Consider the following 133477-nt stretch of genomic DNA (forward strand, 5'->3'; position numbering starts at 1 on the left):
CTGCGCCACTTCTAGTCAAAATTTCCGCTTCTATGATGTTACGTTGGAAAGAAGTAACTTAAGCCTCTGTGAGTGAAGGGTTCTGAGGAGTGAGATTACGCATAGCGCTCCCCGTCAGAGTTATGTCGCGTCTTGCAAGGAGTTTCCAAAGAGCGAGTTAAAGCCTGATGTCCTCGAGCTGTAGCAGAAGTCACCACGATCTTGATTGATTCTTGAGGCCACATAGTCCTCAGTCGTTTAACTGTTCTGGAATATTCAGAAAGACCAACCGTTTTCCAGACATTTTTATACGTTAGCAAAACGAAAATAAAATATGATAAGTAGGCACCCACATTACAAAGCAAAGTTAATAAATTCGTTTTCCCTAGCAAAGAAATAAATAAAACCTATCGAAAGAAGCAAAGCAACGTTGTTAAGTTTTTAATACGCAAAGCGAAATCAGTAAATCCGTATATCCTAGCCAAGTAAATTAAATGGTAGTTTGTTTTCGTAAATATAAGAATGCGACACTTAATTCTGTCACTGGCGTAAACTTCGAACTTGCTTCTGTCACTGTTTGTATTCGTCAAGATAAGACTGTGGCCCTTAATTCTGTCACTGACATAAGTTCCGAAAATAAATTTGTCACTGAGTTTAAAAAAATCAACAGCGGCATCTCTTGGTTCTTTGGTGTACTACTACGTGACGATTAAACATCTACTGAGCAAACGATTTTAGATAAAACTTTAAATTACTATGTGTTTTTTTCGTGTTGCGATTTCGAGGGAATAAAGCCTACACGTTGCTCGTAACTACGCTCAAGTTACCTGTGGAAACCCCATGAAAATTTGTCTAGTAGCTTTGGAGGTTAGCGTGTTTAAACAGATAAACAGACAGGCACAACTGCTTTACAGTTTTATTATTAGCATTGATACAAGTATATTTGTTTACGTACCCACATGACGCTATTACGTGTGTGTGATGGTACTTTTAATTCTGCCACACATTCTAAAGCTTGTCATCTGCAGACAAACAAAAGGTTTTAATAGTCGTGTTTACTTTTGTGGCTGATATTCTGGTTAGTGGTTGTATTAAAACTTACATGTTTTACTTGATGTAGACAAGAAATAGTTGAGGTAGCACAAGGATTTTGTGAATAATAATATAAACAGGTATGTACTTACTTTGACAGGGGACACAAACTGTTGGTGTGTGGGTGCATCAGTTGGCTTTTATGAATAATAAACATCAAACACTTGCAGTACAGTACCACAGGTGACTCAAGGAGCTGTGGATGAAATATATTCACGGTTTATTATTTGACACACACCCACGCAGAGTTGAACGTATAGTCCTCTGAAAAACGCAGTGAAACGTAGTTCGAGAATGTTTACAGCAATTTGTATTTTTAGTTCAAACGGTTCAAATGGCTCTAAGCATTATGGGACTTAACATCTGAGGTCATCACTCCCATAGACTTAGAACTACTTAAGCCGCACTAACCTCAGGACATCACACGCATCCATGCCCGAGGCAGGATTCGAACCTGCGACTGTAGCAGCCACGTGGTTCCGGACTGAAGCGCCTAGAACCGCGCGGCCACCGGGGCCGGCCGTATTTTTAGTAGGTTTTTATGACGACCTCATTGAAGCATATTGTAAAATAGTCGCATTTGAAATTGAGGGCCTTCATTATCCCTGAAAAGCCGGACTGCAGTTTCGAGGCATATTAATAATCATTGTTGGTAATTAAATTCTGCTATCTGCGCAACGCGGCGATGGAATTTATCGCCGACTCATGGTGCTTTCAAGAGCCGGACGTACTTTCAGCCGTGAATGGGGGTGCACAAGAAACGCCATCAGGCAGGCGAGTCTGCGGCCTTCTGGAGAAAGGCCAGCTCCAGGACCTTGACTAGCCTATCGTCGGATATCAGCTTCCATCCAGTCCACTGGAACCAGTTTGCTGGGACGTAGCACCGACACTGGGGACAGACGAGTAACCTACATAATGATCACCTATATCGAGCGAGGAGGCGCAGTGGTTAATCCACAGAACCAGCATTCTGGAAGGGCGGCTCTTCAAATCCTAGTACTGCCCCAGTTACATCTCGCACCGCTGCAAATACGAGTGAGACAGATATTAATGTCAGTGCCATTGAGTAATAAGTGAAATTATTGAGACTGAACAAATCCCTGAGGCACGATGGAACTTCTACTAGATTGTATAACCATACCATAGATCCCTCGAATAAAGAACTTTCACTATTATTTGGGGGTCACACTCCTCTACAAGGAGGATAGCCGAAGTGATCGACAAAATTTCCATCCAATTGTTTGACATCCATCTGTTCTAGCAACTTAGAAGATATCCTGAGCTGAAAGAGAATCAGGCGTTTCGAACAAAATGAGCTCCTCCTTGGTAACCAGCATGGATTTCGCAAACATTGCTCGTGTGAAACCGAGTTCACGCTTTTCTTGCCTGTCATTCTGAAAGCCAAGGATCAACGCAGTCACGTAGATGCAATATTTGACTCAGTAGCACATCAGTCTTTGCTAACGAATGTACGGTCATATGGTGATCAAACTTCAGGTGTGCCCCAGGAAAGTGTATGAGAACCTTACTGTTCATGTTGTATACTAAATCTATAGTGAAGGGCTGTTTGGCATTTTTGTTGTTGTTGTGGTCTTCAGTCCAGAGACTGGTTTGATGCAGCTCTCCATGCTACTCTACGCTGTGCAAGCTTCTTCATCTCCGAGTAATTACTGCAACCTACATCCTTCTGAATCTGCTTAGTGTACTCATCTCTCGGTCTCCCTCTACCATTTTTACCCTCCACACTTTCCTCCAATACTAAATTGGTGATATTGATGCCTCAGAATGTGTCCTACAAACCGATCCCTTCTTCTAGTCAGGTTGTGTCACAAATTCCTCTTCTTCCCAGTTTTATTCAATACCTTCTCATTAGTTACGTGATCTACCCATCTAGTCTTCAGCATTATTCTGTAGCACCACATTTCGAAAGCTTCTATTCTTTTCTTGTCTAAACTGCTTGTCGTCCATGTTCCGCTTCTATACATGGCAACACTCCATACAAATACTTTCAGAAAAGACTTCTGACACTTAAATCTATACTCCATGTTAACAGATGTCTCTCTTCAGAAACTCTTTCCTTGCCATTGCCAGTTCACATTTTATATCCTCTCTACCTCGACCATCATAAGTTAGTTTGCTCCCCACATAGTAAAACTTATCTACTACTTTAACTGTCTTATTTCCTAATCTAATTTCATCAGCATCACCTGATTTAATTCGACTACATTCCATTATCCTCGTTTTGCTTTTGTTGATGTTCAACTTATATCCTCCTTCAAGACACTGTCCATTCTTTCAATTGCTCTTCCAGGTCATTTGCTGTATCTGACAGAATTACGATGTCATCGGCGAACCTCAAAGTTTTCATTTCTTCCCCATGGATTTTAATTCCTACTCTAAATTTTTCTTTTGTTTCCTTTACTGCTCGACATACAGAGTGAATAACATCGGGGATAGGCTACAATCCTGTCTCACTCCCTTTTCAATCACTGCTCCCCTTTCATGCCCCTCGACTCTTATAACTGCCATCTGGTTTCTGTACAAATTGTAAATAGCCTTTCGCTCCCTGTATTTTACCCCTGCCACCTTCAGAATTTGAAAGAGGGTATTCCAGTCAACATTGTCAAAAGCTTTCTCTATGTCTACAAATGCTAGAAACGTAGGTTTACCTTTCCTTAATCTTTCTTCTAAGATAAGTCGTAGGGTCAGTATTGCCTGGCGTGTTTCAACACTTCTACGGAACCCAAACGGATCTTCCCCGAGGTCGGCTTCTACCAGTTTTTCCATTCGTCTGTAAAGAATTCGTGTTAGTATTTTGCAGCCATGATTTACTAAATTGATAGTTCGGTAATTTTCACACCTGCGGACACCTGCTTTCTTTGGGATTTGAATTATTACATTCATCTGAAGTCTGAGGGTATTTCGCCTGCCTCATACGTCTTGCTCACAAGATGGTATAGTTTTGTTATGGTTGGCTCTTCCAAGACTATCAGCAATTCCAATGGAGTGTTGTCTACTCCCGGGGCTTTTCTTTTTTACATACGTCTTTCAGTACTCTGTCAAATTCTTCACGCAGTATCATATTTCCGATTTCATTTTCATCTACGTCCTCTTCCATTTCCATAATATTGTTCTCAAGTTGATCAACCTTTTATAAACCCTCTATATTCTCCTTCCACCTTTCTGCTTTCCCTTCTTTGCTTAGGACTGGTTTTCCATCTGCGCTCTTGTTATTCATACAGGTGGTTCTCTTTTCTCCAGAGGTCTCTTTAATATTCCTGTAGGTGGCAACTACCTTACCCCTAGTGATATATGCCTCTACATCCTTGCATTTGTCCTGTAGCCATCCTTGCACTTCCTCTTGAACTCATTTTTGTGACGTTTGTATTCCTCTTGGCCTGCTTCATCTACTGAATTTTTATATTTTCTCGTTTCATCAATTAAATTCAATACCTTTTGTGTTACCCAACGATTTCTACTAGCCCTCGTCTTTTTACCTGCTTGATCCTCTGCTGCCCTCAGCATTTCATCTCTTAAAGCTACCCATTATTCTTCTACTGTATTTCTTACCCCTGTATTTGTCAGTCGTTCCCTAATGCTCTCTCTGAAACTCTCTACGACCTCTGGTTCTTTCAGTTTATCCAGGTGCCATCTCTGTAAATTCCTACCTTTTTGTAGTTTCTTCAGTTTTAGTCTACAGTTCGTAACTAATAAATTGTGGTCAGAGTCAACATCTGCCCTTGGAAACGTCTTTCAATTTAAAACCTGGTTCCTAAATCTCTGTCTTACCACTATATATAACCTATCTGAAATCTTCCAGTGTCTCCAGGTCTCTTCCAAGTATACGGCCTTCTTCCATGATTCTTACACCAAGTGTTAGCGATGATTAAGTTATGCTCTGCGCAAAATTCGTCTTTTATTCCTTACCCCCTGTCCATATTCACCTACTACTTTCCCTTCTCTTCCATTTCCTACATTTCCACAGCTCGTCGTTTCGCGGTCTCGTTCTCGCTTCCCGGCGGTGTCAGTGTTTTCACCTCCCTCGAGATGACTGGACGTTTGTGTTGTGCTCAACATTTCATCATCATTCGTGAAAGTGGCGAGATTGGACTGCGCAAAGATTGGGAATTTGTACGGCGCTGATAACCGCGCAGTTAAGCGCCTCACAAACCTAACATCATCATCATCTTTTCCTACTATCGAATTCTAGTCACCCATGACTTGCGTCCCACTTCACTATATGAATAATTTTTTTTATCGCATTATACATTTCTTGAGTCTCTTCGTTATCTGCGGAGCTAGTTGGCATATAAACTGGTACAACTGTGGTAGGCGTGGGCTTCGTGTCTGTCTTGACTGCAATAACGCGTTCACTATGCCGTTCGTAGTAGCTTACTCGCGTTTATGTTTTTTATTCATTATTAAACCCACTCCTGCATTACTGTTATTTGATTTTATATTTATAACCCTGCAGTCACTTGACCAGAGGTCTCGTTCCTCCTGCCCCCGAACTTCACTAATTACCACTATATTTAACTTTAACGTATCAGTTTCCATTTTTAAATTTTCTAACCCACTTGTCCGATTAAGGGATCCGACATTCCACCCCCAATCCGCAGAATGCCAGTTTTGTTTCTCCTAATAACGACGTCCTCCTGAGTATTCCCCGTCCGGAGATCCGAATGGGGGACTATTTTACCTCCGGAATATTTTACCCAAGAGGACGCCATCATCATTTAACCATACAGTAAAGCTGCATGCCCTCGGGAAAAATTACGGCTGTAGTTTCCCCTTGCTTTCAACCGTTCGCAGTACCAGCACAGCAAGGCCGTTTTGGTTAGTGTTACAAGGCCAGATCTGTCAATCATCCAGACTGTTGCCCCTGCAACTACTGAAAAGGCTGCTGCCCCTCTTCAGGAGCCACACGTTTCTCTGGCCTTTCAACAGATACCCCTCCGTTGTGGTTGCACCTACGGTACGGCTATCTGTGTCGCTGAGGCAAGCGAGCCTCCCCACCAACGGCAAAGTCCACGGTTCATGTTAGGGTGTTTGGCATTACAAAACATTAATTCAGTCTCTTTATCTTCTGTTATTAGCTGAAATTTATTACAGAGCTCAGTTAGTCTTTTTCCGCCTTCATTCATACAGCCAAGCCAATATTGTCCCACAACTCTTTCTTCTATTTCTTTTCCTGTAACCGGATTCCAAGCAGCCAAATTTATTTGATTTTCACCTCCCTTTACGTATAAAATTGCTTTTTCAATATCCTCAACTACTGTCTCTGTCTCTTTATCTTCTGTTGACGACGTCGGCGCATATACCTGAACTAAGCTGAATTAATGGTTGCCGTTATAAAACAACGAATGGCAACAAATACGAAACAGTGGCATGAAATGTTGAAAAAGCGGCACACTAAATTCTAAAAGAAAAGTCAGTACACAACTAACGAAAGCCCACAAAAAATAACGATATTGGAATCGATAATTAGAATTAACCTATATAGGTCATCCATTCCAACCTTTCCATGATTCATATGTAAATTATTTTTGCATTGGAACGTAATAGCATTTCTACGTTCGTAAATGCTCTCTAAAATTACTGCGGTGAAATTACAAAAATGGGAATCGGTAACTAGAATTGACCTCTATAGGAGATCAGTTCTAGTCACTGATTCCAACTATTCGACGGTTCATAATTTTGGACGTTTTTGCAGTAAACCTGTGGACTATGTTTTTGTAGGATTTCTAGATTTCTTATTGGACTCACAACCACGAAAAAATGACAAATATTGTAGGTATAGCTTTCAAATTTTTCTCTTTTTCATAGAAGAGATCAATACCAAACGTAGAAATTCTGTAACACTTCAGTGCACACACTTGTTGTTAAAACGGTGTAAATAACGAACAATGGAATGATTGGAATCGGTAACTAGAATTAACCGATATACGTTCCAATATTAATAATTTTTCCGCAGAAGTTCAGAGAGCAATTCCAAATGCAGAAATCCTATTAAATTTCAGTGCACACGCCTGAAGGAAAAACGAGCTAAACTATGTACCATGGAATGGTTGGAATAGGTGACTAGAACTGACCTACATAACTCAATTTTAGTTATCGATTCCAAGTACCTGTCCGGATAAACAACATTTAAGCAACTAAGTCAACAAGAACTTTGTTCAGACTTCTTCCTTAAATATCCTAAATGAAACGAACTCTAAGAAAACAGCATTACTGTGTCCTGCTACCGACGATCTCAGATAACTCAGAAGATTTTTTTTAATTCCGTGGAGAATTTTTTCCCTTTTTGGAGGCAACAAGCCTTCCAGTCGAAAGTTATAGAAGCTTCTTCTTGACGTAGTTGACTAATAATGTAAAAAGGAAAGCAAAAAAATCGGTTATACAGACTTACCCCAGTAATGTTTTGATACCTTTTTTTTGGTCCTTTTAATGCAAGCAATACATCAAAACTGGTCTTATTCATTAAAAGAACTTATCTGAGTGATCGGTAAAACGTGTCTTTCATCAGAATTTGACGATCGATTTATGTTCCCAGTGAGGATTTTCGCATAATTTTTCTGCTCTTTTACGGCTAAAAGAGCTACAGAACATTTTATTTCGACGAAAATCATGAGCTCTCTGGCTCTGAGCATTATGGCACTTAACATCTATGGTCATCAGTCCCCTAGAACTTAGAACTACTTAAACCTAACTAACCTAAGGACTTCGCACAACACCCAGTCATCACGAGGCAGAGAAAATCCCTGACCCCGCCGGGAATCGAGCCCGGGAACCCTGGCGTGGGAAGCGAGAACCCTACCGCACGACCACGAGCTGCGGACAAAATCATGAGCATTACTGAAACTGCAATATTCTTGTCTCAGGTGTTATCAAGAATGTACATCACGAAGCAGCTACTGAATCCTACTGACTGGAAAACTGCATGTTCGTAGCTAGTCTAATGTCGCCAGAAGAGTGACACTGCCCCGCTGAACAACATACGGCGTTGATTTTGTGTCCATTACCGTTATGGCTGGTTTGATGCGGCCCGCCACGATTCTCTATCCCGTGCTAACCTATTCATTTCAGAGTAGCACTTGCACATGTCCTCAGTTCTTTGCAGCATCTCTTTGTTGAGTAATTCACTATCTGATGAAAGAAGGTAAACACTCAAATGAGGTGATCGGATTTCAATGTATGTACTCGCAGATTATCGAGGGGTATGTAAATGATTGGAGCTGCAACTCTCTGTGACAGATAGAACGTCTACCATATATTAGTGTTGTTAGTGTTTAGTGTTATTACCAGTCCTGATAGCGTATAAAAAGATCGTGAACAGCGTCATCTGTTGAGTGGTTACTATGAAGGACACAAAGACATCACGTACTTGTGTGAGACAGTGTTGTCAGCACCTGACAGATTTTGAAAGGTATCTCGTTATGGGTCTCCATTTGGTCAACTTGACGCTTCGTGCAATATCGACATCTATGGGGCATTTGAACGGGATAGTGGCCCAGTGTTGGGCTGCATGGCAACTTGAGGGCAGGCATGCCCTTCGTTAAGACTTCGGTCGATTATTTTGACCACCTCAAGGGAGAGTCGCTGTATTGTCCACCAAGAACAGCGCAACTCTTCAGATGTGCGTCTGACATCCATGAACAAGTAGTGGAGCCCCTGCAACATTCTGAGTCATCCCTCACTGTAGGTCGGATCCTTGCAGCAGCCGGACTAGAGAATTACTGTTCCATGTGCACGCTACCGTTAACACTACAACACAAACAGTGGCGTTTGGTACGGCGCCGTGACCGAGAACACTGGACTGCTGTTGAGTGGTTGCATTATGTTCAGGGATGCATCGCGAATCTGCACTAACCAGAGAAGCACGGTCGGCGAGTATGGCGACAATCTGTGGAGACGTCCCATTCTTTTAATGCATGCTTTGGAGAGGTACGAGGGCTTTCCGTAAAATAAGATTCCCATGGCGCTACAGTCCTGAAAAATGATTCAAATGGCTCTGAGCACTATGGGACTCAACTTGTAAGGTCATCAGTCCCCTAGAACTTAGAACTACTTACACCTAACTAACCTAAGGACATCACACACATCCATGCCCGAGGCAGGATTCGAACCTGCGACCGTAGCGGCCACGCGGTTCCAGACTGGAGCGCCTAGAACCGCTCCTTCACACCGGCCGGCCTTGAAGCAGCATTTCTTCTCGCAGTGCGTACATGAATAGAACCGCTTGGCCACTCCGAACGGCTACAGTCCTGAAAAGCGCTGTTATGGTGGACCCCGCGATTCTGTAGTGTACCTTGGTTACCCCCCTCCAAATCCCCTCCCTAGCGAGCTGCCTCCGGAGATCAGTCTTAAAAAATGGCTCAAATGGCTCTGAGCATTATGGGACTTTCCAACTACTTAAACCTAACTAACCTAAGGACATCACACACATCCATGCCCGAGGCAGGATTCGAACCTGCGACCGTAGCGGTCGCGCGGTTCCGGACAGAAGCGCCTAGAACCACTTGGCCACCTCGGCCGGCGAACACCGGAAAAGTCGTGCACTTTCCGATATGCTTGTGCCGAGCCTCCACGTCATCACACTCTGCCGTCAGCCGTCTGTCAAACTCACATAGATCGCGTGCCTTCGCTATTCTACACACGGACTGTAGATCCTAGAACCGCTCGACCACACCGGCCGGCAGCTGTCTTAGCTTGGTAGCCATACGTGATGGATCTCGTCCTCGCTCGCCCGTCAGGTGTGAGCTGCGCACGGTGATCCGTTTCCTGTCTGCAAACAACACTGCGCCGGCGGAAATCCATTCCCAGCTATGCGAAATCTATGGAGACAAGTGTATGAGCGTACAACACGTGCGCAAATGGTGCAGAGAGTTCAAGAACGGGCGTTCTGACGTCCATGATGAGGAGCGTTCCGGACGGCCATCTTATTCTGACGCAACAATCGTGAAAGTGGAGGCAGCGGTGCTCTCAGATCGAAGAGTGACGGTTCGTAAGCTCTCCAAAATGAACCCTGATGTCAGCAAAACCTCTATTGACAAGATTTTGACGGAGCATCTAGGGTATGCTAAGGTTTGCGTGAGGTGAGTGCCAAGAATGTTGACCGAAGACCACAAACGTCAACGCGTTGAAGCGGCCCAAGAACATCTTCAAGATCACGGAACTCATGGCGAGGAATACCTCGACTCCATCGTCACTGGAGACGAGACTTGGGTGCACTACTGCACACCCGAAACCAAAGAAAGTCTAAACAATGGAAGCACCCAGAGTCACCGAGATCGCAAAATTCAAACAAACGCGAAGTGTCGGCACAGTGATGGCAGCAGTGTTTTGGGACAGGAAGGGGATATTGTTGTGCGAGTTCTTGCCCACCGGTACAAAATCAACGTTGACGGGCACTGCGAGACACTGCAAAAATTGCACCGTGCAATTCAAAACAAGAGGAGGGGTATGCTGTCCAAGGGGGTGCGTTTGCATCAGGATAACGCTCGACCGCACACCACTAAAGCCACCAACGCGCTCATCTCAAAATTTGGATGGGGTATTGTCAAACACCCACCCTACAGCCCGGACTTAGCCCTAAGTGACTACCGTCTCTTCCCTGACATGAAGAAACACCTGGGTGGAACTCATTTCGGCGACAGAGAAGGACTGGAAAGAGCTGTTCTCAGGTAACAGCGCCGCTTGGCGGCAGATTTTTTTGACTCGGGCATTCAAAAGCTCATACACCGCTTGCAAAAATTTATTGGCTTCAGTGACGGCTATGTAGAAAAATAGGTTGAAGTCTGAACTTTCCAAAAATGTACGCATTCATGAAATAAACATGTTTTACACTATGAAAAAAAATTGGGAACCTTATTTTACGGACACCCCTCGTACATCGGACTTACTCCTGGCGTCAAGGCTGATAGTGATTGAGAAAACTCTGATGGTACGTCACGGGCATCCTGTGCCCTCGTATATTTCCTCTCATGAGACAATATCGAGGTGCCATTTTTCAACAGGACAATGCTCATCCACAATTGATACGTTTCTCTATGAACTGTATGTCTGATGTTGAGGTAATCCTGTGGCCAGCAAGATCCCAGATGTGTCCCCGATAAAAAGTGTGTTCGACCAGTTCGTATGTCCCCTCTGCCCCAGTGCCACCTAGTCAGAACAGTTGCGGATCAGTTTGTCTGAGGAGAGGAAATAAAGACTTTATGACATTCTTCCCAGTGAATGCAGGCCAGAGACGGTGCAATGTCATACTGATAAGTCGCCTAATACTGTTCAGTTCGTTACAAATTTCATTAGATTTTGTAATCACCGCAATAACAACATATACCCGTTGAAAAAGCGAAATTTCATTTTCTCCTCCCTTTCTGCATGTTTCACTTCTGTTTCGTTAGGTGATGTATAATTGTTACAACCAGTCACTGAGTCTATCGCTTCGCGTGTGGTGCTACCGAGCAAGGTGGCGAGTGGTTAGTACACAGGACTCACATTCGGGAGGACACCGGTTCAAACCTGCGTCCGATGATCCTGATTTAGGCTATCTGTGATTTCCATAAATCGCTTCAGGCAAATGCTGGGATGGTTCCTTTTAAAGGGCACTGCCTATTTCCTTCCTCATCTTCCCTAAACCGAGCTCGTGCCCCCTGTCTAATGACCTCATTGTCGATGCGACTATAAAAACTAATTCTCTCCTTCTCCTCCTTCTCCTCTTCTTTGCGTGCGAGGCTAATAGTCCTCTGTCTCGATAATGCACATTTTCATAGGACAATTGACGTGGACAAGTCATGGACTTATAACGTACAAACTAGATGCCAATTTGATCACAGGGTGACAGTTGTTAAGCTGTATGGAATAAAATCGTAATAACTTTTGAAAGGTTTGCGTTAGGACGTCCAAACTGCACGGTTGGCCACGAGGCGTGATGGGAATTAGAATGCGCATGCGTACGCGCCTTGTTGTTGTCGGCCATTCACACATGAAAATGTCACGGTACGTATAGCGTATAGCGCTTGTGAAGGCCTCTGATACGAGGAGTAGCAGCCCAACTCCGGCTCAAAGGAAGTTTAAGACGGAGTTCGAGCTGAAGACAACTGGTCCAAGTGTAATAACAATCAAGAGTTTGATTCGCAAGTTTGAGACAACGGGTAGTGTTCGTGATGACAGTGTTGGCAATGTCAGTCGTCCAAAAAGGGGGAAAACGCATGAAAACATCGAGAAGACACGCGCTGCGTTTCAAACCAGCCCCAGGAAATCATCAGACGAGATTCACAGCAGGTGGGAATCAATCTGGAGACACTGCGCCAAACTGTTGTTGAAGACCTGCAGCTCTTCCTACACAAAATTCAAACCCATCGGCCATTAAGCCCCAGGGCTATGGAACAGCGGTTGTATTCCGCTAATACCACTGGCCTCGGAACTAACGTACAGGACTCTGATGTGAATATGGTTTCGTTTAGTGACGAAGCCCACTTTCATTTGGACGGGTTCGTCAATAAGCAAAACTGGCGCATTTGGAGGACTGAGAATCCCTCATCGGGTGACTGTGTGGTGTGCAATGTCCATTCACGGAATAATCATCGCGATATTCCTTGATATGTGGTTCATGAAGGCGGAGCTCGACCCCATCGAAACTGGAGAATGTCTGATGTCCTGGAGGAACGCTTTTGGGGAACGCATTCTGGCTCTGGGGCACCCAGAGGCCACTGGAATGGGCCTCGATTGGCCGCCATATTCCCAAGATCTGAACACATGCGACTTCTTTTTGTGGGGCTATATTAAAGACGAAGTATACAGCAATAACCCCAAACCACTGCTGAGCTGAAAACAGCCATCCAGGAGGTCATCGATGGCATCGAGGTTCCGGCACTTCAGCAAGTTATTTCGCTATTCCTCTGCGCCACACCATCTCCAATGATGGCAGGCATATAAACATGTCATAACCTAAATTCGAATATCTGTAGTGACGTTTACATGTTGAATATAGTGTGTGCACGCCGTTGTTTGTCACAAATTTACGTTTTTTCATATAGTTCCACAATTGTTTGTGTGTGTACGCTATAGTTTGTCACAAATTTACATTTTTTCATATAGTTCCAGAATTGATACCCTGTATATACACAGATATGTCTAAACATTATGACCACCAGCTAAATAGCTGAATATACCTGCCCGGTATGCACCAGATCAACCCTCGAGAAGAAAGTCGAAATAAGCCTCAATGAAGCATGTCGAAAACAACAGAGAATATGAAACACATGCACGTACCAAAGCTTTACAGAGCTGCTGATCTTGCGAGTTGCCGCTACTCAAGAATATCCATAAATTCACAGAGGCTCAGGCAAACCATCAGTAATCGACTTCCTCTATTTGGAACTGAGCGCGAGCCTGGAGGATTGAGATCCCATAAGTGGTTCTTAAATACGGCCATTGAAGAACCACCACCCGACTATCCACCAGTACAGGTAGTGCCTCGCGGGAAAACATGGAGAAACCTGAACCGCTCAAAAACAGGCATGGCCCTGGTGAAAGCAAACATGATCAGTTATGGTAACGTGGATGATAAGTGCTACTGTGGTGCTATGCAAGACATGGAACAGCTCCTGGCCTGTACAAACTGTCTCAACACATGCAACCTCCACGATTTGTTAATGGACAAGACAGAAGACATGGATTTGACACAATACTAGGCTGAAAGACTACGATTGGTTTCCTGGAAGGAAACAGAAAAAGTAAGTAAGCCTAGTGATCTACACTCCTGGAAATTGAAATAAGAACACCGTGAATTCATTGTCCCAGGAAGGGGAAACTTTATTGACACATTCCTGGGGTTAGATACATCACATGATCACACTGACAGAACCACAGGCACATAGACACAGGCAACAGAGCATGCACAATGTCGGCACTAGTACAGTGTATATCCACCTTTCGCAGCAATGCAGGCTGCTATTCTCCCATGGAGACGATCCTAGAGATGCTGGATGTAGTCCTGTGGAACGGCTTGCCATGCCATTTCCACCTGGCGCCTCAGTTGGACCAGCGTTCGTGCTGGACGTGCAGACCGCGTGAGACGACGCTTCATCCAGTCCCAAACATGCTCAATGGGGGGCAGATCCGGAGATCTTGCTGGCCAGGGTAGTTGACTTACACCTTCTAGAGCACGTTGGGTGGCACGGGATACATGCGGACGTGCATTGTCCTGTTGGAACAGCAAGTTCCCTTGCCGGTCTAGGAATGGTAGAACGATGGGTTCGATGACGGTTTGGATGTACCGTGCACTATTCAGTGTCCCCTCGACGATCACCAGTGGTGTGCGGCCAGTGTAGGAGATCGCTCCCCACACCATGATGCCGGGTGTTGGCCCTGTGTGCCTCGGTCGTAAGCAGTCCTGATTGTGGCGCTCACCTGCACGGCGCCAAACACGCATACGACCATCATTGGCACCAAGGCAGAAGCGACTCTCATCGCTGAAGACGACACGTCTCCATTCGTCCCTCCATTCACGCCTGTCGCGACACCACTGGAGGCGGGCTGCACGATGTTGGGGCGTGAGCGGAAGACGGCCTAACGGTGTGCGGGACCATAGCCCAGCTTCATGGAGACGGTTGCGAATGGTCCTCGCCGATACCCCAGGAGCAACAGTGTCCCTAATTTGCTGGGAAGTGGCGGTGCGGTCCCCTACGGCACTGCGTAGGATCCTACGGTCTTGGCGTGCATCCGTGCGTCGCTGCGGTCCGGTCTCAGGTCGACGGGCACGTGCACCTTCCGCCGACCACTGGCGACAACATCGATGTACTGTGGAGACCTCACGCCCCACGTGTTGAGCAATTCGGCGGTACGTCCACCCGGCCTCCCGCATGCCCACCATACGCCCTCGCTCAAAGTCCGTCAACTGCACATACGGTTCACGTCCACGCTGTCGCGGCATGCTACCAGTGTTAAAGACTGCGATGGAGCTCCGTATGCCACGGCAAACTGGCTGACACTGACGGCGGCGGTGCACAAATGCTGCGCAGCTAGCGCCATTCGACGGCCAACACCGCGGTTCCTGGTGTGTCCGCTGTGCCGTGCGTGTGATCATTGCTTGTACAGCCCTCTCGCAGTGTCCGGAGCAAGTATGGTGGGTCTGACACACCGGTGTCAATGTGTTCTTTTTTCCATTTCCAGGAGTGTATATTTGGAACACTGTATAGAGACGATTCTACGTAGCATGGGGTCAAAAATTCCTTGGTGGGTTTCTGGAGGTATGTGGCACCAGATACCTGCGCACAGGTCACGCAATACCGTACATTACTGGCCAGTCGTTTATGGTGGCGGAGTGGTGACCGACACTGTCCCAAATATATTCAGCTGGGTTCAGATCAGACGAAGCTGATGGCCAAGACGGTATAGATGGTCCGCAAAAATGTTCACGTAGTTCACAGATATCATGGTTCCCTCAGTTACTATCACAGGTCCCAAGGGAGCCAAGCTGAATATCCCCCATAGCATAGTACTACCCTTACCCACAATGCATGTTTCGAGCGGCCATTCCTGTGGATGGTGGTGTATCCACCTATGACCATCGACCTTGTGAGCAAGGAAGGTTTCATCCTACCAGGCAGCATGATTCCACTGACGCTCTGTCCGGTCTCCATGATACCGAGCGGAGTGCAATTGTAATTCACCACGTCGTTGGATCAACATGAGAACGCGCAAGAGTCGTTTTGCTGCGGAACCTCGTGTTCAATAATGTGCCCTGAACGGTGTGTTCCGAACACGTCTGCTCACCAGCAGTATACTCTATCGTCAGATCCCACACCTTGTCACGTACTTGTCGTTACAACGTCCTTCAGCCACTTTTCACAGAACCTCACGACGGCAACACGCACACAACCGACCGGCTTCACCGTTTCCGAGATGGTCCAAGCCATAACAGTCTCCCATTTATAAATTCGGTTTTACGAAATATACTCTACGTCATTGGCCCCTTACTTAGTCTGCATTTATCGGGAATCTTTCGACCAGCTCAAAGTGCCAGGCGACTGGAAAAAAGCGTAGATGACTCTTCTATGTAAGAAGGGCAAAAGAACGGATTTGTAGAGGTAAGAACCAATACCCTTAACATGGGTTTGCTGCAGAATTCTAGAGCGTATTCCGAGTTCGAATACAAGAAATTTCCTAGAGATCGAAAAGCTCAGGTATACGAATCAGTGCGGCTTTAGAAAACATCGCTCGTCCGAAACCGAGTTCGCTCTTTTCTCACTTGATATACTGCGAATTTTGGATGAAGAGCAACAGGCAGATTCCATATTTCTAGATTTCCGGAAAGCATTGGTTACGGTACCCCATTGCAGTCTTTTAACGAAGGTGCGTGCATAAGGAATAGGACCCCAGATCTGTTACTGGCTCGAAGTAATAGAACCCAGTATTTTCTCCTTGACGGCGAGTGTTCGTCGGAGGCAGGGGTAACATCAGGAGTGCCCCAGGGAAGTGTGATAAGACCGTTGCTATTTTCTATATACATAAATGATCTGGTGAACAGGATGGACAGCAATCTGCGATTGTTTGCTGATGATGTACGGGTAGGTGTCTAAGATTATTAACAGTAAGTTGATGCAAGATGACCTTGACAAAATTTTTAGTTGGTGTGATGAATGGCAGCTGGCTCTTAATGTAAGTTAAAGCGGATGGGTAGGAAAAACAAACCCATACTGTTCAGATATAGCACTATTAATGTCCCACTTGACACGGTCATGTCGTTTAAATATATGGGCGTAACGCTGCAAAGCGATATGAAACGGAACTAGCATGGGAGGATTGTGGTGTGGAAGGCGAATTGTCTTCAGTTTACTGGGAGAACCTCAGAAAAGTGTAGTTCATCTGTAAAGGAGGCCACAGATAGGAAGCTAGTGCGACCTACTTTTGAGTAATTCTCGAGTGTTTGGATTCGCCCCAGGTCCGATTGAAAGAAGTCATTGTAGCAGTTAAGAGGCGAACTGCTAGATTTGTTACCGGTAGGTTCGATCAGCATGCAAGTATTCCGGATTTACTTCGGGAGCTCAAGTGGGAACCCCTGGATGGAATACGACATTCATTTCGAAGAACACTAATGAGAAAGTTTAGAGAACCGGCGCTTGAAGCTGACTGCTGAATGATCTTACTGCCACCAACATTCATTTCGTGCAGAGACCAGTAAGATAAGACAGGAGAAGTTTAGGCTCATACGGAGGCATGAGGACTGCGGAGTATGTATGTAGATGTAGATGTCAGTGAGTAACACAACTACATCTGCCTCGTAATTATACCTTTATTTATTTTGCAATGTCAATATTAATTTGCTGAGTATAAATCTATGTACTTTATTATTTTATGGGTGTTGTTGTTGTGGTCTTCAGTCCTGAGACTGATTTGATGCAGCTCTCCATACCACTCTATCCTGTGCAAGCTCCTTCATCTCCCAGTACCTACTGCAGCCTACATCCTTCTGAATCTGCTTAGTGCATTCATCTCTTGGTCTCCCTCTACGATTTTTACCCTCCACGCTGCCTTCCAATACTAAATTGGTGATCCCTCGATGTCTCAGAACAGGTCCTACCAACCGATCCCTTCTTCTAGTCAAGTGGTGCCACAAGCTCCTCTTCTCCCCAATTCTATTCAATACCTCCTCATTAGTTATGTGATCTACCCATCTAATCTTCAGCATTCTTCGGTAGCACCATATTTCGAAAGATTATATTCTCTTCTTGTCTAAGCTATTTATCGTCCACGTTTCACTTCCATACATGGCTACACTCTATACAAATACTTTCAGAAACGACTTCCTGACATTTAAATCCATACTCGATGTTAACAAATTTTTCTTCTTCAGAAACATTTTCCTTGCCATAGCCAGTCTACATTTTATATCCTCTCTACTTCGACCATCATCAGCTTTTTTGCTCCCCAAATAGCAAAACTCCTTTACTACTTTAAGTGTCTCATTTCCTAATCTAATTCCCTCAGCTTCACCTGATGTAGTTAGACTAAATTCCACTATCCTTGTTTTGCTTTTGTTGATGTTCTTCTTATATCCTCCTTTCAAAACACTGTCCATTCCGTTCAACTGGTTTTTCAAGTCCTTTGATGTCCCTGAGAGATTTACAATCTCGTCCAAAAAGCTCAAAGATATTACTTCTTCTCCCTCAATTTAATTCCTTCTCCGAATTTTTCTTTTGTTTCCTTTATTGCTTGCTCAATATACAGATTGAATAACATCGGGGATAGGCTACAACCCTGTCTCACTTCCTTCCCAACCACTGCTTCCCTTTGATGTCCCTCGACTCTTATAACTGCCATCTGCTTTCTGTACAAATTGTAAATAGCCTTTCGCTCTCTGTATTTTACCCCTGCCACCTTCAGAATTTGAAAGAGAGTATTCCAATCAGCGTTGTCAAACGCTTTCTCTAAGTCTACAAATGCTCGGAACGTAGGTTTGCCTGTCCTTAATCTTTCTTCTAAGATAAGTCGTAGGGTCAGTATTGTCTCACGTGTTCCAACATTTCTACGGAATCCAAACTGATCTTCCCCGAGGTCGGCTTCTATCAGTTTTTCCATTCGTCTGTAAAGAATTCGCGTTAGCATTTTGCAGGTGTGGCTTATTAAACTGATCGTTCGGTAATTTTCACATCTGTCAGCACCTGCTTTCTTTGGGATTGGGATTATTATATTCTTCTTGATGTCTGAGGGTATTTCACCTGTCTCGTACATCTTGCTCACCAGATGGTAGAGTTTTGTCAGGACTGGCTCTCCCAAGGCTGTCAGTAGTTCTAATGGAATGTTGTCTACTCCAGGGGCCTTGTTTCGAATTAGATCTTTCAGTGCTCTGTCAAACTCTTCACGCAATATCATATTTTATGGGTAGTAATCGTTAACTGAAGAACTGTAATGCATATTTCTTACAAACTATCCGAAAACGAAACTGTAAAAAACTGTAGCAGAAACGCTGGCGAAGTTGGGGATCTTCCAATATGTACAATCCAAGAGATTGTTAAGTGCAAGATACTACCATCGCTGAGGCGCGAGCGCGCGCAGATGGGCAGAGAGAGTTACAAGTGAACCAGTGGTCGAACATGGACGCAAATTGGCTGTGCTAGCGTGCCTAATGAAGTGCATTGTCGGAGTGGTATCCCAAGTGTAGCAAAGCGTTGTAAGTATTTAATGAGTGACTATGTAGATCTGGGTCGCAGTACATAGTTTAATCAAGAACAATTAGCAAACGTAATAACGGAAGAAGAGTACTGTGCGTCCAAAATCAATACAAATTGCTCGTCGGTACAGGCAGTCTATTGCCAATTATTGTTGCCACGCGATGTACTACGCCTCACCACAAGCAAATCACAACAAAGTAAGACAGTGCCCTTTATCAGTCTAGTTTCGAGGTTCCTTCCCTGTAATCTTTACTTTGGAGTGAAACGTTACGAGTCATTTGCCTTGAAGGAACTTACATGCACTTGCCATTACACCTCATATTTATCTGATTCAAGAAATTATTAGCAGTGATAATTAAATGAAATTCAAGGTTCAATGTCGCACGTTAACTGTATTCCAAACGGATTTGAGAAAGACATTTAGTGCGTATTAAGATTAACTCGAAATTACTGGCAAAATGTTGTGAATTTCCATATTTAATCAGAAAGTGTTTTTTTTAAATTTATTAATGTTTTTATCTCAAGAAATTCGCAAACAGCTGTATTTTGAGCCAGTGTGCCTTACACTTTGCTCCACTTTCTCGTTTCGTACATGCAGTGTGGACGGTGGTTGCTGCAGCTCACCTGTTGACCCTGGGTTTTGTTGACTTGCTGGTAAGCCTTCTGCTTCTTGCCTCGACGATGTGTCGCTTTCGGTCCATTGACTCACTTCTTTTGTTTGGTTACAGGCGCGTCCGTGTTGCCTGGTACAGGATGTTATCCGTCGCCCAACTTTTTATTCACTACTTACACGCTCTACGGCTATTGTGGTTTTAACTATGAAAGGTGGGCCTTCTATATTCTGGGCTGTGTTGTTTACCATGTTTTAAAGTTTGTAAATACACTTGTGTTTTTATCTATTCTCATGCTTTAGGATTATGGCTCTGGTATTACTTTAACATATAGGGGTTCAATCGCTGTCGTTGTTTATTTCTCGTCGTTGATGATGTGGCTATAAGCCACGAGATCAATAGTACCTTATTAAAATTGGTTTAGAGTACAGCTGTCTGCGGAGTTCTTGCTGTAATATGTACTACTACAGCTGCGAATGCCCCGTCCAAAGAGTCGTTTGTGAAAGTGATTATGTTTCATGTATTTCATATATCCATTATGTAATCTTAGATTTCGTAATTTCGGCATTGTTTACAGTGATTCTGTTGTTTGTAAAATCATATTGAGAAAAAACGCTATAAAACAACGCTATGAAAGCTGTTGTTAAATACTGAATAATCGCAGGTATTGCTTCGTAAAACCTAACGACAATTAGCATTATTGTGATTAACGTTGGGCCGGTCGGTGTGGCCGACCGTTTCTTGGCTCTTCAGTCTGGAACCGCGCGACCGCTACGGTCGCAGCCTGTTCGAATGCTGCTTCGGGCATGGATGTGTGTGATGTCCTTAGGTTAGTTAGGTTTGAGTAGTTCTAAGATCTAGGGGACTGATGACCTCAGATGGTAAGTCCCATAGTGCTCAGAGCCATTTGAACCATTTGATTAACGCTGCTCGCTCCGTACCGGGATACGTATTGCTAATAGCTCATAGGTAGTATTCACCGCTTCTGAAATGTTTGTTACAATAACTATTAAGTTTCAACCATGTTACCACACGTGTCTTTCCCGTGACAGGACGCTATGTAGCAGATAGCGCTCTACGTGGCGTTTCCATTTGAGCTCCCAATTGTGCACTTAATATTGCCGAAAAAACGCATACCAGTAGTTGTTACGTAACATTAATTTCAACAAAACAGATACAAATACATGACTTTTGCTCGACTAGGAGCTGGTGACCGCGAATAATCATTCATAAATTACATGTACGGACAAACAAATGATTACGATGGATTATTTACTCAGGAGAAAGAGCGTGACTAACTGAGCAAATCAATAACGCACTGGTCCACCTCTCGCCCTTATGCAAGCAGTTATTAGGCTTAGCACTGATTGACAGAGTTGTTGTATGTCGTCTGGAGGGATACTGTACCAAATTCTGTCGAATTGGCGCGTTGGATTGTCAAAATGCAGATTGTTAGAAGGCCCTACCCATAACACTCCAAACATTCTCAAATTGGGAAGAGATCCGGCTATCTTTATGGCCAAGGTAGGGTGTAGGAAGCACGAAGGCAAGCAGTAGAAACTCAACCGTGTGCGGGCGGGCATTATCTTGCTAAAACATAAGCTCAGAATGGCTTGTCATGAAGGGCTACGAAACGGGGCGTAGAACATCGTCGGTGTAGCGCTGTGCTGTAAGAGTGTCGCGGATGACAACCAAAGGGGTCCTGCTACGAAACGAAAAGGCGTCCCAGACCATCCATCGCTCCTACTTGTTGGGCCGTATGGCGGGCAACAGTCGGGTTGGTATTCCACCGCTGTCTGCGGGGTCTCCCCGAGACATCTTCGCTGATCATCGGGACTCATTTCGAAAAGGCATTCGTCGCTGATCACAATTCTACTCCTGTTAGTGAGATTCCAGGCCGAAGAGGTAAATGAAAACGCTCCAGACAGCGATGGGAAACCAACGTGACTGTCGACCGCAATACAGCCCACGAAGAGGAAGCAATTAGTCTAGGGTGCCATTTCTTTTCATAGCAGGACTGCTCTGGTTGGCATCCTTAGCATCATTTCAGCAAAAGGAGACGACATTATACTCCCCATTTTGTGGCCCTTCATAGTAAGCCATTCAGGGCTTACCTTTTAGCAAGATAATGTCAGCCCGCACACGACGAGAGTTTTTACTACTTGTCTACGCGCTTGCCGAAGCCTACCTTGGCCAGAAAGGTCACCGGATTTCTATCCAAGTGAGAACGTTTGGAGCATTATGGACAGAGTCCTCCAATCAGGTCGGGATTTTGACGATCTAATGCGCCAGTCGGACAGAATTTACCACGATTTCCCTCAGGAGCAGATCCAAGAACTCTATCAGTTAACACCAAGTCGAATAGCTGCTTTGATAAGGGCCTGAGATGGACCAGCGTTTTATTGACTAGCTCAATTTGGGGAACCTCTCTCTCGAGTAAATCATACCGTCTTTCTGAATTTGTAGTCATTTCCAGAATGAGATTTTCACTCTGCAGCGGAGTGTGCACTGATATGAAACTTCCTGGCAGAGTAAAACTGTGTGCTGGACAGAGACTCGAACTTGGAACCTTTGCCTTTTGCCGGCAAGTGCTCTACCAACTGAACTACCCAAGCACGACTCATGACCCGTCCTCACAGCTTTACTTCTGCCAATACCTCGTCTCCTAACTTCCAAACCTTACAGAAGCCCTCCTGCGAACCTTGCAGAACTAGCACTCCTGAAAGAAAGGGTATTGCGGAGACATAGCTTAGCCACAGCCTGGGGGAAGTTTCCAGATTCAGACTTTTCACTCTACAGCGGAGTGTGCGCTCACATGAAATTTCCTGGCAGTCTCGGTCCCGCACACAGTTTTAATCTAAAATAATTGAACAGCCACGATCGCTTCAATCGTTTATTAGATGACTGGTATCAGCACTCTGAAGGTGCCATCATCAGATCTGAAGCGTGGATTAACATTTATAAAACCATATGGACATCATGGCATATGAGGCAGACCATCTGATAAAATCATTGTCACAACCAATAAAAATAATAAAAAACTGCTCTCGTGGTCGTTCTTTCCATAAAATATGAAACTGAAGTCACCAGATAAAACTACCACTTCTCGTCTAACACCTAGGATGATGGCGACCGGTGTTAGGCGAGAAGTGGTAGTTTTATCTGGTGACTTCAGTTTCATATTTTATGGAAAGAACGACCACGAGAGCAGTTTTTTATTATTTTTATTGGTTGTGACAATGATTTTATCAGATGGTCTGCCTCATATGCCATGATGCCCATATGGTTTTATAAATGTTAATCCACGTTTCAGATCTGATGATGGCACCTTCAGAGTGCTGATACCAGTCATCTAATAAACGATTGAAGCGATCGCGGCTGTTCAATTATTTTAAAAACAGAGTGATCGCCCCACGACACACCATGTGTTCACTGCAGTTTTAATCTGCCAGGAAGTTTTGTAATCATTTGTTTGTCTGTACATGTACATGACGTTATCCCGATGTCCGTCCCATTCGGATAATTTCTTCTTGCTGCTTTTTTTTTTTTTTCTCCTTAGAGTGTATACTGAAGTGTGCGGTCGGTTACAAGTGGATTTCCCCATTTGAGGACCATTATCGTCGCTAGAATGACCCCTCGTTTGTCTCTGTTCCACGTCCCATCCTCAAAGCTTCACGTGCCCGACATGCAACCAGGCAGCATTCATTATCACGGTGTGCTGTGGTCAGACTGTTTTGGTTCAGCATATACATCTTATGATGAAACCGAAAGCCCAGAAATAGATATTAGCAAAATAAAATGAAGATAGTTTAACTGTAGTCAGAGGAAAAATGGTTCAAATGGCTCTGAGCACTATTGGACTCAACATCTGAGGTCATCAGTCCCCTAGAACTTAGAACTACTTAAACATAACTAACCTAAGGACATCAGACACATCCATGCCCGAGGCAGGATTCGAACCTGCGACCGCAGCGGTCGCGCGGTTCCAGATTGGAGCGCCTAGAACCGCTCGACCACTCCAGCCGGCTCAGAGGAAAAGTTTCTTTCCCCTATATAAGTGTGTTTCTCTCAAAAGTCAGAATATGGGCACAAAACTATTCTTCTTTCTGAAGCGACCATACGAAAAGAGGCGAGGATAGCGCCACACCTCATCAGTCGGCGTGCGTCCGTAGCAGTACGGCAGGCTGAGAAGGGAGGCCGAGAAGCGACGCAGAGGAGACTGGGGGTCATCAGCCGTGGCAGACGAACGGCTAACAGCGCACGGCTGGCGCTACCAGAGCGGAAGAAGGGCCACGGGCCTGCAAGTAACGGCAGAGGCAAACTCCACGACACGTGCGTCTGCAGCGCCAAAGGACGGGGGAGCGAAGGAATGCTTGAGCAACGGGGCAAGCAAAAGCAGTTGTCGTTCAGTTTACAACGCATTGTGACTTATACCACTAGAGGACCATCAGGCCTATTAATTACGGATGTAAATGAGTGTTAGATGTAGAGGGGCGTGTTCTGAGTTCCTGGCTAGCGGCTTTTCATGTTTATGAGAAAATAGATGTTGAAATTTTATGAGTACCTTCTATAGCTGTAACATTAGATCTGTTTCGAGCGTGCGAGCCTAATACAGCGCCCAAGCTTCACATCTACCATGCGTTGTGGTACCGGTTCAAACCCTGCAATGTACCTCTCTTTCCAAGTTAATCGTACAGAATATCACTAAATAATATAATTTTTTCATAATGTGGGGCCACAGTCATAATATACTTCTTTAAAGTCAGTACCGCCATTAGATTGTTTTTTATTTGCAGTGTTACATTTACACGATCATGATTTCGGCATCAAAGTGCCATTATCAAGTGTTTCTGAAAGCATATTGGACAATAACAGTGAAATACGTAACAAGTGATACAACCGTAAGAATCCATATTTATAAAGCTTACTTACAATTGTTATACAGTGCCTAAGATAGCATTCTGTCGTATTTAAAATACACAATTAGACACATTGTCTAAGGGTCGATATTTCTGGTGAAGCATACTGCTTTGTTTTCTCACTGAGTATACCATCTTGACCGAATGACAGTTGGCTAAGTGACAAATTGTCTTGGTCATAGAAATTCCTGTTACAAGCAGGTGACTTTTTCTTTTAATCTTTGGACTCAGTGTCCTGTAGGATAGGAAAGGTTAGGAACATATTATTTTTTTTGGTAGTTGTTACATCTTTGAAGGAGCTGTTTATCTTAGTATACAATAAAGTTGTCTGCTCATAAACAGTAACAAACCTCTTGATAATATTCGCTGCATCCATAAATATTACAGTCCAGCCACTCATTGACGTTGTTTAAAGTATATTTTAGTTGGTAAATACACAGCTTTGTACGTGAAATTAACACATGGCCAACTCCAAGCTGTGTAATTTTTCCTCGATTCAGAATTAATATAATACAGTGCAATTACTTATTCTACTCACTCATTAATTAGCCCGTGAGGTTTGAGGCGATATTTATGATGTACATATCATCAGGCATGTAAATCCTGTTATATGTGGTAGAACATTACTTCGGAATAAGTGCAAATAACACAGGTATGTGAACCATGTCTTGTACTTAAAAGCATTTAAGCACATAAAAGAATCAAACGATTTCATGTTAAACACCACATTTAAATATAACATAATATAAAGAGTAGAGATATCCTAGCATTTGTTAATGGTTGATAAGGTACAATTAGAAACGTGAGTGCACCGTGGTATTGATAAATATGGCCGCAATCTTGTTGCTATAAATCTTTTTTACATGTTATACTAGTGGCCTCTTACTTGTGTGATTTAAAGATGGTATAGTAATGTTAACAACTTAGTCAGCTACCACATATGAAAGCCCCAAGTGGGTTAATTCCTATTTCTTAACAACAAAGATAAATGTAACATTATGATCAATACTGATCGTGTAACATTGTGATAATGATAATGTAACATAATAATGATAATGGGTTGGGCGCCATGTCACGAATTGCGCGGTCCCTCCCGCCGGAGGTTCGAGTCCTCCCTCGGGCATGGGTGTGTGTGTTGTTCTTAGCATAAGCTAGTTTAAGTTAGTTTAAAGTAGTGTGTAAGTCTAGGGATCGATGACCTCAGCAGTTTGGTCCCTTAAGAATTGACACAAATTTGAACATTTTTTGTTCTTCACCCGTTCGTTTGATTCCTTGGCCCACTCTGGAGCATAATTAATAATCTAGCAGTATTTCTTCCATTTTTTCCTTATGTTTAGCTCTAATTTCGTTTAACTTAACAAGATTGGCTTCTATTTCTACCTCTCTCTTCCTAATTAAATGAACTAACGCTCTCTGACAGCGTGGAATTTTTTCCGTTATGCCTACATTAACTGCAAAAAAAAAAAAAAAAGACAAAACTTATTTTAAATATAATCAGCAAGATGTTGCAGTGCAGCCGCTGTAGGCGCCGACTGCATTTTGTGCGCTGCCGATCGACACCCGCCAAGTGCAACTGCGGCGAACAGTCGCCGGACGCTCTGTTAAAGAACGATGCCACCATCTACGACGATTGTCAATGGCCCGTCCAGAGAGCTTGACAGTTAGTACCGCATGGGATCTGCACCCGAGAGATACAACACGAACTCACAGTACTGCAGCAACAAGTGACGTGTGCTCTTTAAATCAGATCTCCAGAATCTACCAGTTTGACCTATACACTGTTTTTCACAATCGTTTCATTTACTCTTGTACACAACTGATGCACTACATTTACAATTTGATTTATTTGGTTCACGTTTCAGCTTAAACTAGGCAACTTCGCGTGTGCGAAATCCTATTCTTAACCTGGTTTTCCGTAATTGTTGCGCTATTGGATCTTTCACTCTTCCTCCTTATACAGTTATCATGTGAACACACTTTTGTCCTTGACCTTCGTCACTATGAAATAACCGGACAGCATCTGGAGATCTAAACGAAACTTAACACTCAGTAGGACCAATATAGGGTGTTCCAGAAATGTGCAACAAACTTCGAGTGGTTGTAGAGGATGTATGGAGAAACAAATCGCGGATAGGAACATGTGTCCAGAAACGCCATCCAACGACGCAACAGAGCATCGAAGTAATAGGTGCCGGCGCGTGCCGTTAGGCCACCCCGTTTGGCAGCAAACGTGAGTTTTTAAGCTGAAGCAACGTTTTTCGCTATTCAGTGATCACGACTGATATCCACGATCGTCAGTGGAGAAGATGGAGCTAGCTGACATGTGGAAAGCTCTTTTCTCCTATGAATGCAATGCTCTGTTGCCTTCGTGGATGACAATTTAGGATACGGATTTCCATCTGCAATTTATTTTGCTCCTGTATACCGAATTAATGGAGATTTTTGAGGGTTCCAGGACAAAAATAGACTGCACCCGGAAATCAGTGGCGGATACCGTCATCCACTGAAACAACAGATCATCGTATTTACAGGGCAAAGGCCTTTCTTCGCACTGGCGATCGTGGCAATCAGCCACAATCACTGAACAACAAACAACGTTGAGAAATGTTCCGCCTAATGTGCTTTAGCTTAAAAAGTCACGTTAGCTGCCGACGGGTTGACCTTTCTGCAGGTGCTGGCGCCTCTAACGTTGACGATATGTAGCCTCATTGGATGGCGGTTCCGCATGCTATCATCGATTTGTTCCTCAAGAAACCTTCTGCAACACATCGAAATTTGTCGAACGTTTCTGGGACAGCCCGTAGAGACACATCTTGAAATTTTACCACCTGAAAAAAAAAATACAGATAAAGTACTCAATCTCCAGTGTGGCGTCAAGGATTGCGTGTATTTCAAGAATTTTGGTGACTTACTCAGACTGGCCAGTCATCAGCAGTTCTCCAACCTTTTGTTTCGGACCCACTCGGAAGAAGACAACTTTAGCTGCTCGGCGCACTTGCTGGAAACGTGGGTAAGTCGCAGCGTGGTTGCAAGAGGACTGTGAGAACAATCTGCACAAGCAGTAAACACGCCTTAGACGCCCCCGGTGAAAGCTGCCTGCACTACATGTTTCAGTTCAATGTTTGATTTTAATTACGAATTTTAACAAGATGTTTAAAAAAAATGTTCAAATGTGTGTTAAATCTTATGGGACTTAACTGCTAAGGTCATTAGTCCCTAAGCTTACACACTACTTAACCTAAAGTATCCTAAGGACAAACACAAACACCTATGCCCGAGGGAGGACTCGAACCTCTGCCGGAACCAGCCGCACAGTCCATGATTGCAGCGCCTTAGACCGCTAGATGTTTTTCATGTCAATGTTAGTTGCATATCCAAACTAGTTTTTAGTTTCAAACTAATTGTCTTATTCGTCTAGACAACATATATGTTGCATTTTAATACCGCATAATGTCAGTCTTTTTCTCTTTCCTCCCACTTTCCTCCTCCCCTCCCCACCAATCATCCATGACTCGTGGGTATGATTATGTGAAGCGTTTTTAATGAAATGCTTGATGCCACAGAGCATTCTTGCTAACAGTAGTGCTGTTCCTTTTATGTTACAGCATATGACTATGATTTTTTTTAGAAAGAATTATGACTTCTCACAGCTCGTGATCAACCAGGTACAATTTTAAGAACCTCAAATTTAAATTCTGTCAATCTACTTATTCCGTAAAATTTTTAAGAATTTTTGATACTTCGAAAAATTCTCATGCATGTTATCTACAGAAATAGTTACTTATTAATTTTTTACTTCACTTTATTGTTAGATCTGAAGATGGTCATTAAATATGATCAGAACTACTTATCAAGTGTTAACTGCAGCTGAGACTGTTACAACAAATACTTTGAAAAACGTTGATAACTTGTTGCTTCTCTCGTGACAGTGTGTCATCCATTATTCCAATTCTAGTGGTTAGTTTCTACTTCACTCTGCAAAGAAATACAAACATTACTGAAAGTACAGCACAGTTTCTTAACTTTATTTTTTAGGGGATACCTTAATTTCTAATTTTTCTTGATTCCCTCTTGATGAGCCGACATTTTTTTTACATCGAGTTCTCATTTATTCGACTATCGGAAGTCTACTGTCCCAGTCACATGATAACCGTGTATACTCAGTAACCGGTTATTTATCAAACCAATTTTTTCCTACCTCTGTGTAGTAAAGACTATACGGTGCGAATTGTTGAAGCTGTATGGTGTCTCCCTCTGCTGTCCTTGTTTTCGTGTTTTTATTTCACCTATTATATATTAGGGGAGCAGCGGAGAAACCGCTCTATAATCGTCTAAACTGCTGTGGTAAACCATCTGAAAACGACGTGAGGGTCGTGTGGTATACACACAGTACTTCCAGAGTTGCGGCTCGACGATTAGAGTGTAAAACTAAGTTGCGTATTGTGTACTGTACGGAACGGGGAAGTGACGTGTTGGGAACGCTGTTTCCGTGGAAAACTAGACCCGTCAGATCCCCTTCCAGTTCTAAATACAACATGGTAAATCGGTTTCCCCTGCTAGCAGTCTCGTAAACATCGCTTTCTCCCGTTCTGGTGCCTCGAGATCTTTATCCGTGCTCTTTGTTCGCGGTCGATGACCAACGCGACTTGGCGCAAGAAATACCCGGTGACCTTTTTGCGTTCTTGGCTTGTCCGACGTTGAGGAATCTCTCTTTTGTGTGCAGACGCAACAATCCTGGCCGATGTTCTGAGCTCAAAAGACGGGCCTTTCAGACGCTTGCCTCAAATTACACTGCTAAATTGTAAGACAACACACTCAAACCGATTCGCCACTTTCAGCTGAGCAATTTAGGTGTTCAGAAAAGGAAGGTTACTCTCCTGTTGACAGGACTCAGACATACGTCAAAACACTTTCCCTTCATCTGTATCCAGACTTTGCAAACCATTGTGAAATGCGTGTCACAGGGTACTTTCCATTTGACCAGGTATGAAAATTTCTTCCCGTTCTATTCATGTACGCACTGCGAGAAGAAATGCTGCTTCAAGGCCGGCCGGTGTGAAGGAGCGGTTCTAGGCGCTCCAGTCTGGAACCGCGCGACCGCTACGGTCGCAGGTTCGAATCCTGCCTCGGGCATGGATGTGTGTTATGACCTTAGGTTAGTTAGGTTTAAGTAGTTGTAAGTTCTAGGGGACTGATGACCTCAGATGTTAAGTCCCATAGTGCTCAGAGCCATTTTTACTGCTTCAAGATTGTGTGCTCTCTGTAATTAGTCGAATCGTATCTTCGCTGTCCGCATGAGAGCTATACGTATGGGGCTGAAGTATATAATTGATTCCTCAATTACTTGTGGCACTTGAAGCTTCGCAAGCATCAGCGGTAGTTGATGTGTATGTTGAAGCGCCAGCTAATCCAGGTGTTTACCAGTTCCGAAACGTTTTCCCTTGAGTCAGACAAACCTTTGGCCATTCGTGCTACCTCTTTTTGTATTCCTGAAATAAATGGTTGCAGCTCCGTCATAAGTTGCATTAGGAAGTATCTTTTTTATTTCTTGATGGTGACTAGTTTCGGACGCCTATGTTCAAACCGTGTGACAATACAGGCGACGGCCTATGTGCAAAAACTGCCCCTGCAGTGACGATCAAAGCGGCACTATGGCCGACTCGACAACAGTAAATAGACCACAAAGGACAGACTATGAAGAACTCTTTGTATACATTGATTTCCATTATTACTATTTTAGATAACATACCGTGAAAGTTTCGGGTAAGTCCGTTCGCTCAAATTATTTACGTTATATTTCTTTGAGCATGGAATCACTGCAAATAGTGTCACCCGCGACTAAAGTAACTAAAGTTCCGCGTCCTAGCCGTAGACGGGCCAATCGGGCCCGTTCGACCACCGTGTCATCCTGTGTCTGGGGCGTGATTGGATGCTATATGGAGGGGCATGTGGTCAACATAAACCGCTCTCCCGATCGTTGCAACCAAAACTGAGGAGACAGGAATACTGTATTGTCAGATTTTATTGCAGCACAGTAATTCTGTTTCTCTTCTGGTTTTGATTTTTTTAATAATAAAGGTCCTCAAGCTATAAATAACAGTCTTCACGTTCATGTTAAATCATATCACTAGTATCTTTTTGCTACTCTGTGTGTATGTTTTTCTCTATTAATCTACGTTGCTTCACATCTTCGGGTAAGCTGTTAAGTTACAAAAAGGCTTCTTTTTCTGATTTGTTTATCTCGCCCATCAAAGATGGTTAATAAATAATGTGGCAGCTACTGCCCTCAGATAACTGGAAAAGGAAATTTATTTCTGCAGAGTGGTAATTAATTTTTGGTAAATCTCAGGGGAATTAAAAAGAAGCAAAAAAGTTCAGTTATAGGTACGGTCAATTTTTTATATTTTGTTAGTTGCAGAAACTTTTTGCCGCCAAAAATAAAAATTGAGAGCAGAAGATCTCAGTCCATTGGATTTATAATTTTGGGGGCATTTAAAGACATAGTGTATTCAAGACCTATTGCTAATGAAGAAATTTTCCGCAGCCGTCTTCAATAATGATTTCATCTGATACAGCAGAAGCCTAGAATACAGGATCGAATAAGACAATGCTTGATGCGGCGTTAATAAGATTGTGTTAGAGCATTTCATTTCTCCACCAGAAGAAAACATTTTAAAAGAAAAAATACCTATGGAACCAAGCTGAAAACATGAAAACAAGTAGACAAAAACGAAGCAAACGTGTAACAAGAAAAATATGTCTAACTGCGAAAATAAAAGAAATTGACCATATGTACACATAGATTTATTGCTTCTCTTTAAGTCCTCTATCCATTCCACAGACGCTTTCAACATATTACTTAACACCCTGTATATTTCTTTAGTTGTAGCTACAACTCAAACACAAGCAGTATGTATCCTTACTTGCATAACTAGTAGCCAATAAAACGGCACGCTAATATAAAATTACTGGCCTTCGCCATTGCTACGTCCACTTACTCACACCGAGGGAGGTGGAGCACTGGCAAACCACTAAAGCCGTCTGGTCATCCAGGTTGAGGTTTTCAGTTATTTCTCTAAATCACTCAAGGCAAATGCTGGGACGGGTCTTTTGAAAGGGGGAAGGCGACTGACTTCCTCAACGTTCCCCAGACCAAGCATGTGCTTCGTTTCTAATGACAACCACATCCTTAGGACTTCAATACCTTGTAAGGGGGTTCATTATGTAAGAGGTTTACTTTTCACTACCCTGCTGGAGCAAATGTAGTTTTGATGTATTGCTCACGCTCTGCCTGCGATATAAAACATCTCTGCTGCAATTGAATCGCAGGTCAGAGCAGTGTCGGCAGCAGTAATAATCGCTCGCTACTGCAAAGCGGTCGCAATAGCTCGCTGTTACGGAGAAGTCGTAGTAACTCACCGCTACAGTGTCCGCCCCCGGTAGCTGAGTGGTCAGCGTGACAGAATGTCAATCCTAAGGGCCCGGGTTCGATTCCTGGCTGTGTCGGAGATTTTCTCCGCTCAGGGACTGGGTGTTGTGTTGCCCTAATCATCATCATTTCATCCCCATCGACACGCAGGTCGCCGAAGTGGCGTCAACTCGAAAGACTTGCACCAGGCGAACGGTCTACCCGACGGGAGACCCTAGCCACACGACACTTCACCGCTACAGTACAGTTGCTAGCCATGTAAGAGCAATATCAGTCGCCGCTGGTGCAGCGCAATTCATTCCGATGAAGTGTAAGGTAAACTTTATTATTCTTCATCGCCATGCGCGTATTTAAATTTGTTTCAATCTTTTTGTGATTTGTCGACACTAATTAAGCCAGACTTGTAATGTTCAATATATTTTGTAATGGTTGACAGAAATGTTTTCAATAATAAGGTTTTTCAGAACATAATTTTTTACCAGTCATTTATTTGAATTTAAATATTTTACAAATTTTCCCAGATCATACTCATGTGTTGGTTAATGATCAGAGGGCCAGCTATGCAGCTGTGTCAACAACCAAAGTCAGTTTTTTTCCTAATAATGCAAATCTTAGTCAAATGTTGTTCAGTAGTAGTAGATAGGCCAGCATTGCACTAAGCTGTGCCATTTAGGAGCAGATATATAGACAACGTTATCCGGCGACACCATGATGAGGTAAGGACTTTTCAGTTTATTCAGGTTGATTTCACAGGGCCATGACGTAGCGCTGCTTAGGTCCAGAATTTATCAGTTTCAATTCACAGTCAATTTTGTACCGGAAATTATTACATACGGGAAGGTTACAACCTATCTTCATTTCCTACCGCCACAGTTGCTAACTCCTTAACTACAGCACTACAACCAGTTAGAGTAATGTCATTCGCCACAGTGTAAACCCCTGGATATTGAAATCCGCAATCGGTAAAATCCCAACACCGCAAAGGCGGGACAACCAAAACACCTACTCAAAACATCAAACTTACTAGAGAAAAATGGAATGGTGTGCTGAATTAATTTACATACAGGTTGCACTTTTCGTTACACATTTGCTTTCCAATTATATCACAATCCAATAATTTAAATGGTAAACAACCTTCACAAAGTCCACTCCCAATGCAAATGGAAATGCTGTATGGCTAGGGCCTCCCGTTGGTTAGACCGTTCGCCTGGTGCAAGTCTTTCCAGTTGACGCCACGTCGGCGACTTGCGTGTCGATGGGGATGAAATGGTGATGATTAGGGCCACACAACACCCAGTCTCTGAGCGGAGAAAATCTCCGACGCAGCCGGGAATCGAACCAGACAGCCGGCCTGTGTGGCCGAGCGGTTCTAGGCGCTCCAGTCTGCAACCGTGCGACCGCTAAGGTCGCAGGTTCGAATCCTGCCTCGGGCATGGATGTGTGTGATGTTCTTAGGTTAGTTAGGTTTAAATAGTTCTAAGTTCTAGAGGACTCATGAAATGGTTCAAATGGCTCTGAGCACTATGAGACTTAATATCTTAGGTCATCAGTCGCCTAGAACTTAGAACTACTTAAACCTAACTAACCTAAGGACATCACACACATCCATGCCCGAGGCAGGATTCGAACCTGCGAGCGTAGCAGTCCCGCGGTTCCGGACTGCAGCGCCTAGAACCGCACGGCCACCGCGGCCGGCCCTAGGGGACTCATGACCTCACATGTTAAGTCCCATAGTGCTCAGAACCATTTGAACATTTTTTGTTAGGTATGACATTCCGTTGCGCTGGCCATTCAGCTACCAGGGGCGGACTCCCAATCAAGAAACAGTTATCAAAACAACAACCGATTTAAACATAAAACGATCTTGTACATGTATCACAGTAATTAGTAACTCTCTTAAGTGGCCAGCTGAATACAGTTGTTAGCGACTGTAAGGAATGGAAACGTAAGTATAAAGAATTAAAATCTGGTATACACGAAAATCCTGAAAACAGACAAACGTTCAAATCTGGCTATAGTCAGACGAGAGAGGTTTTAAAAACTGAAATTGAGCAACTGGTAACGAATTATCAAGGAAACTTTAAAAAGGATATACCGGTGAATCAACATGAACTATAACGACAGTAGAGCTGTAAGTGTTAGTGGGGTTTCTCCATTAACACACGCAACAGACCTGAGGGATATATTTGCTAAGTATGGGAAGCTAGCACAGGGTCAGAGTAAATTCTAGGAAGCCTAAAGCAGGGTGCTACAGTTATGTTGTAATGGCAACGAGTGAAGATGCTACCAAATGTATTCAACATTTGCACGTAACTGAGTATATTATTATCGACCCCGGTTAAATGGTTACGCTTAGGAAATGGGAACATTTCCTAAATGGGGAACATATGTTAAGAGAATTAGAGGTAATGTTAAGCCATTTAAGAGGTCAACCTGCTGGATGGGGTTTCAAATACCAGGACAAATACACTGATCTTTCACAACATTACGACCACCGATCTACTATCAGTGTATACCCGTCCAGGCGATAGCAGCGTCAACTGGAAAGGAATGACTGCTAGTCAGACACAAGCATGGAGCATGTAATTTCAGTCAGAGTACTGCCCGTGTTTAGTATGGCGAAGGCGCGCGGAGTTTGACGGACGGCTGACGGCAGATTGTGATGGCCTGGAGGCTCGGGACGAGCATTTTGGAAACTGCACGACTTTTCCGGTGTTCGAGGAGTGCATGGTGAGTGTCTTCAGCACGTGGCGAAACCAAAGTTAAACCACTTCCAGACGTCGTGGGGTTGGGAGGCTATCCCTCATTACAGATGTCGGACGTCGTAGGCTGGCAGGTGGTGAACTGTGCGGAACTAACGTCAGACTTCAAGGCTGGGCAGAGTACAAGTGTGTCTGAACACAAAGAGCACAGAACACTCCTAACAATGGGTTTCCGCAGCCGACGACCCATGCATGTGCCAATGTTAACACCGTGAGCATCATGACATCGGCAACTGCGACACTGGATATTGGCACTTATGTGTGCAGATGTGGTGCCATCTGCCCCCAGCGATCTACCAAGGCCTCACTGCTTCCAAGCCACGACGCTTCGTCGCTGTTATCCGCGCCAACGGTGGACTTGCCGGCTATTAGGCAGGTGGTTATAATGGTCTGGCTGATCAGTGTATGAAACGTTGAATAACTTTCAAGTAAAATCCAAGAAAGAGCTTTTGTTTTCTAGCGAATATAATAGAGTACATTATGCTTGTAACCTTAACTTTGAAAAATACTTAAATTATAGTGAATACTTAGGAGAATATTTAAGCTTTGAATTCAGTGTTGTAAAGGGTTCACCACCCTGCTGAAGCAAATGTAATTTCGATGTATTGCTCACGCGCTGCCTGCGACAGAAAATATCTTTGCTGCTATAGAGTCGCGGGTCAGAGCAGTCTCGGCAGTTGTTGCAATCGCTCGCTGTTACAGGGTAGTTGCAGTCGCTCGCTGCTACAGTGCAGTTGGTACAGCGCAGTTCATAGCCATGTATTGTAAGGTAAATTTTATTATTTTTATTGACATGCGCATAATTAAGTCACTTGTCTGAGATGTTAATACGAATTTGTTTCAATCTTTTTGTGATTCGTCAGCACCAGTTGACCCTGATTTGTAATATTCAATTTTTCGTATAACGGATTGCAGATTTTTATCAATAATGTAAAAGATTTTCAGAATATAATTTTTACTAGTCAATAAAGAAAAGAAGGAATAATTTTGCCTTAAGTCATTGCCAATCCCGATACAGTCATTTATTTAAATTTAAATATTTCAGAAATTTTCTCAGATCATAGTCATTTGTTCTTTAGTAATCAGACGACCACCTGTGCAGCTATGTCATCAAGCAAAGTCAGTTTTTCTAATAATTCAGATCTCAGACAAATGTTGTCCAGTATTAATAGATAGGCCAGCATTGCACTAAGCTGTTCCAATTACGAGCGGATATATAGACAGCGTTATCCGGCGACACCATCACGAGGAAAGAGTTTTTCAGTTTATTTCTCACGGGCAAATTCAGATTGATTTCACAGGGCCATGGCGTAGCGCTGCTTACGTCAAAATTTATCAGTTTTCATGAGTTAAGATAGTAACAAAAAAATTATCACTTTTATTTTATACGGGAAGGTTACACTCTATGTCAGGGAAGACTGAATACGAACGGAGATACTGATTGTATAGTGGCGTTAAGTATCATTGTAATATGCGTATTAATGTTAATGAATATTTGAGTGGCGTATTAAGCAATGAATAAGTACACTCCTGGAAATTGAAATAAGAACACCGCGAATTCATTGTCCCAGGAAGGGGAAACTTTATTGACACATTCCTGGGGTCAGATACATCACATGATCACACTGGCGGAACCACAGGCACATAGACACAGGCAACAGAGCATGCACAATGTCGGCACTAGTACAGTGTATATCCACCTTTCGCAGCAATGCAAGCTACTATTCTCCCATGGAGACGATCGTAGAGATGCTGGATGTAGTCCTGTGGAACGGCTTGCCATGCCATTTCCACCTGGCGCCTCAGTTGGACCAGCGTTCGTGCTGGACGTGCAGACCGCATGAGACGACGCTTCATCCAGTCCCAAACATGCTCAATGGGGGACAGATCCGGAGATCTTGCTGGCCAGGGTAGTTGACTTACACCTTCTAGAGCACGTTGGGTGGCACGGGATACATGCGGACGTGCATTGTCCTGTTGGAACAGCAAGTTCCCTTGCCGGTCTAGGAATGGTAGAACGATGGGTTCGATGACGGTTTGGATGTACCGTGCACTATTCAGTGTCCCCTCGACGATCACCAGTGGTGTACGACCAGTGTAGGAGATCGCTCCCCACACCATGATGCCGGGTGTTGGCCCTGTGTGCCTCGGTCGTATGCAGTCCTGATTGTGGCGCTCACCTGCACGGCGCCAAACACGCATACGACCATCATTGGCACCACGGCAGAAGCGACTCTCATCGCTGAAGACGACACGTCTCCATTCGTCCCTCCATTCACGCCTGTTGCGACACCACTGGAGGCGGGCTGCACGATGTTGGGGCGTGAGCGGAAGACGGCCTAACGGTGTGCGGGACCGTAGCCCAGCTTCATGGAGACGGTTGCGAATGGTCCTCGCCGATACCGCAGGAGCAACAGTGTCCCTAATTTGCTGGGAAGTGGCGGTGCGGTCCCCTACGGCACTGCGTAGGATCCTACGGTCTTGGCGTGCATCCGTGCGTCGCTGCAGTCCGGTCTCAGGTCGACGGGCACGTGCACCTTCCGCCGACCACTGGCGACAACATCGATGTACTGTGGAGACCTCACGCCCCACGTGTTGAGCAATTCGGCGGTACGTCCACCCGGCCTCCCGCATGCCCACTATACGCCCTCGCTCAAAGTCCGTCAACTGCACATACGGTTCACGTCCACGCTGTCGCGGCATGCTACCAGTGTTAAAGACTGCGATGGAGCTCCGTATGCCACGGCAAACTGGCTGACACTGACGGCGGCGGTGCACAAATGCTGCGCAGCTAGCGCCATTCGACGGCCAACACCGCGGTTCTTGGTGTGTCCGCTGTGCCGTGCGTGTGATCATTGCTTGTACAGCCCTCTCGCAGTGTCCGGAGCAAGTATGGTGGGTCTGACACACCGGTGTCAATGTGTTCTTTTTTCCATTTCCAGGAGTGTATTTAAAATTATTATGTCAATTATTATCCGTCGAAAGGGCAAAGTCAAGTCACGAACTTTTTGTGGTCACTGGCATGCAACGTTATGTAGATGCAAAGTATTTTCAAGTAAGGAATATATTAATTAATGGAAATGTAGAAAGCATAGACTTGAGATGCAGTTATTGCCCTAAGCCAGGCGATACTACGTTAAGTCATGTTCAGGGCACCATGAACCACAGGAAATGCGGTGTGCCTCACGTTAACCAGTGAGAGAACTGGCAAAATACTTTTTGTTCAGAAAAATTTACCTTATTTACTTACCAGGGGCACAACAACCCCATTTATTTGTTTGCTTACTTATTTATTATTGAAAAGTCATTAACTAAGTTCAGGAAATTTAAATACTTTGGTAATAGTCGTATAACTAACGCTATTAAGCATCCGATCGTTTTCAGCTGCTGAGGCATAAATTCCTGGAGGTATAAAAGGAAGGGAGGAGGCGCTACAGACTTATACTGAACGTTGTTTTGAAGTCAGAGTGGGCACCATTTTAAGTAGCCCATAACATTAGCAGATTACTGTTTACGAGTGCTTCTTTTTCATTGTTTTTGTCGTGTGTGCGCAATAACTGTTTTAAATACAAAAATTATAAAGCTTACACGAATAACATTGTGCCAGGAAGGCAGTTTGGAAGGATTTTCTGTTACTGATTATGTATTTACTCTAGTAATACGACACAGTCAGAGTGAGGTCACAGGGCAGTGTCACCGCAGTGAACTATAGGGGTATGAATGCGGCGAACCTAACGTCATGGGCTAATTAAGATGGCGGACATCGAATTCAAGTTTGTGACGTAATGCCACCTCCCCTCTTTTTTTACCTCCATGCATAAATGCATAGAGTAATTATCTCTGGAGTGAGCATTCACATGCGCGGAACAGATTTTGTGTTGTCAACATACATTGCCGGCCTAGTCACGTGATCTCGGGATTTCGTGTGTTTGTCCGCATAGCGCCCTGTATAATTAGAATGTCACTACATCCCTAGTACAGACGGATTCTTTTCGTACGTGTCGTGGATTATTTATATATGTTGCGCAGACATTTTAACAGTATCCATTTGATACCGGGAATAAACCAGCTACGTAACTTTTAAGGGCATGTGATATTACATTCTGCTTCTTTGCGATAGGTGTCACAGTTCAGATGCACTCGATTTTTGGTAGTTTTCGGTATAATATGGCACTTTATAGTATTACAGAGCCTGACGTACATTTTTGAAGTGATAGTCCTGCAAAACGACTTGACAGTACGCTAGTACTTTTGCAAGTGTCCGAAAAACACCGAATTTGCCACACATTAGCGATTATATCCCTGCTAATTCGTCCTTTTTTCTTGTATTTCTGCGTATTTATTTTCTCGTTTTTGCGACCTAAAGCACAATTTTTCTTACTGGTGGCACTTTGAGGTATTTATTTAACACATTTTAAGTACTTGCTCCCAGTTTAGTAAATAAATAGTAGACTGAGTAATCTATATACATAATCGACAAGTCACTGATAAATGCATGGACGATAGTATTTACTGAAACCACTAACCATTCCCTCTCCTGTTCCACTAGCAAATTTACGAGAGGAAGCGATTGTTTGTAAGCTTTTGTACAAGCCATAATATCTGTTATGTAGTCATAAAATCGTAGAAAAATAGGTCTACAGAGTCAAGCCTTAATTATAAGGCGTCTCGAAATTTTTAAACATATACAGTGTGTCTTACTAATATGATAACTATAATTAGAGCTACATGGTTTGTACCCATGAAAAGTTACTATTCCTCCTTTCACATATTTTTCTTTACATCCGTAGCAACAACAGTAATTCACCCTCGCTATTACACTATCAACAAACGGTGAAACACAAAAAAAGCTCTTGATATTATAAGCTTCAAACGCTGCAGAAAGCACACACGCACAGCGAAGTCCCGAAAACACGTGACAATCCTGGTTTAATGTTGACAACATGCGCAGAACGCAATGCTCACTCCAGAGAGATTTACTCTATGCATAAATGTAGCTGTTATAATAGAATCTTTGGTTTAGCGCAACAGAGCATATGAATAAGTTAAACAAAATTCTTGCAGACTCTAGTGTATAGTTGCATAGCCGTTTTAGTGAATCTGATGATCAAATGAGTGAATATTTCAGTCAGTATTGTGAAGTTCCTTAGTAAATGATACTTTAAAATGTTTGCTCAGAAAAATAATTAAGTATTAATAGTAAATAAGAGGAATTCTGTACTGGTGCGAAATATAGTCTTTGCATTCGTAAGAATCTGTTGTCTTAAGAATAATGTGTGTATTGGGAATTCAAGAAATCCGAATTAAGTTACATTAGCACATTTAAATACGTGGAGTGAAAGATGTATTCCCAGTACCGACATCTGAAAGGAATAAGGCGATGGCGGACAAATAAATGGTATTATATACGAATAATGAAGTGAATTCATGTACTCGTAACTGATGATTTATTCCTGTCACTGCCACATGTCATAATGCAAAGTAAAATTATTTACAGAGTAGGTCAGCAGCCTGGACTCGACATAAAGGAAATAGAAGCATCAGTTAGTATTTTAACGTAAAGAAACGATGTGTACTTACTTGTCGTTAATTGTATTCTGCATTGAGATTAAGATGGAATGTTAGGAAGCTGTAGATGGCCAAATAACACCAGGGTACAGAAAATTTATAAAGAAGTCAAATGCATTTATGTTACTTGCGTTTAAGATGAAGAAATAATTGACGCTATTATACTCGTATCTTAGGGTTTTTGAACGTATGCTTTGTGTGAAGTGAGGGTTAGGCCACTGATGCAGATTTTTATAAAACATGATCAGTCACTTTATGTATCCGTATGTATGATGCTGATATAATTGAAGGCAGTGACCCACAGATCTGATTCTACTATTGCAATATTAAAAAAAGTTACAATTTAAAAATGTACAAAAGCTACGATTTACAATTCATCCAGCCTGTGACTCGTTCGACCATCTCAACAATTTAGACGGTATTGTTTCGTCGGAGAGGGGATGCATGTAAAGTTTTGCTTATGACGACCGTCAGTAGCCTACGTTGATTTTACTCCTCTTATAAATAACAAAGATGGGAGAATGTACTGAAAACCTTTGCTGAGCGACCGGAGGAAGTCAGAAGTATGGGGTTCATTGTGTGGCAATTTGTGGTATAAAATGTTCTAGAAAGAGTTATTGCCACTCCATTTAGTATCCAGAAGTTCCTGGGGAGATATAGTACCCAGCCAGAACAGTGTGTGTGAAGACGGCAAGTCGACAATACTGGTCCGCCATGGAGCGTCGGGACACCAGTGCTGCAGTTAAAACAATAAAAATAAAAGATGTAAGAGTTAGTCTTTGCTCTGTCTGACTGACTGACGGCCATAATACTTTACGTTGCACCCTTGAGATATTACTTAATATTGCACCAGAAACTTTATTATGTTTAAGTTAATGTTGAAACTGATTTGAATTGAAACATTTAAGGATAGACAGGGAAATATAAAGCGCAAGGCGTATTCGAAAATATATTTTAAAATGTGTTAAAGCGTTCCTCTTCGATCTTGCTTGAAGATGTCTTTGTGAAAGTATTGTAACGCGATAACTGAACTGAAGGTTAACATGCTGAACAGTTTTGTTTCAATGTGGTTGATTAATTACTGGCAGGGCAAAGTATTTATTCTTAGGAAAAGCTGTAATCTCTGAGAGAAAGTTGAGCTTTAGATTCGCGTAAGGAAGAAGTGGTTTAACAATGTAGTGAGATGAGAACCCAGGACCCAAGTATTAACACTTCGGTTTAATAAACCGTTGGCATATTCTGATGATTTAAATATTTTGCCATTGTCACAGGCAGCTTCACCTGAGAGAAAGAATTTAATTATTTTATGAGCGCTCAGGATTGGGAGTCTGTGAGCTGATGGTTTCAAATATATTATTACACACTTCCCGACAGGAGAAACGCCACACGCCCGCATCTCGTGGTCGTGCGGTAGCGTTCTCGCTTCCCACGCCCGGGTTCCCGGGTTCGATTCCCGGCGGGGTCAGGGATTTTCTCTGCCTCGTGATGACTGGGTGTTGTGTGCTGTCCTTAGGTTAGTTAGGTTTAAGTAGTTCTAAGTTCTAGGGGACTTATGACCACAGCAGTTGAGTCCCATAGTGCTCAGAGCCATTTGAACCATTTGAGAAACGCCACATGCTGCTGTAGGTAAGAAAATAGTAACATCAGAAAGCTGTACCGAAATCCAGGTAGACGTGATGTGGATAGGCGCTTGTTACAGGGCTAGGAAGTTGACCGTCAGCGCAAAGTGATAAGTTGGGGTATTATGGAATACCCTTTACTTTCGTAGCTGTCTCTTCAAACTGAACGCATTCTTAGATCTCAGACGTTCTTTATAATAAATTTCAACTATCTCGAAATAAATACTTAAAACACTTATATTTATCTTAATAAAATTAAAAGAATACGCACAAGGAATTAAAGTTTTAAGTTGCACTTGGAGGTCAATATAGAATAGTCGGGAAATCTGAAATACGGTGGTAAAAATGCAGATAATCGTGTAAATTTGGAGAAAAGTATATTTAATGTTCACAAAATATATTTATAGCATTGATCTTAATATAAATTATTGAAACAATTATTTACCAGTAAAGAAAAAAATAATTTTATTCGGTAACAAATATGTTGAGTTTATTAACTTCAAATCGTGCTTCTGAAACAATTATTTGTTTATCTAGTAGAAGTGATTCTTTTGCGTTCATCTATTTGCGGATGAACAAATGTAATCTTCCTTCTCAGGACCTGCTCAGTCGAGGTAGGCCCACACTTTACCAAGTATTCTGTACTGCCCGACACCCCATTTTGAATTACACAGCGTAAAAACGCAGCAACTGCACCCATAGCAAAAATCGCGTGACACATAACGACCTACTACTGTTTTACTAAACAAATTGCATAATTTTAATTGTTAGTGTAAATTTTAAGTAATTATCACTTGTTTTTTGAAAACTGAGCTGTAAAAATTTTGTCAACTACGAAAACAAATATTCTGCGCCCTAACTCACACTATGTCTGGAGACTGCGCGGACTCGCTACAGAGCACCTCGGAAACATTTTTATGTAGTTTATGCATCTCCTGCTTATTAAGACCATTCGATGGAGGAAAAATCATGGTATTCCATTTGCCCGACTATTCTATAATACCTGTAGTTCATCTATGTACGACATACTGAGAACAAGTAGATGGAATTATACAAATCGCTGGAAATGGTAACAACAGCAGCGGCGAGTACCGTTTCAGAGCGACCTAAGTTTTGACGATCTTTTAGAAATAGCTGTTGCCAGGTTAATATTCATTGGGAGAATACCAAGGAATTGTAGCTCAACCAGGCAAGAAGTGGCTTGGAGAACAATCGTTAGAAGGAATCTTGATAACTGATCGTGAATATACGGTCCTTAGCGGATAGGTTTAATAAAGAACATACAGGATGGACGAAATTTAAATTTTTGAATATTAAACTAATTTTTATAAAAAATATATCTTACGGTGGTAGAATTTACTGCATTTATTACATTATATACGTCAATGGCTATGGCATAATGTCTAACCTTCCCCGTGCGCGTGCTCAGCTAGCATCCCGGTGCGAAATATGGCGATCCGTGATACAAATACAGAGATGGTGGCGAATTGTGAAGGGACCTCGTACCTCGGTAGTTTGAAAGACCGTAAGGAACTGCCACTCAAAGCTAATGGACGCCTATTCTGTATCACATGTTTGGAGAAGCTGTCGACCCTCAGCATCCAGGACAAAGGAAAATGTGCGCCTGGTTCAGAAATTGTTCACTCAAGTTCTTAGAAATCATAGAGGCAGGCGCTTCGCAAAGATGGTTTCACCTGACACACGAATCCGAACTGCTCTAAGAAAGAGTTGAATTCCTGTCTACTGGCAGGAATTACCGTCAGAAGACTGTGATCGTCGAGTGGAATATGGGGAGATGATGCTTGCTTGGTATGGAGGTTGGTTCGATATTTTCGGTAATACCCTGTGATCAGATGAAGCAGTGTTTTGGTTTGGTGGGTCTGTTAACCGACACAATTACCATTGGGCAATAGAGGATGCGAGGGTGGTTGCTGAACAAAGCTGACATCGCCCAACATTCACAAAGTGGTGCGACATTACATTCACGAAAATTATGGGTCCGTATCTCATTCGAGACGCAATGAATGCAGAACGTGCAGGGTGTTTCAAAATTGACCGGTATATTTGAAACGGCAATAAAAACTAAACGAGCAGCGATAGAAATACACCGTTTGTTGCAATATGCTTGGGACAACAGTACATTTTCAGGCAGACAAACTTTCGAAATTACAGTAGTTACAATTTTCAACAACAGATGGCGCTGCGGTCTGGGAAACTCTATAGTACGATATTTACCACATATCCACCATGCGTAGCAATAATATGGCGTAGTCTCTGAATGAAATTACCCGAAACCTTTGACAACGTGTCTGGCGGAATGGCTTCACATGCAGATGAGATGTACTGCTTCAGCTGTTCAATTGTTTCTGGATTCTGGCGGTACACCTGGTCTTTCAAGTGTTCCCACAGAAAGAAGTCACAGGGGTTCATGTCTGGCGAATAGGGAGGCCAATCCACGCCGCCTCCTGTATGTTTCGGATAGCCCAAAGCAGTCACACGATCATCGAAATATTCATTCAGGAAATTAAAGACGTCGGCCGTGCGATGTGGCCGGGCACCATCTTGCATAAACCACGAGGTGTTCGCAGTGTCGTCTAAGGCAGTTTGTACCGCCACAAATTCACGAAGAATGTCCAGATAGCGTGATGCATTAATCGTTTCGGATCTGAAAAATGGGCCAATGATTCCTTTGGAAGAAATGGCGGCCCAGACCCGTACTTTTTGAGGATGCAGGGACGATGGGACTGCAACATGGGGCTTTTCGGTTCCCCATATGCGCCAGTTCTGTTTATTGACGAAGCCGTCCAGGTAAAAATAAGCTTCGTCAGTAAACCAAATGTTGCCCACATGCATATCGCCGTCATCAATCCTGTGCACTATATCGTTAGCGAATGTCTCTCGTGCAGCAATGGTAGCGGCGCTGAGGGGTTGCCGCGTTTGAATTTTGTATGGATAGAGGTGTAAACTCTGGCGCATGAGACGATACGTGGACGTTGGCGTCATTTGGACCGCAGCTGCAACACGGCGAACGGAAACCCGAGGCCGCTGTTGGATCACCTACTGCACTAGCTGCGCGTTGCCCTCTGTGGTTGCCGTACGCGGTCGCCCTACCTTTCCAGCACGTTCATCCGCCACGTTCCCAGTCCTTTATTGTATCGCTTTTCGGTCCGTTGGTTGCATTAAACCTCCGTTGAAAACTTCGTCTTGTTGCAACAACACTGTGTTCTAGGCGGTGGAATTCGAACACCAGAAAAATCCTCTGTTCTAAGGAATAAACCATGTTGTCTACAGCACACGTGCACGTTGTGAACAGCACACGCTTACAGCAGAAAGACGACGTACAGAATGGCGCACCCACAGACTGCGTTGTCTTCTATATCTTTCACATCACTTGCAGCGCCATCTGTTGTTGAAAATTGTAACTACTGTAATTTCGAAAGTTTGTCCGCCTGAAAATGTACTGTTGTCCCAAGCATATTGCAACAAACGGTGTATTTTTATCGCTGCTCGTTTAGTTTTTATTGCTGTTTCAAATATACCGGTCATTTTTGAAACACCCTGTATCTTCACGTGGTTGAAAATTATGTTCACGGTATTATAGGCACGTAGAACAATTACAACGAGCTAATCTTTATGCAAGATGGACCCTGGCTGGAACTCTGGACGCTAGTTGGAGTATCGTGGCCCTCTTGAATGACAAGCAGGGAGTACTGACCTAACGCACTGAGATTTGTTCCTGTGGGAGTGAGCAAAGAAGAAGTTTATCGCGTAAACCGAAAAACTCTTGACGAACTGGAGGAGCAAATTCGCCAAGTTCCTGGAAACGTACCGCTGGATTATCTGCAGAAGTCTGTTGCAAACATTGACATTCATTTATGAAAACGTAGATGATGATGGTGCCTATGTTGAAATTTAACAATGCATAAAAATTTTACCAATGTAAGGACTAAAATGTTTTTTGTTTCATGAAAATTTGTTAGGTACTAAAACAGCTGTAACCAATTTTTAATAGGGAGTTAATTCTCGCCCAACCTGTAGAGAAGATTCATATAAGATCGATACATTTCATGATAACTTTGTTTAGTATGCGCGAGAGTGTCATGGAGCTGCTCACCGAAGTCCGTTGGCAGACGCTGTAAGAGAGGCGTTCATCAGCGCGGAGAAATATAGCGCTGCAATTCCGAGAGCGAACGTTACGATGAGAGTCAGGCAGCTTATTACTTCCTCCGAGGTACGTATCTCGAAACGACCATGACGGGAAAGTAGGTAGCATTTGACATCACGCTGGTGTTTACCGAGATATATTCTTTCCAAGAATTAAACAGCGATAACAGGAAATGAGAGTCTGTAATACACTGTAACATGTTTTCTTCAATATACAGGGTGACGCAAGAAATGTGCCACAACTTTTTTTAAAATGAATACTTCACTGTAAAGACAAACTCAAAAGAACATATACTACCATGGTAAACACTCAGTGGAAAATTGTTATAACTCAGCCCACGTTCAGTATCTCCACCATTTTGATTCCTAACTTCCCTCACACAAACACTAATGGTAGCGATAATTCTTCCGCAATTTCAGTGCACTATTTTCGACGTTATTTAACGGTTTTTTGCTGAGTAATTGCTCTCTAAACAGCATCCCACACGAGCAAACCGGTTGCCATTTTACCTGACGTTTCTCGTACCATAGGTAATTGGGCTACGCACGGGTCTGCTTAAAAAGAATAGCTCGATGTAGTCATAGGGTTGAGGTGTGCTGATCTGTTTTCATGTCCAGCAGGTAACTAGCTGGAAATGATAATCTGTAGCTGTGATCCTGCTGTCAAATAGTCTGTGCGTTGAATAAAATGTTCTCGGGTTTCTAACTGCGTCAATTGCTTAAAACTACACGAGCTTTCGGCCAAGCACTCCTTGGCCATTGTCAAGTGTTATGATTGCCAGTGGGCTGCTGGTGCGACTGTGCCGATTGTGACGTCACTGGTGCCCGTGACATTGCCATATATGGGCATGTTTTGAGTCGGCGTTCGATGTGCCCTCTTCAACCGCGTGATCGCTGGATCCCATGCAGCGCTGAGCTGCAAGCCACCGTCTCTATTCGGGGTGTTTGCGGTAATTTTTATTTCAATAGCTTCCTTTATTAAACTGTCCCAGAAGCCGTTAGTGCGAGCCACGACAGAGATATCGTCAAATTTTATGTGGTGACCGTTTTCTAACGCATGCTCAGCTAACGCAGATTTCTCTGGATAGCGTAGGCGATAATACCTCTCATGTTCTTTCCTGCGTTGTTCCGCAGTGCGCACTGTGGAATATCACGTAGCAAGATATTGTACAATGCCGCCGGGATGTGTGAAGTGCTGCGGAGAACGTGACAGCCGTCTGTGCACATGTCCCAAAGACGAGGCACCTACTTGCTGCAACTGTTGCATTGCCCATCCAGCCAACTACAGAGGCTGCAGGGCACACAAGAACGTGTGAAGAATACAGAAGGAGCCTTCCACCTCTTGATGAGGAGTCTAGCCAGCACCGACAGCAAGTGCCTCGTACTTATACACTGAAGACAGTCCGAGTGGAACCGGGAGAGCCATGGAAGCCGCGTCTTCTGGCACGGCGAGCCGCTGAAATACTGTCAGGAGCTCTTATGTCTGACGTCGTTAAGGGCAACGCCTGCATCCACTCCCTAGAAGAATAGGCTGACGATGGAACACCAAAGAGAACTTACAGTTCCACACAGTAAAAGGAATGACACCATTAATAAATACAGACTTTTATCAGAAGTCGGTAGCTAAGGTCGAATATTCAAAATTTCTAGGTGTATGCATTCATGAGGGGTTGAACTGGAAAAAACACACTGAAGATCTGCTGAAACGTTTGAGTTCAGCTACTTATGCTATTAAGGTCATTGCAAATTTTGGCGATATACATCTCAGTAAATTAGCTTACCACGGCTATTTTCATTCTCTGCTTTCGTAAGGCATCATATTCTGGGGTAACTCATCATTGAGTAGAAGAGTGTTCATTGCACAAAAGTTTGTAATCGGAATAATTGCTGGAGCTCATCCAAGATCATCCTGCAGACACTTATTTAAAGAGTTAGAGATCTTCACTCTAGCCTCACAATATATATATATATATATATATATATATATATATATATATATATATATATATATATTCACTTATGAAATTTGTTATTAACAATCCGAACGAATTCAAAAGTAACAGCAGTGTACATGGCTACAACACGAGAAGAAAGGATGATCTTCACTACTCAAGATTAAATCTAACTTTGGCTCAGAAGGGGGTAAATTATGCTGCCACAAAAATCTTTGGTCACTTACCCAATAGCATCAAAAGTCTGACTGATAGCCATATAGCATTTAAAAGGAAATTAAAAGAATTTCTGAATGGCAACTCCTTCTACTCATTAGATGAATTTTTGGATATAGAAAGTGGGTAATTTCCCCAACACCCACAAAAAAAAAAAAAATAAAAAAAATTTAAAAATATTAAGTGTCATGCAATATTTTGTGTAATGTAATATCTTGTATAGACACCTTTTATTATACAGTCTGGAACCGCGCGACCTCTACGGTCGCAGGTTCGAATCCTGCCTCGGGCGTGGATGTTTGTGATGTCCTTAGGTTAGTTAGGTTTAAGTAGTTCTAAGTTCTAGGGGACTGCTGACCTCAGAAGTCAAGTCCTATAGTGCTCAGAGCCATTTGACACGTTCCCTATCATTACGAAGTGTCGTATTCATGATCTATGGACCAAGTACTAATCTAATCTAACCACAGCAGCAGTCATCAAAGGCGGAACAAGTCGGTTCCATGTAGCTCATCAGAACACTGAAGTCAGCGTTGGAGGAATTCCAGAAGTCCGTTGCTAACCTTCCGCCCATCATCACTGCCACTGCTACAGCAGTCGTAAGTAGCATGATGCAACAATCCGGCACACCAGTAGGACCCGCTCACGGCCAGGAATAGAAACACACAAGATAATTCAATCACCAAATTGAACACCAATGCAATTTTCCACCATCTACAGGAATTTCGACAGTTTCTTGCAGAGGAAAGTATTGTCTGCCTGGTATGTGTAACCATCTTGGACCTCAAGCGGATGTTGCCAATTACAGCAGTTACCGCAATGCTCCCACCTAATAGTGGGTGGCGGAACAGCAATATACGTACGCAAGTCGCTGCAACATTGCCAGGCTGCCGCCACTCCGACCTTGCCACACATCGAGGCAACTGCTGTCGCTGTCCGAACCCGTCAAGCCACAGTCACATTCTTTGCAGCATATCACCAACCAAGGGGTCACCTGACGCCGCAAGACGAACGAAATGTGTTGCAGATACATAGCTGCGGACTTAAATTGCAAACACGCCCTCTATAACTCGAGGACAACAATCGGAAGCGACCGCTCGCACCTCAGAGAAGTGGAAAAGGCGCACGCCCAAGTGCACGGCCCTGGAGAATGAACAGTTATCCCCACAACAGAGCGCGACGGATATGATAGACATCGGTATTATCAAGGGTATTCGTGCGAAAGGAAGTGGTACATGCCCTCTCTTCTGACCACCTCCCAGTGGTGTTTTCAACGGCTGTACTACCAGTGTCCAATTCAAGATGCCGCAAGACATCGTGAACAAACTGAGAGACATATCAACAACCGATGTTGCGCCAGGAAACGGAAACCTCAATCGACGAAACGGCTGGAGCAGGGATAACGTGTTGATCAAAACACTACAGTAATCAGCAACGCCATTAGAACTTCTATATTGCAAAACACCCAGTATGCAGCGGGAAGGAGACAGGAATATCTATCACCCGGGATACTGAAGATAATCCGAGAGAAGAACTGGGCCGGCCGCGGTGGCCTAGCGGTTCTAGGCGCTTCAATCTGGAACCACGAGACTGCTACGGTCGCAGGTTCGAATCCTGCCTCGGGCATGGATGTGTGTAATGTCCTTAGGTTAGTTAGGTTTAAGTAGTTCTAAGTTCTAGGGGACTGGTGACCTCAAATGCTGAGTCCCATTGTGCTCAGAGCTATTTGAGAAGAACTGGCACACAACCAGGCAACGCGAGTACGAGACACGGGCAAATCGGCTGCAACGACAAATCAGGGCAGCCCTGACGATGCATAGAAACGCCAGGTGGGCAGAGAAGATGGCATCGCTCGTCTCCAACGTCAGTCAAGAGGTACAGTCAAGTCTCCGAAAGAAGCACTTGAGAATTCACGATATCCAGAAACAGATGACCCCAGTGTGTCAATATCGGTAATTTTTGAGAGGTGCATATGGGACCTGAAATGGCATATTAACTGGCGAAACTGGTAGCGTAAATAAAATAAAATAACTTCTCAATTTGCATTGCTGTTTGGCGAACTTCTTTGTTAAATATTTGACCAGCCGCTGTCCCGCGTCCACAATGAATCAACAGAGACTTCCATTACGTATTGTTGAAGAGTCCACGACGGCTTTCAAAAACAGGGAATATTGCAGACTGTTCTGTTCGACGTTTGCGTAGCTCTCGGCAGTGTCTGGCACTGTGCACTCATATGCCAGCTATTCATTCATGAACTGCCAGCACCGTTTGTGAAGTTGTCGGATGACTGCCTTATTAACCGCAGAGTCGGTGTCAGAGAGATACAAGCTGGTGTGACCCAAGGATTACTGATCAGTCCTGTCTCACACAGTGCCTGCACAGCGGATCTTCCAACATCTCCTAGAGTAAGCAGATACGTCTATGCCGATAACATGGTGCTCATTACCAGAAGTTGATGGCCACAAGAAATACAGCGAAGACTTCAAGACGCCTGCAATGACTTAGAGCAGGGGGCAACAGACTCTCGCATCGGCTTTAATGCAGCTAGAGTCAGGCGCTACTCATCACCAAGAAAAATGCCACATCCATAGCGAACTTTATTTCCCCTTGATATGACAATTCAGTGGACGAACACAACCCGACATCTCAGTATCACAATAGACCACCAGTTGACATCGATGAACCCGTTAACGACATTTGCTATAAGACCTTTGCCGCACCGGAGCACTATACTCATTGCTCCATGAGAAGTCCCGTCTCCATCGAATTCCGCAGTTACATACGCCCACTAATGGATTACGAGTGCCCAGTTTGCGGAATTGCAGCGAACTTCCACACTGATATAATTCAGCGACAACAAAACAAGGCACGCAGAAGAGATTACCATGTGCCTTGGAGCTTTCCTCGTACTATCTACTCGAGGCAGCGGAAGAGAAACTTGTGCTCAGTAGATACCAAGAGCACGCCAAGAAACTCTTAGAGAAGGTGAGGAGCTCTGCCAGGGTTTTATTCCCAGCCTTGGGCAGAGAAACGGGGACACTGACCGCTGCAAGCGGCTGATGGTTCTACTAGACGGATAGCCTCCGCTACTGTGAGGCGACGGCAAAATAAACACGAAGTTCAACAAAGACACCACGCGCATCACAATAGCAGGCAGTATCCTTAGTAATATGCTGCACCGCCTCCATCAGATATGTAACTCTGGAGCGAATACGCTGGGATGCTGCCCATGCCACCAGCACGTTGATTGACTTTCGTCGCATATACTAGGTACGATTTACGATTTGACGACAGTTTACTACTTGCTACTCATCGGACATATCATATATTTTTCTGCGATGTGACTCTGTTTACTGGTTCTCTAACAACGATACGTTGTGTTTTACAAGCTTATCTATTTTACATTAAAACAAGTGTAAAATAGATAAGATTAAAAAACAGAAATAAAATGGGTGTGTTAAAACAAACAAACCCATTTTACTTCTGTTTTTTTATGTAATTTTCTTTCATATGTACTTTCTGTAGGGCACTACCGTCCGGTTCTTATTGTGACGTTGGCTTGTCAATGATCTGAGCATATTTCACTTCTGAAGGTGACATTATAAAATGCTGAAAGCGGTAAAATGAACTAAATGATTTTGGGCAGCTGACGACTGACTTTTTGTTTGTTGATATAATCTGGAGCTGTTGAACTACAGCTGTGAACAGATTCATAAAATTTTAATATCTATGAATACGGATAAGGGGTTTGCGGATACAGTGCAGTCAAATATATCAGTTTTCTTGTCTGCGCCGACCTGGATGCGAAGCACATTCGGTAATGAACGAGTGAGCGAATTAGCTAGGCACGTCGTAGACGAAGGACGAATCGAACTACGCTTCTAATTTGCAGCTATTAAAAATGTCGACATCTTTTACCGCTAGTCCTTCAAGACTCGTACTCCCCTGTTTTCACTCTCCGTTTGGTACTTTCTTCACCCTAATCCCGGTGTCGTGCTTGCCATCCGATTTCAGAAGATTCAAGAAAGCTGCTTATTACGACTGGAATTGTGAACAGCACGTATCCTAGCACTATAAGGGCAGCCACCTGGCGGCCATACAACGCAACATCTCTTCTCGGCCATAGGTGAACTCGGCGAAGCATAGTAGACATCAAGTGACTTCTCTCATCCACATGAGGCTGGGACACGGATGTTACCACGTCCACCTACACCGGTTGAAAATAACCACTTCTGGACATTGTGATCAGGACACAACGGTGATGTCGGATCTGAACCACTTCATTTTAGCGTGTGCCAAGTACCCGAGCTGCAAGTGTAAGTGCTCTACTTCACCGGTATTACTTGCTCGCTAACTATTTAAAAGACGCCAATACATGGTGTGGATCTTGTCCTCCAATGGAACCAGCCGGTTTAGGAAACTGGGACGTCTGTTTGTGTTGTTACTTTGCACTGAGAACTTGTCTTTGTAAATGTCGCCGTAGTTCAGATTTCAGTTATAAGTTACTGTGGACGTCATTCTTCGCTGAGTCGTAATTTTGTGTTTTTTAGTTTATATAACGACTTAAATTTGTACTTCACACTCTTATCATTGTTGCTCTAATGTTAACTTGGAATTGTTGTAACTAGTGCTGGTTGTTTGGTGTTCATCTTTTGGTGTTTCTTCGACTTCTTCACTTCATGAATTTGGAAAATTGGCTGTTACTGTACAAATCTTCTGCATGGTCTCCCGACATTTCTTCTTCCAGAGCATTTATAATTTAGTACGTTTACTGGGAATCTTTCTCCACCCATACGTTCTACATGTTCCTTCCATTTTCTCCTATTTTCCTTTATTTTTTCGTTTGGGTTATATATTCCTAAATGTTTCCTCACACTTTTATTTCTTTTTCGATATCCTCTCGTACACCTTTCCACACTTCTTAGGAATATTATTTCTTGAGCCTGTATTCTACTTTCTTGGTGTTTTGTTGTTGCCCTTGCTCCACTTCTACAAGTCCATATCTATAGTCTGCAAACCACCGTGAGGTGCATGGCAGTCGGTACGTCCCATTGTACCATTTCTTAGGGTTTCTATTCGTTCCATTCAAGCATGGAGCGCGGGAAGAATGAATATTTGAATACCATTGTCCGTTGTGTAATTATTCTAATCTTATCCTCGCGATCCCTGCATGAGCGATACTTAGGAGGTTGTAGTGTACTCTTAGAGCCTTCATTTAAAGCCGGTTCTTGAAACTTTGTTTGTAGATTTTCTCGGAGTAGTTTACGTCTATCATCAAGAGTCTTGTCCGCCGCTCGTGGTCTCGCGGTTGCGTTCTCGCTTCCCGAGCACGGGGTCCCGGGTTCGATTCCCGGCGGGGTCAGGAATTTTCACCTGCCTCGAGATGACTGGGTGTTTGTGTTGTCCTCATCATTTCATCATCATCCAGGAAAGTGGCGAAATTGGGCTGAGCAAAGATTGGGAAATTGTACGGGCGCTGATAACCGCGCCGTTGAGCGCCCTACAAACCAAACATCATCATCATCATCATCAAGAGTCTTCCATTTCAGTTCTTTTAGTATCTGTGACACTCTGCCACGGATCAAACAAACCGGGGACCGTTCTTGCTACCCTTATCTGTTTACTTTCAATATCTCCTGTTACTCCTACTTGGTACGGGTCCCATACACTTGAGCAATATTCTAGAACCGGTAGCTCAAGTGATTGGTAAGCAATCTCCTTTATAGACTGATTGCAGTTCCTCAGTGTTCTACCAATAAACCGCTTTATCCACGACTTAACCTATGTGATCACTCCAGTTCATATCCCTACAAAGTGTTACGATCCCAAATGTGACTCATTGATATAACAGTGATAGAATATTAGGTTTTTTCCTTTTTGTGTAGTGCACAATTCTACATTTCTGAACATTTAAAGCAAGTTGCCAATCTCTGCACCACTTTGAGATCTTATCAAGATCTGACCTAATACTTAAGTACCTTCTTTCAGACAGTACTTCATCATAGATAACTCCATCATCTGCAGGAAGTCTGAGGTTATTATTAACATCGTCTGTAAGGTCACTGATAAACAACATGAACAACAGGGGTCCCAACACACTTCCCTGGGGATACCTTAAGTTACTATTACATCTGATAATAACTCTCCATCCAAGATAACATGCTGCATTCTCCCTACCAAAAAGTCCTCAGTCCAGTCGCAAATTTCACATGAAACGCCGTATGATCGTACTTTTGGCACTAAACGTAGGTGTGGTACTGAGTTAAATGCTTTTCGGAAATCAAGAAATACAGCATCTATCAGACTGCCTTGATTCAAAGCTATCAGTGTGTCATGTAAGAAAAGTGCGAGCTGGGTTTCATATGATCAATGTTTGCGGAATCCATGCTGGTTGGCATTGAGGAGGTCATTCTGTTCGAGATATCTCATTACGTTCGAACTCAGAATATGTTCTAAGATTCTACAACAAATCGATGTCAAAGATATTGGACAGTAGTTTTGTGGATCGCTTCTACTACCCTTCTTGTGGACGGGTGTGACCTTTTTTCCCAAGAACTGGGCACAGTGTTTTGTTCGAGGCACCTACGATAGATTGTAGTTAAAAGAGGGGCTAACTTAGTCAAAATTCAGTATAGAAACTGATAGGGATTCCATCGGACCCTGGAACTTTGTTCAATTTTGACGATTTCAGCTATTTCTCAACACCACTGACACCAATATTTATTTCATTCATAGTTTCAGCGCTACAACGATTAAACTGGGGCAGTTATCCTGGGTTTTCCTTTGTAAAAGAACATTTGAAAACAGAGTTAAGCAATTCAACTTTACTTTGCTACCCTCAATTTCAGTTTCTGTCTTATTCGCTAGGAGCAGTGTTGCCATCTGTTGCTGGCTACGGGAACTGTCAACAGTGATATTGGTCTCACCCTTAAATACCCTAATGTGATATTTAGGGGTGAGACTGATGTCAATTTTGATAGTTCCCGTACCCAACAACAGACGGCATCACTTATCTCTAAGCTTTTACATTTGAGGGTTAGCGCGTTTTTCCGCGCTTGTCTTCATATGGCCAGTATGTCTTCGGATTTTGAGAAATATCATTTGACAATATCCTGCTATGGTAGTCACTGTAGAAATCACGCATTGCTCTCTTTACAGCCAAACGCGTTTCATTTTCTCTATCTATTGCTCTACAATTTGTTTTGCACCTGTTATGCAGTAATCTCTGTTTCCTTAGAAGTTTCTTTACAGTGACTGTATACCACGGAGGGCCCCTCCCATTATGAACTGTTCTACTGGACACATACCTATCCAGTGCAAGGTCAACTATTATTTTAAACTTGAGCCATAGTTCCTCTACATGCTCCTGCCCTGTGCTGAAAGTTTCAAGTTCCCTATTGAAGTATGACACTACCGATTTTTAATCTAATTAGTAAGTAAGTGTTGGTACTGCAATTCTTTTACTCTGCAAAATTTGAATGATGGTTCCACATACGGAAGTAAATTTATTCAATTTTTTGGTCCACGTCTTGGTTATTTTCGTAACTGATGATGCAGCCTAAATACATAAAATGTTTTACTTGCTCCAAGACTTTATTATTCAAGACTGTTTTAGATCTTCCTGATTGTCTGCCCTGAAAAGTCATTACTTTCGTTTTATGTACCGGCAATGTTAGGCTGTAATTTGAGGCTATCATCTGCAAAGCATAATCTAGTGTCACGATCTAAAAGAACTCCACTTATGTTCAACATTCTCCATTTACTGATGACTTCATCTACATATGTATTGAAGAGTGTTGGAGAAATACAATATTTGTTTGTGTTCATCGGCTTTATTGTTAAATTTCCCATATATCTAACAATTCCAATGTTTGTGTATAGGGTCTTAATAGCGTTTATGAGGTGAGGTGGATAACCTCGTTCAGAAATGAAATTCGACAGCACTTCTCTATTTACATTTTCGAAAGTTTTCTTAAAATCCACAAAAGTGAGATGCGTTTCTCTGTTGAACTCTCGTCTACTTTCTATAACTTGTTGCAGTGTAGATACATTATCAACAGTTGACCGCCCTTTTCTAAAACCTGATTGTTCTTGAGACATTAATTTTTCAATGATATTTTTACGTCTTGCATTCAGGATTTTGGCATAAATTTATAGCCTGAATCCAGGAGGCTTGTGCCTCGATAGCTACTAAATTTATTTTTATCCCCCTCTTAAAGATAGATATTACTTTGCCTCTCAGCCAGTCTTTAGGTATCTTCTTATTTCTCCAACACTGATTAAATATGTGACTAAGTCTTAGATACAGGAATAACCCTCCATAATGCCACAGTTCCATATTAATACTATCTAAAGCAGTGGCTTTTCTATTTTTGTAGCTTTTAGAGCTTTCGTCAGTTCTCTCATATCAATATCGTCCAGGCCTTTGGTGTTGTTTAGTTTAGGTAATCTCTGAATTAAAGTATCATCCTTCCATGATTTTTTATAATAAGCGAACCATTCGTTCTCTCCCATATTATCAACACGTATACGATCATTTTTCTTGTCTGTTGAGTGATTTCATCACTTTATAAGCGATAGTTTCTCTGCCATGCAAATCATGCTCTATGTTAATAATGAAGCGTTCCCTTGATTCTATGTGTGCTTTCTGAGTTATGCATTTCGCGTTATTTCTCTTCTCTTTGTATTCATTATACTTATTATTAGTGGGAATGTCTACGTAGGTCTTGAAAATTTCTTATTTTTCTTTAATTGCTTTTTCCATCTCCGGCGTTGAAATCGTTACTAATATACGTTTTCTGTATTTCCTTTTCTTCTCCAGAAACTCGTTATGTCTGTTCAATACCGCTGTTTTAAATTTTTCCATTATTTTTCCAAGTGGTTTACCGTTTCTAAATTTGCTACTGTTTTGTCATCCGCTTTTGATAGAGATTGGATATGGAGCAATCTTGTAAAGTATAAACTTTAAGAAGTTTTTATTCCTTTTGATTGATTGTTTTCTTTGGTTTTGCATAGAAGTCAATTACTGACACCAATAAGATGTGATCTGATGCAGTATCCACTTCTCGATAAACTGCGGTATCTCTAACCTGTCCAGGGTATCTCTAATTTGCTACCAGGTAAATTTGTGTATGTCTTTCTTCCTAAAGAAAGTATTGATAATTTTTAAATGATTAAAGGTAGCAAAATCTCTGAGTATTTTTCCGTTTTCATAACATACGTTTTCTCCAAATGTCCCTTCTATTTTTGGAATTGGAAATTTCTAATTATAGCATTGAGATCTCCCATAAGTGAAATCTATGTTTTTGTATCTCTTTAAGATCACATGTAACGGTTTGTAAAAGGCCTTGGCCGCGTCAATTTTTCCTTCTTCTGGGGCATAAATTGCTATTGTTCTTAGGATGCCTCTTGGACCTTTAATTCTAAGTAGTACAATTGGTTCATTTACGTATCCATAGTCCAGTATTTTATCCTCCCACTTTCTACGAATGTAGATGGCACCAGCTTTACTTGCTTTTTGTTCTTGCTTTACTCCACTGTAGATCATAATATACTCGTCAACATTTATAGTTCCAGATGTATTTTCTATGTTTCTATAACTGCCGCAAAATCTGTTTCCTTTCCTTTCAAATGTTTCGCTAATTCGACTTCCTTAAGAGCAGGTGGCAACTTTCCAAGCTCCATTAAACCATTTTCTCTTGTTCCTATTTGTTGCCCATGTCGTATTCAAGTAATTCGTCCTGTTTCCGAGGCTAGACGGAGTACTGAATGTGGTGCGGGTCCTTTGCAGGGTGATGGGACTGCCATTTCTGAGCTTTACCAGCCACAGTTTGTAACTGACCTAAGTAAGTATGGTACAGCATTTTCTGTGTTATACTCGTAGTTATACCACCAATAGTGTTTATTTTACATTAAGAACATATGTTTGTACATCGACTTCTTTTTGTTGTTCTACTGTGGAAATCGCAATTGTGTTAATATGACCCTTCTGTAACTGCCATTTGAAATATGGTCTTTGCTCCCCAAGAACAAAAATAAGTAAATAAATGAATGATAATAAAAAGAAGCTGGCTAGCCGCACCAGAGACACATGAAATGGAAACTTATAACTTGTTTCTGTAATTCCATCTTCTGTAAATAAAATGCGGCTGGTCGAAGATTTAAAGAAAACAGATACTAACAGCCATAATTTTATTACGCAACCAGTTTCGATGCCTCGTTGGCACCATATTCATCCCGTATACACGTAGCTAGGTGTGTCATCCAAACGTCTGTGCTATTACAGGGACTACAACGTCCAACTGGGTACAGTAGACTTCTCCGTCTAACGATAACTGTCAATTGTCAGAGGTGTAAAAGGTTCCCATCTATGGAGAAGATAATACCACAGACATTTAGATGACTTATCTAGCTACATGTGTAGGGGCCTCAAGATGGTGCCAATGAGGCACCGAAACTGGTAACTAAATAAAATAATTAATAAAATTACGGCTGCTGGTGTCTATTTTCTTCGAGACTTATAACTTGAGCCAAGGTAAAAGGTTAAGACGTACATCACATTTTGTCTTCTACATCTACATCTACGTGATCACTCTGCTATGCACAATAAAGTGCCTGGCAGAGGGTTCAATGAACAACCTTCATGCTGTCTCTCTACCGTTCCACTCTCGAACGGCACGTGGGAAACACGAGCACGTAAATTTTTCCGTGCGAGCCCTGATTTCTCTTGTTTTATGGTGATGATCATTTCTCCCTATGTAGGTGGGTGCCAACAGAATGTTTTCGCAATCGAAGGAGAAAACTGGTGATTGAAATTTCATGAGAAGATCGCGTCGCAACAAAAAACGCCTTTGTTTTAATGATTGCCACTCCAATTCACGTATCATGTCTGTGGCACTATCTCCCCTATTTCACGATGGTACAAAACGAACTGCCCTTCTTTGTACTTTTTCGATGTCATCCGTCAGTCCCACCTGATGCGGATCCCACACCGCACAGCAGTACTCCAGAATAGGGCGGACAAGCGTAGTGTAAGCAGCCTCTTTGGTAGACCTGTTGCACCTTCTAAGTGTTCTGCCAATGGATCGCAGTCTTTGGTTTGCTCTGCTCACAGTATTATCTATGTGATCGTTCCAATTTAGGTTATTTGTAATTGTAATCCCTAAGTATTTACGTGAATTTACAACCCTCAGCTTTGTGTGACTTATCGCGTAATCGAAATTTAGCTGATTTCTTTTAGTACTCATGTGAATAACTTCGCACTTTTCTTTATTCAGGGTCAATTGCCACTTTTCGCACCATGCAGATATCTTATGTAAATCATTTTGCAAGTCGTTTTTATCATCTGATGACTTTACAAGACGGTAAACGACAGCATCATCTGCAAACAGTCTAAGACGGCTACTCAAATTGTCTCCTATGTCGTTAATATAGATCAGGAACAATAGAGGACCTATAACACTTCCTTGGGGAACGCCGGATATTACTTCTGTTTTACTCGATGACTTTCCGTCCATTACTACGAACTGTGACCTTTCTGACAGGAAATCACAAATCCAGTCACACAACTGAGGCGATACTTCGTAGGCACGCAGTTTGATTAGAAGACGCTTGTGAGGAACTGTGTCGAAAGCCTTTTGGAAATCTAAAAATATGGAATCAATTTGCATCCCCTGTCGATAGCGCTTATTACTTCAGAGTATAAAGAGCTAGTTGTGTTTCCCAAGAACGATATTTTCTGAAACCGTGCTCACTATATGTCAATAAATTGTTTTCTTCGGGGTACTTCATAATGTTCGAATACAGTATATGTTCTAAAACCCTACTGCAAATCGACGTCAGTGATATATGTCAGTAATTCAGCGGATTACTTCTACTTCCCTGCCGGCCGGAGTGGCCGAGCGGTTCTAGGCGCTTCAGTCTGGAACCGCGCCACCGCTGCGGTCGCAGGTTCGAATCCTGCATCGGGCATGGATGTGTGTGATGTCCTTAGGTTAGTTAGGTTTAAGTAGTTCTAAGTTCTAGGGGACTGACGACCTCAGCTGTTAAGCCCCATAGTGTTCAGAGCCATTTGAACCATTTTTTTTCTACTTCCCTTTTTGGGTATTGGTGTGACTTGAGCAATTTTCCAGTCTTTAGGTACGTATCTTTCTGTGAGCGAGTGGTTGTATATAATTGCTAAATATGGAGCCATTTTATCAGCGTACTCTGAGAGGAACCTGACTGGTATACAATCTGGACCGGAGGCCTTGCCTTTATTAAGTGATTTAACCTGCTTTGTTACACCGAGGATATCTACTTCTATGTTTCTCATCTTGGCAGTTGTTCTTGATTGGAGTTCAGGAATATTTAGTTCTTCTTCATTGGTGAAGGAATTCATATACTAAGTGCTTTCTCATGAAATCGGATGAATGTTTCTGAAAGACCCTGTATTACGCGGTGTTCCTTTCATACTGCGAGTTGCCTATCGCTGCACTTGTGAATCACCGCCACAAAGTGACCAGACAAGTGGGTAACCCGGTGCTCCGCTAGAAGCATGGCATTGCACAGCGACCGGCAGCCCGCGGACATCCGAGCCGGCGATGGCCACTCTCGCCGCGCGCCGCGCTCCGAAAAACACGCGCTCTCGGCCGTGCTCTCCTCTGCTCTCCTCTGCTCTCCTCTCGTATTGTTGTCGGGCGGTGAGCGGCCTGCAAAAAGGCGGGCGGCGAGAGGCGCCGGCTGACGCCCCGTGGGGGTGGAGGCGGCGGCGGCGGCGGCGGGGGCGGAGCGGCTATAAAGATGGGGCACGCGCCGGCCTCCGCACACGCCTCGCAGCAGCCACGCAGTACGCACGCCTCACCACAAGACATGCGGCTCGCGACGTTTGTGAGTACCAGCCTCCACGGTCCCGGCAGTTTCTGTTGCCGCAACTAGAGTTGCGTTCTACCAAAACTACGGCTCACCAGTTTTGCTACACTACACAAATGATCTAATAATGTGGTAAATGCAAGGACTACCATTAGTACTGGTAGAAATGGTAGGGAAAGAAACATAAATGAATGTGTAAGACAGGAGCTGGGAGCCGACAACTTCTCTTTGTCTTTTTTGTTTGTTTGTTTGTTTTGCACATAATTAGAGCTGCACATAATTCGTTGTTCGTTCATTGTTCATTTTATGCTCTTACAGAATATACACTGCATTTCATAAGTAATAAAAATTAGTCGATCGTGTAACTTCTGCGCTTTTAAGTAGCCAAAACATTTACTTTTTCTGCAAGTATAGTTTACATGCACAAACATAAAAAAATATGATTATTGTTGTTATTTTGTGCTCAATAGAACGTTCTTTATCATGATCAAAGTCAAGATTATCTCGATAATATCCATAGATGCGAAAGCTTTTATATAAATTCGACGAAGTTTTGTAGCGAAGTTTGATATATTTTCGTTTTGCATTTTTGTATATTGTATTTATGTTTAAGTAATTGCGTTTTCTAGCGCCGTATGATAAATCTGTATTCTTTTCTATTATTTTTACTACAACTTTCCTCTGTTTCACGTTAACAATCAAGAGTTTTTCGAATAAAATCTGAATTAAACATCGACAATTTCAGTTTTGCTATAAATACTGTTTACATCTACATCTACATCTAAATGGTTACTCTGCAATTCACACTTAAGTGCCTGGCAGAGGGTTCATCGAACCATTTTCATACTACTTCTCTACCATTCCACTCTCGTATGACGCGTGCGAAAAAGGAACACCTAAATCCTTCCGTTCGATATCTGATTTCTCTTATTTTATTATGATGATCATTTCTCCCTACGTTGGAGGGTGTCAACAAAATATTTTCGCATTCGGAAGAGAAAGTTGGTGACTGAAATTTCGTAAATAGATCTCGCCGCAATGAAATCCACCTTTGTTCCAGTGACTGCCACCCCAACTCGCGTATCGTATCAGTGACACTTTCTCCCCTATTGCGCGATAACACGATGCAAGCTGCCCTTCTTTGCACTTTTTCGATGTCGTCCGTCAACCCTACCTGGTAACGATCCCGCCGGCCGGAGTGGCCGAGCGGTTAAAGGCGCTACAGTCTGGAACCGCACGACCGCTACGGTCGCAGGTTCGAATCCTGCCTCGGATATGGATGTGTGTGATGTCCTTAGGTTAGTTAGGTTTCAGTAGTTCTAAGTTCTAGGGGACTTATGACCACAGCAGTTGAGTCCCATAGTGCTCAGAGCCATTTGAACCATTTTGGTAACGATCCCATACCGCGCAGCAATATTCCAGCAGAGGACGGACAAGTGTAATGTAGGCTGTCTCTTTAGTGGGTTTGTCGCATCTTCTAAGTGTTCTGCCAACAAAGCGCAGTCTTTGTTTCGCCTTCCTCACAATATTTTCTATGTGGCCTTTCCAATTTAAGTTGCTCGTAATTGTAGTTCCTAGGTATTTATTCGAAAGGGCCTATGACACTACCTTGTGGAACGCCAGATATCACTTCTGTTCTACTCGATTATTTACCGTCTATCGCTACGAACTGTTACCTCTCTCAGAGGAAGTCACGAATCCAGTCACACAACTGAGACGATACTCCATATGCAAGCAATTTGATTAATAGTCGCTTGTGAGAAACGGTATCAAAACGCTTCTGGAAATCTAAAATATGGAATCGATCTGAGATCCCTTGTCGACAGCACTCATTACTTCATGGGAATAAAGAGCTAGCTGTGTTGCACAAGAACGATATTTTATGAATACGTGTTGGTTATGTATCAATAAGTCGTTTTCTTCAAGGTGATTCATAATGTTCGAGTACAGTATATGCTCCAAAATCCTACTGCAAACTGAGGTCAGTGATATTCTTAAGTAAAAGACAGGAGGATAACTACGTAAAAGAAAAAAAAATGAATCGTTTATATATCCTTATTCAGTTTGTAGCCTGTTCACCGCTTTCGGTTCCTAGGGGAATCTAGTAGTATATTGATCGCGTACGTAAAGAAAGCTATCGTTATGAGGTAACACCCTAGGTATGTAACACATCCAACGTACAGGTAAAGTGCATACGACCTTAAGTGATCAAACCTACTAGGAAAACTACCGCAATCTACACTTACTTATGGTAGTCTACGGTAGTTTTACAACTATAGCTGCAGTTGATGCATTATCATCTTACTTTCCAGAAGCTACTAGTACTGTTTCGTTATTTTTTAAACGGTCTCTTGGATAAATTTGCGCATGTATGTCTGATAGAACAGACACTGTTGACGATTCACAACTGTACGAAATACTTCGAAATTAATTCGGTGAATGCGGTATCTTTGGCATCAGCTGTATTAGGTAGCTTTCTATTACCAAATAGTGAACTTTTTTGCCGGACAGGGAGTCGAACCCGAATTTCCATTATCTTCAACAGTGCCCGTTCAGTCAGACTAGAAGGGCATGCGATGATAACAGCATTGGTCTCGAGTCCTCGTTGGCTCATTCTCCCTGTTGCGGGAATCCAAGTAATGTTGTGAGAGTTAAATGATGAATTTAATGGACTACGATAAAAGGACGTAGACGGTGTGACATACGGAAGTTTGCATCGGTCCGAGGAGCCGAAGTGGTTAAGGCGACCGACCGCGGTGAGCCGGAAATGTGGTTTCGATTCCCGGTCTGGCACAAATTTTCGTATGTCACTATTGGGTATTAGAGCTCTATCCAGTACAGCTGATGCCAAGAAATTCGCGGTAAGCGAATTAAGTCCGAAGTCTAGGATAAATGTTATGCGGATTTATTCGATGATTTCCTCTACTTCCCCTTCCTGTTTCACTCGCAGGTGGAGCGAGGGAAAAGCGACTATCAATATACCTGCGCACGAGCCCCGGCTACACGTATTTTCTCTCCGCAGTCTTTAAGTGAAATGTATGTTGGCGGCAGTAGAATCGTTCTGCAGTCAGCCGCAAAGACACATTCTCTAAATTTTATCAATAGTTTCGGCATCGTAGAGCCTGCGGCGTAATATGGGTCACAGTATGATATTTTAATGAATTGTTAATTCCTGTTAGTTGGTTAGAGTTTATTGTTCGTTCGTACTCAATGCTTGTTTCGGCGTTATGCCATTTTCTAGTACAACTTACAGTCATTATACATAGTATACATGTCGTCAAGTAGATGGTAGTTTACATAGAATATGTACAAAGGCGTACTTACGTTAAGTTGTTCATAACGTATGTACATACTGCAGCTCTGTCTCGTCGCTATTTTCTGGCTGTCTTATATTGTGAAAAATTATGTATTTTTTTGCAATGTTCGACAGCTGTTTCTATATTGACAACCTTACAGCTTGATCCAGAGATGTATGTTTAAACAGTGTGCACAAACAGCATCTCTGGATCAAGCTGTAAGGCTGTCAATGTAGAAGCAGCTGTCAAATATTACAAAAAATACGTAATCAAATGGTTCAAATGGCTCTGAGCACTATGGGGCTCAACTGCTGAGGTCATTAGTCCCCTAGAACTTAGAACTAGTTAAACCTAACTAACCTAAGGACATCACAAACATCCATGCTCGAGGCAGGATTCGAACCTGCGACCGTAGCGGTCTTGCGGTTCCAGACTGCAGCGCCTTTAACCGCACGACCACTTCGGCCGGCAAATACGTAATCAATCAAAATATAAGACAGCAAGAAAATTAGGAGCGCATAGAAATCCAGTATATAGCTAAATACGTTATAACAACGTAATGTAAGTAAAACTGTACCAAATTAATAAGCTGTCAAAATAGAACCAACTGTCAAATCTTATGAAAAACACATAATTGTTTGATATATCAGACACTAAGAAAACAGCGACCAGTCACAGATGCAGTATATAAATGAAAAACTTAACAGAAGTATACCTTTGTAAACTACCATCTAATTGATGACGTCTGTACTTTGTGTAATTATTGCAGGTTGTCCAAGAAACTGGCAATGACGCGAAATAAGCTTATAATACGATAGAATAATACACTATAAGCAGCTAACAGGAATGAACTATTCATTTCTCAACAGCGTTTCTCGAAAAGAACGTCGGCTTCCCTGCAGAGATTCCCGTTTGAAATAACGACGCATCTCCGCAACACTCGCTTATTGATCGAAGCTAACAGTAACAAATCTAGCAGCACACTTCTGAATTGCTTCGCTGTCTTCCTTTAATCCGATCTGATACGAATTACTCACTCGAACATTACTCAAGAATGGCTCCATTCGTCATCTCCTCCATAGATGAGCTACATTTCCCTAAAGTTCTCGAAATAAACCGAAGTCTACTATTTGCCTCCCCTATTACGACCTCAACGTGACCATACCAATTCGTAGCTTTGCAACGTTATTTACTCTTCCTGACTGCGACAAGCAGTACACCAACAATTATTCGAACTTTACACGGTTATTTTTCCTATTCAACTGTATTAGCCTACATTTTTTCGCATTTACAGAAAGCTGCCATTCATCACAGCGAATAGGTCGTATGGTACTTTATTTTGTTGGCAGAATTTTTTTTATGGAAACGTTATGAAGTCACGGGTCCTCCATATACTGTCAGAAATTATGTTGATATCTGTAACGGAGGACTATTACTAGCAATGTTGATTCAATTATTTCTTCGTTATTATATTATTTTATTTCTGCATCCTTCCAGCATGAAATGCTGGGTGCTATCACGTCTAAAGATGTTGCTGAACATTCTGATCTCAACGGTTTCTTTGACGACAGAATCCCTGTAGGTAGATGTATGGGATAAGATTTATGTTTATCAAAATAATCGTGTGTTTATCAGGCTGTGTTCAGCAACATCAAATTTGTCAACGTCGTTATATTTGATGTGGCATCAACGCTCTGTGCAGATTTCTGAAATCATACGTATGAACTGACTATGTGAGTGCAGTATCATTAACGTTGGTGAGTCATAGTTCCTCAGAAAACATATCTCGATATACTGCATTTGCCCAGACGCGTGGATGCAGGGTGATAAGCGTAAAGAATGTTAGCTTGAATATTGTGCCGTTTATGAAAGTGTTAGACCTTTCTCTGTCATCAATATTGAAGAATTTCAAAAGCAAGCTGAATGCATACTCTTATCCTCCTATGGAGATAAGAGTACCGAAACAACGCTCTTATTGCGTCTGTCTTAAGAATAAAATGCATTTGTATTGTAACCTCCCCACAATAATTTTGAAAAATTATGGACAATATTATTTAAGAATGCTGATGGACATGGCTCTATGCGTAACCTGCCTACAATCAAATGTACTGACAATGGCAACAAATGTGAAATTCGCAATCTGACTCAATTATAAATCCTTCAAAAAATTAAAGTCCATTCAGTGACAAGAAAATTCAATTAAACCGAAATATCGGTTTTTGGCCCTGTGTAAAACAATCAGAATTAAAGTCTTACCTCAGAACAAATGGACGTCACATATCTGCTCTTGTTGTTGCGCACCGCTTGGAGGAACTGCATTGCAAATAATAATATTCTCCTTTTTTGTGATTTTACTAAAAATTTTCTTTTAAAGAAGTGGAGTGAAATGGGAAGTGCAACGAAATCTTGAGTTCAATAAAAAATTAATTTTTTGAGAAAATGCTTTTGAAATAAAAAATTATTATTGGGAGACTTGTTGGAGAATAGTTACAATAAATAAAATTTTTCATTATCTAATGATTATATTAATTAACAGTATACCTTATTCCTCATCTTGACCAGAGTTGCCGACCGCCTACATCACACAACCGCACTGGGCTGCTACTACTGACCGACCGCTCTGCATGACGACTACAGACTGAATACTGCTCTCAACTAGACAGAGCTACAGACTCGAAACGACTGAACTGACAGACTCGCAACGACAGACTGACTGCTACTCTGCATAGCGACAACTAACTCGCAAAGACTACTACTGACTGAGAACCGCTCGCAACACTCGCGCGGTCAAGCGCATACTCTCTGGTCACAGATGCTACAATGCCTCGCCATCGCTGCTGCGTTACATACGTGTTTCAGTATTAACAACGATAAGTATGTTGGTACTTAAATCAAGGATTGGTGTATAAATACTTAGCATACACAAATACTCTTACATTTTTCCCTGAACTTCATACCTTTACCAGAAATTTCCTCACACACGTAACTTAGTTAGTTAACTTAATTAGTGACTTGGCTGTAATCAGCGAGTGCGCTATTTCATTAGCACAGAAGATGGCTCAGCCTTCCATATGGGGAGATATGAGGATTCATTATCAGAGAGCTGGAACGATAGGTTACTTCTAAAGGGAACGCCAAAATAAACGACATGGTTACTGGAATCACCGAGGAAGAATGTAAAGGATGTTGCCAGGAATTGAAATGTTCCCCCAACAAGTGTTAGCGGATTTCGTGACTGTGTTTTCGCGCAGCAGCACTGAGACGATTTTATCGATGCTTAATAGACACTGCGATTACAATGAAATTAATATCTCTATAATTCTATTATCTGTGTAATTTTAAGGGAACAAAGACCGGCAACATTTTGCTCTCTCTCGTCCTAGTCAGCCATTGTCTGGTACGGTCAACAAATTATTGCTTGTCCAACATTATGTAGAGGTTTTGTTATTTGTGCTTATTTTGCATAATAATAACTGTTTAATATCATTGTGTTTGTTATTACGACGAATCATACCTTTTTTCCTCAACTTTTTTCATGAATTATAGTTAAATGTGGCTTGGTTTGTATGGGGATGTCTGTTAGTGAATGATCGCGTATTAACGGCACCAATCAGTGTAATAAGTTTGGTTTGTCTTCATAATAGAACCTGCATCTAAAGTTTCACTTTTCACAAAACAAAATCTGATAGTTTTTACGCGTATATCACGTCCCAAAATTATATGCGCCAACAGACAATACCGGTAGAGGTGCCTAGCTAAAAAAAAGATATGAATCATGATGGTGGTATTTAAATTCCAATTTTAATATTTAAAAAAATGTTTTTACATGATTTTTCAAGTACGTAGTTTTTCTTGATTTAATTGAAGATTCAGTTAGCTAAAGCCTGAATAATATAAAATTAAATAATAATTTCAAAACAAAATAATTAAAATAAAAAATAATAATAAATTAAAAACCACCATTAAAATAGCGACTGTGACATTATAGAAAGTTTCGAAAAGTCGATCTTTTGACAAACGATGAGGACTTTCATATTGATAAAAAAACGTGCCAATATTAAAAGAAATTCCTTTTGCTGCAAATATCAAATATTCATTTTCCACGTTAGAAAGATGTTTTGCACAAGACCCTGTGCGAAATGAGTTTTACTGGATTATATCTGACAATAAACGGGAAGTGGCCTTTTTAAAGTCCCTACCTCAATAGGTATTAACGGAACGCATGTAATATCTGTTTATTGTCCGTTGGTGCGTCCGCCTGTCTGTCAAGACCCCGTTTTCTAGGGAGTGGATAGAAGCGTCAAGCTGAAATTTATGCCGAATATCAAGTTGTAAAAATTAAGCTTCTAGGCCATTGCAGTCAAAGGATACGGCCATTTAGGTTACATATTTTGACATTCGCAAACTCATTCATCAAAACCTTTATGGTACTTCACTTTGATCTAGGATCATGAAATTTAGCCAGTAGCAAGGTTTCGCTGTGTAAATACAAGAAAAAATCCGAAAATTGTTAATCTGAAATTTTTTGGTGTTTTTTGTCTGTCTATCCACGTGTTAAGACCTTTTTTCCTCGTGAATGGGTAGAGACATCAAGTTGAAATGTATGTCACTTATGTTTAGGGTCCCTTTGCGGTGTAAAAAGTTTAAGTTCCTAGGTCCATGCAATTAGTAGATATGAAAATATTATGACAGTCGCAAACTCACTCACAATAAACTATAGGGCATTTCCAGTTTTTGTAGAATCATAAAATTTGGCAGTGAGTAAGGTTTCACAATACTAGTAAAGGAAAAAATCAGAAAACTGTTAATTTTGTTATTACATCACACAAAAATATTTTTTACTGTTACAAAGGTACACTGCATTCGTAATCCATCAGAAATCACAGGAACTACTGTAGTGAATTTGATCTGATTTTTAGTAGTAGGTAGAGTGATTCATAAGCAAGATTTGTATATATAATTTATAAATATTTCGTTCTAATTCGCTGAGCAGCGATGAACTGAAATCTCCTGCCGCTCTGGGAACGATGCTTTCCCATCTAGCGGTGATAGGCGTAAGGCTGCCAAACTACCACACCACGCCGACGATAACACCACTGGTCCTTTACACAGTTTTCATTCTACCTTCAGAATTTCCCTGACACTCTATGCCTATGACGTGTACAACACCTACAATATTTCAAAACAAAGTACAGGGCCTCCCGTCGGGTAGACCGTTCGCCGGGTGCAGGTCTTTAGATTAGACACCACTTCGGCGAGTTGCGCGTCGATGGGAATGAAATGATGATGATTAGGACAACCAAACACCCAGTCCCGGAGCGGAGAAAATCTCCGAGCCAGCCGGGAATCTAACCCGGACCCTTGGAATTGACATTCTGTCGCGCTGACCACTCAGCTACCGGGGCGGACAGTATCGTGGTGACTGATGCAGGACTGCATTTCCATTGTTTGGGGTGAGGTTCTGGTATCCCATAAAATATCCGCTGAAGCGTTTCACAGAGCAGAACAGGTCTGTGGCCGGTTGTACCATTTCCTTCTGTGCAGACTGCCGTCAAATCTTACCAGTAATCGCAACAGGAACGAGAGCAGCAAAGACAACACATTTGTAATTTCCAGTTAGCATAGCACTTAATCGTTCTGTCTTTCTTTCGCTTACGCCATAGTCCCATAGTGATCGCAGGGTCGGCGTGGTTACAACGGATTTGGCAATGTTAGTTTTAGGGATGGCCGGATTCCCTTCCTGCCGCCACCCCGTACCCCCCCCCCCCCCCGCCCCCCCAGGACGGACGGAACCAGTGTACCCCAACTGCCTGCGTCTACTGTAAAGTGTGAAATAGTGCGGACATGTTTCAGATGTCTACGACGCGTGTAACTGAGGCGGAACGTGGGGACCAGCCCGGTATTCACCTAGCGGGATGTGGAAAACTACCTAAAAACCACATTCAGGCTGGCTGGGACACCGGCCCACGTCGTTAATCCACCGGGCGGATTCGATCTGGGGCCGGCGCGCCTACCCGAGTCCAGGAAGCAGCGCAGTAGCGCTCTCGGCTACCCTGGCGGGTTAGCATAGCACGTTAATATAACTCCCAAATTGATGACATAAATGGAAAAGTACAACAGCAAATGCAAAATGACACAAAAATTTCAACTTAAAATTGGACCATTCTCGAAAGACTTGGGAAGACTCTGGAGGAGAGACGCTCAGTAGCTAGGTACGGGCTTTTGTTGAAGTTTCGAGAACATACCTTCACCGAGGAGTCAAGCAGTATATTGCTCCCTCCTACGTATATCTCGCGAAGAGACCATGAGGATAAAATCTTTCCACGAACAATACAAGACCGGAGTAGAAGGGAGAACCGATAGAGGTACTCAAGGTACCCTCCGCCACACACCGTCAGGTGGCTTGCGGAGTATGGATGTAGATGTAGATGTAGATTCCCGAAAGCGATACCTTCCCAGTGTCGATATCAATAACTCACAAAAATCATCGAGATCCTTAATTCCTGGGTGGACGATCTATTTATATATAGATAATTAAGTTTTTACGGAACTCTCTGAGTGGGAACCCTACTCATCTGTTTTTTTCTATTATTTAAAACAAACACTAACTCACTGAACTGTTATATGGTTCCATTTGTCAACATGTTTTGTATTTCCACACTGACAAACGACAGCTTATAAAAAAAGCGTCTATGATGTCGCCAGATAATAGCCAAGATGGTGTAACTGGCCAACTGTCGATGAAATAAAGTATTTGCTTCAGATAAAACAATATCTCCATGTAGGGAAATGCGTTCTTTCGAGAAAAATAAACTAAATTTTCTGCTAGTAATTGATGTAACAGGGAAATTTGCAGAAGGATACATTTGCTGTAATTACGTAAGTCACAAATTCTGTCAGTCAAACGATGTTTGTTCGTATTTTAGTGTATTTCAATCTATAGTGTGTGTGTGAATTCCTAAAGGACCAAACTGCTGAGGTCATCGGTCCTTAGACTTAATACTTAAAGTAACTTATGCTAAGAGCAACACACACCCATGCCCGAGGGAGGACTCGAACCTCCGGCGGGAGAGGCCGGGTAATCGGTGACATGGCGCCTCAAACCGCGCGGCCACTCCGCGCGACCAATCTATAGTGTTATCATTTGTAACAAGAGAATCACATAATGTATTTCGTATACTGCAAAATATTTGTGAAAAATAAACACTCCCTGAACGTCGTTGCGTATGTCGCCCCTGATTAAGTACCCACGCCACGGAAGTGCCGGGATAATCTCCTGGTGGAACAGCCTGGTCGTGTTCATTGCTACGTAGCTGACCAAGCGCCTTGCGAGCGCGCTTCCTCACTTCTCAGCTCAGCACCAGCATGTTCAGTACGTGATTATTTTCAAGACGGGCGAAAGGAGGAAGGCTGTAAATAGGAGAGAAACGGATGTCACTGCCCGGGGCGTAGTGCGGCTCGCTTGAGAGTTTCTAGGATGCGGTGGTAGGAGACAGCACTTACCGGCGTTTTGCACGTGGTCTGTTACGTCCAAATGACTGTGGACCAGGTTCTGTTGTGCCTACTATGCCTTTGTCCCTGTAAATTGTTGTTTTGGTTTCTTTTCAATGATGTAACGTTAGGGTATCAGCTAACTTAGAAAAGAATCTACCTAGCCTAGCGTGTAGGCAGGGCCAGTTTAAGGTCACATATGTCAGGTAGCACTGATGAATATTGCGGAACACCCTACTAACGAACCACTTTCACCACTCACAGAACAACAGCGAACTTGGAAGAACCACTCCCGGAAGCTGTGTCAACGAACCAGGAACTCGGCCTATCGTCGACAGCTACACAGGCTCGAAAAGCAACTTAGGCGAAGATTATTGGAATGGTGTACGTAAAGGTGGGAAGAGAAGATGTCCACCCTCCTACTCCAGACAAAAGATGAATGGAAATTAGTTAAAACTATAAGAACCGACCGAACTCCAGTAAAACCAATCCAAACCCCGCAGGGACTAACCGACTAACCGCAGACCCACTGACGAAAGCGGAAACATTTGCAACAACCTTCAAACAGCAGGTAATTTTACTGAGGGAACCATTAAGCGTAGCCCAAAGACAGTACGAATATACGTCTAACCAGCTTGTGAACCGCTATATGGCAACAGACGACAGATCGCGTCCAAGACTCACTACACCAAGTCAGGCAAGAACGGGAATCAAGAAACTACAGGCGAGTAAGACGCCAGCCATTGACAAAATAAGCGAACTCCACTTGGAGAACTTGCCAAGAAAACCGCTCGTGCTGTTAACCAGAACTTACAACAGTTGCCACCTGAACAACTTTTTTTTCCATTTTTTTTTCATAAGTCCTCTGACTGGTTTGATGCGGCCCGCCACGAATTCCTCTCGTGTGCTAACCCCTTCATCTCAGAGTAGCACTTGCAACCTACGTTCTCAATTATTTTCTGGTTTTATTTCAACCTCAGTCTTCCTGTACAGTTTTTGCCTTCTACAGCTCCCTCTGGTACTATGGAAGTCATTCCCTTATGACTTAAAAGATGTCCTATCATCCTGTCCCTTCTCCTTATCAGTGTTTTCCACATGTTTCTTTCCTCTGCGATTTTGCGCAGAACCTCCTCATTCCTTACCTTATCAGTCCATCTAATTCTCAACATTCGTCTACAGCACCACATCTCAAATGCTTCGATTCTCTTCGGTTCTGGTTTTCCCACAGTCCATGTTTCACTACCATACAATGCTGTACTCCAGACGCACATTCTCAGAAATTTCTTCCTCATATTAAGGCCGATATTTGATATTAGTAGACTTCTCTTGGCCAGGATTGTCCTGTTTGCCATTGCTAGTCTGCTTTTGATGTCCACCTTGGTCCGCCCGTCATTGCTTATTTTACTGCCTAGGTAGCATAATTCCTTAGCTTCATCTACTTTGTGAGCATCAATCCTGATGTTAAGTTTCTCGCTGTTCACATTTCTACTACTTCTCATTACCTTCGACTTTCTTCGATTTACTCTCAATCCATACTCTGTACTCATTAGACTCTTGATTCCGTTCAGTAGATCATGTAATTCTTCTTCACTTTCACTCAAGATAGCAATATCATCAGCCAATCATATGATTGATATCCTTTCACCTTGGATTTTAATTCCACTCATGAACCTTTCTTTTATTTCCACCATTGCTTCCTCGATGTACAGATTGAACAGTAGGGGCGAAAGGCTACATCCTTGTCTTACACCCTTTTTAATACGAGCACTTCGTTCTTGGTTGTTCACTCTTGGCTGTTGTACATGTTGTATATGACCCGTCTCTCCCTATGGCTTACCCCCACTTTTTTCAGAATTTCGAACATCTTGCACCATTTTACATTGTCGAACGCTTTTTCCAGCTCTACAAATCCTATGAACGTGTCTTGATTTTTCTTTAGTCTTGCTTCCATCATTAACCGCAACGTAAGAATTGCCTCTCTGGTGCCTTTACCTTTCCCCAAAACCAAACTGATCGTCAAGTAGCACATCCTCAATTTTCTTTTCCATTCTTTGGTATATTATTCTTGCAAGCAACTTGAATGCATGAGCTGTTAAGCTGATTGTGTGATGATTCTTGCACTTGTCAGCTCTTGACGTCTTCGGAATTCTGCGGATGATGTTTTTCGAAAGTCGGATGGTATGTCGTCCGACTCATAAATTCTACACACCAACGTGAATAGTCGTTTTGCTGCCACTTCCCCCAATGAGTTTAGAAATTCTGATTGAATGTTATCTATCACTTCTGTCTTATTTGATCTCAAGTCCTCCAAAGCTCTTTTAAATCTGATTCCACTACTGGGTCTCCTATCTTTTTTAAATCCACTCCTGTTTCTTCTTCTATCACATCAGACAAATCTTCCCCCCTCACAGAGGCTTTCAATGTACTCTTCCCACCTACCCCCTCTCTCCTCTGCATTTAGCAGTGGAATTCCAGTTGAACTCTGAATGTTATCACCCTTGCTTTTAATATCACCGAAGGCATTGGCAGCCGTAGACTTCCGGCATAAGAAGTCACCATCATTCTGCCAACGGCCTCGTCAAAGAGGGCGAAGGAGCGGACAGAGGTTCAGGGCACTCTCTTGTCTTAGAGGTGGGAAACTGCCCCTAAAGACGGAAGAATCAACGGCATGAGGATGCAAAGGCTATGGAAATCACTGCATTAAAGACACGTAACGTGTATCCACAGGACATATGGGCTGTAATTCAAGAAGTGTCATGATGATCTCTCCATTGTCAAAAGATTCCGGAATAGTCCCTCATCCGGATCTCTAGGAGGGGACTGCCAAGGGGGAGGTGACGATGAGAAAAAGACTGAACAATCAACGACAGGATAACGTTCTACGAGTCGGGGCGTGCGTGGAATGTCAGAAGCTCCAACGTGGTAGGGAACTAGATAATCTGAAAAGGGAAATGCAAAGGCTCAATCTAGATGTAGTAGGTGTCAGTGAAGTGAAATGGAAATAAGACAAGGATTTCTGGTCAGATTGTCATATGAGTATAAGGTAATACCAACAGCAGCAGAAAATGGTATAACGGGAGCAAACCAACACCAACAACGATAGTTCAGGTATACATGCCGACGTCGCAAGCTGAAGACGAAGAGATAGAAAATGTGTATGAGGATATTGAAAGGGTAATACAGCATGTAAAGGGGGATGAAAGTCTAATAGTCATGGGGAACTTGAATGCAGTTGTAGGGGAAGGTGTAGAAGAAAAGGTCACAGGAGAATATGGGCTTGGGACAAGGAGTAAGCGAGGAGACAGACTAATTGAGTTTTGTAACACGTTTCAGCTAGTAATAGTGAATACTGTGTTCAGGAATCACAAGAGGAGGAGGTTTACTTGGAAAAGGCCGGGTGATACGAGAAGATTTCAGTTGTATTACATCATTGTCAGACAGAGATTTCGAAATCAATACTGGATTGTAAGATGTACCCAGGAGCAGATATAGACTCATATCACAATATAGTAGTGATGAAGTGTAGGCTGAAGTTTAAGACATTAGCCAGGAAGTATCAATAAGCAAAGAAGGAAGTACTAAGGAATGACGAGATATGGTTGAAGTTCTCTAAGGCTATAGATACAGCAATAAGGCGTAGCTCAGTAGACAGTACAGTTGAAGAGGAATGGACATCTCTAAAAACGGACATTACAGAAGTTGGGAAGGAAAACATAGGTACACAGAAGGTAACTGCGAAGAAACGATGGGTAACGAAGATATACTTCAATTGATCGATGAAAGGAGGAAATACAAAAATATTCCGGGAAACTCTGGAATAGAGGAATACAAGTCACTGAGGAATGTAATAAATAGGAAGTGCAGGGAAGCTAAGACGAAATGGATACAGGAAAAATGCGAAGACATCGGAAAAAGGAAGAAAAGCGTACAGCAGGCACTGCAGTCATGGACTGTGCGGCCTGGTCCCGGCGGAGGTTCGAGTCCTCCCTCGGGCATGAGTGTGTGAGTTTGTCCCTAGGATAATTTAGGGTAAGTAGTGTGTAAGCTTAGGGACTAATGACCTTAGCAGTTAAGTCCCATAAGATTTCACACACATTTGAACATTTTTTTGAAAGCATGCAGGAAAGTCAAAACTATTTTCCTACATCCTGGAAAATCACTAAAATAGTGCCTATCCCAACGCCATGGAAGGATGCAACAATAGCTACAAATTACAGACCTATTAACCTCCTTAGCGGAATGAGCAAAACCTTCGAAAGGATTAGCTACTCCCGTATCCTTGAACCTCTAGTGGCTGGTGGTACGATCCGGGCAGAACAACGCGATTTTCAACCGAAATTGTCAGCAGAGCTGCAATTGTTACGTCTAGCAGAACACATTACAAAGAAGCTTGACATAATCAGTGCCACCGCTGCACTTTTTCTTGACGTAGTAAAAGCGTATTACCAGGTTTGGGAAGAACACCTAATCCGGAAACTGGAATAACAAATGCCAATTCCATCTTGTTACATCAAACTAATTGTTAATTACCCGACAGATAGAAAAATGGTAGCAACAATCGAAGGCCAATCATCCGACGCCCATCCGGCAAGAGCGCGGCTGCCCCAAGTATCGGTTCTCTCATCCTTATTATTCAATATTTACGTCAACGAAATGCAAACAGTTGTCCGCAGCTCGTGGTCTCGCGGTAGCGTTCTCGCTTCCCGAGCACGGGGTCCCGGGTTCGATTCCCGGCGGGGTCAGGGATTTTCTCTACCTCGTGATGACTGGGTGTTGTGTGATGTCCTTAGGTTAGTTAGGTTTAAGTAGTTTTAAGTTCTAGGGGACTGGTGACCATAGATGTTAAGTCCCATAGTGCTCAGAGCCGTTTGAACCGTTTGCAAACAGTTGTTGGAGTGCAAATAGCACAGTTTTATGATGATACGGCCTACTTCACCACAGGAAGACACATCCGAACCAGTATCAGACGACTGCAAGAAAACTCGACGCTACAGCGACATGGTGCAAGATTAACAAATCACGGTTAAACCCAACTAAGACGATTGCCATTTACTTCAGTAAGAAACGCCCGCAGATGCCTGTTACACTGAGACTGAATGGACAAGACAGTACATGGAGTGCTAAGGCGACGTACTTAGGGGTTACCCAGGACAGACAGTTCTTCCTCCTTAAAAATAAAGAAGACCTTAGAAACAAAGCTATTGGAATGGCTAAGAAACTTTTCTCCTTTTTTAAAAGCTCTGACCCAAGCACCATAGCCAAATTACGACTGTATAATACCACAGTCCTTTCAGAAATGCTGTCCGGCAACTCGTTAGGAGTATGGCTAGCCAAACACAGATAAACCGCGTCCAAGTAGTACAAAATGTGATACTTCGATGGGTAATTGTTGCCAGCCGTTATACCAGAATAATAAATGAAAAGCTCTAGTTTACTTTTGTTCTGCAGTTCACTCTAGAGTAAAAGCAAAATAGCACTTTTCATTTATTATAATGTTGTTCTATCAAGAACCGACGGAAGCCAAGAACCGACGGAAGATTCAGTTAACACCAGAATGGTTGATCTATATAATAAACTCCATATGGGCACAACAAATGAAATGATTAGAAAGCTGTTGACAAAGTTAGGTAGTAAAGTAGACAACCTGAAAGACTCAATGTATCATATACGAGAGGTAGGACAATGCCGCTCCCATGGCAGCGTTCAAATGGCTCTGAGCACTATGGGACTTAACATCTATGGTCATCAGTCCCCCAGAACTTAGAACTACTTAAACCTAACTAACCTAAGGACATCACACAACACCCAGTCATCACGAGGCAGAGAAAACCCCTGACCCCGCCGGGAATCGAACCCGGGAACCCGGGCGCGGAAGCGAGAACGCTACCGCACGACCACGAGCTGCGGACATGGCAGCGTTATAAATTACCGCAACCATTAGTGCAATGAAAATGTGAACTACTACATTAACTGGAAGTATCTAACAGACCAACACAAAGGCCCTGATAAGTCAGTACCAAAAGTTTAACAAAGAAATAATGTGAACTCACATCTCTGCTTGACACAAGAAGTGTGGATCATCGTTGACGACGGGACGTCATTCCACAGGTTGAAAAAAAAATAGTGGAGCACTGATGAACTGGGGAGGCCTTTGCTCAGAAATATTTAATCGTATTTTTTACAAAATATTTTCATTAATTTAAACGCCGATGCTATTCACTTTGAGTTTTGAGGATTTTACTGCCACTGTAACAAACATTAGTCAGAACATTAAAACTGCCTCCCGTAGTTGACGTATTAACTCCATGCACAAAAGAAAGATGAAACTACTGTTCGAATCAGCAGATTGTGTTAGTGATCGTTCCCAATGAGAAAACCGTCGACGTGATGAGATGGAAATGCAATGATGTGTCAGACGGTGGAGAGCACTATAGTCACTATTAGACTCGAGGTCACTCCAAGCCTCAATTTGTTTTTTGGCAAGCTCGTACATTCATCTAAGTAATGGTGCGCTGTATAAGCGTTTCCGTCTCAGTTCAATTCAAAGAGGAACAATAAAAAATGAAGTCCACAACAAAACAATAGTAAACAGGTGGCAGATGTGCCAAAAAGTAATGACCACTTGTTTAATAGCGTGTTGGTCCATCTTTGGAATCCCAGCGATTCTGCTTGCCATGGATTAGAGTCCTTGGTAGGTTTCCGGAGGTCTGTGTCGCCAGGTGTCCAAGCATACGTCACCGATTACTATAGACTACAGGCCGATTATCTATGGGCGCAGAGATGGCGCCTGATATCATCCCAGATGTGTGCAAGCAGTTTCAGATCAGGCAGATGTGATGGCCGAGACATCAATGTGAGATCACTAACATGTTCCTCAAACCACTACAGTATGATTCTGGCCTTGTGACACGGACAGTTACCCTGCTGGAAGATGCCGTCACCATCGAGGAAGACATCAAGCGCGAATGGGAACGCGGATGGTGCGTAATGGTATTCATGTGTTGCACAGTTCTCATGGCGCTTTTGATTACAGCTACAGGTCCACTGAAATCCAGGTGAATGTTCCCCATAGCGTAATACTGCGACCAACAGCCTGTCTTTGTGGCGTGGCGGTTGTTTCGGCCAGCATCTCGCCTGGACAACAGCATATCGGGACGCAGCTATCCACATAGTGTAACAAGTAAAGTGGTTCACTCGACCTACCAACACGCTTCCGCTGATCCACGGCCCATTCTCGATCATACCGTATCCACCAACACCCTGTCGCCTAATCGTGATTTTACCGTTCTTCAACCACTTTCCGTAGACGTTCATGACAGCACCACGCGAGCAGCCGACAAGGTTCACTTTTTCCGAAAGCCCATTCCCAGACGCCGGGCAAGAGCCATCTGGACTTTGTCGAAGTCCCTTATGTCGTCGGATTCCCCTATTTGCGGCCTGTATCGTCGCTAAAATGATTCCACATTCGCCTCTGTCTCTGTTCCACTCATATACATTACTTAATGCGTCAGATTCTCGCTGTCTCCCGGTGCGTAGTGGTCATAACGACGTCTTGAGGTGTCAATTATTCTGCCGGACATCGGCGTTGTCCATACACAGTATTTCGACAACGTGACTCGTTTTCTTCATCCCGTGCTACCTTAAACTGTGAGATGAGTGGAACTGGTCCAATATTTGTGCCTACTGCCTCTCCTTTCTTTTGTCAGTTCTGGGAGTTCCATCTCCTGTCCGTCCCCACTAAAAGCGCCCTGAGACATACAGTCTTCGGCCCGGCGCATCTGACCGCGAGCTGTCGTTCCGTTTTCGTCCGGTGCGCCTCCATGGTCGCTTCTTGGCGTTCCGTCTGTGATCCTTTCCCACTAGAAACTTCCTGAGACGTTCTTCCTTCGAACTGATGCGCCTAACCGCGACCTGGCGTTCAGGTCTATGCCCGGTACAAAAAATGGTTCAAATGGCTCTGAGCACTATGGGACTTAACTGCTGTGGTCATCAGTCCCCTAGAACTTAGAATTACTTAAATCTAACTAACCTAAGGACATCACACACATCCATGCCCAAGGCAAGATTCGAACCTGCGACCGTAGCGGTCACGCGGTTCCAGACTGTAGCACCTAGAACCGCACGACCACTCCGTGCCCGGTACACTTGGTGCTCTGTCTGGGACTCGTCCACGACTCCACATTCTCAGTTCTCCTATCCAGACTTTGCTAAGACGCTATCTAGTGTCACGATTCGAGAGGTTTTTCACCACCTTTATTTCTATTGACACTGTTATAACACTGTTACGGTACCCGAAGTCTGTGCCAGACCATCCTTTTCTCGTAATTCATGGAAGATTAAATTCCAGACAATGTTCGGCGATGGTTGATTTAGTTGCCTGTCCCAGCCGTTGTGCCTCCGATGTTCTCGACTTCTAAGGTCCACTCTCCTAGTTCTTTGGCCGATGTACGACATGCCTCATTGACAAAGTGTATTATTCACGTTGTCAAAATATTGTGCACGGACGACCCTGATATCTGACAGAACATCCGACACCTCAAGATATCAACAGATACGGGGAAAGCTTGAAGAATTTCAGAGGTCACAATGTTTTGATTCATCATTGTAGATTTCAGTACTTACGCATCCACCAGTAAATTTAACCACTGGTCATCCTCTTTTGATAAAACAGGTACAGAAGGGCATTGTAGAAAAATCGCAAAGGACAATGTCAGATTCTGGATCTCTGCTGTTGGGTCAAGCGTCTCAAAGATTTCACAAGGACTTAGTTTCTACCCCAGTGCAATACCAACACAAAACAGTGTTCTTTTAGTACGTGCACTGGCAACTTACTCTGAACGTTATGCCGGCTGCCAACCATTATCTTATCGAAAACATGGGGTGCAAAGGAAATATGATGAAACGTTTCCTATCTTCAAATACTTTGTTATCTTTACAGTGATGTGGGATAGTTTCTTGACATTTTTGTACTGCACTGCATTTGTTTTATCCAGGGCGAAGTATTCGAAGATACGCTCCGAGAAAATTTGACGACGCCTTCTCCCGAGTACTCTTTTCAGTAAGTAGGAAAGTAAGGTAATCACTGCTCTAAGTTTTCGTTAGTACTCGAATCAACGTCGAACAGAATTAACAGTTGCCCGATGTTGCAGGTGCTGTCTTGTACAGATAGTGAAGAAATTGATTATAAGTTATTACAATTCACATTATAGAGAAAGTGCGTCATGTTACAAACTTACAGAGGTTACACCGTGGCAGACATCTCTTAAACTATTCATGAAGTATTATATTAATTAATTTGATAATTCCTATGGACACGTACAGTTAACGTCAAAAAGGACAGTATTAAATAAGTGCTAAGGTGCCTGCAAATTTAAATTTAGTTACCAGTTGCCAGTACTTGTGTGTCGAAAATTTGAGTTATTGCAATGTAGTGACACTCATTTGATTCAGTTTCTCATCCAGAATTTAAATATGAAATTCAAATAAGCTAGATATAAAGCTGGAGTGGTTGTGGCCCTGTCTTTCACCGTTATATAATCACACAACAACATACAAAAATCGTATAAAATTGTCTGTTCCAAAATATTGAACACAAAGACACACAACAACGAAGCCAACTAATTTTGTAAAACTTTTCTTAAAAAAAGTAATTTGAGTATACGTTTTTGTAGCATCGATCCACAACACCGGTTTACTCACAACACGGGAAATGAAATGTAACATTAACACCAAAAGAACAGAAACGGATTCACTTTTACGTTCGTGACGGCACAATCACACTGTAACCATACAGTCATACTACATTATTCATAGCTAACTGGAACAATATCATCTACGAAGGACAATCTAGTGGTAATTCAGGTGATTAAATATTAACATAACAATGACTAATTATTCTAATTTTATACAGTACATCAGTACAGAGGAACAGATTTAAGTTTGGGTAAAATGTTCTGCATACACAAAAACACAGCAAAAATTTATTTAAGCACTATATTATTAATTAAGCTGTGTATTAAGTTACTGAGTCTACAAAACTGAGTAGGGTCTAACTGAGGTATAACAATTCCTTAACACGTTACGTAGAGCGTCTCTAGCTTCACCAATGAGCAGTTTCACACTCGCTTAATCATAATGCATTTCCTCGGGCAGTGGTGTGGGCATCTTCTCCGTTCCTATAATCCTCTTGATATTGCCCATTTACAAAGCTCAGCAATCTGTCAAACATCCGCTCGAATTCCTCAGTAGCCACATTCCTACTCCATGTGTTCATCATGCAACAAGCATTTTTTCAGACTAGCTTAGAAGCCTGGTATTGTCTGGGAGAATGGAGACTACGTACCTCTTCCCAAGACCTCGTAAATGTGAAATTTATTTTTTACTTATAAAGCTTTTGTGTATACAACGTTTGAAGTAGGGCATTATAGCGTTAGGGACATGAGCAAAGAACTTGTTTGCATTGCTAACATGAGAGAGAGGTCCACGCCCGTTGCACATGACGTCTGGTTTTGTGCTTTGTTTATGGTCATGGCATAACATAAACTCAGCGAAGAATTCTACACGTTCAAAGCGAAACAACAAACTGGTAGGAATATTGGGATTTTGGATGTACAAATTCGCTCCGCTGCCCCCCAGACCGTTAAAATTTCTGCTTCGACGGTGTTACGCTGGGAAGAAATAACTGGGAATCAAGCTATCTGAGCAGCGAAGTAATGCATGGAGCTCTTGATTAGAGTTAAGTCGCAACGTACTTTCGGAAGGAATTTCCAAAGCGCGAGTTAAAGCCTGATGTTCTCAAGCTGCAGAAAGTCTCGCTAGATGATATCCATTGGATTCTTGAGACCACGTAGTCCTCAGTCTCTTACTTTGTCTGGTGTATCCAGAAAGATTCGACCATTTTCTAGGCATTGTTATCAATAAACAGTGTAATGAGTAGACACCCAAATCACAAAATAAACTTAAGAAATTCGTTTTTCCCTCCTATCGAAAGAAGAAAAGCAATATCATTAAGTTTTTAATACACAAAGCTAAATCAATAAGTACGTTTATCCTAGCCAAGCAAATTCGATATTAGTTTATAATAATCAAGATAAGATTACAGTGCTTAATTCGTCAAGATAAGAGTGCGGTGTTTAGTTCTATCACTGACATAATTTCCGAAAATTCTTCTGTCACTGAGAAAAAAAAAACTTTCCTAGGAAAGAAGTCGCAAACGAAACTATTGAAAGGAGCTAGCAATCTTATTAAATTTTTAATACTCAAAGCGAAATCAGTATACGCGTATATCCTAGCCAAGTAAAATTGCTGTTACTTTGTATTCGTCAAGATAACGTTGCAGCCACTAATTTTGTCATTGACATAAACTACCGAAAATAAATCTGTCGCTGAGTTAAAAAACCAGCATCCCCGTCATTTGGCTCTTTGGTGTACTACGCCGTGATCATTAAATATCCGAACCACTGACACTAAGCTGAGCAGAGGATTTTAGATAAAACTTTAAAATAAAATATCTTTTTCTTCATCATTAGATTTTAATGAAGTAAACCCTACACGTTGCCCCAAGCTACACTCAAGTTTGATGTGAAGACCCTATGAAATAATCATATTATTATTTATATGGATATAGAAGCGCTATAATGCTTTACTGACTACTTGCAAAATAAGTTTTTTAGAAATATTTTCCAAAATACACGTTTTCATTTTTTTAATACATTTATATGGCAAACGATTTTACATATAAACACTTAAAATCTGAATACGACAATTCACAAAAGTTTAAACTGACATACTAAAAGGTGTTGAGTTACACAAACGGCCAACTAAAGGCGTTACAACCTTATCAGCTCGCGTGCTCCCTGATTATCAACGACGCTCGCAGACCCAGACAGTCACCCATTCAAGCCCAACAGGCTTAACTTCTGTGATCTGACAGGAATCGGTGTAACCACTGCAGCAAGGCCGTTGACTTTTTAGTATTATAAGACCTCTGATAAAAGAAACACACTAAAATGTCACAACACACCGTTTGGGAAAACCAAACTTACATCATGAATAGCGGTGGAAGCTGGAAACCTAACACTGCGAAATTAGGCTGCAGAGAATGAGCACGCTGGCGTACCTGCATGGCCTAAACTTTATAGCAAGCAACTAAGTAAACTTTACAGGCATACGGTGAAACATTTTATACAAACACACTGTAAAGGCACAAAGAGGAAGAAACCAAAATTAATGAAAGGAATCTAAAGCAGAACCGCTGGAAAGCATGAAGTGAGTTAGATTATTAGTAACATTGTCATATAAAAATGTGAGTTCGTTTTTCACCTGACTGTAATAATCCGTAGGGATATGAATTGGAACCATCATATAGGCTATATGCCTGTGTGACTGTCAATTAAACAGGGAAAAAAGAAACTGCTTCACACTGCAATTAAAAACTCTTGATTTTATTGTACCACATCGATTTCGAAGGCTTCCAGCTTCTTCATCAGATGTACCTAATACACACATTGGATCGCAGCGCTGTATGTTCAGCTTTGGAACATGTCTGACCTGATATCCGTTATCCTTTAGTAAGGTGCACCAAGCTCGAAGTGATGCTCCGAGCGACCTACCACATCCGATAGTGGGACTATAGGTCTGGAAATCGATCATAGTATAATAAAATAAGGGCTTTTAACCTGCAGTCTGAGGCATTTTCTTTTTTTCCCTAATTAATTCGCACGACTACGTTCTCAATAGCTCCATTGTTTATAAATGTTTGGATCAATGTTTCTAAGGCAAATTTTTTTATCTTCTCGTCCTTCCTCTTGTCACATTCAGTTTCTAGCACTGACTCAGCCATATTTCCTGCACAATGTTTCGCATTACGATTCCGTAAAAGGGCGCTGTTGATTCTTCGTCTTCATTCTCCAGAACGGCTGCTGAGCAAACACTGACTTGGCCGATGGTTTTTCCATGTCTACAGGTGAAACTGATTGTGGCGGCGGTCCTGTTCTCCGCTGCTGAGGCGGGATCCAAAGGAGACTACAAACAGTGAGTAGAGTCACCACTATCAACTTCTTTAACCATTACACTACCAATGGGACGTATGTGTTCGACGATAAGGTATCAAGCTCTATATGAGACGACTGTGTGGAACTGCACGCCATACAGCAAAGTGCCACATATCAGTGGATAGGTTTTGAGTCGTAGTACATACCATCGTATACGAACACCAAGGGGCAGGCGTGTCAGGACATGTACGAGAGAATCCTGAAAAGTAATGCCACCGAATTTTTTATGTGACAAACTTTAAAGCCTTTTAAATAAAACAAACTTTATTAACATTCTACATCTTCTTTCTTGAAGCCTAAAGATTTATTTCTCAAAAAAGTCATCTTGATGACGACTCGCTTTTCCCCCAATGAGAGACCAGTTTGTTGGAACCGTTACTGTAGCATGTTTGACTTTATTGACGGAGCCACAACATCACCTCTGCTTGCACGGCTTCATCGCTGTCAAAGCGTACTCCCCGAAGGTGTTATTTAAGTTTTGAAATCAGATGAAAATCGGATGGGTCCAAGTCCGGGTTGCATGGAGGATGGTCGATGACAGTGAACCCGAGGCATCGGTTTGCTGCAGATGTCGTAGCGCCCGTTGGTGGTCTCGCACGCTGAAGGAGAGGGTGCTCTGTGTGTGGACGAACTATTCGGATTCGTGTTTCCAGTTTTTTGAGGCGTTCGCAACATGTTGCAGAGTTTATGGTTGTGCTTTTAGCCATGAATTCCAAATGCACCAGAACACTGTTAATATGACTCCACCTGCTGATGGTACGATTTTGAAATTTTTTGGCGTCGGTGATCCTTTGTGGCAAAACTCCGCTGACATTCTCTTGTTTCCGGGATCAAAATGGTGGACCCAGATTTCATCACCAGTCGCAGTGTTGTTAAGGACAACCTCACATTTAAAAAGCAAAAGAAACTGTTGAGAGATGGTCAATCTCCTCCATTTCATGTCAAGAGTGAGCATTCGAGGCACCGACCGTGCAAACAGTTTTCTGTACCGTAGTTCTGCAGTGAAGGCCCGTACACGCTCTCCTGGTATGTCACACTTACCTGAGAGGTGTGCTGTGTTATCCGTGATTTTCTCTGATGAGTTCGTCAACCCGATTCCGCTGAGTCTCGTCGGTCGTCCACTCTGATCCGTGCCACACATGTTAAGGTTAGCACCATCGTGTCCTTCATTACGGGCACAAACAACCCAACGTCGTAGACTACTGATTCCAATACAATAATCACCGTACACAGTTTCAATTCTTCTACGTATTCCACTTGGAGACACCTTCTCTGCCGTTAGAAACTCAGTTACAGCGTGCTCTTTCTCACTCATCGACATATTTACGTTGCACACAGCTATCGAAAATGGTTCAAATGGCTCTGAGCACTATGGGACTTAACATCTGTGGTCATTAGTCCCCTAGAACTTAGAGCTACTTAAACCTAACTAACCTAAGGACATCACACACATCCATGCCCGAGGCAGGATTCGAACCTGCGACCGTAGCGGTCACGCGGTTCCAGACTGAAGCGCCTAGAACCGCACGGCCACACCGGCCGGCCACACAGCTTTGTTACACGCTACAATTCGGAGACCTCTAGTGGCAGAAAGTTTCAATTTGCAACGAAGCGGGAAAGCTGACTGAGTAACAAGCATGACACGTAACATCTCACCAGATGTTGAGAACAGAGGATTTCATAGGAATTACTTTTCAGGACGCTCTCATAGACATATCAGCCCTGTGTTGTCACGTAGAGTTAGTGGGCGCCTGCAGACAGGCAACTCAGTGAACGGACTTGCAGAGCGGGTTGCTGTCGCTCCTTCCCGGATAGTTCGTGTCAATGAGCTGTACGCGAGTATTGACGTTTGCCACGTCACAAAGGGTGCCCCTACTGTGCATCTGTAATGTGAATTAAGAACTTGAAGAGATTCTCTATCCACTGACGTGTGTCTGTTTTCCGTAAGCCTTGTAGTTTTTGGACAATCGTCTTCTGATATGCCAGGGATACACTGTATGACCCATCCCTCCCTGTGTTGGGAAATATTGTTTCATATTGTTACCTCTGACTACCACATTAACTGAAATAACCGTATATTAATCTGTTCCACTGCGAAAAGTGAAAAGCTTAACCAAACATCACTAGACGTAATTCTTTTGGATATTGTATCTCTTCTTACTTCCAATTTTGACTATCAGATGCAAATCTGGCGATGGCAATGCAAGAAAGACGTATAGAAATGTTTCCATATCTAATGGATTAGGAACGGGACGTGGGCAGGAAAGATCAAACAAGTTAGAAAGACCTATTGCAGATTCCTGACGCTTACAAAATTAGTTCAATATGAGCACCGAATCCGTCGAAGAGATGCTGTACAGCGACAGATTCGCACCTGGTGGCCAAAAATGGAATTTGTTTCAGCGTAAATCGATTCCGCATTAACGCACTAGCATACGTACCAAGATTCGCTTCCATACAATAATTACAACCCATAGTGGACCTCCGTGAGTAGCTGCTCGTTTATTATAACCAACCGGTATTTGTTTACATACCTCACATTATTATGGTGTCAGCTTTAAGTGTGCCATACATACTACAGCTTGTCATCTGAAAATGATGAAATGTTTTTTATTTTTTGTCTGCCGTGCGTTTCCGACTGAGAATCACTACCTATCACATTATTTGTCGTTTTACTTACGGTTTTTCTATCTTTTAGTGTTCACTTGTCTGTGTTGTGTTAAAGTACTTTCACTACTGGCCATTAAAATTGCTACACCAAGAAGAAATGCAGATGATAAACGGATATTCATTGGACAAATATATTATACTAGGACATGTGATTACATTTTTACGCAATTTGGGTGCATAGATCCTCAGAAATCAGTACCCAAAACAACCACCTCTGGTCGTAATATCGGCCTTGATACGCCTGGGCATTGAGTCAAACAGAGCTTGGATGGCGTGGTACAGGTACAGCTGCCCATGCAGCTTCAACACGATACCACAGTTCATCAAGAGTAGTGACTGGCGTATTGTGACGAGCCAGTTTCTCGGCCACCATTGACCAGACGTTTTCAGTTGGTAAGATATCTGGAGAATGTGCTGGCCAGGGCAGCAGTCGAACATTTTCTGTATCCTGAAAGTCCGTACAGAAGCTGCAACATGCCATTGTGCATTATCCTGCTGAAATGTAGGGTTTCGCAGGGATCGAATGAAGGGTAGAGCCACGGGTCGTAACACATCTGAAATGTAACGTCTACTATTCAAAGTACCGTGAATGCGAACAAGAGGCGACCGAGACGTGTAACCAATGGCACCCCATACCATCAAAGCGGGTGATACGCCAGTATGGCGATGACGAATACACGCTTCCTATGTGCGTTCACCGCGATGTCACCAAACACGGATGCGACCATCATGATGCTGTAAACAGAATCTGGATTCATCCGAAAAAATGACGTTTTACCATTCGTGCACCCAAGTTCGTCGTTGAGTACACCACCGCAGGCGCTCCCGACTGTGATGCAGCGTCAAGGGTAACCGCAGCGATGGTGTCCGAGCTGATAGTCCATGTTGCTGCAAACGTCGTCGAAGTGTTCGTGCAGATGGTTGCTGTCTTGGAAATGCCCGCATCTGTTGACTCAGGGATCGAGACGTGGCTGCACGATCCGTTACAGCCATCGGATAAGATGCCTGTCATCTCGACTGCTAGTGATACGAGGCCGTTGGGATCCAGCACGGCGTTCCGTAATACCCTCCTGAACCCACCGATTCCGTATTCTGCTAACAGTCACTGGATCTCGACCAACGCGAGCAGCAATGTCGCGATACGATAAACCACAATCGCGATAGGCTACAATCCGGCCTTTATCAAAGTTGGAAACGTGATGGTACGCATTTCTCCTCCTTACACGAGGCATCACAACAACGTTTCACCAGGAAACGCCGGTCAACTGCTGTTTGTGTATGAGAAATCGGTTGGAAACTTTCCTCATGTCAGCCCGTTGTAGGTGTTGCCACTTGCGCCAACCTTGTGTGAATGCTCTGAAAAGCTAATCATTTGCATATCACAGCATCTTCTTCCTGTCGGTTAAATTTCGCGTGTGTTGCACGTCATATTCGTGGTGTAGCAATTTTAATGGCCAGTAGTGTATTTAGTCTGCTGTTGTAGTTACTTCCTGTTAACACGCATTTTGTACAATTTGGCATCCAAACAAAACGTTTCTGATGCAATTTCACATGTTGTTGAAGATATGTGGTTTTTATTTGTTTCGTTTCGTGTTTGTTTGGGTGTGGCGTGCCAGTTCAAGTGGTGTTATCGACTGAGATATTTAGCTTACGTGTGTGTGTGTGTGTGTGTGTGTGTGTGTGTGTGTGAGAAGAGACAGACAGAGCGGAAGGGAGAGAGAGAGAGAGAGAGAGAGAGAGAGAGAGAGAGAGAGAGAGAGAGAGAGAGAGGAGAGGAGAAGAGGGGTAGGAGGAGAGAGGGAGGGCCGAGAGAGAGATAGGTTGAGGAAGTGAGTTATGGGGAGGCAGGCAGAATGAGTGGTGTGGTTTATGGGGAAGAGAATGTGATTTTAGAGGTGACCATATACTGACTCGAGGAGTGTCTCCTCGACGAGCATTCAGTGAACATTGCTGCTTATGGACCTCCGCTGCGCGAGCTTGATTCATGCAGCCATGCTGACTGCTGTTCTCGGGCGACGGAGGGTGGAATTTGCACGCCAGTAACGCATATAGACGTTCACTGAGTGGCGACCGGTGGTGTTTCCAGATGAATCTCGTTTTATGCTTCATCGGACAAATGGATGTTGGCGTGTAATGCATGAAATGTCTGAAAGCAAGCGTCTCGTAACAATCTTCAGAAGGGTCCAGGCTGGAGGAGGGAGCATTATGGTCTGGGAAATATTGTCGTGGTATTCCCTGGGTAATTCTGGTAGCCACAACGGATCGCAGAAGTATGCATCTACATTTGGGGATCATGTCCACCCCTATATACAGTTTGTTTTCCTCGGCACGATAGGAGGGCAATGCAACGTGTCACACAGCTCGCCGTGTACGTGCGAAGAGCACCAGGATGCGTTTACTTAGCTTGCACTTATCGGGAATCTCTCGCCCAACGTAAAGTCCCGAGCGACTGGAAAAAAGTGCAGGTGACGCGTGTATATAAGAAGTGTAGAAGTACGGATCCTCAAAATTACAGACCAATATCCTTAACATCGGTTTGTTGCAGGATTCTCGAACATATTCTCAGTTCGAATATAATTAATTTCCTTGAGACAGAGAAGTTGCTGTCCATGCATCAGCACGGCTTTAGAAAGCATTGCTCCTGCGAAACGCAACTCGCCCTTTTTTCACATGATATCTTGCGAACCATGGATGAAGGGTATCAGACGGATGCCATATTCCTTGACTTCCGGAAAGCGTTTGACTCGGTGCCCCACTGCAAACTCCTAACTAAGTTACGAGCATATGGGACTGGTTCCCAAGTATTTGAGTGGCTCGAAGACTTCTTAGGTAATAGAACCCAGTACGTTGTCCTCGATGGTGAGTGTTCATCGGATGTGAGGGTATCATCTGGAGTGCCCCAGGGAAGTGTGCTAGGACTCTTTTGGATAGGGTGGACAGCAATGTGCGGCTGTTTGCCGATGCTGTTGTGGTGTGCGGGAAGGTGTCGTCGTTGAGTGGCTGTAGGAGGATACAAGATGACTTGGACAGGATTTGTGATTGGTGTAAAGAATGGCAGCTAACTCTAAATATAGATAAATGTAAATTAATGCAGATGAATAGGAGAAAGAACCCTGGAATGTTTGAATACCCCATTAGTAGTGTAGCGCTCGACACAGAGCGATATGAAGTGGGACAAGCATGTAATGGCAGTTGTTGGGAAGGCGGATAGTCGTCTTCGGTTCATTGGTAGAATTTTGGAAAGATGTGGTTCATCTGTAAAGGAGACCGCTTATAAAACACTAATACGACCTATTCTTGAGTACTGCACGAGCGTTTGGGATCCCTATCAGGTCGGATTGAGGGAGGACATAGAAGCAATTCAGAGGCGGACTGCTAGATTTGTTACTGGTAGGTTCGATCATCACGCGAGTGTTACGGTAATGCTTCAGGAACTCGGGTGGGAGTCTCTAGAGGAAAGAAGCGTTCTTTTCGTGAATCGCTACTGAGGAAATTTAGAGAACCACCATTTGAGGCTGACTGCAGTACAATTTTACTGCCGCCAACTTACATTTCGCGAAAAGACCACAAAGATAAGAGAGATTAGGGCTCGTACAGAGGCATATAGGCAGTCATTTTTCCCTCGTTCTGTTTGGGAGTGGAACAGGGAGAGTAGATGCTAGTTGTGGTACGAGGTACCCTCCGCCACGCACGGTATGGTGGATTGCGGAGTATGTATGTAGGTGTAGATGTAGATGTGCCTCCAATACTGTCGTCCACTGTACTGAAACTAGGATGAAACTAGGCACTCCAATGTGCGGAGTTTAAGATCAGCAAGTAATGGGTGATTTCTGTTTATGAGCTGAGGACATTTTATAAGTATCGCCCTTTCCGCTGCGCAGTGTGCACTTCAAGATCTACGTGCCGAAGTTCATCAAGCACAAGCACCACACGAAGACGGTGCTGATCCACGCGGGAGGCGGCGGCGGCGGCGAGTCGGTGCACATTGAGGGCGGCGGCCACCACGGCGGGGGCGGACACGTTCAGCTGCCGCAGCACGGCTTCAGCTTCGGCGGCGGTCACGGCTACGTCATGGGCGCCATCCACCACGTGCCTGACTCCGGCCACGGGGGCGGCATCATCGGACACGGATACGGCGGTGCGTATCCCGCCACTGCAGTCAGCTCCTCCTCCTGGTCATACATAATCTTCATCTTACCTCTCCTTTCTTACATTTCATGCCGCTTCCTTTTGCCAGTACTTTCTGCTCCATGACCCTTCTCTTACTTTCTCTACTTCCAATTGTTTCTCGTAAATCTTTGTTCCTCACAAATCACTTCCTTCTCCCTCACCTCTCTGTCTCTTCTTACTTAATTTCTTCGTCTTCTTATTCAAGTTTCCCGTTCATATTTTAACTTTCTCTTCCTCCTCTTCAGACTTTTTTATTCTTTTTACTTTTCCTCCTGCTCAATGTTCTCTTTAGTTCAGTTCATCATCTCCTGTCGCTTATCTATTTCACCCTTGCACGTCCCCTTCCACCTCCTCCTTTTCCCGCTCACCTTCTTCCTTCTCATACCTTAGTTTCCATTACATACCTATTCTTCACAATCATTTCCCTTCCAATTTTCCTCATTATACCTGCTCCTCTTCCTTACATCTCCTGCTTCTTCTGGTGTCATTCTCAGGGGTACTGTCCTGCTATTTCTTGTGTACGACTTCACGCACAACAGTAAGGAGAGCTGGATTACAGTGGTGTGGCAGCTGTCGTCATAGGAAAGCTGGACACGAGCAGAAATGATTACCGAACAACCGAACACAGTAAACAGAAGATTTACTCAATTTGCATATGTCCAAGTGTTCGAAGGCTCATTACAAAAAATGCAGCAGGAAATAGAGTCCAGCTCTCCATGTCCACAAGGAAGAGCCTCTCTGTACTAAGTATGAATGATCGAGTGGGAGCCGTGATGACGTGGCGTCAGCCTAGCATCGTAGGAAAGAGGCCCAATGTCTATAAGGAAGAGGCTCTCTGTACTAACAAGGGAACCTCCCCATCGCACCCGCCTCAGATTTAGTTATAAGTTGACACAGTGGATAGGCCTTGAAAAACTGAACACAGATCAATCGAGAAAACAAGAAGAAGTTGTGTGGAACTATGAAAAAAATAAGCAAAATATACAAACGGAGTAGTCCAGGTGCAAGATAGGCAACATCTAGGACAGTCTGAGCTCAGGAGCGCCGTGGTCCCGTGGTCAGCGTGTGGAGCTGTTGAGTGAGAGGTCATTGGTTCAAGTCTTCCCTCGAGTGAGAAGTTTAATTTTTTATATAATCAACTTCGCTCTCCAAAATTCCAGGACATGTTCAGATTTGCTTGGACATATGCAGGATTTGACGGTCTACACCCGGAAAAATTTGAAAACGCTAAAAACATATGTTTTAACAGAACACAGGGAAAACTGTGCGACAGTGAAACTGTTGCATTCATTTGTTGCAGTTTATGTGACAAATTCTTATGTTTTCATAACTTTTTTGGGAGTGATTATCACATCCACAAGAAAACCCAAATCGGGCAAAGTAGAAGAATCTTTTTACCCATTCGCCAAGTGTGCAAGTTAGGTGGGTCGACGACATATTCTTGTCATGTGACGCACATGCCGTCACCAGTGTCGTGTAGAATATATCAGACGTGTTTTCCTGTGGAGGAATCGGTTGACCTATGACCTTACGATCAAATGTTTTCGGTTCCCATTGGAGAGGCAAGTCCTTTCGTTCACTAATCGTACGGCTTTGCGGAGCGGTCGCAAAACACAGACACTAAACTCATCACAGTGAACAGAGACGTCAATGAACGAACGGACAGATCATAACTTTGCGAAAATAAAGAAAGTAAAATTTTCACTGAAGGGAAGATTTGAACCAAGTATCTCCCGTTCCGCACCTGCTCACGATAACCGCAGGACCACGGCGCTCCTGAGCTCACACTCTCCTTGATGTTGCCTGTCTTCCGCATGGACTACTCAGTTTGTATATTTTGCTTATTTTTTCATAGTTCCACACAACTTCTTCCTGTTTTCTCGATTGATCTGTGTTCAGTGTTTCAAGGCCTATCCACTGTGCCAACTTATAACTAATTCTGAGGGGGGTGCGATGGGGAGGTTCCCTTGTAAGTACGAATGATCGAGTCGGAGCCACGACTAGGCAGCTTCTGAGTAGATCGCAGCGAAGAGGCTCCAAGTGCGAGTGGGTGTCTGGCTGCCGCCTGCCGTTCTATATCGCGACGGCACAGGGCACTCGTTGTGCAGAGCCACTAGGGGAATGGGTCATCAGGCGTGCTCCATTGGGTCCGCCAGATCTCACACGACGGCTGTCACTACCTGACAGGAACTTGCAATTCCACTGCAAATTAAAGGCGCTGATAGGATGGTATCGATTTGTGATACCACAATGTTCGGGTGTATTCTGTTTTCGATGAAATCACTCCAATTGTCATTAAAACGCACACACAAACACATACACACACAGTCACACACATACACACAAACTTAGTGATTATGCTAAGAGCCGGCCGCGGTGGTCTAGCGGTTCTGGCGCTGCAGTACGGAACCGCGGGACTGCTACGGTCGCAGGTTCGAATCCTGCCTCGGGCATGGGTGTGTGTGATGTCCTTAGGTTAGTTAGGTTTAAGTAGTTCTAAGTTCTAGGGGACTTATGACCTCAGATGTTGAGTCCCATAGTGCTCAGAGCCATTTGAACCATTTTTGATTATGCTAAGAACAGCAAAGTCGTGTAAGAAACTGCCTGAATTCGGAAAAGTGTCATTATCGGCTGCAGTATAACTTGATACTGGGTGGGATTAATAATGAGTATATTAATGGCATCCTTGTAAATATCAGTCACGGAAAATGTTCACCTCCGCTTGTATTGATGCAGAAGGGGAAAAAAATTAGAAATGTGCTTGAAGACGAATTGCTAGGATAGTCTGAAGAGGGGACTATGCAAGTAAATCATTGAAGTTCCACGAACTTTTCTGCACATGGAAATCTGATGCTGACAGCTGCTTTCCGAACCCAAACTAATGACGGAGTATCTTCGAAAGATACGCTCTCTTGTCCAACAGTGTAGAACCTTGGCTACAGCTGATTTACGATTGGCAGCCTTCTCCGATTACTGATGGTTTCTACTTCATCAGGTGGATATTGAGAGTATAATACCAGCCTGGACGGACGTCTTTAATTTGTTTCTCGTGAACTGGGAATTTTTTGATGAATGGAAACTAAGCATAGTCCGTTGTGTACCTAAGAATGAAAAATCGTCGTTCGTCGGTTTCTACCAACCAATCAGCAGTTTACATATTGCAACCAGAATTTTGGAATGTATTGTTCACAAAAAGAAGTTTATTACTTTGACACATTCAACCTGTGTGACAAATATGAGTCCAATTCTGTAAATACGGCAGCACGAGCACTGTAGTAGTTATCAGATGATCTGAAATATGACAGAGAGCAAACAGTTAATGTTATTAGACTTTAATAAAGCATTTGAAGCCATCAATCATCAGGTACTTCTCACAAGAATGTGATAGCTTTCAGACAGAATACAGACGTGGTTTGAAAGCTATTAGAGAAATAAAGAGAAGGGTGTCGTGCCCAGGAATGAAAATTCGTCATCGAAGCAAGTTTTGTCAGGTGTCAGACTTGGGGCCTCTTTTGTTCTCCTTATATGTCAGTGACATCCCGTATGTGTCGTTCTGTAAATATGACCTGCTGCTTTACTTAGAAGGGACCTGAATATACCAGTACTGCCATCCAATCGACTAACACTGACTTGGGTTCGGCCCTCCGTTGGCTGCGTTAAGCTGAGCCTAAAATAAAATGCGAAGAACTCTCAGGTAATTTTGGTTTCACATCAGAAGTTCATTAGAACTGAACCGTGCAAAAACCTGTCCTCTATTCTTTTTCATGGTTTCCTAATATCTCATCTAAAAACGCCGAAGTACTTTGCATGGAGAGCGAAGCTGAACAGAAACCACTGTCGGCACTGTAGGAAGACTTTCTTCCTCCCCATTCAAAAATGTCGGATCATATTTCATCACAGTGAGAGAAAACTGTGTATTCATTGACTCTGCCGAACCTGCAGAACTGTTGTATTATGTAACACGGTACTTCTAGTGAAGACTCTAGACGATTAGAACTAAAGAGGAATTCTTTTGTGAATTAAATCCGCAACATTACTTCTCTTTGACCTTTGTCAATGCTTCTTACAAGGATTGTTGCGACTGGACAAGTTAGATAACTATTGAGTGCTATATGTCCTTCATTAGTTTCTGGGCACACGCTAATCCCGCCTAGTAACAGTATCTATTATCTCAACATGTTTAAAACGACTCACTTATCTAGTAATGTGGTTGTAAGAATCCACTTAAAAACAATCTACATTCTCCAGTGCAACTGTCCGTCCCGAACCTAACTATCCTGTACTCTAAGCACAATTTTAATTATTGTTGCAAACAAGAAAAGACTAAACCACTTCCTTTTGTCATCATAATTTAATTCCCAAAATTAGCGTAATGTTCATTCACTCACCCGATTTCTTTTTTTGCTTCTACCATCATTGTTCCTACCCCAAACCCGCCCCACCCTCTACTCACACCTCTCTCACCGTTCATGTCTATTGTTGTCACAGCGCACAGTCTTGATTCTGTTCCTGTAAATTATCTCTGTTCTTCTGCCCTTTTTCTGTTTACGTGCTTACGTAAGCAGTGATTTTTTTCTGCTGAATTTCAAATAAATGCACACTTCTTCTTCCAGTTCTTTTTTTTTTCTTGTATCTTCATTAATTATGCTCTACCTCATTACTCTTTCTCTCGCAACTCTGCTCGTATAACCACTGATCACGGGCCACAGTCTAAATTTGGCTCTAATGTATCTTTTTCACTAACATAAACCGCCTAGGTTTCTACTATAATTATTACTATTATCGCTGTTTGTGTCACGGCTATTTCTGAATGTTGTGTCCCATGCTACACATAAGCAACCTTATAAAAAATCCGTGCCGTAATAGATATATTGCAACATATGAACAACTCCTATTTCGGTGTGACAGAGAGCCTTTTGAGCATAATATTCTCAGGATAAATAAATGAATAACTAATTAAAAAATAACATGTTTAAAAAGTGTTTTCACTTACGAAATCATCGCATGGTAAATTACGTCATAATTACGACCCTAGCAAGCAATTGCCTTTAACACATTTGCTTCCCTGTGGAACAAGGAGAAAATTAAAGGCTTGTTTTCGTGTGCAGATGGCGGCGGCTTGTCCCACTCCGTGAGTTCGCACGCTGCTCTTCTGAGCCATGGCGTCACGCACTCCATAGGACACCACAACTTCGGCGACTCTGGTAAGTACACACAGTACGAAGCACAGCACTGAGAAGCTCATTGTTAAGAGAGCTCCGCCTAGACAGAGAGAGAGTGAGAGGGGGGGGGGGGGGGGGAGAATGAGGGAGGAGGGATTTCTATTTCGAGCTATAGAGAGGAAGGGAGGGATTTCTAATTCGAGTCATTCAGAGTTATTGTAACTCGTTTATAAATACGATACTTTTACTCCCTGAACTGTTGATGCTTAACGCTTCAGACGCGTTTCGCTATTTTACACGAAGTCGTTCTTGCGCGTCACCTGCGAGCATTTTAGGCAAATTCGCGTCGAAATTGTTCGTTTTTAGGGTTCCTTACCTCAATCGGTAAAAACGGATACCTTGTGGGTAGATCACTTTGTTGTACGTCTGTCCGTCTGTCTGTCTGTCTGTTAAGAACCGTTCTTCTCAGGAACGGGTAGAGGAATCAAGTTGAAATTTATATCCAACGGTAAGGTGTACGGTTCCGTGGCGGTGTAAAAAATTTAAGCTTGTAAGTCAGTGCTATCAAAAGATACGGCGGTGTGTAGAGGCCTCCTTTTTCTCAGTAGTTGGTAGAGATATAAATTTGGAAATTATATCAAATACTACGGTGGATGGTCCCTAAATGATTTACGATTCTAAGTCAATGCAATCAAAAGATACTCCATGTATGTAACATATTTTGGTACTCCCAGACCCGCTAATCAAAACCTGTAGACGAACTCTCTACCTAGATGTCGGGCCTGATTGTCTAGTTGTGCTGGCACGGTGGCTCAGCGTTTTCGATCAGAAGGCTGGCTACCTCCTGTATTAAAATAATGCAAAAAATAAATAAATAAAAAAACTGGGTGAAGTATTCAACGATGAATTTGAAGGTGTGTCACATGGCGTCCGCCCAAACCAAATGACGGGAACAATAATGGAAAATGCACTTGTCTGGAAACCGGGAGGTCGTCGGATCGAATCACGGACGGGCCACAAATTTGGCAGTCTTCGTTGGAATCGAGCCGTCACCTCTCAACTCTATGAGGAGTCGTCAAAAACAACACGTGGTTCGGTTTTCACGGTAAACTGTAGGTACCCTGTCCCTAGTTAGATAAATGGGGTATGGGACACGCAAGTTGCTCAAGTGGCTTCCAGTAGATAGACTTGTACCGGGAAATTGAACCACATAAGGTTATTCTTGGTATCTACAAACATAATTAACTTTGTACTGAACCCTCAGACCGAATGTCCTAATCGCACGTTTCCGGAGTTTTGATTTGTTTTTTGTTTTTGTTTTTCTGTCAGACTGTTGCGTGTACTATAAAATAATAAAAAAATAAAAAATGTTCAGATATATGGAAATAATGAGATTAATATTAAGGCGTATCGGACAAGCACAATAAGCTAAGCTATGCTTGTAAATGGGTAAACAATCTTTATATATTAGTTCCACATAAACGAAATTTTCTTTCTCTTGTTGTATTGTAGATTTTTGCTTACCAATTAATAATACTAGGTCCGATCGCAGTATCCACCTACAAAATCTTGACCGTGTCCATCATTCCTTTCGTAATCGGATCTTCGTAATAACTGCGAAGTACACAGTTGGGCTCTTGTATTTTTATATATTCCAGTGCTACTTGGAATAATAACTCAATTTTTCACTGGTGAAATACTACTATAACATTTCTTCTACACACATCAAAAATACAGACTTTTTACTTATTCTCACAACCAAAATGGCTACCACCGATCTCGCTATAAAATAAAGTACGTCTACCTTCGTTCATTAACAGAGAGCGAGTCCTTCTTCTTACCGAGGAACAGGAGAAACATCCTAGTTTTTTAACGCTTGGAAATCAAAAATACATGACGGTAGGCCCAGGCTCTACGCTGGACTACCGCTTCACCTTTTCTGTTTGCCATTGAAGGAAACGAAAAAATGAAAACAAGAAATGCAAAACGTATTAAAATTGCCCCCCCCCCCCTACTGTATACTGTTGGAAATAAGACTCTTTATTTAGGGAGACAGTATAGTACACCGTGTAGTTTAACAGTTCATTGATGACCTAATCACCAGTTTATACGAAACTTTAGCAGTTATCGTGAAAACCGTTAAAACTGGTGACGAGATCACCAGTAATAGTCTCAGTTACACAATGCAAAAAGATCAAAGACTGATAAGACTAGAAAACAAACAATACAAATGTGACTTTGCAGGCAATGGTGGCAAGCGAAGTGAGACTTTCGACTTATGGTCACATGGAGAGAAAAACACGGTATTTGATAGGACATATAAAATTAACGATATGTAAGTTTTGCATTTTGAATTCCACAGTTAAACGTTTTTGAAAAGAATTGTTTATTTTTCATTTTAGCCACAATAATTGTCAGATATGCATTTACTCAACCACTGTTCACCGATTTCGGCTACAAGCCAGTTTTAAGTGACAGCATTCTTTCGTGGCCACTTTCCAACAAACAATTTGTGTTGCTCCTGTCAACACGAAAGCAAATCGAGACACACACAAAGACAGCACTCACTCCCGTCCCTCCCCCTCCCCCCCCTCCCTCCCCACACACAATAGTACAAGTTTACATCCAATTTACTTTCGCTGTTGATGGAAAGACAAAAGGAATGTATGATGAGGTAAAAGAAATTATTCACGTAATTAATGTAGCGGACAACACTGATGAGTGACTGGAATTCGGTAATGATAGGAAGAAGAAAACAGAAAATGGTAGGAGAATATGAACTGGGGAAAAGAATTGAAAGAGGAAGTCGCCTTGTAGGATGTTGCACAAAGGATAATTTAATCATAGCTAGCACGATTTAAGAATCGTGGAAGAAGGTTGTACACGTGGAAGAGAATTGGAGACACTGGAAGTTTCTCGATAGACCATTTAAAGGTAAGACTGTGATTTCAGGACAACATTTTAAACTGCAAGACATTTCCAGTAACAGATGTGAATTGTGACCATAATTTATTGGTTATGTACTGTAGATTGAAACTGAAGAACTTGTAAAAAAGGTAGCAAATTATGGAGATGGGACTTGGCTAAGTTGAAAGAACCAGAGGTTGCAGAGAATTACAAAAGAAGCATTAGGCAACGATTGATTAAAACATGGAAAAGGAATACAACAGAAGACGAATAGGTAACTTTGAGAGATGAAACAGTGAAGGCACCAGGGGATCAAACAGGTAAAAAGATAACGCCTAGAAGAACACCTTGGATGTAACAGGAGGTACCGAATTTGACTGATGAATCGAGAAAATATAAAAACGCAGAAAATGAAGAGGTTAAAGGCTATATAACTGTCTAGAAAATTAGACTGACAAAAAGTGCGAAATGGCTAAGCAGAAACGTTTAGAGGGCTAATTTAAGTCTATAGATGCATGTATATTAGGGGACAGGTAGATGCTACCTTCAAAAAAATTAAACAAGCCTTTGGAGAAAATAGAAGTAGTCATATGAATATCAAGAGCTGGACCGAAAAACCAGTACAGAGCAAAGAAGAAAAAGCTGAAGGATGGAAAGAATACATACAGGGGTTATCCAAGAGAAATGAAGGAAATATTATAGGAGAGGAAGAGTAAATAGATGAGATGGCAGATATGATACTCCGAGAAGAATTTGATAGGGCACTGAAAGACCTAAGCCGAAAAAAGGCCCCTGTTGTATATGACCCTCAGTACTACTGATATCCTTGGGGTGAGCCAGCAATGACAAAACTGTTCCACCTGATGTGCAAAATATATGACACAGGGGAAATACCCTAGACTTCAAAAAGAGTGAAATAATTCAAATTCAAAAGACAGCAGGTGCATACAGGTGTGAAAATTACGAAACCATCAGTGTAATAAGTTATCGTGGCAAAATATTGATATGAATTATTTACAGAAGAATGGAAAAACTGCTAGATGCTGAGCTAGGAGAAGATCAGTTTGAGTTCTGGAGAAATATTGGAACAAGTGAGGAAATACTGACCCTATGACTTAGGTTAAAGAAACGCATACTACGTTTATAGCTTTTGATACTGCTGATCGGTATACACCCTTTGAAATTCTGAAGTTAGCAGGGGTAAAATATGGGCGGTGAAAACCTTTTTGCAATTTGCACAGAAACCAGACGGCAGTTACAAAGACGAAGGGCACAAAAAGGAAGCGGTGATTGAGAAGGGACTGAGACAGCATTGTAAGGACATCACACACATACATGCCCTAGGCAGGATTCGAACCTGCGACCGGAGCGGTCGCTCGGCTCCAGACTGTAGCGCCTAGAACCGCACGGCCACTCCGGCCGGCAAAAGAGAGAGAGAGAGAGAGAGAGAGAGAGAGAGAGAGAGAGAGAGAGATTTAGGAATTACTCAGGGAGATGAAATAAAAGCTTTGAGGTGTGCCGACGAGGATATAACTTAAACATTATCAAAAGAAAAAAAAAGAGTAGTGGAATGTAATCGACTCAAATCAGTTGACGCTGAGTGAATTAGTCTAGGGATTGAGTTACTACAAGTAATAGATAAGTTTTGCAATTTGGGCAGCAAAATAACTGATGTTGGCCATAGAAGAAGGGGTACAAAATGTAGACTGCCATTGGCGAAAAAGCGTTACGACATCTTTTCTGTAGTGTGGCCTTGTACGAATGTGAAACGTGGTCGATTGTCAGACAAGAAGAGAACAGAAGCTTTTGAAATGTGGTCCCGCAGAACAATGATGAAGATTAGATGGGAAGATCATGTAAGTAATGATCAGGTAATAAAGAGAATTGGGAAAAAGAAATTTTCGGCATATCTTTACTGAAAGATGGAGTCAGTTGATGTGACATGTCGTCAATTTAGTACTGGAGAGAGGTGTAGGGGGAGACCAAGAGATGAGTACAGTAAAGAGTTTCAAATGGATGTAGGTTGCAGCTTACAGATGAAGAGGCTTGCACAGAATGGAGCAACCTGGGGAGCTGCGTCAGACCAACCTTCGGACTGAAGACCACAACAAAAACAGTGAAGTACGACCCTGGACTCGCATTTGGGAGGACCGTTGCCTGTCCGGAGATCGACATTTAGGTTTTCCGTGATTTCATTAAATCGCTTAAGGCAAATGCCGAGATGGTTCCTTTGAAAGGGCACGAAGAATTTTCCTTCCCCATCTTTCGCTTATCCGAGCTTGTGTTCCATCTCCAATGAACCCGCCGTCGACGGGACGCTAAGCACCAATCTCCCGTCAGTACTTCTCGAAACGAGAGAGATATGTAGGGCTGCACTCTGGTATGTATGCTCCACTAATCCAAAAGGCTGTCCAAGCCTCAGGACAGGAGAGTCTCTTTCATTCCCTCTCCTGTGGTGCACCGTCTGTATGGCGAGTCTTCCGGCAGTCTCGGAAGTTGGCTCACCTGAACCTTTCGTGCCAGACGTGTGTAACGATGCAATCCTCTCGTGCAGCTGTAATGAATATAGTAAAGATGCTAGGCGTATGGATTCTGTGCATTGTGTTCTCTGTGCTGAGCAGAGCGAATGACGCGGACGCCTCGCAGTACCGTTTGCCGGTCAAAAACATTGCGGATTTTCGGAAGGCTAGAACATTGGTGCAGGACCTACAGAGGGTGGCCAGCAAAAACTGCGAGGTAATTACAGTCCCAGTGAATAAAAAAACAGAGAAAATTTCAAAATTTTAAACATGGCTGAAGCAGCAACTGTTAAAAATCTTCACGAAAAAAAACAAAAACAAAAAACAACCACAAGGGAACAAACGCTTATAGCTTTAAGCAACCATGAAAATTACCAAATTATTACATGCACAAGAACTTTTAGTCACTTACTATAATCACATCCTGCAGTGGAGATGCATAAAACAATCGTACCAAAGGCGGCACCAGTAGTTAAAATTAAAATATCCCCTCCATCTACACAACATAATTGTAGAGAGATGGTCGATGCGAACACCGCATATTATCAATACTTAGTCTGTGAACTAGCGTGAAGAGGGTGTGGAAGCACTAGGGCAGACAGTTTCACCGAGAGAGGGCACTTGTGGTATGCGCGAGACACTCGCGCATATTAAAACCCATGCGCATCAAAATTTTAAAGGTTGTGCTAATTCAAACCCTCTGTGTTAATAAATAAAACATATCAAAATCATGTAAAACACCTGCAGACAATAGAAAATGTTAACACCAATTTGCCTGTGTCCTAGTGTCAAGCAGGTGAAGCTTGCGCTAAGGAACATATCCAACGAGAGAGGGCACTAGAGTTATGCGCGAGAATCTTGCGCAAAATAAAGGCTAGGATACATACTAACGAAAACGAACAAAATGTTGTAAAAAAAGAATCCATCTGTTATCATGAATAAAAAACACAACAGAATCATTTAAACCACACGCACACATCGAAAACCGCGGACAACAATCATCAAACATACGTAAAATCCCAACAAGACAGGAAAGGTGCATCTCACCAGCATCAACAGACAAGAAAACTAGCTTCTAGTCAGCCAGACTATATTACGTTAGAGCAAGAAGAGTTTTGAGACCATCCAAAAAATTTTTGTTTCTAAGCTGCACTTGTTTGTTAAGAATAAATCCATTTTTTTGAGATAGATATTTAACAATTTCTAATTCCTCTAACAGGTCCAGTTTGTAACCCTTACTCTCTTACAATTCTACGTCATCCAGTTTACGTGGCATATGTCGTACGAGCAATAGATGTTCAGCAAACGTGGAATTGTACACATTTTCCCCATTTCTACCTAGCATGTGTTCTTTATATCTTACTTTAATGGGTCTACCTGTCTGTCCAACGTAATAGTTGGGGCAGTCGTTACAAGTAATTTTGTAGACTCCGGTTTGATGCCAAGTTCTTCCCGTGCCCCAGTAGTATGAATCACTCTTTGTTTTAAGCTATTGTTTACGGAAAAGGAAACTCTGAAACCGCACTGCTTCAGTAGAAGTCTCCTTGTCTTGTATGATACGTTCCCCAAAAATGGAATAGGAATGAAGTTATTACGATCACTCTTTATCGCACTGTTATCTCCTAAGGTTAAACATTTTACACCTGTATTTTTGCTTCTAATGAAAATATATTTAGATATACCGAAACCGTGGTCAAGGATGTCAATAAATCTTTATCCTGCAACTATTTGGCTGTTATCGTTTAGCGTGACAGAGAAAATTATTGTAGTACGCTTAAAGCTATAATAACTGAAATTCATGATAAACAAATAGTAGCTTAAGGTCGAGATAAGACTGATACAAGCTACCACGAATATAATATAAGCGAATACTAAAATATAATAGCTGAAACAGGCAGCGTAGGGGAGATTACTGCCCTGTGATTGACGCTTTTTAAAAAGTGCTTTCGTAGTGGAACAAATCCTCTGCCCATGGCACTCTGTCAGTTCCCAGGGAGACGTAAAGTTCATTTTTACAGGGTACTCGGTGGAACACTTCTTGCGGAGATGTAGTGGTATTAATTTCTCGTTTAAGCTTGGTGGACTAAAGATAAGATGTGTGGGTGGAGCAGTTTTAGTAGCGATGTCACAACTGGTTTTTCACGCTATTACGTGAACTGAGTGCGTGGAAACGATTTCAATCGAGGGAGAGAAATGAAAAAATGCATTCTCACGATAATAATGAAAACTTTCTTTCAAAATCTATCTTCATTTGTAATTTATGTGCAAAAACTCGACTTTTGTGAGTTTTTTACTCGCACCTCTTCTATGTTTTAAACCTGTGCGAATCAGGTCGGATTTTATAAGAAGATAGACAAATACATGTAACTAATGGTTGTTCAGTTTTTTTGGGAGAGGTTTATCCTTTGCCACTATATAGTGGTCTAAAGTTGCACATAAAATCTTCAAAAACTGCTATCCCATCTTGTGGAAAAGTTGTTTTCGCACGAAACAAGCATAAGTTCGTCAGTTTTCGTACAGGACTGAAACGTTGATAGTCTTTTGTCGCGCAGACTTCGTTTCGCAGTTCTACTGCTTATTTCAGCCAATCATACTCATACTTAAATGGTTGTTGCAACATTTCGCGGTATAGTAAAAGTTGGGAACCAGAGTAAAAAATGCTCTTATCATAGCCCAAAAAGGCCAGTCCGCCCTGGTATGAGTTAGGGATGTAAAAGAAGGGAACTAGCTTTCCAGCTTATCTGGCGGCTTCAGAGACATTTAAATCAAAACATGTTGACATATTTGCGCTTTTTACGAGTTAACCCTAGTTCCCCAGCACATTGCGCTCTCTTAGCTGCGAGATGTTGGCACACCTGTGCCAAAAATCCAGAAGATTCGCCACCCATAATAAACAATAAACGATGTTATATGCTTGAAGAGCACACATGCAACTGCTAAAAAGGTTTTCCTGGGAGGGATAAAATTTCTGGGGGGTAGATTTGTTCCAGGGAAGATGCTAAAATTTTTTTTGATTTGTGCGTGGGGGTGGTTGATTTTTTACCCGAGAAGACCACTTCTCCCCTAAACCCACAGCCTTTTATATGGGTGGTGAGGGGTAGAAACAAATATGTATAAATTTATGTCAAGACACAAAGGAATTAAAGACATTAGCTACCAGAGGCCATTATTTATATCAATGGGGCAAGGTGAAAATTTGTGCTGGACCGAGATTCGAATCCAGGTCTCTTGCTTACGAGGCAGATGCGCTGTCCACTACGGCAATGGCCGTCACATCCGCACGGAATACCCTAGCATGCCACTCGTCAGACCCAACTTCTCATCTTATACAACACACTGCTAATGTAGTGCTCCTGCTCATTAGTCTCATAATTTGCGGCATCTCGCCGATTTTCGTAAGAGTTCGAGCTTTGTGTGCATCTGCATTGAAGGAACTTAATCGTCATCACATTAATTATATATATTTGCTTCTAGAGTTTGGGGTGCATCAAAAATAGGAAGTATCCGAAAGTGGGGGTGCATCTGTAATAGGAAGTATTCCAGAGCGACTTTAATGACACTTTGTGGCATATTGCACTATATGACAAATTCCCTGTTGGTTACGTGATAGCATTTGTCATGTTTCACGACATGACATCATGTATCATGTTACTGTACTTGACACAATGCCTTATAATAGATGATCATGAGGTACTAATACTATAAAGTAAATGGAGGGAATATACCTGTCAAAATATTTTGATTTAAAAGTCTTTGAAGCTTCCCGTTAAGTCGAAAAGCTAGTTCCCTTCTTTTACATTCCTAACTCTGCCTTGGACGCATTTGTCCTTTTTTGTGCTATGATAGGAGCATTTTTCATAGTGGTAAGCATATGTATTGAGGCGAAGTTTGCTTACCAATGGAACATATGTCTATACAAGCGTGTCTATAGGCACTGGAATGTCTGGGTTTGGTAGAAATAAATACAAGGTAGGATGTTCTTTCCTACGTGGACGCTTCTCAGAGTTTTTCTCGTTCGGTTGCAGGTTCCTCTGGAATTTCGGAAGGCTACCACTCGGGTGACTCATCTGACTACGGCGGCGGCAGCGGCGCCTCCTCTGTGGAGTACCACGGGGACTCGGGGCTGGGCTCGTCCGGGGGCGGCTTCGGAGGCGGCTACGGGGGCGGCTACGGAGACGGTGCGTCGAGCGGCATCACGACGGAGCTGACGGCGCACGGCATCCGCCACAGCCTGGGGGGCGGGCGCGGCGGCGGCTACGCGGCTGGGCTGTCCTCGTTGGTCGACGGCAACCACCTGGGCGGGGGCGGCTACGGGGGCGGAGGCCTACACTTCGCTGGGCACAGGTCGGGCGTGGCCGCGCCCTCGCAGGGGTACAGGTGAGGCGGCCCACATATCATCGCATCTACTACGAACACTTTTCAGATATCTTTTACATTGCGATTCTATTTTAATAAAAATACTCTGCAATTAGGGGACACTCTTACCACTTCTGGGGGCAGTTTGGAGCTATTTAAATCACGGCACTGAGCTTCACTTTTAGTATTTTTTTTTTTTGGGTCATCAGTCTTCTGACTGGTTTGATGCTGCCCGCCACGGCTTGCTCGCCTGTGCTAGCCTCTTCATTTCAGAGTAGCAATTGCGGTCCACATCTTCAATTATTTGCTGGATGTATTACAATGTTTGTCTTCCTCTACAGTTTTTACCCTCTATAGCTCCCTCTAGTACCATGGAAGTTATTCTCCGATGTAAGATGTCCTATCATCCTGTTCCCTTCTTCTTGTCAGTGTTTTCGATACATTACTTTCCTCACTGATTCCGCGGAGAACATGTTTCATTCCTTACCCTACCAGGGCTTAATAAGCTACGGCTGCACAATACCAACACGAATTCTTTACAGACAAATGGAAAAACTGGTAGAAGCTGATCTCGGGGATGATCAGTTTGGATTCCGCAGAAATGTTGGAACACGTGAGGCAGTACTGACCCTACGACAGATCTTAGAAAATAAATTACGGAAAGGCAAACCTACGTATCCAGCATTTGTAGACTTAGAGAAAGCTTTTGACAATGTTGACTCTTTCAAATTCTGAAGGTGGCAGGGGTAAAATACAGGGACCTAAAGGCTATTTACAATTTGTACAGAAACCAGATGGCAGTTATAAGTGCCGAGGGGCATGGGAAGCAGTGATTGGGAAGGGAGTGAGACAGGGTTGTAGCCTATCCCCGATGTTATTCAATCTGTATATTGAGCAAGCAGCAAAGGAAACAAAAGAAAAATTCGGAGTAGGAATTAAAATCCATGGAGAAGAAATAAAAACTTTAAGGTTCGCCGATGACATTGTAATTCTGTCAGAGACAGCAAAGGACTTGGAAGAGCAGTTGAACGGAATGGACAGTGTCTTGAAAGGAGGATATAAGATGAACATCAACAAAAGCAAAACGAGAAAAATGGACTGTAGTCTAATTAAATCGGGTGATGCTGCGGGAATTAGATTAGTAAATGAGACGCTTAAAGTAGTAAAGGAGTTTTGCTATTTGGGGAGCAAAATAACTGATGATGGACTGCTACGGTCGCAGGTTCGAATCCTGCCTCGGGCATGGATGTATGTGATGTCCTTAGGTTAGTTAGGTTTAAGTAGTTCTAAGTTCTAGGGGACTGATGACCACCGATGTTCAGTCCCATAGTGCTCAGAGCCATTTGAACCATTTTGAACTGATGATGGTCGAAGTAGAGAGGGTATAAAATGTAGACTGGCAACGGCAAGGAAAGCGTTTCTGAAGAAGAAAAATTTGTTAACATCGAGTACAAATTTAAGTGTCAGGAAGTCGTTTCTGAAAGTATCTGTATGGAGTGTGGCCATGTATTTAAGTGAAACGTGGACGATAAATACACTCCTGGAAATGGAAAAAAGAACACATTGACCCCGGTGTGTCAGACCCACCATACTTGCTCCGGACACTGCGAGAGGGCTGTACAAGCAATGATCACACGCACGGCACAGCGGACACACCAGGAACCGCGGTGTTGGCCGTCGAATGGCGCTAGCTGCGCAGCATTTGTGCACCGCCGCCGTCAGTGTCAGCCAGTTTGCCGTGGCATACGGAGCTCCATCGCAGTCTTTAACATTGGTACCATGCCGCGACAGCGTGGACGTGAACCGTATGTGCAGTTGACGGACTTTGAGCGAGGGCGTATAGTGGGCATGCGGAAGGCCGGGTGGACGTACCGCCAAATTGCTCAACACGTGGGGCGTGAGGTCTCCACAGTACATCGATGTTGTCGCCAGTGGTCGGCGGAAGGTGCACGTGCCCGTCGACCTGGGACCGGACCGCAGCGACGCACGGATGCACGCCAAGACCGTAGGATCCTACGCAGTGCCGTAGGGTACCGCACCGCCACTTCCCAGCAAATTAGGGACACTGTTGCTCCTAGGGTATCGGCGAGGACCATTCGCAACCGTCTCCATGAAGCTGGGCTACGGTCCCGCACACCGTTAGGCCGTCTTCCGCTCACGCCCCAACATCGTGCAGTCCGCCTCCAGTGGTGTCGCGACAGGCGTGAATGGAGGGACGAATGGAGACGTGTCGTCTTCAGCGATGAGAGTCGCTTCTGCCTTGGTGCCAATGATGGTCGTATGCGTGTTTGGCGCCGTGCAGGTGAGCGCCACAATCAGGACTGCATACGACCGAGGCACACAGAGCCAACACCCGGCATCATGGTGTGGGGAGCGATCTCCTACACTGGCCGTACACCACTGGTGATCGTCGAGGGGACACTGAATAGTGCACGGTACATCCAAACCGTCATCGAACCCATCGTTCTACCATTCCTAGACCGGCAAGGGAACTTGCTGTTCCAACAGGACAATGCACGTCCGCATGTATCCCGTGCCACCCAACGTGCTCTAGAAGGTGTAAGTCAACTACCCTGCCCAGCAAGATCTCCGGATCTGTCCCCCATTGAGCATGTTTGGGACTGGATGAAGCGTCGTCTCACGCGGTCTGCACGTCCAGCACGAACGCTGGTCCAACTGAGGCGCCAGGTGGAAATGGCATGGCAAGCCGTTCCACAGGACTACATCCAGCATCTCTACGATCGTCTCCATGGGACAACAGCAGCCTGCATTGCTGCGAAAGGTGGATATACACTGTACTAGTGCCGACATTGTGCATGCTCTGTTGCCTGTGTCTATGTGCCTGTGGTTCTGTCAGTGTGATCATGTGATGTATCTAACCCCAGGAATGTGTCAATAAAGTTTCCCCTTCCTGGGACAATGAATTCACGGTGTTCTTATTTCAATTTCCAGGAGTGTAGTTTAGACAAGAAGAGAAAAGAAGCTTTCGAAATGTGGTGCTACAGAAGAATGGTGAAGATTAGATGGGTAGATCACATAACTAACGGGGAGGTATTGAATAGAATTGGAGAGAAGAGAAATTTGTGGCACAACTTGACTAGAAGAAGGAATCGGTTGGTACGGCATTTTCTGAGGCATCAAGGGATCACCAATTTAGTATTGGAGGGCAGCGTGGAGGGTAAAAAACGTAGAGGGAGACCAAGATATGAAGACACTAAACAGATACAGAAGGATGTAGGTTGCAGTAGGTACTGGGAGATGAAGGAGCTTGCACAGGATAGAGTAGCATGGAGAGCTGCATCAAACCAGTCTCTGGACTGAAGACCATAACAACAACAACAACATCAGTCCACTTAATTTTCAGCATTCTTCTGTACCACCAAATCTCGAACGTTTCAATTCTCTACTGTTCCAGTTTACACACAGTCCGTGGTTCACTACTATACAGTTCTGTGCTCTCAACGTATATTCTGAGAAATTTCTGTCGAAAATTAAAGCCTTGTTTGATACTAGTAGACTTTTCTTCGCCAGGAATGCCCTTTTTAGCAGTGCTAGTCTGCTTTTGATGTTCTCCTTGCTCCGTCCGTCATAGGTTATTCTGCTCCCTAGGTAGCAGAATTCCTTTTCATCTTCTTCCTGATCACTAATCGTGATGTTAAATTTGTCGCTCTCCGCGTTTCTGCTACTTCTCATTATTTCATCTTTCTTCGATTTACTCTCAGTCCATATTCTGTTCTCGTTAGAATATTCATTCCATTCAACAGATAACTTTAACTGACGTTAGCTGTATCATCAGCGAATCTTATCATTGATAGCTTTTCACCTTGAATTTTATTCCTCTCTTGAACCATTTTTTATGTCTATCATTGCGTTTTTGATGTGGAGGTTGAACAGTAGATGCGGAAGACTATATGCCTGTCTTACTTCTCTTTTAACCAGAGCAAATCGTTCTTGGTGTTCCAGTATTATTGTTCATGCGTGATTCTTGTATATATTGTACATTATCCGTCTTTCCCTTTTGCTTACCCCTGTTTTTATCAGAATTTCGAACATCTTGTAGCATATACGTTCTTAGTATCGATACACTAACCCGGGAAGGAACTTTGACCTCTATGAGCCAGAGGTATGGAGCTGTCTATATTTAAATGATGCAATCTATACCACCCACTTAATATCAAAGAGGAAAAAAAGTAAATATTTCTTAAAGAACTATTTTAACTATCTACGGAGATTTCTTGATCATAGGATGGCCTGATCTCGTGCCGAAACTGGTAGCCAGTAGGCTAAATAAAAATGCTGCTACAGACTAAAGCAAATAATTGTTTCTACTCTCATTTGTCACACTTGCCTTACTACAGTCAGTGGAACTGGAATAAAAGCTGTTCTAACATCTCATATGTACCAGTATGCAGTACGCAGGAGAGTCTGTAAGTTCTGAAGCTGATTTTTTGATGCGTTTCCACTAACCTCATCGTTGACTGACTGTTGAACTCCGTGGTTTGAACACTTCACGCCAGACGTGTTGAAACGCATCACTCTAGCTGTTGTAGAAGTGTGTGAGCATCTGCTGTAACCTGATATTACGCATTTTGTCTTGTAGAAAGTCTTGCAGAACAATCACTGGAAGCACTCACATCCGTTAAATATCTAGTTATGTGCGTATGAAACGATTGAAAGTGGACCGACCACAGAAAGCTAATCGCAAATAAGATTATGCCAGACTGAGTTTCCATGGGAGAACTCAAAAAGTGCAGTCCATACAGTCTGGGATCCATATCAGATAAGACTGATAAAGAAAGATCCAAAGAAGAGCAGCGCGTTTCGTTACAGTTGCATTTAGTAAGCGCGAATGTGTCGCGGAGATATTCAGCCAACTGCATTGGCAGATGTTACAACGAAGGCATTGTGCATTGTGGTATGACTTACTGTTAAGATTTCGAGAGTGTACGTTCCTAGAAGAGTCAGTCATTATATCGCTTCTCCTGCGAACATCTCTCGAAAAGATCATGAAGGTAAAATTAGAGGTTCGAGCCCACACTGAGGTTTACCGTTAATTATTTCCCGCAGACGATTCGCTACTGGAACAGGGAAGGGGAGAAGTTACAATAGTACGCAAAGAACGCTCCGCCACACATCGTAAGGTGCATTTGGGAGTATATATGTAGATGTCTACAATTCTGTTCCGCGTCTTCATCTAGTAAAGAATATACCTACATACGGGATATCCATACAGACTTGCGACTAGAACAAGAACTTATTAACATGATTGTTAACACTTCGCTACACTACCAAATTGACCAGTTCTTAACGGCTAAGGATGTGCGCTGTCAATTGGTCTCTTCTTTTAGTCAAGTAGTGCTATAAATTTTTTTTCTCTCCGATTCAGTTCTTTATCTGTTCATTAGTTATCCGAACTGCTCAGCAAATTTTCAGGACAACACCTCAAAATCTATTCATGTCCTGTATTTACTCTTTATAGTCCATGTTCAGTTCCATATAACAGTACATTCCACATTCCAGTCCAATACTTTCAGAGAAGACTTCCTAACGCTTAAAATTATATTGCACTTAATATTTCTCTTCTTCAGAAACTTCTCTTCTTGTTACTGCAGTACTTCCTGCAACGTCCCTTGTGTAGCCCCCACCCGGAAATCCGAATGTAGGACCGTTTTACACAGCAAATTTTTTTTATTCAAGATGATTCCATCATCTCTCACTTAAGCCTGAAAATGAGTGCCTGATCATATTGTGGCACTTTATTTTACAGATCCGTCTGGATCACATAAACTTTTACACTCCACTATTACCGGTTTCGGCTACTGCCATCTCCAGATGATAAAATATTCTGATGTAGGTATCAACGTCAAATTATGTATATAGATACATAGTAAGTGCTTCCATCATCATTAAACCATGCAGTACAGCCGTATGTCCTTCCTCCTGTGATTTCCCCTTGCTTTCATCCATGCGGCAATACCAACATACCAAGGCTTTATTAAATATTGTTGCAAGGCCAGATCAGTCATCCAGATTTCTGCCCCAGAAACTACTCAAAAGCCTGCTGCCGCTCTTCAGGAATCATAAATCGGCCTGGCCTCTACACTGACACTTCTCCGATGTGTTTGTATCTTCCGTACGGCTATCTATATCGCTGAGGCGTGGAGTCCACCAAATCGTGAAAATTCCATGGTTCGCTGTCGCTTTTAAATTTACGATTAGTTTATTACCTTAGTCTGGCAACTTGTACAACAATAATTTTTCATAAACTGACAGTATTAAAAAGTCGCTTAAAGAGTAACAACTAGTCACAGTTTGTGTTTTAATTATTTAAATAAAAATGCACCAAGACCAGGTAGAGCTTAGAAAATGCATCTTTAGATGTCTTTTACACGGCTGACTGTTGAAGCCCTTTCCAGGTCTATTACTGTACGATGCCCTGAGATGGTTCTAAAATGCATCATGAATGCGATAAAACCTATATAACTTTGTCATGTACTTATTCGGAACTCAGATTGTGCATCAGTTACATCCAGTACGATTCCAGGATGTGTTAGCTTCCTGCGAACGTCTCATTTTTATATGAAGAACCCTTTATATGCACTGTGTAAGGTCAGGCACCTCCTACTGACATGAACTAACTATCTTTAAATTACCAGATAGTTAGGGATGTAGTCTTAACTTCAATAAGATTATGTGTCTTGTCGTTACAGAAGTCTTCTACTTGCCTCATATTATTATTATTCTCACACGAAATTAAACTATTTAGGTTGCTGAACTAAAAAATTTGCAGCCTGGAACCATGTTTATTGCGATAGCCGTTCAAAGTCATTTTAAATTGTTGCTAGTAGACTCAAATCTTTGTTCATAATTTTTCTATTTTAACACTGTCACAGTCAATTCGACTGCTGTATCATGAATGCAGAGTGACCTAATGTTTCTGTAACCACGGCTCTGGTTGCCATTAAAACCCTACTTAGTCTCATTACGACACTTGACCTCATGGTCAACTTGTGACTGCGCACAGCCAACTCACCAATTCTACAGAGTGCCCCAAAAATGTTACGACAAACTTCGATGGATTGCAGAGGGTGTCTTGAGATACAATTCGAGGGTGATGACCTGTGTCCAGGAACGACATCCAACGACGCTACAGAATGTCGATGTTATAGACACTGGCGCCTGCCAGTAGGCCAGCCTTTGTGCAGCAAACGTGACTCTGTACGCTGGCAGACTGAAGGCGGAATGTCTCGCAATGCCGTTTCTTGGTCAATGATCGCGACTGGTTGTCACGATCGCCAATGGAGAAGATAGAGCTGCGTAGACAGGCCTTGTCTCTTATGAACGCGATGCTTTGCTTCCTCGGTGGATGACGGTTTTGGACACGGGTTTCCATATGCAGTTTATTTTTCTAGTATATACCGAAAAACATTGAGATTTTAAAGGGCTCCTGGAGAAAAGTAAACAGTGAATGGAAACCCGTGTCCAAAGTCGTAATCCACCGAGGCATCGAAGCATCGCATTCATAGGAGACAAGGCCTTTCTACACAGGAGCTAGCTCCATCTTCTCCACTGGCGATGGTGGCAATCAATCGTGATCATTGACCAACAAACAATATTGCAAGACTGTGTAAGTAGGCTGTTTAGGTTTTTTTATTGGTAACGCCACCTCTGTATGAAAATCACTGGCTGTGCTGTGTGCAGTCTGTGGCTGCTTTGCATTGTTGTAATACTCGCCATTATAGTGTTAGGCAGCTGGCTGTGAACAGCGCGTAGCATTGCGCAGTTGGAGGTGAGCCGCCAGCGGTGGTGGATGTAGGGAGAGAGATGGCGGAGTTTTGTAATTTGTCATGAACTGCTATATTTATATATGATGATATCAAGGTAAATACATTGTTTGTTCTCCATTAATATCTTTCATTTGCTAACTATCCCTATCAGTAGTTAGTGCCTTCCATAGTTTGAATCTTTTATTTAGCTGGCAGTAGTGGCGCTCGCTGTATTGCAGTAGCTTGAGCAGCGAAGATTTTTGTGAGGTAAGTGATTTGTGAAAGGTATAGTTTAATGTTAGTCAGGGCCATTCTTTTGTAGGGATTTTTGAAAGTCAGATTGCGTTGCGCTAAAAAAAAAAATATTGTGTATCAGTTTAAGGACAGTCGTGTATAATTGTTCAAAGGGGACGTTTCAACTGCTACGGAGGGTGTGGTCTCGTGGCAGTTGTCGGAACCTATAACTTCGACGCTATGTAGTGTCGTTGGATGACGTTGCCGGATACGGGTTCCTATCTTAGATTTGTTCCTCAAGACACCCTCTACAGCCCCTTTAAGTTAGTCACAATATTTGTGGAACGCGCTGTATAATGCTGTTATGGATATTAACCTCCCCTCGTCTCTTGGACCTGAATTTTCTTCTTAACCCGCTTCTTCAGGAAATACAACTGTATTTAGCGGCATTCATGTGCCTTCAGGTCCCGCATTACTTAATATGCGTACGATCTCCTACACGAACACCACTCGACTTTCTCAGACGCTCTGCTACGTTTTATGAGAACTGCATTGTCAATTCGCTCTCTGTCCACTGTCAGGTGCAATCTTTCAAATTCTTAAGCCAGCACATCGCTCTTTCTGTTTCAGCGTGCACGAGACAAGCAACGAGGGCGGCGGCATCGAGGATGGTGGTTATGGCGTCGCTGGCGGCTATGGGGGAGGATATGGGAGCGGCTATGGCCGCAGTATGCGAGTCCTCAGTCACTACTAAGCACTGCCCCGGCCCATGACTGGAAACAGGTTGCCAGTCTTACGCCAACCATGAAGGCCACCATTAAGAGCTTGGTGCCACTTGGCTTAGGGCATCGCTGTGTTTGTCACCCCCTTGCGACTGAAGAAAATCACGCGCGCCTGCATTCTTTTGCTGAAAGATCTGTCAGCAATGGACGTAGAACCTTCTCGAATCAAACCAAAGTCTTATTCTCTAGTTTAGATTCTCGTACGCCGCTTGCAATGCAAAGCATTGCGATACCTCATCACTTAGCATTATGCTCGCAACTTGTAGCTCTCTTTGCCTACTGGGACGCTATTTGCAGTCCGAGTGTAGAAGCACGTTGTTAATGCACGTTTTTCATATCAAATAACCCTTAGACTGAACTGTTCCTCGTCTTGTATTTGTAAGTGTTTTGTTGTTAATATTATTTTTCAGATGTTGTTATTGTTTAATTGTTTCATATTTTATAAGAGTTGTTGTCACTGTGATTATGTTATTGTTATTATTTTACTTAATGAAACAAACACTGCTATATGATGTACATACATAGTCACTAACCCGCTGTTATTACATTTAATGAATTTTTTTATAATTTCATTATTTTTCTAATAAAATATTTTTGAGCATAAATTATTATCATTAAATCAAATAACGTTATGTTAAATGTAATTGCTGTATATGTGTCCTTATTAAATAATCTTCGCCCCTTCTCTGAACATCTAGGCAACGCAAAAAAAAGTTACTTGACTATTTCTTCCGAATGAAAGAAGATAAACTAGAAAGCTAATATGCCTGTATTTCTGGAAAAAGGGAAGAAGTTTTTACTTGTGGGTATTATATTTACGCTTGAAGCCGATAGGAGTCAGCATGAGAAATAGAATTTAACCGTGGTTCCCTACTACACGACGTCGTCCTAAAGTTCGAAAGACTACCTCTGCAGAATAAGTTCAAATGGCTCTGAGCACTATGGGACTTAACTTCTGAGGTCATCAGTCCCCTAGAGCTTAGAACTACTTAAACCTAACTAACCTAAGGACATCACACACATCCATGCCCGAGGCAGTATTCGAACCTGCGACCGTAGTGGTCGCGCGGTTCCAGACTGTAACGCCCAGAACCGCTCGACCACCCCGGCCGGCTGCAGAATAAGTGCTGCACTGCATAATGCATTGCATGCAAAGCTATCAGAAGATGCTCTCGTTGGCAGAGCAAATCTACTAAAAAAGAAAGAGAAAAAACAGCATGTGGCGATTTGTTCCTGTATTTACTCCTAACGTTCTCTGCATCTCCAGCAGGAGATGAATTTTAGCGCTAAATAAGTATGTAAATTGAAATCGTTACCTTTATGTAGTAGTGATGACACTTCTACTGTATTTACAGGTCTTATTTTATTTGCAGTCGAGTTCGGTGTTACATGACACCGTCTTCAGGCCCGTCTATGCCAGGTCATCACGAGGACGCTGGGTAACCGCCGTTATACATTTCATACAGGGTACACAGGATCGATGTCCGCTATACTGAATTTTTTTCCGGTAATGGTGTGAACAACGACAGCACATCAACAAGATGTACCCTGGATGAGATGTGTAACGACAGTTACACGGCATTCACATGATCACCTGGCCTGAAGATCATATGACGTAGCACCGAAATCGACTGCAAACAAAACAGGACCTGTAAATACAGATAAAGTTATCATCCCTACTACACAAAGATGCAGTAATACTGTCTTTCGATGATCTACGCTATCTGAAGTTGGATTTACGCAGAAACTGAAATTGCGTTTTCTTGACAAATATGACTCCGTGAAAGAATGTTTGAATTGACAACCTTTCCTAGGAAACCAAAATAAAACTCCCTGTTCTTGCCACAGATGCACTAATTGGCACCGATCGACCGCCGTGTCATCCTCAGCCAATTGCATCATATGGATGCGATATGGAGGGGCTTGGGGGACAACACACTAATTTTTCGGCCGCTGTCTACTTTCTAGACCTTGAAGCCGCTACTTATCGCTCAAGTAGCTCGTCAGTTGGTATCACCAGACTAAGCGCACCCTCTTTCAGTCCTCCTATCGAAGGGAAATCACTCGCATTATCGGGAAGCGAACCACTGTCCTTTGCTTAGCAGCCAAACACGCTGACCTCCGAGCTGCGAAGTGGGAAAGCCTGCAGAGAGCTGGTACAGTGTTTATGTGTCTCTTTCTAATGCGGAGTCCATGTGCGTTTCAGATAACTGAGACTATTTTTTTCTTTTAATGTTTTATTTATGAATATTGTTGATGTTACCGAGTGAGGTGGCGCAGTGGTTAGACACTGGACTCGCATTTGGGAGGACGACGGTTCAATCCCGCGTCCGGCCAACCTGATTTAGGTTTTCCGTGATTTCCCTAAATCGCTCCAGGCAAATGCCGGGATGGTTCCTTTCAAAGGGCACGGCCGACTTCCTTCCCCGTCCTTCCCTAATCCGATGAGACCGATGACCTCGCTGTCTGGTCTCCTTCCCCGAAACAACCAACCAACCATTGTTGATGTTTTTAAATAATGAACAGTTAGTGGCGACAGAATAAATGTATTGAACATCTGTACTTAATATTATTTTCGGGAGACAGTGAATGACTGACTGTTTTGTTTTGACATTTATTATTTTCACTGACGGAGTCACATGAACGCGTTTTTACTACGCATAGGCATTGGCCACCATTGGCCATCATCTGCACAGTTAAAGCAGCATCAGGATGGGCTCCAAGTAATGCTTTCTCAGCGAGGGAGATTTTCCGACTCTGGAAAGGAAAACTTGCATCCCATCCCGATGCTGCTTCAGTATTGTGACACGTCTTCGGTGTGACAATATGCAGAACAGTACAGTGGTTGCCGCCAAGGAACCTTCCTTTTGGCTGGTGTAGTAGTATCAGTGACTTGGTTTTCGATAAATAAGTACGCATTAGAGCACATTTCCGTGGTTCGTAATGCCGTTATTTAAATACAATAAAACTTATTCAACGAGACGCGTTCACTAAGTAACGGAATAGACTATTTCTACGAAACGGTTGATTTTATTCAGAATTCCAATGCAGTATATTATTACCCATTCTTTCAACTACAAAACGCTGTTTTGTAAGTAGGCTGCTTAGGTTTTTATGTTGGTAACGCCACGTAGCGCTCTATATGAAAATCACTGACTGTGCTGTGTGAAGTCTGTGGCTGGTTGGCATTGTTGGAATAGTCGCTATTGTAGTGTTGGGCAGTTGGATGTGAAGAGCGCGTAGCGTTGCGCAGTTGGAGGTGAGCCGCCAGCAGTGGTGGATGTGGGGAGTGAGATGGCGGAGTTTTGAGAGCGGGTGATCTGGACGTGTGTCCATCAGAGACAGTAAATTTGTAAGACTGGATGTCATGAACTTATATATATATATAGTTCGAGAAAAGAAGATTTTTGTGAGGTAAGTGATTCATGAAAGATATAGGTTATTGTTAGTCAGGGCCATTCTTTTGTAGGGATTATTGAAAGTCAGATTGAGTTGCGCTAAAAATATTGTGTGTCAGTTTATTGACGACCAGAACAAGTAAAGAGAGAAATGTCTGAGCACGTTCAGTTTTGCTCAGCTGTTTGAAAATCATATAACGTAAGGGGTTTACCAGCCCAGTAATTCATAAATTTTTCTAAGGGGGACGTTCCATATGGCAACCCTGAAAACCGTATAACGTAAGGGGTTTACCAGTACAGTAATTCATAAATTTTTCTAAGGGGACGTTCCAGTTTTTCAACACAATCTCCATCCAACGTGACGGCTTTACGCCACCTTTCTGGCATGATACCACTCTACTGGACAACATTGCAGCCAACGCCGTGCTGCACCAATAGCCACCCTGTCATCCACGCACTGCTTCTCGAGGAGTTCATGCTTCATTGGACCAAACAGATGGAAGACGGAAGTCCAAGATCCGGGCTGTAGGGTGGATGAGGAAGAACAGTCAAATGAAGTTTTGTGAGCTGCTCTCTGGTCAAGCCTTTCATTGTTATGCAAAGTAGAAGTTCGTTTGAATTGTTGTGGCGACGAACACGCTGAATTCGATTCTTAATTTTCCTGAGGGTAGCGCAGTACACTGCAGGGTTGATCGTTGCACCTCGAGAGCGGGCGTCAAGCAGAATAACACCTTCAGAGACCCAGAAGACCGTTGCCTCGACGTCACCGGCTGAGGGTACGGCTTTCAACTTTTATCTTCAGAAAAGAGGTGGCGTTGTGCCACTTCATGGATTGCCGTTTTGTTTCCATACTGAAGTGATGAACCCATGTTTCATCACGTGTGACGATGCTCGATAAAACATTGCGACATTCAGCCTCGTAACGCGCAAGCAATTCCGCACAGATGGTTTTTCGCTCCTCTTTATGGTTTTCTTTTAGGCGGCTAGCAACCGTGCGGGCACACACCTTTACCCAAACTGGTGGCCGATTGGGTCACCACTACCAACAGTGACGTCCAGTCGGGCGTCGACGTGTTTGCGTGTGATCCATCGATCACCTCGAATGAGCGTGTCCTCACGTTCCAACAGTGCAGGAGACACATCTGTGATGCTGCGTTGCGATGCTGACAGATGCCTCGACCAACGACTCACCGTGCTTTTTTTTCACAGCCAGGTATCCGTAGACATTCTGCAAGAGCCTGTGAGTGTCTGCGATGCTCTGGTTTCCTTCCAAAAGAAACTCAATGACACCTCTCTGCTTAGACCACACCTCCGTTACAGACGCCGTGAATGGTATGTATAGCGCCGCCACTTATCGCAACTTTATGAAGCTATAGTTGCTGAAGCAAGAAAATTCCACGATGCTCCATATCAAATTCTGAATGGCCAGAAAAAAAGTGTTGCATTACGTATTGAACGCATTAGAGCAGCTGTTGGTGGTTCGTTATCTTCTTTAAAACATTGAAACCTATTCTATGAAATTATATTATAGTGAAAATTTAACGAGAGAAATAAAAAAAGGAGAAATAAAAAAAGGAAGCAAAAAGTTAAGAAGACACTGAGTAGCAATACAGATACTTACGCACGATGATTCAGTGAGAAGTAAAGGGGTGGCTACTGTCGTTTCAAGAGATGACTGTTCTCGAAACGGAGAATGTGTCTAATACTTTTGAGTCGTTAACGCAGGTCTGTGGAATTGCGCGCCACTCGCAGCTACCCGATTGAAATGCCGGTGGTCGAAGAAGTATTCTCTAGAAGTATTTGCGCGCAGCAGGAGGAGAGGTAATAGCGTAAAACTTCTGACCGCCTGGCTTTGCACCAATGTCATTGATTGAAGTTCATTCTCCGCAGTGTCTCAATGGAGTGAGGATACATGTTCCATTGTTGACTGTGATACGTCCGTCATATGGGGAAGTTGAGCTCGACGTCCCCTTGATACTATGTGGTATGTGTCAACACCGGTCTTCACCCTCCCCCTTCACTCACCATCGTCAGTCTTCTGACACGTTGGTGGGACCCAGCACGGACACCTCCCGCGTGGCCAACCTCTTCATCTCACAATGGCTATTACTCCCAATGTCCTCAGTTATTTGTCGGATATATTCTAACATCTGCTTCCTCTATGATTTTTAATCTCTATCGCTTGCTCTAGTACTAGGGAAGTCATTCCTTGACGTCTTGAGACGTGTGCTATCATCTTGTCCCCTGTTCTTGTCAGATATTTCAGATACTGATTTCGTTGCCGGTTCTGCGGAGAACCTCCTCATTTCTTATCGCTCCATCTAAGTTTCAATATCCTTCTATAGCACCACATTTCAAACTATTCGAATTTATTCCCTTCCGTTTTGCCCAGAGTTCATTATTCACTTCTTACAGACGTATATTCCCAGAATTTTCTTACTCAAATTAAGGTCACTGTTTAATACTAGCGTTCTTCTGGCCAAGAACGCCTTCTTTGTCTCTGACGGTCCTTTATTTATGTCTTCTTTATTTAGTCCGTCTTGTGTTATTTTTATTTCAAGGTAGTGGAGTTCAATCACTTCGTCTTCTTCGTGCGCCCCAACTTTGATGTAAACTTTATCACTAATCTCAATTCTGCTACTACTCAATTCTTCCGTCATTTTTCTGTCTACTCCCAATCCATATTCTGTGCTCCATGGCATCAGCAACTCATATCGCTGGTTTCTTTCACCCTGCATTTTAATTCCACTCATGAACCTTTTATTTACCGTATTGCTTCATCAACGTACAGGTTGAACGATACTTCGATCTTTCTCTTCCATTCCTTTTATTCCTTTCAGGTCCTTACACATACGTATTGTATTTTACTTGCCTTTTTCTCTAGCTGACAGGTCACGAAAACTAACAACATCCGGGAGAAAGGTGTGCTGACCACATGCCTCTCCTCCACATCCCGTTACGCCTAAGGGCTGAGGGTGACACGGCGTCCGGTCGGTGCCGCTGGGCCTTCAAGGTGTGTTCTGATGGTCTTTGTTTTGTTTTTTGTCTAGCCCACCCGTCTCTACTTTTTCTGAGTATGTCGAACATCTTGCTCCATTTTACACTGTCGAACACTTTTTCAAAGTCCCCAAAACTTTTGAATGTGTCTTAATTTAGCTTAAGTCTTGCCTTTATTATCAACCGCAGGGTCAGTATTACCTCTCTGGTGCCTTTACCATTCCTACAGCGAAGTTGGTAGTCACACAAGAGATCCTCAATTTTGTTTTCTATTCTTCTTTATATTACTCTTGTCATGAACTTGGATGCATGAAATGTTAAGCTGACTGTGCAAGAGTTGTCGCGCTTATATACCCGTCCAACTGTCGGGATTGTGTAGATGATATTTTTCCGAAAGCCTGGTGGTATACATGGTACACACTTAGTAGAATAGTCGTTTGGTTTCGATTTCCCCAAATGATGCAAGAAATTCCGAAAGAGTGTTATCTGTATCTTTGTCTACCATTAATCAACACCGAAATAACATCACACTTTACACATACTCATTACAGTTATTTTCACTATGAAATGACACAGTCTCATAGGTATTAGTCATCCACCTGAAATATCGTTTAGTGGCCATCTTTCCCAATGGTGTTAGAAATTGCGAATGTATGTTGTTGACGCCTTCTGCTTTGTGTTTTCTTTCTATCGTCGTTGAACACAAAGACTGAGCACTGAACATATATTAATCATAGTTACCTTCATTATATAAAGATATATTTAAGACACGACTGTCACACACGCCGAAAGAACGGGCCATTGTGTCTAGCGAAGAGGCTCGTTTTCTGTTAGGTGATCGAAACTACCTCTCGTGCTCTCCGAGACAATAGTACCAAAATAATCTTTCTTTCTCAGTTGTGTCCGTTTTTACCTGTTGCTCCTATTACTTGGAACAATGTTGAAGAAAGTACTAAAGTCATTTCTGTGTCATTTGAACAATGTAGGACGTTGTGTTCAGGCAAAAAAGCAGTCATGATATCCTAAAGAAGCAAACTCACCTTTCTCTTAACTGCGCAAGAGAGTGTCGGTTATTCAAATTATTGCCACACTAGCGACCCGACATGACTTCGCAAAGATAGCCGAAGATTTTACGACCGGACTAGCCTGGAGTAGTGGCAATAAATTCAATACCTTCCTCGTGAAGGGTCCTTTCTATTATTGAAAACCGTTCCAATATCCCTTTAGTAGTTCGTGAAATTAGCATTCACATACAGGCAGAAAAACTCGGCCGGGGAGCATAATTTATAATATGTATAGATGATGCAGCAACAGCTTCCAGTGAAAGCGAGATGCGGCGTTCAGAACGCCTGCTGCGAAGAAATCAGCAGAACCGAGGCCACCAGAGATTGTGAGCGGCTGGATGCGCCGCTTTCTAGGCGCACAGTGTGTGGACGGGATGCCAGTCTGCGTGGCCTCTCTCCTGGATAAGAAGTGCAGCGTGAGAAAGCGCGGCCTGTGTGGCGACGACCGCAGTCCACTAGGCGCATGGTGTACACCCTGCCTGTGATTTTTTTACAATTCTTCAACAATCATATGAAATACTGAAAATTAAGTTTTGATGCCCCTAGACGCCGTTAGATGGCCACCCTGAAATGGCGACTGGGTGACCCTGTGACGGTTTTAGACTCTTTTGGGTACAAAATCCTATTTTTCGACATAACGACCACACTATTACGCCCGCTTACTGGGATGGCCTATAGGCCCGCGTGCTACCACTCTACTGCTCGACGTCTGACCCAATGTCTCGCTGCATCAGTAACTTCCCCATCATCCACATAATGACTCTCGAGGAGTTCATCCTTCATTGGGCCAAACGGATGAAAGTCGGAAGGTGCGAGATCCTGGCACGCGTGAGATCTGACAGGTGTGCGTGATTCACCGTGCTTTATTCACTGTCAGATCTCCGTATGCATTCTGGAAGCGCCAATGAATACCTGGGATGCTCTGGTTTTCCGCCAAAGGAAACTCAGTGACAGCTCACTGCTTGAAACGCACCTCCGTAACAGACGCCATTTTGAAGGCTGCGTATAGTGCAGCCACCTTTCAGAACTTCATGAAACTGCCAAGTGTAGAAGTATGAAACCGGAATTTGGCTGCAATAATTACACGTCTGTTGTCTGAAACTGATGAACGATGTTGTTGTTGTTGTAGTGGTCTTCAGTCCTGGGACTGGTTTGATCCAGCTCTCCATGCTTCTCTATCCTGTGCAAGCTGCTTCATCTCCCAGTACCTACTGCAACCTACATCCTTCTGAATCTGTTTAGTGTATTCATCTCTTGGCTCCCTCTACGATTTTTACCCTCCACGCTTCCCTCCAGTACAAAACTGGTGTTCCCTTGATGCCTCAGAACATGTTCTACCAACCGATCCCTTCTTCTAGTCAAGTTGTGCCACAAACTCCTCTTCTCCCCAGTTCTATTCAATACCTCCTCATTAGTTATGTGATCTACACATCTAATATTCAGCATTCTTCTGTAGCACCACATTTCGGAAGCTTCTATTCTCTTCTTGTCTAAACTATTTATCGTCCACGTTTCACTTCCATCCATGGTTACACTCCATACAAACGACTTCCTGACACTTAAATCTATACTCGATGTTAAGAAATTTCTCTTCTTCAGAAACGCTTTCCTTGCCATTGCCCGTCTAGATTTTATATCCTCTCTACTTCGTGCATCATCAGTTATTTTGCTCCCCAAATAGCAAATTTCCTTTATTACTTTAAGTGTCTCATTTCCTAATATAATTCCCTCAGCATCACCCGACTTAATTCGACTACATTCCATTATCCTCGTTTTGCTTTTGTTGATGTTCATCTTATATCCTCCTTTCAAGACACCATACATTCCATTCAACTGCTCTTCCAAGTCCTTTGCTGTCTCTGACAGAATTACAATGTCATCGGCGAACCTTAAAGTTTTAATTTCTTCTCCATGGATTTTAATACCTACTCCGAATTTTTCTTTTGTTTCCTTTATTGCTTGCTCAATATACAGATTGAATAACATCAGGGATAGGCTACAACCCTGTCTCACTCCCTTCCCAACTACTGCTTCCCTTTCAGTTTTATTCAAAATAATCGCCATTGCTACTGATACATTTCTCCCACCTCTCCGGCGGACTATGAATGGCACGCCAAAAAAAACAGTTCTTCTTTTGAAGCGAACCGGTCAGAAAGCCATTTTCGTACATTTTCATACGAATTGAATGATGTTCAGCGAGAACGTTTTCCAGTGATGCAAACAGATGATAATCGGACGAAATCAAGTATTTCCCAACTGAACGCCTCTATCGTTTCCCTGACCCGTTTTGCTGTGTTTGATAGGGCGTTATCATGCAGCAATATGTCTTTGAGTTGCCTTTATCCATATTTCGGTCGTTTTTCACGCAATGCTCGATTTAAATCGATCATTTGCTGTTGGTAACGATCAGTGTTAGCGGTTTCAACAGGTTTTAGCAGCTCATAATAGATGATACCCTTCCCACCAAACACAGAGCATTGTCTTCTTTCCTAAGCGATTTGGTCTTGCAGTGGATGTCGATGGCTTGCTTGGATTCACCCATGATTTATGACGCTTAAAATTCTCAAAATATATCCATTTTTCATCAGCTGTCACTATTCGATGAAGAAACGACTTTCTTTTGTATCTGGCGAGCAGTATTTCACAGCATTTCACAAGTGTCTCTCGATTTGCTTGCTGTTTTTCATTCAGCTCATGCGGAACCCGTTTTCCCGCTTTCTGCACCTTTCCGATAGCTTTGAACCAAAAAAGGGCTTTCTGCGTCACATTCAATTCTTCCGCGAATTACTGTTGAGTTTGAGCATGATCTTCATCCAATAAGGCCTGCAATTCGTTGTCTTCGAACTTTTTCGGTTGTTTCCCGCGCTCGTCGTTTCTCACGTCAAGATCACCATTATTGAATTTTTTGAACCACTCGAAACACTTTGTTTTCCCAAGAGCATGTTCGCCGAAAGCTTCGACAAGCACTCGATGCGATTCTGCAGCAGTTTTCTTCAAATGATAACAAAAAAACCAATGCTGTCCGCAAATCGTAGTTCGTAGGCACTAAACTCGACATGTTTATGGGTCTGAAACAGATACCGATGTATGGAACTTGGGTTACAGTGTGTTGACATTCGTCGTGAGCCATTACAGGAAGCAGATGGCGCTGCAGGCGCGGTCTCACGGGCCATATACTGACGGCTAGCACCATCTATAGGAAAATTCCGGTTTCACACTTCTACACATGGTATAGGCGCCGAGGCGAGAATATTCCATTGTGCTGCACAAAAAATTTTGCAGTTTTTTCAACAGAAACTAGCCAAGAAAAAAAGTATTGCATTTCTTATCGAGCTGTCCTCGTAGATTAGCTTAATCTTAGTGGGTCTCTAATTTTCAAAGTTAACACATCTACATCTACAGCAATACTCCGTAAGCCAGCTAACGGTGTGTGGCGGGAAGTAATTCTGGTACCCCTTGCTGATCCCCCTTTCCCTGTTCCAATCGCGAATAGCGCGTGGAAAGCATGAGTGACGGCAAGCATCCATATTAGCTCCAGTTTCTAAAACTTTCCCGTTGTGATCATTTTGTGAGATGTCTGTGGGAGGAAGTAATGTATTGTTCCATTCTTCCCGGAAAGTGATCTCTGGAAATCTCAATAGTAAACCTCTCTGCGAAACGCAACAATCTCTTGTAAGGTCTCCCACTGCACGACGCTCTCGTGACGAATAAACGATACCGTGAAGAAACGTGCCGCTCTTCGTTAGATCTTCTCTCTCTCTCTTCTATCAGTCCTACCTAGTAAGGCTCCCAGACTGATAAAAAAATACTCAAGAACCGGTGGCAGTTTTCCACATCCTCCTAGGTGAATACCGGGCTGATCCCCCACGTCCCGCCTCAGTTCCACGACTCGCAGAAATTTGAAACACATTCACACTATTTCACGATTTACACTAGACGCAGACAGCTGGGGTACACTACTACCGTCCCGGGGGGTATGGGGTGGCGGCAAGAAGGGCATCCGGCCACCCCTTGAAGTAACCCTGCCGACCCTGCGCACAATGCGGGATAAAGGCGGTAGCAAAAGAAAGACAGAAAGTAAGAAAAGAACCGGTGGAACAAGCGCATGTTAAGCCACCACCTTCGTAAATTAATTACGTTTTCTTTTAAGATACTTCCTATGAATCTCAGTCTGGTATCTGTTGCTCCTACTACTTGTTTCATGTGGTCTTTCCACTTAAGGTCGCTCTGGATACTTTCTCATGGTTACGGTAGATACTGTTGCCAGCAACTTTTCATCAGTAGTTTAGTTGTACAGTAGTAGATTTCTTTTCCTATATATGCGCGACATTTGTTTACGTTCAGGGTCAACTGTCAGAACTGCACCATTCATCAATTCTCTGCAGGTCATTCTGCAAATCGATACTGTCTTCTGGCGTTTCTACTTTGTTGTAGACAACAGCATCATCTGCGAACAGTCTTAAGGAGCTTCAGATGCATTCTACTCGATCATTCATATACAATTAAGCAGTAAAGGTCCTATCGTACTTGCTTGAGATACTTCGGAAATTACCTTCATCTGTCTATTTTGTTCCGTTAAGACCGATGCTATGTTTTACGTTTATTTATTGAGATATTGTGTTTGTGACGGACACATCGGCGATCATTACCTGCGTGACTGTAATCTAGTGGATAACATTTTTAGTAGTGAAATTCTGTGATGGAGACGACTATTCTAGGTTTGACTACGGAAATCAACTTTAGCTAGTCGCAAAATAACAGCAAGTATTATGCCAGTATTTTCAATAGCAATTTGTTTTCAGATTGTTATAAAGGTTATCAATGTGATCTCTGCCGCATCTGCTTATAAGACATCTATTCATGAAGCGAAGATTACTGCTTCATGATTCAAAGAGATTTAAATTAATTTACTATGCTGATCAAAGTGCCTTCATCAACACCATCCAAAGTAGTGGCTCGATTTCGTGCCAGTTCACTTTCCTCAAAAAACCTTCTGACCGATTTTTGTCATTTATTTATTTAGCGCATGGGTTACAGGAATTTGGTGTAATATATAAAAATAATATCTGTAAAACGAAGTGATAAAATTTCACAATGTAGACACAAGGACAATGCAGAACATACTAATAGTATTTATAATTTTAAAGTTTAGACGATGTGGGCAACAATCTGACGAGGTTTCCCACAGTCGCAATTCGGTGATTCGGCTATTTCCCATTTGTAAAATGAGTCACGACAGATGCCATTTAACGTTCTCATTCAGTTGAGTGTTTTCCGTACGTGGTGAGGCAGTTCCATTAGTATTTTTGGCGAAGTAGTGTCGGTGGTGGATGGAGCTTGAGCTGGTTTCAGAGATTCCCAACGTTCTCTCCACACGTCGTTAGCTTTGATACTGTCCCTCAGAAGTGGTTCTCCTAACGGTAGTGGCGGAGATCTAAACTTTCGTTTCTGCAGAGCAGTTTTAGCCAGGTCACTGTGCAGTTGAAGGTGCAGACTGGCTACTATTTTGTTGTATTCCGTAACCAATCTCCCCTCTCTTCGAAAATATAAGGAGCAATACGGCACAAGACAGGTAGCCAAGGAAGGTTCAAAATGGCTCTGAGCACTATGGGACTTAACTTCTGAGGTCATCAGTCCCCTAGAACGTAGAACGACTTAAACCTAACTAACCTAAGGACAACACATACATCCATGCCAGAGGCAGGATTCTAACCTGCGACCGTAGCGGTCGCGCGGTTCCAGACTGTAGCGCCTTTAACCGCTCGGCCATTTCGGCCGGCGACGAGATCAATCAGGTCCCACTGCCCAGACCATCCCACGAGAAGGTTGACTGACACATCATGCCAAGGAAGGGGATGCTTTTTAAGCCTCCACTAATTATTCTCATGGTCTCATTCAGTTGGTGGTTCTTTAACCAGACTGGAACGCAGTATTCGGCAACTGAATACACAAGACTAAGTGCTGATGTTCTGAGGGTGGTTGCGTTCGCTCTCCAAGTGATATCTCACAGTTTATGCAGTATCTTGCTCCTGGTGTTGAGTTTTGCTGCGGCGTTTTCTAGATGCTTCTTAGAAGATAGTGTTCGATCCATTGTTATCCCTAAACATTTTGGGAAATGATTATAGCGAACTGAGTTATTGTTGAAGTCTATTTTGGACTTAAGACGTGCTTGTTTATTATTGAGGAGAAAGCACAATACTCCAGTTTTGGTGTTGTTTGGAATTAGTCTCCGGTCAGCTAGATAGCTCCCCAGCTTCCGATATGATATTGCTGCTTTCCTCGGTAAGGGCAAGGTCGTCGGCATATATAAAAATTTTAGATGTTGTATTTGAAACATCCGAAATACATAGATTAAACAAGACCGGAGTGAGTACTGAGCCTTGAGGGAGTCCATTATTTAAATGTCTCATTTTACTCTTTCTGTTACCTATTATTAATTGGAAAGGTCTGCCGGAGAGCATATTATTTATTACAGATGTTATTCGGCCGCATGATATCACATACATACCGTGTCGTATGTTGCAGTCAAGTCATTATACACACTGCGGTTTTCAACCGTTTTCGAAACCCAACTCCAGTATAAGTCATTAGGGTGAGTAACTCTTCGACACAACTGCAATGGGGTCTGAATCCAACCTGGTCAACGGGAATGTGTTCTGATATCAATGGACCTATTCGCTCTAGAACCATTCTTTCTAGAAATTTGTAACATGAACCCAATAGAGCTATAATGCGTTAACTTTCAGGTAGGTTTTCTAGTTTGTTAGTTTCCAGCACTACGATGACTTTCAATCTTTGTGCTCCTTAGGGGTATGTCCTGTTAGTAGGATGTCAGAAAAAAAATTTGCTTAGCGATGTTCTTGTACATTTTCCAGAGTTTTTGAGGAATTTGAGGTGGTTTTCATCAAATTCAGGAGCTAGGGCTTTATTTATATCATCGACAGTACATGTCCTGGAGTATACAGGGTGAGCTGTCACTGCTTGACGGCGTATTTTCAGTTGTGTTGTTTATTACACGGAACTGAAATCTAGTCTGCCGATATCTCTTGAGATTGGCATACGGGTTGGATAGGAACACCTAGTTCCTTAAGGAGGCTCCAAACTTTCCTAACTGATTTTTTAAAGTTCACGTCGCTGGTTGTTTGTTTCTACTTTTTGCGACGTTCTCAACCTGGACGATTGAGGAGCTCGTCAGCTATTTAATTGTCTCTGCTCTTCCGAAGCTCTTGGTAAAGCCTCTCTGTGCCATCATTACATTCCGGAATGAGGTGTGTGCCGTTTAGCTACTGTTATAACGAGTTTGACAAATCTGCAGTAGTTGCCGACTTTTAGAAGGATCCTTCGGATGACCGTGTCCAGATGAGTAGAAAATTTGTCCCACTGGGCCTTCCATAAGCGTCCCTAGGCCTTGGTGCAGGAGGGATAATAGGAAATTGAATTCCAATTGTTCCAGAATTCTTCTTGAAACTGGAGTCGGACGGTTTTGAGAGTACTCTGAGGCAGCGCAGAGGTCTGGATTCGTGTCTGTGTTCCTTGCGGCTGATCTGAAAGAATTATGTTCTTTGGGATCAAAAATTAGATTAAGATTATTGGAATCAATCTGAACCATACTTGGTGCACATATAACTGTCAGACGGCAATCGCTATGGGGGTAAGAACCACCTACCTATCAAAAGGATGGGGGTGGAAAACAAGCACAGTCAGCGTCGCGAGAATTTCCATGCTTTATTCACCCAATATTTGACAATGAGAGCTCTTATCGACTTACAACAAACTTTACACATAATTTTAAACCTTTTCAAAACTTTTTCTCGCTGACAACCCCTGCAAAATGATGAAAAGAGAAATGTTTATCGCTTATACTTTCTCGCTGTTCGTGCAATAAAAGCACCACATGAGGCACGATCTTATAACGTATTACTTTTGTACTACTAACTGTATTCACGATACATTTTGCGGACAGTGTACACATACACCACTGAATGTAAGCGCAAAATTACATCATTGTACGACGCTTAGTTCCGCAGGTAAGTTGTCATAGAAAATGAGATGCGTGAAAAACTGCCGCATCATGCATGACGTTTACATTTATTACTTCCTTACTACTAAGTCCATTCGCAGCAAAAATCGCAGACAACAGCTAAATATGCCGCTGAATGTACCTACAATATTGTATCACTGTACGACTCATAGTTCAGGAGATATGACGTCATAAACATTAAGGACAAGGGCAGATTTTGCGTGGTACGGGCGTAGAAGCATAGCTATAAACAAACACCTGGCCAACGCCGCATTAGTGGGGTTCGCATGTTCTTCTTTAAGGTTGAGGGTACTTCTTCTATCAAATATCTTACATTCCAGGAATATATCTTACATTAAATGAATCAGATCGTCGAATGTCACAAGTCGGAATGTGGAAGTGAAGCTAGTAAAGTTGAAACGTAATATGCAAAGGCTTAGAGTACATATAGTGGGGCCCACGAAGTGGAAGAAGATAAGAAGAATATCTGGTCAGGTAAACAATCTCACCACTAGGTGACGTTAGTGACAGTAGTGGCTGTGACTTCGGGCATAATCATATGAGTAATGCTTAAAAAACATTTTATTTACATCTACATCTACATCTACATACGTACTCCGCAATCCACCATACGGTGCGTGGCGGAAGGTACCTCGTACCACAACTAGCATCTTCTCTCCCCGTTCCACTCCCAAACAGAACGAGGGAAAAATGACTGCCTATATGCCTCTGTACGAGCTCTAATCTCTCTTATCTTTGTGATCTTTCAGCGAAATGTAAGTTGGCGGCAGTAAAATTGTACTGCAGTCAGCCTAAAATGCTGGCTCTCTAAATTTCCTCAGTAGCGATTCACGAAAAGAACGCCTCCTTTCCTCCAGAGACTCCCACCCGAGTTCCTGAAGCATTTCCGTAACACTCGCGTGATGATCAAACCTACAAGTAAGAAATCTAGCAGCCCGCCTCTGAATTGCTTCTATGTCCTCCCTCAATCCGACCTGATAGGGATCCCAAACGCTCGAGCAGTACTCAAGAATAGGTCGTATTAGTGTTTTATAAGCGGTCTCCTTTACAGATGAACCACATCTTCCCAAAATTCTACCAATGAACCGAAGACGACCATCCGCCTTCCCCACAACTGCCATTACATGCTTGTCCCACTTCATATCGCTCTGCAATGTTACGCCCAAATATTTAATCGACGTGACTGTGTCAAGCGTTACACTACTAATGGAGTATTCAAACATTACAGGATTATTTTTCCTATTCATCTGCATCAATTTACATTTATCTATATTTAGAGTTAGCTGCCATTCTTTACACCAATCACAAATCCTGTCAAAGTCCTCTTGTATCCTCCTACAGTCACTCAACGACGACACCTTCCCGTACACCACAGCATCATCAGCAAACAGCCGCACATTGCTATCCAACCTATCCAATAGATCGTTTATGTGGATAGAAAACAACAGCGGACCTACCACACTTCACTGGGGCACTCCAGATGATACCCTCACCTCCGATGAACACTCGCCATCGAAGACAACGTACTGGGTTCTATTACTTAAGAGGTCTTCGAGCCACTCACATAGTTGGGAACCAATCCCATATGCTAGTACCTTAGTTAGGAGTCTGCAGTGGGGCACCGAGTCAAACGTTTTTCGGAAGTCAAGGAATATGGCATCCGTCTGATACCCTTCATCCATGGTTCGCAAGATATCATGTGAGCTGCGTTTTGCAGGAGCGATGCTTTCTAAAGCCGTGCTGATGCATGGACAGCAACTTCTCTGTCTCAAGGAAATTCATTATATTCGAACTGAGAATATGTTCGAGAATCCTGCAACAAACCGATGTTAAGTGCATTGGTCTGTAATTTTGAGGATCCGTCCTTCTACCCTTCTTATATACAGGCGTCACCTGCGCTTTTTTCCAGTCGCTCGGGACTTTACGTTGGGCAAGAGATTCGCGATAAATGCAAGCTAAGTAAGGAACCAATGCAGTAGAGTACTCTCTGTAAAACCGAATTGGAATCCCATCAGGACCTGGCGATTTATTTACGTTCAACCCATCCAGCTGCTTCACAACCCCAGGGATGTCTATCACTATGTCCTCTATACCATACGGAAATCTATACGAGACTCAAACGGCGGTATGTTTCTACGATTATACGTATAAAAATTTTAGTGAAGGGAGTGTATTTGTACTTAACAAGGCTGTCGTAGTTGTTGATGTCGTAGTTGTTAATAAACGGATAGCACTTTAA

The 133477-nt window shown here is 42.9% G+C and overlaps 1 protein-coding gene across 1 annotated transcript; it reads left to right on the top strand.

Annotated features, from left to right (window-relative positions):
* Positions 1-61298: 61298 nt before the first annotated feature.
* LOC126481296 (uncharacterized) lies at positions 61299-116331 on the top strand. The gene is made up of 6 exons (XM_050104944.1): positions 61299-61351; positions 85085-85152; positions 91724-91980; positions 97121-97216; positions 106626-106977; positions 115587-116331. The coding sequence occupies exons 1-6, from the start codon at positions 61334-61336 to the stop codon at positions 115708-115710; spliced, it is 915 nt and encodes a 304-aa protein (XP_049960901.1). The 5' UTR covers positions 61299-61333; the 3' UTR covers positions 115711-116331.
* Positions 116332-133477: the final 17146 nt, after the last annotated feature.

The sequence above is a fragment of the Schistocerca serialis genome, chromosome 5 (assembly GCF_023864345.2).
Source record: "Schistocerca serialis cubense isolate TAMUIC-IGC-003099 chromosome 5, iqSchSeri2.2, whole genome shotgun sequence".
Lineage (NCBI taxonomy): Eukaryota > Metazoa > Arthropoda > Insecta > Orthoptera > Acrididae > Schistocerca > Schistocerca serialis.

Coding starts and splice junctions, on each gene's coding strand:
- LOC126481296 (XM_050104944.1), top strand. Junction 91,981..97,120: donor CATCGGACACGGATACGGCG/GTGCGTATCCCG, acceptor TTTCGTGTGCAG/ATGGCGGCGGCTTGTCCCAC. Junction 97,217..106,625: donor CCACAACTTCGGCGACTCTG/GTAAGTACACAC, acceptor GTTCGGTTGCAG/GTTCCTCTGGAATTTCGGAA.